General features: G+C 53.0%; 2 protein-coding genes across 19 annotated transcripts; one reads left to right on the top strand and one right to left on the bottom strand.

Annotated features, from left to right (window-relative positions):
* Positions 1-19,976: 19,976 nt before the first annotated feature.
* ABHD1 (abhydrolase domain containing 1) lies at positions 19,977-39,674 on the top strand. 17 transcript variants are annotated; one of them, XM_069728631.1, is made up of 12 exons: positions 19,977-20,286; positions 21,649-21,940; positions 27,583-27,702; positions 27,783-27,900; positions 29,958-30,096; positions 30,190-30,372; positions 30,456-30,501; positions 30,571-30,683; positions 31,798-31,971; positions 33,034-33,082; positions 33,832-33,997; positions 38,140-39,674. In XM_069728631.1, exons 1-12 carry the CDS (start codon positions 20,084-20,086, stop codon positions 38,337-38,339), a joined length of 1,803 nt encoding a protein of 600 aa, XP_069584732.1. In that variant the 5' UTR covers positions 19,977-20,083; the 3' UTR covers positions 38,340-39,674. The 17 variants fall into 17 exon arrangements, with proteins under 17 accessions (XP_069584732.1, XP_069584735.1, XP_069584736.1 ...); XM_069728634.1 differs by having other exon boundaries at positions 19,979-20,286; positions 21,649-21,848; positions 27,563-27,702; XM_069728635.1 differs by having other exon boundaries at positions 19,981-20,286; positions 21,669-21,848; positions 27,563-27,682; positions 29,936-30,096.
* A 1,693-nt stretch (positions 39,675-41,367) lies between these two features.
* Positions 41,368-86,513, bottom strand: PREB (prolactin regulatory element binding). Of its 2 annotated transcripts, none has more exons than XM_069728647.1 (10): positions 86,424-86,513; positions 83,774-83,926; positions 83,498-83,684; positions 80,513-80,733; positions 56,839-56,919; positions 56,626-56,750; positions 44,349-44,522; positions 42,966-43,038; positions 42,327-42,486; positions 41,368-41,993 (listed from the first exon to the last, which is right to left on the bottom strand). In XM_069728647.1, exons 2-10 carry the CDS (start codon positions 83,906-83,908, stop codon positions 41,899-41,901), a joined length of 1,251 nt encoding a protein of 416 aa, XP_069584748.1. In that variant the 5' UTR covers positions 83,909-83,926; positions 86,424-86,513; the 3' UTR covers positions 41,368-41,898. The 2 variants fall into 2 exon arrangements, with proteins under 2 accessions (XP_069584748.1, XP_069584749.1); XM_069728648.1 differs by having other exon boundaries at positions 86,436-86,509.
* Positions 86,514-107,765: the final 21,252 nt, after the last annotated feature.

Below are 107,765 nucleotides of genomic sequence, written 5' to 3'. Positions count from 1 at the left end.
CACCGCCAGAGCCAGCACTGCATCATCTGTAACTCCTGCACTGCCAGAGCCAGCACTGCATCATCTGTAACCCCTGCACTGCCAGAGCCAGCACTGCATCATCTTTACCCCCTGCACCGCCAGAGCCAGCACTGCATCATCTGTAACCCCTGCACCGCCAGAGCCAGCACTGCATCATCTGTAACTCCTGCACTGCCAGAGACAGCACTGCATCATCTGTAACCCCTGCACTGCCAGAGCCAGCACTGCGTCATCTGTAACCCCTGCACTGCCAGCACTGCATCATCTGTAACCCCTGCACCGCCAGAGCCAGAACTGCATCATCTGTAACCCCTGCACCACCAGAGCCAGCACTACATCATCTGTAACCCCTGCACTGCCAGAGCCAGCACTGCATCATCTGTAACCCCTGCACTGCCAGAGCCAACACTGCTTCATCTGTTACCCCTGCACCACCAGAGCCAGCACTGCATCATCTGTAACCCCTGCACTGCCAGCACTGCATCATCTGTAACCCCTGCACCACCAGAGCCAGCACTACATCATCTGTAACCCCTGCACTGCCAGAGCCAGCACTGCATCATCTGTAACCCCTGCACTGCCAGAGCCAACACTGCTTCATCTGTTACCCCTGCACCACCAGAGCCAGCACTGCATCATCTGTAACCCCTGCACTGCCAGCACTGCATCATCTGTAACCCCTGCACCACCAGAGCCAGCACTACATCATCTGTAACCCCTGCACTGCCAGAGCCAGCACTGCATCATCTGTAACCCCTGCACTGCCAGAGCTAGCACTGCATCATCTGTAACCCCTGCACTGCCAGAGCCAACACTGCATCATCTGTAACCCCTCCACCACCAGAGCCAGCACTGCATCATCTGTAACCCCTGCACCGCCAGAGCCAGCACTGCATCATCTGTAACCCCTGCACCGCCAGAGCCAGCACTGCATCATCTGTAACCCCTGCACCACCAGAGACAGCACTGCATCATCTGTAACCCCTGCACCGCCAGAGCCAGCACTGCATCATCTGTAACCCCTGCACCACCAGATCCAGCACTGCATCATCTGTAACCCCTGCACCGCCAGAGCCAGCACTGCCTCATCTGTAACCCCTGCGCCGCCAGAGCCAGCACTGCATCATCTGTAACCCCTGCACCGCCAGAGCCAGCACTGCATCATCTGTAACCCCTGTACTGCCAGCACTGCATCATCTGTAACCCCTGCGCCACCAGAGCCAGCACTACACCATCTGTAACCCCTGCACTGCCAGAGCCAGCACTGCATCATCTCTAACCCCTGCACTGCCAGAGCCAGCACTGCATCATCTGTAACCCCTGCACCACCAGAGCCAGCACTACATCATCTGTAACCCCTGCACTGCCAGAGCCAGCACTGCATCATCTGTAACCCCTGCATTGCCAGAGCCAGCACTGCATCATCTGTAACCCCTGCACCACCAGAGCCAGCACTACATCATCTGTAACCTCTGCACTGCCAGAGCCAGCACTGCATCATCTGTAACCCCTGCACTGCCAGAGCCAGCACTGCATCATCGGTAACCCCTGTACCACCAGAGCCAGCACTGCATCATCTGTAACCCCTGCACCACCAGAGCCAGTACTGCATCATCTGTAACCCCTGCACCACCAGAGCCAGCACTGCATCATCTGTAACCCCTGCACCGCCAGAGCCAGCACTGCATCATATGTAACCCCTGCACCACCAGAGCCAGTACTGCATCATCTGTAACTCCTGCACTGCCAGAGCCAGCACTGCATCATCTGTAACCCCTGCACTGCCAGAGACAGCACTGCATCATCTGTAACCCCTGCACCACCAGAGCCAGCACTACATCATCTGTAACCCCTGCACTGCCAGAGCCAGCACTGCATCATCTGTAACCCCTGCACTGCCAGAGACAGCACTGCATCATCTGTAACCCCTGCACATCCAGAGCCAGCACTGCATCATCTGTAACCCCTGCATATTCAGAGCCAGCACTGCATCATCTGTAACCCCTGCACATCCAGAGCCAGCACTGCATCATCTGTAACCCCTTCACATCCAGAGCCAGCACTGCATCATCTGTAACCCCTGCACATCCAGAGCCAGCACTGCATCATCTGTAACCCCTGCACATCCAGAGCCAGCACTGCATCATCTGTAACCCCTGCATATCCAGAGCCAGCACTGCATCATCTGTAACCCCTGCACATCCAGAGCCAGCACTGCATCATCTGTAACCCCTGCACTGCCAGAGCCAGCACTACATTATCTGTAACCCCTTCACCGCCAGAGCCAGCACTGCATCATCTGTAACCCCTGCACTGCCAGCACTGCATCATCTGTAACCCCTGCACCGCCAGAGCCAGTACTACATCATCTGTAACCCCTGCACTGCCAGAGCCAGCACTACATCATCTGTAACCCCTGCACCACCAGAGCCAGCACTGCATCATCTGTAACCCCTGCACCGCCAGAGCCAGCACTGCATCATCTGTAACCCCTGCACCGCCAGAGCCAGTACTACATCATCTGTAACCCCTGCACTGCCAGAGCCAGCACTTCATCATCTGTAACCCCTGCATATCCAGAGCCAGCACTGCATCATCTGTAACCCCTGCACTGCCAGAGCCAGCACTGCATCATCTGTAACCTCTGCACCGCCAGAGCCAGCACTTCATCATCTGTAACCCCTGCACCGCCAGAGCCAGCACTGCATCATCTGTAACCCCTGCGCCGCCAGAGCCAGCACTGCATCATCTGTAACCCCTGCACCGCCAGAGCCAGCACTTCATCATCTGTAACCCCTGCACCGCCAGAGCCAGCACTGCATCATCTGTAACCCCTGCACCGCCAGAGCCAGCACTGCATCATCTGTAACCCCTGCACCGCCAGAGCCAGCACTGCATCATCTGTAACCCCTGCACCGCCAGAGCCAGCACTACATGATCTGTAACTCCTTGTCATGTATCGCACCGTGCTGCAAACAATATGTCAGGTATCCCAATGGATATGTCAGGGATCCCACCAATATGTCACGGATCCCGGTGAGGATACATTTATCCCCACCACTCACACCAATTTGTTATGAACCAGGGTTGTTTGGTTGCCCCTGGTTCCTTCTGAAGGGGATTTATCTATATCCAACTTCCCAGTTCCGGTTTGGAACTTGCAGCTCTCTGGCGCCCCCCTTACCCTCAGGTCAGATTAGGTACTGCACCTAGGATAATTAGTCGCCAGAAAGGCTGCCTGCTATGTACTGGCTATTGGGCACACTGCAGCGAGGGCGATATAACTACTCCCACTCAGGCGGGAACAATAATTATCAACACTGCCGTCGCTACAAAGCCTCCCAAACACACTGTTAGAACCCAAGAAGTGGACCCTCTGGGTCGCGGCTTCAGAGCCCCTAAAGGCGAGCGGACCAGATGGGGCCACCCCCTGTACAGGGAGTGTTAGGGGCAGGCCCAAGGAGGATGAAGCCACAACTGCTGGAGCCAAAGGGACAACTAAGGATAGGGCCAAAGAAGGGTCAGAGGACAGGGAAGAGATGGAGACTCAGGGGTAAACAGAACGAAAGAGACACCGGACGGGCAAAGGCTACAGAAACTAAGTACTGACCGGAATGGAGGAGACCCATCAAATAGGAAACGACAGGAACACAGGACCTGCTGAGACAGCAGGAACGCAGGACTGGAAAGGATGGCAGGAACACAGGACTAGAAAGGATGGCAGGAACGCAGGACTGGAAAGGATGGCAGGAACACAGGACTGGAAAGGATGGCAGGAACACAGGACTGGAAAGGATGGCAGGAACGCAGGACTGGAAAGGATGGCAGGAACAGGACTGGAAAGGATGGCAGGAACACAGGACTGGAAAGGATGGCAGGAACGCAGGACTAGAAAGGATGGCAGGAACGCAGGACTGGAAAGGATGGCAGGAACACAGAACTGGAAAGGATGGCAGGAACACAGGACTGGAAAGGATGGCAGGAACACAGGACTGGAAAGGATGGCAGGAATGCAGGACTAGAAAGGATGGCAGGAACGCAGGACTGGAAAGGATGGCAGGAACGCAGAACTGGAAAGGATGGCAGGAACACAGGACTGGAAAGGATGGCAGGAACGCAGGACTAGAAAGGATGGCAGGAACGCAGGACTGGAAAGGATGGCAGGAACACAGGACCGGCTGAGATGGCAGGAACACAGGACTGGAAAGGATGGCAGGAACGCAGGACTAGAAAGGATGGCAGGAACGCAGGACTGGAAAGGATGGCAGGAACACAGGACTAGAAAGGATGGCAGGAACGCAGGACTGGAAAGGATGGCAGGAACGCAGGACTAGAAAGGATGGCAGGAACACAGGACTAGAAAGGACAGCAGGAACGCAGGACTGTAAAGGATGGCAGGAACACAGGACCGGCTGAGATGGCAGGAACGCAGGACTAGAAAGGATGGCAGGAACGCAAGACTGGAAAGGATGGCAGGAACGCAGGACTGGAAAGGATGGCAGGAATGCAGGACTGGAAAGGATGGCAGGAACGCAGGACTGGAAAGGATGGCAGGAACGCAGGACTGGAAAGGATGGCAGGAATGCAGGACTGGAAAGGATGGCAGGAACGCAGGACTGGAAAGGATGGCAGGAACGCAGGACTGGAAAGGATGGCAGGAACGCAGGACTAGAAAGGATGGCAGGAACGCAGGACTGGAAAGGATGGCAGGAACGCAGGACTAGAAAGGATGGCAGGAATGCAGGACTGGAAAGGATGGCAGGAAAGCAGGACTGGAAAGGATGGCAGGAACGCAGGACTGGAAAGGATGGCAGGAACGCAGGACTGGAAAGGATGGCAGGAATGCAGGACTGGAAAGGATGGCAGGAACGCAGGACTGGAAAGGATGGCAGGAACGCAGGACTGGAAAGGATGGCAGGAATGCAGGACTGGAAAGGATGGCAGGAACGCAGGACTGGAAAGGATGGCAGGAACGCAGGACTGGAAAGGATGGCAGGAACGCAGGACTGGAAAGGATGGCAGGAACACGGGACTTGCAGAAATTGCAGGAACACAGGACTGGCAGAGGAGACTGACACACAGGACTGGTGAGGAAGACAGAACACGTGAATGTGACACGAGCTTAGACAGGGGAAACGCAAGAGGAGCCAAAGAAACTAAAGACGATGTAGCGAGAGGAAAGCCAGACCTTATCGCCAGGACGATACGGACGGACATCCAAATGCCTATTGTCAGCATACCTTTTCATCCTGCTACTAGCCTTTTCAAGCGCCTCCTTAGTCTCCTGCCAAATTTTGGAAAACTCCTGGGACAATGAATCCGCCGCCGGTACGCCTGAGGTGGGGAGAACAGGGAGAGGAATGCCGGGATGTTGCCCAAAAACAATAAAAAAAGGAGACTTAGATGAAGATTCGCTCGTGTGACTATAGCAGGCGAATTCTGCCCAGGGAAGAAGAGACACCCAGTCATCATGGTGAGCATTGGTGAAATGACTAGAGTTGAGCGACCTTGACCTTTTTAGAGTCGAGCCGGGTTTTGCGAAACCCGACTATGTCCAAAGTCGGGTCGAGTGAAATCGGCCGATTATGACGTAAAGTCGGGATCGACCGAAACACGAAACCCAATGCAAGTCAATGGGGCAGCATAGTCGGCAGTGAGTGGGGGCCAGGAAAACACCTAGAGTACCCATTTTAATGTCAAAACCATCCATTCTTCTTAATGAAGCTTGTCAAGCGTAATTTACCTTATAATAATTGGAAGGCATTTGAAATTGGGGGTCATTTGGATAAAGTTGTGGGGGGTAGGGCTGGTTCAAGTAATTAGTGGGCCCAGGAAATCTGGACCACGTCACGGCAGTGGAGCAGGGAGAGGTAAGTATTTCAACTTTGCAAGTGCTGTGAACCTGAGCAAGCAGGGGGGGCCCACTCGTTGGCATTGGCACTGGCACAGGGCCCCTCAAAGTACAGCGGTGTGTTTGCACGGCGGGGGCGCCTCCCACCGGCAGCAACACTTTTGCGTACTATGAGAGGCCCTGTGCCAGTGACGTCGCCAACTAGTATTCCTCCCCCCACCTGATGAAGGAACCTGCACTTTCATCTGCACCTTCCTCTTTGTCCCCGTGTAAGGTGGTATGGTATGCGGGAAGAGCAACCTGACTTTCAGCAGGGTCACAATGTTGTTGTGTAGCGTGCACGGGGAATGTTGCGTTATGGGTCAATGTACCAGCAGACTCATCTATCACTGGCTGGGCAATGGGCACGATGAAGTGGAAACACAGATATAGGCCCAAAGAAGAAAGTGGGCTAAATGCAGTTCAAAATTGGTAACACAGGAATAACCAGGGGGCATTGCAGTGGAGGACAACTGGAATGAGAGGCTGACACAGAGAGTAGGGCCAAATCAGTAAGTAGTCGAAATGCAGTTCAAAATTGGCAACCGTAGTAAACAGGCGGCACAGCTTTGTTCAGTGGAGGAGAACAGCAAGGAGTGGCAGACACCGATAGTAGGCCCCAACCCAACTAGTAGGCCAAATGCAGTCTAACATTAACAACTACTTAACGAGAGGCTGAAAATGGAATTTCAGGACAGGAAACCAGGAGAACAGCAAGGAGTGGCAGACACCGATAGTAGGCCCCAAACCAACTAGTACGCCAAATGCAGTTGTTCCATTTAACCACAATTTAATGAGAGCCTGAAGATAGAAGCTCAGGAAAGGCAACCTGGGGAACACCTTGGAGTGTAACACACCATCTCTCTCCACCCCATACCCATTTTGTAGGCCTAATGCTGTGTACTTTTCTACAACTACTAAACGAGAGTCGGAAGACCGAAGCAATGGCAAGGAAACCTGGGGAACACCTTGGAGTGTAACACACCATCTCTCTCCACCCCATACCCAATTTGTAGGCCTAATGCAGCCTACTTTCCGACACCTACTAAACGAGAGCATGAAGATCGAAGTTCAGGAAAGGCAACCTGGGGAACACCTTGGAGTGTAACACACCATCTCTCTCCACCCCATACCCATTTTTTAGGCCTAATGCAGTGTACTTTTCTACAACTACTAAACGAGAGTCGGAAGACCGAAGCAATGGCAAGGAAACCTGGGGAACACCTTGGAGTGTAACACACCATCTCTCTCCACCCCATTCCCCATTTTTTAGGCCTAATGCAGCCTACTTTCCGACACCTACTAAACGAGAGCATGAAGATCGAAGCTCAGGAAAGGCAACCTGGGGAACACCTTGGAGTGTAACACACCATCTCTCTCCACCCCATACCCATTTTGTAGGCCTAATGCTGTGTACTTTTCTACAACTACTAAACGAGAGTCGGAAGACCGAAGCAATGGCAAGGAAACCTGGGGAACACCTTGGAGTGTAACACACCATCTCTCTCCACCCCATACCCAATTTGTAGGCCTAATGCAGCCTACTTTCCGACACCTACTAAACGAGAGCATGAAGATCGAAGCTCAGGAAAGGCAACCTGGGGAACACCTTGGAGTGTAACACACCATGTCTCTCCACCCCATACCCAATTTGTAGGCCTAATGCAGCCTACTTTCCGACACCTACTAAACGAGAGCATGAAGATCGAAGCTCAGGAAAGGCAACCTGGGGAACACCTTGGAGTGTAACACACCATCTCTCTCCACCCCATACCCATTTTTTAGGCCTAATGCAGTGTACTTTTCTACAACTACTAAACGAGAGTCGGAAGACCGAAGCAATGGCAAGGAAACCTGGGGAACACCTTGGAGTGTAACACACCATCTCTCTCCACCCCATTCCCCATTTTTTAGGCCTAATGCAGCCTACTTTCCGACACCTACTAAACGAGAGCATGAAGATCGAAGCTCAGGAAAGGCAACCTGGGGAACACCTTGGAGTGTAACACACCATCTCTCTCCACCCCATACCCATTTTGTAGGCCTAATGCAGCGTACTTTTCTACAACTACTAAACGAGAGCATGAAGATCGAAGCTCAGGAAAGGCAACCTGGTGAAAACCTTGGAGTGTAACACAACCTGTCTCTACACCCCATACCAAATTTGTAGGCCTAATGCAGCGTAGTTTCCACCAACTACTAAACGAGAGCCGGAAGATCGAAGCTCATGAAAGGCAACCCGGGGAACACCTTGGAGTGTAACACAACCTCTCTCTACACCACGAAAGGGCTGATTCTTAGGAAGGAAGGCTGTTGTAAATAAGCATTGCGCGTCCGAGGGTGATTATATTCTTATTCGGTATCTACTCACCCTCGGACGCGCCATGCTTCTTGATTTGTAATTAATGTTTATTTGCAATGTGCTTTTGACTTACTCAATTATTTTTTTAATTATTGATTTTATTAAATTAATAGTTTAACATCTTATTGGAAATAATTTAAAGGAGACGCGACAGGACAACACTCGGTGGATGCCATATCTGTGTTAACAACTCCAAAAAACTTTCAGTTAACTTCTTGCAGGAGAAAGAAATTGTAGCTGTTGGACCTTTGTAGTACAGTTCCAGATATTTGTTGTGTGTTTGTTTTGATTGTTAAAATGTCTGCATTTGAGATCTCAACACGATCTTATTTTTTATAATCAAATTAATTTTTTAAATATTTTATTAGGTTGGTTCAAGGGGTACACGGGCCGCAGTAGACAGGTCAGTGGAGGCCTAGTGGAAGGAGGGACCGCAGATGCGCCACTGTTTCACCCATACACAATTAGTAGGCCTAATGCAGCGTAGTTTCCAACAGCTACTAAACGAGAGCCGGAAGATCGAAGCTCAGGAAAGGCAACCTGGGGAACACCTTGGAGTGTAACACAACCTCTCTCTACACCACGGAAGGGCTGATTCTTAGGAAGGAAGGCTGTTTTAAATAAGCATTGCGCGTCCGAGGGTGATTATATTCTTATTCGGTATCTACTCACCCTCGGACGCGCCATGCTTCTTGATTTGTAATTAATGTTTATTTGCAATGTGCTTTTGACTTACTCAATTATTTTTTTAATTATTGATTTTATTAAATTAATAGTTTAACATCTTATTGGAAATAATTTAAAGGAGACGCGACAGGACAACACTCGGTGGATGCCATATCTGTGTTAACAACTCCAAAAAACTTTCAGTTAACTTCTTGCAGGAGAAAGAAATTGTAGCTGTTGGACCTTTGTAGTACAGTTCCAGATATTTGTTGTGTGTTTGTTTTGATTGTTAAAATGTCTGCATTTGAGATCTCAACACGATCTTATTTTTTATAATCAAATTAATTTTTTAAATATTTTATTAGGTTGGTTCAAGGGGTACACGGGCCGCAGTAGACAGGTCAGTGGAGGCCTAGTGGAAGGAGGGACCGCAGATGCGCCACTGTTTCACCCATACACAATTAGTAGGCCTAATGCAGCGTAGTTTCCAACAGCTACTAAACGAGAGCCGGAAGATCGAAGCTCAGGAAAGGCAACCTGGGGAACACCTTGGAGTGTAACACAACCTCTCTCTACACCACGGAAGGGCTGATTCTTAGGAAGGAAGGCTGTTTTAAATAAGCATTGCGCGTCCGAGGGTGATTATATTCTTATTCGGTATCTACTCACCCTCGGACGCGCCATGCTTCTTGATTTGTAATTAATGTTTATTTGCAATGTGCTTTTGACTTACTCAATTATTTTTTTAATTATTGATTTTATTAAATTAATAGTTTAACATCTTATTGGAAATAATTTAAAGGAGACGCGACAGGACAACACTCGGTGGATGCCATATCTGTGTTAACAACTCCAAAAAACTTTCAGTTAACTTCTTGCAGGAGAAAGAAATTGTAGCTGTTGGACCTTTGTAGTACAGTTCCAGATATTTGTTGTGTGTTTGTTTTGATTGTTAAAATGTCTGCATTTGAGATCTCAACACGATCTTATTTTTTATAATCAAATTAATTTTTTTTATATTTAATGATGTTGGTTCAAGGGGTACACGGGCAGCAATAGACAGGTCAGTGGAGGCCTAGTGGAAGGAGTGACGGCAGACAGGCATCAAAGGCCTAACATTGGGCTGGCTGTAGGCAAGTTAAAATTGGTTCCAGGGGAACACGGCCATCAGTGGCCTGGTCAGTGTAGTTGTAGTTGAAAGAACGGGACGCAGACAGGCTTCGAAGGCCTAACATAATAACATAGGGCTGGCTGTAGGCAAGTTAAAATTGGTTCCAGGGGAACACGGCCATCAGTGGCCTGGTCAGTGTAGTTGTAGTTGAAAGAACGGGACGCAGACAGGCTTCGAAGGCCTAACATAACAAACTTGGGCTGGCTGTAGGCACTTTTAAATTGGTTCCAGGGGTACACGGGCAGCAGTGGTCTGGTCAGTGGAAGTCTAGTGGAAGGAGTGACCGCAGACAGGCTTCCAAGGCCTAACATAACAAACTTGGGCTGGCTGTAGGCACTTTTAAATTGGTTCCAGGGGTACATGGGCAGCAGTGGTCTGGTCAGTGGAAGTCTAGTGGAAGGAGTGACCGCAGACAGGCTTCCAAGGCCTAACATAACAAACTTGGGCTGGCTGTAGGCACTTTTAAATTGGTTCCAGGGGTACACGGGCAGCAGTGGTCTGGTCTGTGGAAGTCTAGTGGAAGGAGTGACCGCAGACAGGCTTCGAAGGCCTAACATAACAAACTTGGGCTGGCTGTAGGCACTTTTAAATTGGTTCCAGGGGTACACGGGCAGCAGTGGTCTGGTCAGTGGAAGTCTAGTGGAAGGAGTGACCGCAGACAGGCTTCCAAGGCCTAACATAACAAACTTGGGCTGGCTGTAGGCACTTTTAAATTGGTTCCAGGGGTACACGGGCAGCAGTGGTCTGGTCTGTGGAAGTCTAGTGGAAGGAGTGACCGCAGACAGGCTTCGAAGGCCTAACATAACAAACTTGGGCTGGCTGTAGGCACTTTTAAATTGGTTCCAGGGGTACACGGGCAGCAGTGGTCTGGTCAGTGGAAGTCTAGTGGAAGGAGTGACCGCAGACAGGCTTCCAAGGCCTAACATAACAAACTTGGGCTGGCTGTAGGCACTTTTAAATTGGTTCCAGGGGTACATGGGCAGCAGTGGTCTGGTCAGTGGAAGTCTAGTGGAAGGAGTGACCGCAGACAGGCTTCCAAGGCCTAACATAACAAACTTGGGCTGGCTGTAGGCACTTTTAAATTGGTTCCAGGGGTACACGGGCAGCAGTGGTCTGGTCAGTGGAAGTCTAGTGGAAGGAGTGACCGCAGACAGGCTTCCAAGGCCTAACATAACAAACTTGGGCTGGCTGTAGGCACTTTTAAATTGGTTCCAGGGGTACACGGGCAGCAGTGGTCTGGTCTGTGGAAGTCTAGTGGAAGGAGTGACCGCAGACAGGCTTCGAAGGCCTAACATAACAAACTTGGGCTGGCTGTAGGCACTTTTAAATTGGTTCCAGGGGTACACGGGCAGCAGTGGTCTGGTCAGTGGAAGTCTAGTGGAAGGAGTGACCGCAGACAGGCTTCCAAGGCCTAACATAACAAACTTGGGCTGGCTGTAGGCACTTTTAAATTGGTTCCAGGGGTACATGGGCAGCAGTGGTCTGGTCAGTGGAAGTCTAGTGGAAGGAGTGACCGCAGACAGGCTTCCAAGGCCTAACATAACAAACTTGGGCTGGCTGTAGGCACTTTTAAATTGGTTCCAGGGGTACACGGGCAGCAGTGGTCTGGTCTGTGGAAGTCTAGTGGAAGGAGTGACCGCAGACAGGCTTCGAAGGCCTAACATAACAAACTTGGGCTGGCTGTAGGCACTTTTAAATTGGTTCCAGGGGTACACGGGCAGCAGTGGTCTGGTCAGTGGAAGTCTAGTGGAAGGAGTGACCGCAGACAGGCTTCCAAGGCCTAACATAACAAACTTGGGCTGGCTGTAGGCACTTTTAAATTGGTTCCAGGGGTACACGGGCAGCAGTGGTCTGGTCTGTGGAAGTCTAGTGGAAGGAGTGACCGCAGACAGGCTTCGAAGGCCTAACATAACAAACTTGGGCTGGCTGTAGGCACTTTTAAATTGGTTCCAGGGGTACACGGGCAGCAGTGGTCTGGTCAGTGGAAGTCTAGTGGAAGGAGTGACGGCAGACAGTCTTCGAAGGCCTAACATAACAAAATTGGGCTGACTGTAGGCACTTTTAAATTGGTTCCAGGGTAACACGGCCAGCAGTGGCCTGGTCAGTGTAGTAGTTGTAGAAAGAAGGGACCGCAGACAGGCTTCGAAGGCCTAACATAACAAAAATGTCAAAACAATGGTATTGTCAGTGCCAGGCATTGAAGGATGTCAGCGCCTAGACTACACATTGGTGAAGCTGTGAGAGATAATTTTGCTAGTGGTAGAGCACTGTTTGAGCTGGGGGGGGGAACTGTCTTGTGGCCGGCGGTACAGGCACAGGGCCCCTCATATTACAACGGTGTGTCTGACGTTGGGTGCGCACCACCACCGCCAGAGACACTTTATTGTACTATGAGGGACCCAGTGGCAGTGCCGTCGACCAAAAGCGGCCACACCCACCTCTTCAGACAAACAGCACTCTCAAGGGTCCAAGCGCAAAGTGGCGATAGCACGGCCCCGTGTGGGGAGTTTGGCCATTTCGTGAGGTGGAAACATGTCGTATGCTGGACAATCAGGTGAAGAAAATTACGAGATTGGAAAAGTCATTCAGAATAGTCCACAGGCAAGACCTTTTCATAGGAAAGCTAGGTGTCAGCCGGGCAGGGTGGGGCAAAAGATTTTGAAATCCAGTTGTGGTTCATTTTAATGAAGGTTAGATCATCTACATTTTGGGTAGCCAGACGAGTCCTTTTTTCTGTTAGTATTGAACCTGCAGCACTGAATACTCTTTCTGATAGGACACTAGCTGCCGGGCAAGCAAGCTCCTGCAATGCATATTCTGCCAATTCTGGCCAGGTGTCTAATTTGGATGCCCAGTAATCAAATGGGAATGACGGTTGAGGGAGAACGTCGATAAGGGATGAAAAATAGTTTGTAACCATACTGGACAAATGTTGTCTCCTGTCACTTTGAATTGATGCTGCAGTACCTGTCCTGTCTGCGGTCATAGAAAAATCACTCCACAACCTGGTCAGAAAACCCCTCTGGCCAACGCCACTTCTGATTTCTGCCCCTCTAACACCTCTGGTCTGCTGGCCCCTGGAGCTCGTGTGAGAACGATCACGGGCGCTGTGTGCAGGGAATGCCAGAAGCAAACGGTCAACAAGAGTTGATTGTTTTGTTGCTAATATTAGTTCCAAGTTCTCATGTGGCATAATATTTTGCAATTTGCCTTTATAGCGAGGATCAAGGAGGCAGGCCAACCAGTAATCGTTATCGTTCATCATTTTTGTAATGCGTGTGTCCCTTTTGAGGATACGCAAGGCATAATCCGCCATGTGGGCCAAAGTTCCCGTTGTCAAATCTGCGGTTGTGCTTGGTTGAGGGGCAGTTGCAGGCAAATCTACGTCACTTGTGTCCCTCAAAAAACCAGAACCCGGCCTTGCCACGCCACCAATTTCCCGTGCCCCCGGGAAAGCTTCCTCATTAAAAATATACTCATCCCCATCATCCTCCTCATCCTCCACCTCCTCTTCGCCCGGTACCTCGTCATGTACACTGCCCTGACCAGACAATCGCTGACTGTCATCAAGGCTTTCCTCTTCCTCTGGTGCAGACGCCTGATCCTTTATGTGCGTCAAACTTTGCATCAGCAGACGCATTAGGGGGATGCTCATGCTTATTATGGCGTTGTCTGCACTAACCAGCCGTGTGCATTCCTCAAAACACTGAAGGACTTGACACATGTCTTGAATCTTCGACCACTGCACACCTGACAACTCCATGTCTGCCATCCTACTGCCTGCCCGTGTATGTGTATCCTCCCACAAAAACATAACAGCCCGCCTCTGTTCGCACAGTCTCTGAAGCATGTGCAGTGTTGAGTTCCACCTTGTTGCAACGTCTATGATTAGGCGATGCTGGGGAAGGTTCAAAGAACGCTGATAGGTCTGCATACGGCTGGAGTGTACAGGCGAACGGCGGATATGTGCGCAAAGTCCACGCACTTTGAGGAGCAGGTCGGATAACCCCGGATAACTTTTCAGGAAGCACTGCACCACCAGGTTTAAGGTGTGAGCCAGGCAAGGAATGTGTTTCAGTTGGGAAAGGGAGATGGCAGCCATGAAATTCCTTCCGTTATCACTCACTACCTTGCCTGCCTCAAGATCTACAGTGCCCAGCCACGACTGCGTTTCTTGCTGCAAGAACTCGGACAGAACTTCCGCGGTGTGTCTATTGTCGCCCAAACACTTCATAGCCAATACAGCCTGCTGACGTATGCCAGTAGCTGCCCCATAATGGGAGACCTGGTGTGCAACAGTGGCAGGTGCGGATGGAGTGTTTGTGCGACTGCGGTCTGTGGACGAGCTCTTGCTTCTGCAGGAGGACGAGGAGGAGGAGGAGGAGGAGGGGGTGCGAACGGCTACAGACAACTGTTTACTAGACCGTGGACTAGGCAGAACTGTCCCAAACTTGCTGTCCCCTGTGGACCCTGAATCCACCACATTTACCCAGTGTGCCGTGATGGACACGTAACGTCCCTGGCCATGCCTACTGGTCCATGCATCTGTTGTCAGGTGCACCTTTGTGCTCACAGATTGCCTGAGTGCATGGAAGATGCGCTCTTTAACATGCTGGTGGAGGGCTGGGATGGCTTTTCTGGAAAAAAAGTGTCGACTGGGTAGCTCGTAGCGTGGTACAGCGTAGTCCATCAGGTCTTTGAAAGCTTCGCTTTCAACTAACCGGTAGGGCATCATCTCTAACGAGATTAGTCTAGCTATGTGGGCGTTCAAACCCTGTGTACGCGGATGCGAGGCTAAGTATTTCCTTTTTCTAACCATAGTCTCATGTAGGGTGAGCTGGACTGGAGAGCTGGAGATCGTGGAACTAGCGGGGGTGCCGGTGGACATGGCAGACTGAGAGACGGTGGGAGATGGTATTGTTGCCGCCGGTGCCCTAGATGCAGTGTTTCCTACTACGAAACTGGTGATTCCCTGACCCTGACTGCTTTGGCCTGGCAAAGATACCTGCACAGATACAGCAGGTGGTGCGCTAAATGGTGGTCCTACACTGCCGGAAGGGATGTTGCGTTGATGACTAGCTTCATTGGCCGAGGGTGCTACAACCTTAAGGGACGTTTGGTAGTTAGTCCAAGCTTTCAAATGCATGGTGGTTAAATGTCTATGCATGCAACTAGTATTGAGACTTTTCAGATTCTGACCTCTGCTTAAGGAAGTAGAACATTTTTGACAGATGACTTTGCGCTGATCAATTGGATGTTGTTTAAAAAAATGCCAGACTGCACTCTTTCTAGCATCGGATACCTTTTCAGGCATTGCAGACTGAGCTTTAACCGGATGGCCACGCTGTCCTCCACCAGGTTTTGGCTTTGCCACGCGTTTTGGGCAAGATACGGGCCCGGCAGATGGAACCTGTGGCGATGTTGATGCCTGCTGCGGCCCCTCCTCCTCCTCTGCTTCAGAACTGCTGCCGCCTGCACCCTGTTCCCCCAATGGCTGCCAATCGGGGTCAAGAACTGGGTCATCTAATAACTCTTCTTGTACCTCCTGCGCAACTTCGTCTGTGTCACCGTGTCGTTCGGTGGTATAGCGTTCGTGATGGGGCAACATAGTCTCATCAGGGTCTGATTCTTGATCAGCACCCTGCGAGGGCAATGTTGTGGTCTGAGTCAAAGGACCAGCATAGTAGTCTGGCTGTGGCTGTGCGTCAGTGCACTCCATGTCAGATTCAATTTGTAATGGGCATGGACTGTTAACTGCTTCACTTTCTAAGCCAGGGACGGTATGTGTAAAGAGCTCCATGGAGTAACCCGTTGTGTCGCCTGCTGCATTCTTCTCTGTTGTTGTTTTTGCTGAAGAGGACAAGGAAGCGACTTGTCCCTGACCGTGAACATCCACTAACGACGCGCTGCTTTTACTTTTACCAGTTTCACGAGAGGAGGCAAAAGAGCTAGAGGCTGAGTCAGCAAGATAAGCCAAAACTTGCTCTTGCTGCTCCGGCTTTAAAAGCGGTTTTCCTAATCCCAGAAAAGGGAGCGTTCGAGGCCTTGTGTAGCCGGACGACGAACCTGGCTCCACAGCTCCAGACTTAGGTGCAATATTTTTTTCCCCACGACCACCTGATGCTCCACCACTACCACTACCCTCATTACCAGCTGACAATGAACGCCCCCGGCCACGACCTCTTCCACCAGACTTCCTCATTGTTTTAAAAACGTAACCAAACTAACGTTATTTGTTGCAGTCACACAACTTACACGGTGAGCTATAACTTCAGTATGATTTAGCTACCCCTTTACAGGTTGGTGAGACCACAGCGAAAATCAGGCCCAATGTTACACACTCTTTTTTTGGTGGCTGCAAATTAGAGAGATGCCCCACACGCAGGACTGTCACTGAAGCACAAATGTTAATATTAATGTCACACTATTATTTTTTTTTTATTTTTATTTTTTTCAGGAACACTTTAGAAACCCCCCCAAAAAAAAAAAAATAGATTTTTGCAGGGAGAATTTAGAAAACAAATGTAACAAACTATATGCTTTCTATGGGCCACTGAGTGAGAGATGACGCACCCAGGAGTCAGGAGTGGCACACAAGCCCAGAGGCCAATATTTTTCTACCAATGATTGATGGAGTTATTTTCTCTGGTAGATTTTGGAACCCAAATCAAGGAAAAAAAATATAGGCTTTCTATGGACCACAATTGGAGAGAGAGAGAGAGAGAGAGAGAGAGATGGCACACCCAGGAGTCAAGACTGGCACACAAGCAGAAAGGCCAATATTAATCTCCCATTTTTTGGGGGGTTTTTTTTTTTTTTTTTTTTTTTTTTTCAGGGAGACTTTAGAAAAAAAAATAATAAAAAAAATATGATTTTATCAGGAAGAATTTAGAAACCAAATAAAATAAAATTATTTTTTCAGGGAGAATTTATAAAACAAATAAAAACAAAAATAGGCGTTCTATGGCCCACTGACTGAGAGATGACGCACACAGGAGTCAGGAGTGGCACACAAGCCCAGAGGCCAATATTTTTCTACCAATGATTGATGTAGTTATTTTCTCTGGTAGATTTTGGAACCCAAATCAAGGAAAAAAAATATAGGCTTTCTATGGACCACAATTGGAGAGAGAGAGAGAGAGAGAGAGAGAGAGAGAGAGAGAGAGATGGCACACCCAGGAGTCAAGACTGGCACACAAGCAGAAAGGCCAATATTAATCTCCCACTGTTTTTTTTGGTTGTTTTTTTTTTTTTTTTTCAGGGAGACTTTAGAAAAAAAAATAATAAAAAAAATATGATTTTATCAGGAAGAATTTAGAAACCAAATAAAATAAAATGATTTTTTCAGGGAGAATTTATAAAACAAATAAAACCAAAAATAGGCGTTCTATGGCCCACTGACTGAGAGATGACGCACCCAGGAGTCAAGACTGGCACACAAGCAGAAAGGCCAATATTAATCTCCCACTGTTTTTTTTTTTTTTTTTTTTTTTTCAGGGAGACTTTAGAAAAAAAAATAATAAAAAAAATATGATTTTATCAGGAAGAATTTAGAAACCAAATAAAATAAAATGATTTTTTCAGGGAGAATTTAGAAAACAAATAAAACCAAAAATAGGCGTTCTATGGCACACTGACTGAGAGAGAGAGAGAGATGGAACGCTTAGTACTGGCACACAAGCCCAAAGGGCAATATTAATCTCCCTTTTTTTTTCAGGGAGAATTTCTAAAACCCAAAAAAAAAAAAAAATAGGCTTTCTATGGCCCACTATTTGTGAGAGAGATGGGTCGCTCAGGACTGGCACAGATGGCACGCTCAGGACTGGCACAGAAGCCCAGAGGCCAATATTAATCTCCCTTTTTTTCTGGGAGAATTTATAAAACCAAAAAAATATTTAAATAGGCTTTCTATGGCCCACTATTTGTGAGAGAGATGGCACGCTCAGGACTGGCACAGATGGCACGCTCACAACTGGCACACAAGCCCAGAGGCCAATATTAATCTCCCTTTTTTCAGGGAAAATTTATAAAACAAAAAAAAAAATTAAATAGGCTTTCTATGGCCCACTATTTGTGAGAGAGATGGCACGCTCAGGACTGGCACAGATGGCACGCTCACAACTGGCACACAAGCCCAGAGGCCAATATTAATCTCCCTTTTTTCAGGGAAAATTTATAAAACAAAAAAAAAAAATTAAATAGGCTTTCTATGGCCCACTATTTGTGAGAGAGATGGCACGCTCAGGACTGGCACAGATGGCACGCTCACAACTGGCACACAAGCCCAGAGGCCAATATTAATCTCCCTTTTTTTCAGGGAGAATTTATAAAACCAAAAAAAAAATTAAATAGGCTTTCTATGGCCCACTATTTGTGAGAGAGATGGCACGCTCAGGGCTGGCACAGATGGCACGCTCAGGACTGGCACACAAGCCCAGAGGCCAATATTAATCTCCCTTTTTTTCAGGGAGAATTTATAAAACCCCAAAAAAAATAAAATAGGCTTTCTATGGCCCACTATTTGTGAGAGAGATGGCACACTCAGGACTGGCACACAAGCCCAAAGGCCAATATTAATCTCCCACTGTATTTTTATCAGGGAGAATTTATACACCCCACAAAAAAAAATACAGAAAAATGAAAAGGCTTTCTATGGCCCACTATGTGAGAGAGATGGCACACACAGGGATGGCACTCTAGCAGAAATGCCAAATTGCCAATCTTAATCTCCCACCAAAAAAAAAAAAAAACAGGGAATGTCCTACAATTACTATCTCCCTGCCTGCAGTAATCTCAGCCAGGTATGGCAGGCAGCAATAAGGAGTGGACTGATGCACAAATGAAATAAAAAGTGTGGACAAACAAAAAAGATAGCTGTGCAGAAAGGAAGGAACAAGAGGATTTGTGCTTTGAAAAAAGCAGTTGGTTTGCACAGCGGCGTACACACAGCAATGCAGCTATCAGGGAGCCTTCTAGGGCAGCCCAATGAGCTACAGCGCTGAGAAAAAAAAAAAAATGTAGCTTCCACTGTCCCTGCACACCGAAGGTGGTGTTGGACAGTGCAAATCGCTGCAGCACAAGCGGTTTTGTGGTTAATGGACCCTGCCTAACGCTATCCCTGCTTCTGACAAAGCGGCAGCAACCTCTCCCTAAGCTCAGATCAGCAGCAGTAAGATGGCGGTCGGCGGGAACGCCTCTTTATAGCCCCTGTGACGTCGCAGACAGCAAGCCAATCACTGCAATGCCCTTCTCTAAGATGGTGGGGACCAGGACCTATGTCATCACGCTGCCCACACTCTGCGTTTACCTTCATTGGCTGAGAAATGGCGCTTTTCGCGTCATTGAAACGCGACTTTGGCGCGAAAGTCGCGTACCGCATGGCCGACACCGCACAGGGGTCGGATCGGGTTTCATGAAACCCCGACTTAGCCAAAAGTCGGCGACTTTTGAAAATGTTCGACCCGTTTCGCTCAACCCTAGAAATGACGAAGATACGATGTGAGGATTTCATTCACACGCTCCACCTGACCGTTGGGCTGGGGATGATAAGCAGAAGAAAAATCTAGAGACACCTTCATAAGACCACAAAGGGCTCTCCAAAAACGGGAGGTAAACTGGACTCCTCGATGTGCTGAGGGAATCCGTGGAGCCGAAAAAGTTGAAGTAAAAAGATCTTCACTAGATCAGGAGCAGATGGAAGACCAGGCAGAGAGAAGGAGCCTTTACGGGTGTTTATTGCTAATTATTCTAATTTACTGAGATAATTGGGGTTTTCATTGGCTGTAAGCCACAATCATCAACATTAACAGGAAAAAAAACACGTGAAATAGATCACTCTGCGTGTAATGACTATAGAATATAGGAGATTCACTTTTTGTATTGAAGAACTGAAATAAATTCACTTTTTGATGATATTCTAATTTTATGAGAAGCCCCTGTATTATTACATAATAGGGTGAGCTCTAGTGAACACATGAAGGTTTTTTCTCCTTCCGTCATGATCTCCTCCTCTCTGGACACTGAGGGGTTAACAAGGCTTCCCATTACAAAGATGGCGTCAGAGAGGTCAGTGGGGGAGGGGCCGGCAGTGAGGAAACAATGTGGCTGTTCTGGTGTCTGCAGGTCACATTCAGGGGCCACTGGGAAAAGCCACAGGACGTGGAGCCTAAAGCCGGGGTACGGACAAGTGTCTGAGGGGCTGCCTCCATTGTCCCCTCTGTGTGACATGTCTGTCCCTTGTTACATTGTTTCCTCTGTGTGACATGATTCTGTACGTTGATACATTGTTTCCTCTGTGTGACATGTTTATGTCCGTTGTTACACTGTTTCTTCTGTGTGACATAATTCTGTCCGTTGTTACATTGTTTCCTCTGTGACATGATTCTGTCCCTTGTTACATTGTTTCCCCTCTGTGTGACATGATTCTGTCCCTTGTTACATTGTTTCCTCTGTGTGACATGATTCTGTCCCTTGTTACATTGTTTCCTCTGTGACATGTTTCTGTCCCTTGTTACATTGTTTCCTCTGTGACATGTTTCTGTCCCTTGTTACATTGTTACTCCTCTGTGACATGATTCTGTCCCTTGTTACATTGTTTCCTCTGTGACATGATTCTGTCCCTTGTTACATTTTTTCCTCTGTGACATGATTTTGTCCCTTGTTACATTGTTTCCTCTGTGACATGATTCTGTCCCTTGTTACATTGTTTCCTCTGTGTGACATGATTCTGTCCCTTGTTACATTGTTTCCTCTGTGTGACATGATTCTGTCCCTTGTTACATTGTTACCCCTGTGACATGATTCTGTCCCTTGTTACATTGTTTCCTCTGTGTGACATGATTCTGTCCCTTGTTACATTGTTTCCTCTGTGTGACATGATTCTGTCCCTTGTTACATTGTTTCCTCTGTGACATGATTCTGTCCCTTGTTACATTGTTTCCTCTGTGACATGTTTCTGTCCCTTGTTACATTGTTACTCCTCTGTGACATGATTCTGTCCCTTGTTACATTGTTTCCTCTGTGACATGTTTCTGTCCCTTGTTACATTGTTTCCTCTGTGACATGATTTTGTCACTTGTTACATTGTTTCCCCTCTGTGACATGATTCTGTCCCTTGTTACATTGTTTCCTCTGTGTGACATGATTCTGTCCCTTGTTACATTGTTTCCTCTGTGTGACATGATTCTGTCCCTTGTTACATTGTTACCCCTGTGACATGATTCTGTCCCTTGTTACATTGTTTCCTCTGTGTGACATGATTCTGTCCCTTGTTACATTGTTTCCTCTGTGTGACATGATTCTGTCCCTTGTTACATTGTTTCCTCTGTGACATGATTCTGTCCCTTGTTACATTGTTTCCTCTGTGACATGTTTCTGTCCCTTGTTACATTGTTACTCCTCTGTGACATGATTCTGTCCCTTGTTACATTGTTTCCTCTGTGACATGATTTTGTCACTTGTTACATTGTTTCCCCTCTGTGACATGATTCTGTCCCTTGTTACATTGTTTCTCTGAGCGGTGCGGTTCCATCCTCACAGGTGCGGTTCCATCCTCACAGGTGCGGTTCCATCCTCACAGGTGCGGTTCCATCCTCACAGGTGCGGTTCCATCTTCACAGGTGCGGTTCCATCCTCACAGGTGCGGTTCCATCTTCACAGGTGCGGTTCCATTCTCACAGGTGCGGTTCCATCCTCACAGGTGCGGTTCCATCCTCACAGGTGCGGTTCCATCCTCACAGGTGCGGTTCCTGTTGTGAATTCTGTGGCTGAGTTCACTTCTGTGGTCACAAGTGGTATTGCAGTCTCTGGGCTTCCTCCCTCAGGTGTTTTGGTGAGCTCGTTGGCTGCCTTGCTATTTAGCTCCACCTGAGTCTGTCTTCCTTGCTCCTTGTCAATGTTCCAGTGTTGGATCTGAGCTACTGCATCTTTCCTTGGGCCTGCTGCTCTGCTAGATAAGTGCTTCTAGTTTGTTTTCTGTTTTTTCTGTCCAGCTTGCTATTGTCTTTTGCTGGAAGCTCTGAGAAGCAGAGGGGTGCACCGCCGTGCTGTTAGTTCGGCACGGTGGGTCTTTTGCCCCTTTGCGTGGTTTTCGTTTTAGGGTTTTTGTAGACTGCATAGTTCTCTTTGCTATCCTCGCTCTGTCTAGAATATCGGGCCTCACTTTGCTGAATCTATTTCATTCCTACGTTTGTCTTTTCATCTTGCTAACAGTCATTATATGTGGGGGGCTGCCTATTCCTTTGGGGTATTTCTCTGAGGTAAGTCAGGCTTGTATTTCTATCTTCAGGCTAGTCAGCTCCTCAGGCAGTGCCGAGTTGCATAGGTAGTGATAGGCGCAATCCACTGCTGCTTCCAGTTGTGTGAGGATAGATCAGGTACTGCAGTCTACAGAGATTCCACGTCTCAGAGCTCGTCCTATTGTTTTTGGTTATTGCCAGATCTCTGTATGTGCGCTGATTACTGCACGCTGTGTTGCCTGATTGCCAGCCATAACAGTACAAGGAGCCACCCAATGATTTCCAATAGAGGGAAAAAAGAAATCCTGACATCATTTTTTTTTCCTTAGCTCTGTCTTCAGTCTTTTTTTTCCCCTAGACATTCGAGTGCTTCAGGACACAGCTGTGGACATGGATATTCAGGCTCTGTGCTCCTCAATGGATAATCTCGTTGTAAATGTACAAAAGATTCAAGATACTATTGATCAGAAATCGATGCTAGAACCAAGAATTCCGATTCCTGATTTGTTTTTTGGTGACAGAACTAAGTTCCTGAGCTTCAGAAATAATTGTAAGCTATTTTTGGCCTTGAAACCTCATTCTTCTGGTAATCCTATTCAACAGGTTTTGATTATTATTTCTTTTTTGCGCGGCGACCCACAGGACTGGGCGTTTTCTCTTGCACCAGGAGATTCTGCATTGAGTAATGTTGATGCATTTTTCCAGGCGCTGGGATTGCTTTACGATGAGCCTAATTCAGTGGATCAAGCTGAGAAAAATCTGCTGGCTTTATGCCAGGGTCAGGATGATATAGAAGTATATTGTCAGAAATTTAGGAAATGGTCAGTACTCACTCTGTGGAATGAATCTGCACTAGCGGCTTTGTTCAGAAAGGGTCTCTCTGAAGCTCTTAAGGATGTAATGGTGGGATTTCCTATGCCTGCTGGTTTGAATGAGTCTATGTCCTTGGCCATTCAGATCGGTCGTCGCTTGCGCGAGCGTAAATCTGTGCACCATCTGGCGGTATTGTCTGAGAGTAAGCCTGAGCCTATGCAGTGCGACAGGACTATGACTAAAGTAGAACGGCACGAACACAGACGTCTGAACAGACTGTGTTTCTATTGTGGTGATTCTACTCATGCTATTTCTAATTGTCCTAAACGCACTAGGCGGTTCGATAGCTCTGCCGTTATTGGTACTGTACAGTCCAAATTCCTTTTGTCCATTACCTTAATGTGCTCTTTGTCATCATATTCTGTCATGGCGTTTGTGGATTCAGGCGCTGCCCTGAATCTGATGGATTTGGATTATGCTAAACGTTGTGGATTTTTCTTGGAGCCTTTGCGGTGTCCTATTCCGTTGAGAGGAATTGATGCTACACCTTTGGCCAAGAATAAGCCTCAGTACTGGGCCCAGCTGACCATGTGCATGGCTCCTGCACATCAGGAAGTTATTCGCTTTTTGGTACTGCATAATTTGCATGATGTGGTCGTGTTGGGGTTGCCATGGCTACAAACCCATAATCCAGTATTGGATTGGAACTCTATGTCAGTAACCAGCTGGGGTTGTCAGGGAGTACATGGTGATGTTCCATTTTTGTCTATTTCGTCATCCATTCCTTCTGACATCCCAGAGTTCTTGTCGGACTTTCAGGATGTATTTGAAGAGTCCAAGTCTGATGCCCTACCTCCGCATAGGAATTGTGATTGTGCTATCGATTTGATTCCTGGTAGTAAATTCCCTAAGGGTCGTTTATTTAATTTGTCCGTACCTGAACACACCGCTATGCGCAGTTATGTGAAGGAGTCCCTGGAGAAGGGACATATTCGCCCATCGTCGTCACCATTGGGAGCAGGGTTCTTTTTTGTAGCCAAGAAGGATGGTTCGCTAAGACCGTGTATTGATTACCGCCTTCTTAATAAGATCACTGTTAAGTTTCAGTATCCCTTGCCATTGATTTCTGACTTGTTTGCTCGGATTAAGGGGGCTAGTTGGTTTACTAAGATTGATCTTCGTGGTGCGTATAATCTGGTGAGAATCAGGCAGGGAGATGAATGGAAAACGGCATTCAATACGCCCGAGGGTCATTTTGAGTATCTGGTGATGCCGTTCGGACTTGCCAATGCTCCATCTGTTTTTCAGTCTTTTATGCATGACATTTTCCGTGAGTATCTGGATAAATTCTTGATTGTTTACTTGGATGACATTTTGATCTTCTCAGATGATTGGGAGTCTCATGTGAAGCAAGTCAGAATGGTTTTCCAGGTACTGCGTGCTAATTCCTTGTTCGTGAAGGGATCAAAGTGTCTCTTCGGTGTGCAGAAAGTTTCATTTTTGGGGTTCATCTTTTCCCCTTCTACTATCGAGATGGATCCGGTTAAGGTTCAGGCCATCCAGGATTGGACTCAGCCGACATCTCTAAAAAGTCTGCAGAAATTCCTGGGCTTTGCTAATTTTTATCGTCGCTTCATCTGTAATTTTTCTAGCATTGCCAGACCATTGACCGATTTGACCAAGAAGGGTGCTGATTTGGTTAATTGGTCTTCTGCTGCCGTGGAAGCTTTTCAGGAGTTGAAGCGTCGTTTTTGCTGTGCCCCTGTGTTGTGTCAACCTGATGTTTCTCTTCCGTTCCAGGTCGAGGTTGATGCTTCTGAGATTGGTGCAGGGGCGGTTTTGTCACAGAGAGGTTCTGGTTGCTCAGTGTTCAAACCATGTGCTTTCTTTTCCAGGAAATTTTCTGCTGCTGAGCGTAATTATGATGTGGGCAACCGAGAGTTGCTGGCCATGAAGTGGGCATTCGAGGAGTGGCGTCATTGGCTTGAGGGTGCTAAGCATCGCGTGGTGGTTTTGACTGATCATAAGAATCTTACTTATCTTGAGTCTGCCAAGCGCTTGAATCCTAGACAGGCCCGTTGGTCGTTATTTTTTGCTCGTTTTGATTTTGTGATTTCATACCTTCCGGGCTCTAAAAATGTGAAGGCGGATGCTCTGTCTAGGAGTTTTGTGCCCGACTCTCCGGGGTTATCTGAGCCGGCGAGTATCCTCAAGGAAGGAGTCATTGTGTCTGCCATCTCCCCTGATTTGCGGAGAGTGTTGCAGAAATTTCAGGCTAATAAACCTGATCGTTGTCCGGCCGAGAAACTGTTCGTCCCTGATAGGTGGACTAGTAAAGTTATCTCTGAACTTCATTGTTCGGTGCTGGCCGGTCATCCAGGAATCTTTGGTACCAGGGAGTTGGTTGCTAGATCCTTCTGGTGGCCATCTCTGTCACGGGATGTGCGTGCTTTTGTGCAGTCCTGTGGAATTTGTGCTAGGGCTAAGCCCTGCTGTTCACGTGCCAGTGGGTTGCTTTTGCCCTTGCCGGTCCCGAAGAGGCCTTGGACACATATTTCGATGGATTTCATTTCTGACCTTCCCGTTTCTCAAAAAATGTCGGTCATTTGGGTGGTCTGTGATCGCTTTTCTAAAATGGTCCATCTGGTGCCCTTGGTTAAATTGCCTTCCTCCTCTGATTTGGTGCCTTTGTTCTTCCAGCATGTGGTTCGTTTACATGGCATTCCTGAGAATATTGTCTCTGACAGAGGTTCCCAGTTTGTCTCGAGGTTCTGGCGAGCCTTTTGTGGTAGGATGGGCATTGACCTATCTTTTTCCTCGGCCTTCCATCCTCAGACTAATGGCCAGACCGAACGAACCAATCAGACCTTGGAAACATATCTGAGATGTTTTGTTTCCGCTGACCAGGATGATTGGGTGTCATTTTTGCCGTTGGCTGAGTTCGCCCTTAATAATCGGGCCAGCTCGGCTACCTTGGTCTCTCCATTTTTCTGCAATTCTGGGTTCCATCCTCGTTTCTCTTCAGGACAGGTTGAGTCTTCGGACTGTCCTGGTGTGGATTATGTGGTGGACAGGTTGCAGCAGATCTGGACTCAGGTAGTGGACAATTTGACCTTGTCCCAGGAGAAGGCTCAGCTTTTCGCTAATCGCAGACGCCGTGTGGGACCCCGACTTCGTGTTGGGGATCTGGTTTGGTTATCTTCTCGTCATATTCCTATGAAGGTTTCCTCTCCTAAATTTAAACCTCGTTTTATTGGTCCGTATAGGATTTCTGAGATTCTCAATCCGGTGTCTTTTCGTCTGACCCTCCCAGACTCCTTTTCCATACATAATGTATTCCATAGGTCGTTGTTGAGGAGATACGTGGCACCTATGGTTCCATCTGTGGAGCCTCCTGCCCCTGTTTTGGTGGAGGGGGAGTTGGAGTATATTGTGGAGAAGATTTTGGATTCTCGTGTTTCTAGACGGAAACTCCAGTATCTGGTCAAATGGAAGGGTTATGCTCAGGAAGATAATTCCTGGGTTTTTGCCTCTGATGTCCATGCCCCAGATCTTGTTCGTGCCTTTCATGTGGCTCATCCTGGTCGGCCTGGGGGTTCTGGTGAGGGTTCGGTGACCCCTCCTCAAGGGGGGGGTACTGTTGTGAATTCTGTGGCTGAGTTCACTTCTGTGGTCACAAGTGGTATTGCAGTCTCTGGGCTTCCTCCCTCAGGTGTTTTGGTGAGCTCGTTGGCTGCCTTGCTATTTAGCTCCACCTGAGTCTGTCTTCCTTGCTCCTCGTCAATGTTCCAGTGTTGGATCTGAGCTACTGCATCTTTCCTTGGGCCTGCTGCTCTGCTAGATAAGTGCTTCTAGTTTGTTTTCTGTTTTTTTCTGTCCAGCTTGCTATTAACTTTTGCTGGAAGCTCTGAGAAGCAAAGGGGTGCACCGCCGTGCTGTTAGTTTGGCACGGTGGGTCTTTTTGCCCCTTTGCGTGGTTTTCGTTTTAGGGTTTTTTGTAGACTGCATAGTTCTCTTTGCTATCCTCGCTCTGTCTAGAATATCGGGCCTCACTTTGCTGAATCTATTTCATTCCTACGTTTGTCTTTTCATCTTGCTAACAGTCATTATATGTGGGGGCTGCCTATTCCTTTGGGGTATTTCTCTGAGGTAAGTCAGGCTTGTATTTCTATCTTCAGGCTAGTCAGCTCCTCAGGCAGTGCCGAGTTGCATAGGTAGTTGATAGGCGCAATCCACTGCTGCTTATAGTTGTGTGAAGATAGATTAGGTACTGCAGTCTACAGAGATTCCACGTCTCAGAGCTCGTCCTATTGTTTTTGGTTATTGCCAGATCTCTGTATGTGCGCTGATTACTGCACGCTGTGTTGCCTGATTGCCAGCCATAACAGGTTCCATCCTCACAGGTGCGGTTCCATCCTCACAGGTGCGGTTCCATTCTCACAGGTGCGGTTCCATCTTCACAGGTGCGGTTCCATTCTCACAGGTGCGGTTCCATTCTCACAGGTGCGGTTCCATCTTCACAGGTGCGGTTCCATCCTCACAGGTGTGGTTCCATCCTCACAGGTGCGGTTCCATCCTCACAGGTGCGGTTCCATCCTCACAGGTGCGGTTCCATTCTCACAGGTGCGGCCTCGCCATGCACGCGGTGTTTCGTCCTCAGTCTCCCCATTTCGGGTGGACCCCCCTGTTCCTGACTGTTGGGGTCACCTGGCTGCTCTATTACTGGACACAGATATGTCAGGTCAGTGTCTCCTTTTTCTTGGCTGTGAACGATTCCATCTTCTGTCACTGAGGACAAAGTCTCTGTCCCCCTCCCGACCTCTCCTCTAGTTCTCACTTTCTATCATCACCTTTTCCTCAGTGTTTACAGGTGAAGAACCACAAAACCTGCAACAGCCTAAACCACCCACAAAACTGCAGCAGAACCCCCTGTCCACACGTGGCCTACACCCCAGAAATCAGGTTTCCACCATCAGTCACATACAACAGGGACAAGGCACCTCTCTGTCCTCCTCCCCCAGACCTTTCTGTCCTCTTCCCCCTCAGACCTTTCTGACCTCCTTCTTCTACCATCAGAGTCACATACAACAGGGATAAGGCACCTTTCTGTCCTCTCCCAGACGTTTCTGTCCTCCTCTCCCAGACATTTCTGTCCTCCTCCCCCTCAGACCTTTCTGACCTCCTTTTTCCACCATCAGAGTCACATACAACAGGGATAAGGCACCTTTCTGTCCTCCTCCCCCAGACCTTTCTGTCCTCCTCCCCCAGACCTTTCTGTCCTCCTCTCCCAGACCTTTCTGTCCTCCTCTCCCAGACCTTTCTGTCCTCCTCTCCCAGACCTTTCTGTCCTCCTTCTTCCACCATCAGAGTCACATGCAACAGGGACAAGGCACCTCTCTGTCCGCCTCCCCCAGACCTTTCTGTCCTCCTCCCCCTCAGACCTTTATGTCCTCTTCTCCCAGACCTTTCTGTCCTCCTTCTTCCACCATCAGAGTCACATACAACAGGGACAAGGCAACCTTCTGTTCTCCTCCCCCAGAACTTTCTGTCCTCCTCCTTCCCGTCAGACCTTTCTGTCCTCCTCCTTCCCCCAGACTCCTCTGGCTTTCTCCTCTCCTCAGACTCTTATCATCTTTCCTGCAGACTCTCCTCTTCCTCCAGAAGCCTAAGTGTCCTGCCCCTCCCTCCCAAACTTAGTCCTCCTCACTTCAGACTCCTCTGTCCTCCTTTACCCAAATTTCTCTGTACTCCCTCCAGATACCTTTATCCTCCACCTCCCCCAGACTCCTCTGTTCTCCTGCAGACTTCTTTGTCCTCATCATCCTCCCAGACTCCTCTAGCATCTTCCTCCCTACATTTCCCCATTACCCTCCTCTCACGAGATGCCTCGGTCCTCCTCCTCCTTGCAGACTCTTCTGTCCTACTCCCTCCATACTCTAATCTAGACTATTTTTTCCTACTCTCCAAATGCCTCTATCCTCCAGAACTGTCCTCTCGCTCCACAGTCCTCTATCCTCCAGAATTGTCCTCTCGCTCCACACTCCTCTATCCTCCAGAATTGTCCTCTCGCTCCACACTCCTCTATCCTCCAGAATTGTCCTCTTGCTCCACACTCCTCTGACCTTCGCCATACTCTTCCCATTGTTGAGACCCCCTCCTTCCCTTCTCCCAGACGTGTCCTTCTAGACCATCTTGAACATCCCCAGATCTCTGTCTTCTTTATACTCCTGTCTTCCCTGAAGACTCTTCTATTCTCCTCCAGACTCATGTCACACTCCTCCAAGCTTTTTTGTCCTATTTTCCAGATGCTTCTGTCCTCCTCATCCTTCAGACTCCTGCTTTCCCACTTGAGACTTCTCCATCTTTAGATCCTTCACTCCCATTGCCCAGAGTCTCCCTGTAGATCCCTTTGAACAGTTCCAGATCGCCGGTCTTCTTTAGTCCTGTGTCCCATCTGAGGATACCCATGTCTAAAACTTTCCATGTATGATTCATGATGTTTATGTTCCTTCTCTTGTTCTTCCCGGTACCTCGGCTGCATCGGTAGATTTATTTAACAGGAATCTGTCACCCCAAAAGTCGTACATGACCTAAGGCCACCCACCGGCATCAGGGGCTTCTCTCCAGCATTCTGTAATGCATTCTGTAATGCTGTAGATAAGCCCCCGATGTAACCTCAAAAGTAAGAAAAACAGGTTATATTATACGCAACCAGGGGCGGTCCTGGTCCGGCACGATTTTTGGGGTGACAGATTCCCTTTATCCTCTCCATGTAGAGACCTCGCCTTGTGTCCTCAGGGTCCCTGCGCCAGTTCCTGGAGTCGCACTGCCCGATAGTGACGGAAAAGTTCTGCCCGACTTTTTGGTGTCATGGAGGGCGACTACAGACCATTGTCCGGGTTATGTTGGCCTCTAAACCTCATGTCTCGTACAGGAAGTATGCAATCCCTCAAGTATTCATTGTTCATGTGATTTTGTCCTCCATGTTGTGTCCTTATCAATGCTGTCACCCTGTGGTTTTTCCATGCAGTGAGGTCATCAGCACTGATGATGGCGGTCAGATATCCTTGGACTGGATAGACAATGATGAGAGTTCCCAATTTCCAGATTCCGCCTCTCGCCCAACTATTATCCTACTGCCGGGCCTTACTGGAAACAGTCAACAGTCCTACATACTGCACCTGGTGAGCCAGGCCTGCAGCGATGGCTACAGGTGAGTAGTCACAGGACGATCTGGTGGTCGGGGAGGTGAACAGCCCACACATAGTAACATGGCATCTCTCTGCCCTCTCGCAGGTGTGTTGTATTTAATAACCGCGGCTTTGGAGGGGAGAAGTTGCTGGTAAGTAACCATCCTGTAGGACCCATGTGGAGACCATGAATGGTGGTGACGTCCTCCATCTCTCCATAGACACATCGCACTTTCTGTGCAGCAAACACAGAAGACCTTTCCAGGGTGGTCAGCCACGTCTACAGCTGTCTCCCTGCAGCTCCTCTAGTGGCTGTGGGGGTGTCAATTGGAGGGTAAGTGGCGCATGAAGTTTTCAGGCTGTGGAGACACAAGGGACTGTGCTTTATCACAATGACTCAACTGGTTCCAGGGTCCTCCAGTCACAACTAGATTTGCTTCAAATCTGAGATATGGGTGTGACAGACAACACTCGAGTGGTGATAGATGCTGCACTGTCACCCAAAAAAAATGAGTAGGTCCTTGCACTGCCAGGACCTACTCACGATACGTATAGTGACCCCACAGGGGGTCAATAGCGGACATTAAAAACAGAGTGGAACCAGAGCTGCCACGTATCCAAAAATGGATTGTGACATGGACCTTATTTACCACAATAACCGTGGGTGATAACAACTACCCGTCATAATCTGTACTGAATGCGCTCCTGGCCATCACAAACTGTACTGGCCTTGCTCCTTACCATCATAGCCTGACCAGTATCACCACTACTGAGCTCACTCCTAACCATCATGACCTACACTGACCCTGCTTTTCACCATTAGAACCTGTTCTTATCCCGCTCCTGATTGTAATAACTTGTACTGGCCTTGCTCCTGACCATATCCTGTATTGAACTCACTCCTGATCATCATAATTATACTGACCCCACTGCTGACTGTAATAACCCTTACTGACCATGTTCCTGACCATTTTCGTCAGTACTCACCCTGCTTCTGACCATCATAACCAATACTGATCTTGCTCCAAACCATCATACCTCATATTAACCCAGCTCCTGACCGTCATAACCCGTACTTACCTCGCTCTGGACCGATATAACCTGTACTGACCCCGCTCATAACCCTCATTACCTGTACTGACCTCGCTCCGGACCGATATAACCTGTACTGACCTCGCTCCGGACCGATATAACCTGTACTGACCCCGCTCCTGACCCTCATGACCTGTACTGACCCCGCTCCTGACCCTTATCACCAGTACTGACCTCACTTCTGACCGTCATGTGTACTGACCCTGCTCCTGACTGCTCATAACCTATGCTGAGCTCGCTCCTGAGTGTGGTGGCCGACACTAACTCCACTCCTGACCGCCATCAGATACTAGCTCCACTTCCTGTCATTCATACTCATTTCACGAACATCAATAATCTCTTTTCTTACTTTTTAGTATGCTGCTATTAAATTATTTGGCTGCCACTGGTCAAAGATCTCAGCTCTGTGCAGCTCTTGTCTTCTCAACCCCGTGGAATGTCTTTGTGTCCACCGCCTCCTTGGAGCAGCCACTAAACTACCGGTTATTCAATCGCTCGCTGGTTATTACTCTCCGGGATACAGTGAATAAGTAAGATATATCTGAGCAGCAGCGCCTCCATCTTGTCCTCCTTATTTTCCTTTCCCCCTGCTCAGCGTCCCCACCATGTCCTTGGCCTCTCTTCTTCCCTTTCCCCACACCTCAGTGTCTCTATTGTGTTCTTGGGCTTTCTTCTTCCTTCTCCACCTCTCAGTCTCTCCTCTGTGTCCTCAGCCCCTGGACTCTTCTTCCGTTTTCCCATCTCTCAGTATCTTTATTGTGTCGTTTTCCCATCTCTCAGTATCTTTATTGTGTCCATAGCCCCCGGCCTCTCTTCTTCCCTTTTTCCACCTCTCAGTCTCTCCTCTGTGTCCTCAGCCCCCGGCCTCTCTTCTTCCCTTTCCCCACCTCTCGGCATCTCTCCTCTGTGTCCTCAGCCCCTGGACTCTTTTCTTCCGTTTTCCCATCTCAGTATCTTCATTGTGTCCTGAGCCCCCGGCCTCTCTTCTTCCCTTTCCCCACCTCTCGGCATCTCTCCATCGTGTCCTCAGCCACTGGCCTCGTTTCTTCCCTTTCCCCATTTCTTAGCGTCTCTATCTTGTCCTCTGCCTATGGCCTATCTTCTTCCCTTTCCCCATGTCTCAGCATTTCCATGATGAATTTGGCCCCTGGCTTTTCGTTTTGCCTTTACTCACCTCTCAGTGTTTCCAACGTGTTCTTGGCCCCAGGCCTCTTTTCTTCTTTTTCCACATCTCTCAGTGTTTCCATCATGTCCTCGGCCATTGGACTCTCTTCTTCTCATTCCCCATTGTGTCCTCGGGCCCCTGGCATCTCTTCTTCCCTTTCGCCACCTCTGAGTCTTTTTCTTAATCGTGTCTTTGGCCTTTTTACATTTCCCCACCTCTCAGCGTCCAGAGCCCCTGGTCTCTTTCCTTTTCCCATTAGGCCATCAGCACCTGGCCTCTCTTTTTCACTTTCCCCACCTCTCAAATATGTCCTCGGCCACTGGCCTCTCTTCTTCACTTTCCCCACCTCTCAGCATCTCCATCATGTCCTCAGCCACTGGCCTTTCTACTTCCCTTCCCCTCTCTCTCAGCGTCTCTTCTTTTCTAGGTTTCGTGACATTATTGGAAAAGTCCTGGATGTCGACCATATCTTACAGGTGAGAAGCCTCACATATCAGAATGTTCTACCACTATTTGGCCAATAATACACCAGATGCCTCTACACCTCTTGTCACGGCATCATTTCCTTAGATTTCGGCTCAGTTCCCACGGTGTGGATTTGAAATGCGGCTCTCCAGCTCCTTTTTCACAAAGATATTTTCATAAAGAGTGGTAAATGCCACTCTTCAAGGTCCACAGTGGAGATGTGAGAACAGGGCCTTAACCCTGCTGTTGTCTTCGGTCAAAAACGACCGACCTTGAACTTCAATATTCTTTAAAATATTCAAGATGCGGCTCTGAAACCCGTGGCCGACCGACCCATCCTCATTTAAGTCAATCAACCACAAGTTTCAGAACCGCATCTTGAACACCCCAAAAAATACCAAAGTTCAAAATTGGTCTCCCCAGACCGGAGACAACAGCAGGGTTAAGCGATCCTTATATCCTTCACTAATAGATGGTACCTGCACAGATTCAGCCTGACTCATCTCACAACAGTTTATGCATATATTTTTGCAAAAAATGCAAAATAACTTTAAATAAGAAAAACTGTAGTCATGTATATAATCTGGTCTCTCAGAGCAGGTTGTGTCCATAGACAGTATTGTGAATGCATGAAATATGGATTGCAAAGGAATCAGGTGGGAGAAAAATGAGAGATGTCTGGCTAAGGAGCCACAACCAGGAGCAGAGTCCTACACACAATGATCTTCGCTCCATCATTAATCTCCTGGTTTTGTTTCAGTCTCGCTCCATCCGGGAGTTTGATGAGCGTTACACATCTGTTGTGTTTGGTTATGGCTCATGTGATGAATATTACCGCAATGCCAGCCCCCACGACAAGCTACAGAAGATCAAGACGCCCGTGATGTGCCTCAACGCTGCTGATGACCCCTTCTCTCCGAGTGAAGGTGAGTCCTAAAGTGGACCAAGATGAGACAGATACATCACTCCCATCATTGAGCCCATGATCTAATACCCCGTGAACACTCACATTTCAGACCTGTTAGGAGTCAGTATTTGGGGTGTGAGAGATAAACTAAGGCATTCAACTTATATGTAGTTTTTGGAATTTATTGTAGTCATCAAATAAGCGTTTCGGCCCAAATACACGGCCTTCTTCAGTAACAATAACTTCAGGGACAAAGGAGCGTTTTCATGAACGTAATGGAGTATCAGGGGCACAATAGCAGTAAATGCTTGTAGCAAGGTATAATGTCCACGTTGGTGTGTCCAATATAAGTGGGAAGCCCTAGGAGATGTACCGGCGTGTCTGGCAGTGACGCGGCATCCACCACTCGTCAGCTCAGTATTTGGGGCGTTACAGACCTGGTCAATCGCATGAGACACCGTGCCACACACTGACAGATCCACACATCCTAGGACCACGGAGGGTTACCTATATACAAGTTATTGCAGAAAAGTCAGCCTTAATCTAATCTTCAAATCGTTACTGACAATAGATTTATCTAAAATGTGTTGGACAATCGGCTCTGCTTCTAGATGCAGCCAAGACTCTAACCTAGCTTTTCTTAATCTCCTCCCAACAAATGTGCTTGTACAGCAGCGACAGAGACCCCAGAACACACGGGAACAGTCCTTCATATTATTTTTAATATCCTGCTGCAGATTGTAATGTGGGGGTCTCTTTAGATCTGGACCTTGGAGTAGAGCGTATAATCAGGGCCTCTTTAGGTCTGTGTCCAGAGTATGGAGAAGACTGTATAAAGGATGGCCTCTTTAGATCTGGTATCTCACATTAGCGTGACGCCAAATAATTGATCTCCACTAAAGGTACCTTCACACTGAACGATATCGCTAGCGATCCGTGGCGTTGCAGCGTCCTGGATAGTGATATCGTTGTGTTTGACACGCAGCAGCGATCTGGATCCTGCTGTGACATCGTTGGTCGGAGCAGAAAGTCCAGAACTTTATTTCGTCGCTGGACTCCCGTGTGTGACGCCGATTCAGCGATGTCTTCACTGGTAACCAGGGTAAACATCGGGTTACTAAGCGCAGGGCCGCGCTTAGTAACCCGATGTTTACCCTGGTTACCAGCGTAAACGTAAAAAAACCAAACACTACATACTTACATTCCGGTGTCTGTCCCCAGGCGCTCTGCTTTTCTGCACTGTGTCAGCGCCGGCCGGAAAGCAGAGCACAGCGGTGACGTCACCGCTGTGCTTTCCGGCTGGCGCTCACAGTCAGTGCAGAGAAGCACAGCGCCGGGGGACAGACACCGGAATGTAAGTATGTAGTGTTTTTTTTTTTAATGTTTACGCTGGTAACCACGGTAAACATCGGGTTACTAAGCGCGGCCCTGCGCTTAGTAACCCGATGTTTACCCTGGTTACCGGGGACCTCGGGATCGTTGGTCGCTGGAGAGCTGTCTGTGTGACAGCTCTCCAGCGACCACACAGCGACGCTGCAGCGATCGGGATCGTTGTCTAGATCGCTGCAGCGTCGCTAAATGTGACGGTACCTTAAGGTACTAATATAAAACAATATTTTATTAAAGATCCATATCATAAAAGATGTAAAAACATCAATACTACATGCAAAGAAAGGGTACAAAATCCAAAAAACAAGGGACTGTTCTGCCTTAGGTACTTTTAAATGTAATTAGGCTGATTATTAGTAAGCATAGGGAATAAAATGTTCGCCACTGAACAATGCAAGATCATATATTATGGTACAGATTTGTATATAAGAACGACATGCACATAATGAAACCCTAAGCCATGGTTGAACTTAATAAATGGGTAAACAAGTGTGCCCTCACTCTTTGTGATACCAATATATTAAGGCAAATGCAGTGTATGTTCAGTGCGAAATATGTGACTGCAATTTAATTACCTTGCACTCAGCCAGATGGAAGTACCTCGGCGTCCCTCAGCCCCGACGCGCGTTTCGCAATGCTTCTTCGGGAGGCGTCTTTAGATCTTGGTCTGGCTCCTGGAGCAGACTGTATAATCAGGGCCTCTTTAGATCTGTGTCCAGCGTATGGAGAAGATTGTATAGGGAGGGCCTCTTTAGATCTTGGTCTGGCTCCTGGAGCAGAGTGTATAATCAGGGCCTCTTTAGATCTGTGTCCAGCGTATGGAGAAGATTGTATAGGGAGGGTCTCTTTAGATCTTGGTCTGGCTCCTGGAGCAGAGTGTATAATCAGGGTCTCTTTAGGTCTGGATCCAGAGTTTGGAGAAGATTGTATACGGAGGGTCTCTTTAGATCTTGGTCTGGCTCCTGGAGTAGAGCGTATAATCAGGGCCTCTTTAGATCTGTGTCCAGAGTATGGAGAAGATTGTATACGGAGGGCCTCTAGATCTTGGTCTGGCTCCTGGAGTAGAGCGTATAATCAGGGCCTCTTTAGATCTGTGTCCAGAGCATGGAGAAGATTGTATAGGGAGGGCCTCTTTAGCTCTTGGTCTGGCTCCTGGAGCAGAGTGTATAATCATGGCCTCTTTAGGTCTGGGTCCAGAGCATGGAGAAGATTGTATATGGAGGACCTCTTTAGCTCTTGGTCTGGCTCCTGGAGCAGAGTGTATAATCAGGGCCTCTTTAGGTCTGGGTCCAGAGCATGGAGAAGATTGTATACGGAGGGCCTCTTTAGCTCTTGGTCTGGCTCCTGGAGCAGAGTGTATAATCAGGGCCTCTTTAGGTCTGGGTCCAGAGCATGGAGAAGATTGTATATGGAGGACCTCTTTAGCTCTTGGTCTGGCTCCTGGAGCAGAGTGTATAATCAGGGCCTCTTTAGATCTGTGTCCAGAGTATGGAGAAGATTGTATACGGAGGGCCTCTAGATCTTGGTCTGGCTCCTGGAGTAGAGCGTATAATCAGGGCCTCTTTAGATCTGTGTCCAGAGCATGGAGAAGATTGTATAGGGAGGGCCTCTTTAGCTCTTGGTCTGGCTCCTGGAGCAGAGTGTATAATCAGGGCCTCTTTAGATCTGTGTCCAGAGTATGGAGAAGATTGTATACGGAGGGCCTCTAGATCTTGGTCTGGCTCCTGGAGTAGAGCGTATAATCAGGGCCTCTTTAGATCTGTGTCCAGAGCATGGAGAAGATTGTATAGGGAGGGCCTCTTTAGCTCTTGGTCTGGCTCCTGGAGCAGAGTGTATAATCAGGGCCTCTTTAGGTCTGGGTCCAGAGCATGGAGAAGATTGTATATGGAGGACCTCTTTAGCTCTTGGTCTGGCTCCTGGAGCAGAGTGTATAATCAGGGCCTCTTTAGATCTGTGTCCAGAGTATGGAGAAGATTGTATACGGAGGGCCTCTAGATCTTGGTCTGGCTCCTGGAGTAGAGCGTATAATCAGGGCCTCTTTAGATCTGTGTCCAGAGCATGGAGAAGATTGAATAGGGAGGGCCTCTTTAGCTCTTGGTCTGGCTCCTGGAGCAGAGTGTATAATCAGGGCCTCTTTAGGTCTGGGTCCAGAGCATGGAGAAGATTGTATATGGAGGACCTCTTTAGCTCTTGGTCTGGCTCCTGGAGCAGAGTGTATAATCAGGGCCTCTTTAGGTCTGGGTCCAGAGCATGGAGAAGATTGTATACGGAGGGCATCTTTAGCTCTTGGTCTGGCTCCTGGAGCAGAGTGTATAATCAGGGCCTCTTTAGGTCTGGGTCCAGAGCATGGAGAAGATTGTATATGGAGGACCTCTTTAGCTCTTGGTCTGGCTCCTGGAGCAGAGTGTATAATCAGGGCCTCTTTAGGTCTGGGTCCAGAGCATGGAGAAGATTGTATACGGAGGGCATCTTTAGCTCTTGGTCTGGCTCCTGGAGCAGAGTGTATAATCAGGGCCTCTTTAGGTCTGGGTCCAGAGCATGGAGAAGATTGTATATGGAGGACCTCTTTAGCTCTTGGTCTGGCTCCTGGAGCAGAGTGTATAATCAGGGCCTCTTTAGGTCAGGGTCCAGAGCATGGAGAAGATTGTATACGGAGGGCATCTTTAGATCTTGTTCTGGATCCTAGCTCAGTGTATAAATGGGTCCTCTTGAGATCGGGGTGTGGCTTGATATACTGTACTCATTTCTCCAATCTCTTTTCTCTTGTGATAGCATTCCCCCTGGATGAAGCTTCCTCCCATCCTTACGTGGCTCTGCTGGTTCTGAATCACGGTGGTCACATTGGATTCCTAGAAGGTCCCTTTCCTCATCACCAGCGATACATGAATCGTGCTTTTTCACAGTTTGTGGGCGCCACACTGCTGCAACATGAAGAGCTCAAGAACATTACCGGGAATGGACTCAAAAACTAATCACAGACATGAACTCTTCTAATAAATACCTCAGTAAATATAAAGGCATCGTCCAGCTCCAACCACTAAGCCTCAGACCCAGACTTGCAGTTACCGAACCCCAGTGGCTGCAGGTACAGAAAGAGCCTTGAATTGTCAGGGAAGGGAAACGTTCAGCTTGACTATAGTCTACCTTCTCCATGTAGGATCCACTCATGGACTGGATACACAGGTGTTAGCCTAATGAATCTACCCAGGTCACCAGCGCTACTTCACTAGTCAGCAGAGCATATCAAGGCAACTGCTCACAGCGTGGCTACACCCCATCTTATATAGTCGTCACACGTGGTAATGGCTCCACCATCTGACCACGATACATAGCTACCGTCGTAGAGGGACAGTAATAGTTTGATTTTTTGCCTCTTTATACCACACAGAATCTGTAACAGCCATCGGATGGGAACGTGGTGCAGACACTGTGCTAATATAAGGGAACAGCAGAAATCTTACATTACTATGTAGGAATTTCCACCACCTCATACTCTATGACATACAGAAATATTCTGTTTGGATGTATAGTTTCCTTCCGTGAGAGGCTTTGGCTTCCCTCCAGCTTCCGTAACTTGCTCCTTGTTTGTGGCTTTCTGTCTTCTCGATCGGTTGGGTTGAAGTTATTGAAGGCTAGTTCATGTCTTTGCATTCAATTGACCAGTGTCTGCACTGAAGTGGTTGCCCCATTAGTTCATGCGCCTGAAACGGAGCAGAAAGTCCTCCTCTACAAATTCAGGATGTATCTTGCTCCCTCCATCCAAGGTCTGTTGTATTATAAACATCAACGACTTCATTGACAATCCAGTGGTCTCCATGCACCAGCTGATGTTCCACCACCGTTATATAAGCCCTCGGAATTTACATTGTCACGGATCCCTTCTCCGTGGTGTCACTAATTCGTCACGTGTCCGCTCTCACACATGACTTGGGGTTGTGCCTGCAAGGGTTATCTATCTCCCCTCTCTCAGTCCAGCATTCAACCTCTGTCCTATGCTGTAACGGGAGCATAAATCACACACCGACCCAGGCCACACACCCGCTCATACACGCTGCCACCACTCACCGAATACACGGGCAATGAGTCCCAGACTAATAATACTAGTAATGTCTATCACTCATAAGGCTCACACACCTTAGGCTATGGATTCTTTTAGAACATCCACGGTTCAACATGTTAAAGTTTTATACTTTAATAACAAAAGGGTCAGTGTTTACAATAAGAAAAAGGTATAAAAATATGATAATAAAAAGACATACAACTTATGCAAAACAGTATAAAATAAAGAGGAGAACTTACAGAAATTATCTAACTGGTAGTTGCTTCTGCTCCTTGAGGGTAGGACGAATGTAGATTGGATCACACCAGCTTCTCAGGCTGCCCCCATCATGTGAACACAATTCTCTGTCTGCAGCCTAAATTTATAATTTTGGTCTGGAGGTCAGGTTTCTAGACCGGCCCCTCAGGTTAATATCATAATTGCTGGCTTTCTGATTGGCCACGGCCGCACTACTAATGAATATATTATTTTTCTCTTGAGACACTTGTGAAAAGGTTCTCAGGAATAGATACCCTCAGGCCGCAATTAGCATCTCCCCTCCAAGACCTAGGAGGTGCCAAATGTTACCTTTCTTCTTGGCCATAGCTAGACCTCCTGGTGAGATATGGAGACACAATTTCTACTAGTCCCAAGGAAGTACCTATTAATAGGGTTGAGCGACTGACTTTTTTAGGGTCGAGTTGGGTTTCGCGAAACCCGACTATCCCAAAAGTCGAGTCGAGTGAAATCGGCCGATTATCACGAAAAGTCGGGGATCGACCAAAACATGAAACCCAATGTAAAGTCAATGGGAAATCTCTCTCTCTCTCCTCCGTCCCTGAACAGAAAAGCTGGTGTTACACATTGCAAATCGCTACAGTGCAAAATCGAGAAGATGGCGATAGGCATGCACGCCCCTAAGACCTGTCATCACTCTGCCCACGCTCCTTCATTGGCTAAAAAAATGGCGCCAAATGCGTCATACGAAACCCGACTTCGCCAAAAGTCGGCGACTTTTGAATTTGTCCGATCCGTTTCGCTCAAGCCTACCTATTAACACCTAGGTACGACTTGCCTTCAGGACAGATGTTACATTATCACTAGTCACACATATAACCCTAGACACATGTCACTACACACATATAGATATATATACACATATTTCACCACATACATTTATGAAGGCAGACTTGGTTGTCACATGAATATGTTAAGAGTTGTAATTTAGGTTTAAGAACAATCACGAGACTGGTCCATAAAGTCACACACAACCTAAATGATGGTCTACGGTGGCAAAGTCACGCGAGACTCGATCTGCAACCTAAAACATCCAGGTTTGGATTTGTTGTCAGTCACAGCGACTGGATGTGAAGTCACAATGCGAAATTGTGACCATCGTGAAGCGTAACCACTGCTGGGTGCATCGATTGTGCTGGATTGTGTCACCATGCAGATGCTCTGGAACTGAAAGTCATTAGTTTATGGGCATTGATGGTATAAAACCAGTTACCTCCCTGGGAATACTGGGTCTCAGCTTCGACACAGAAGACGAGGCCCCCCTGCATGAGCCAACAGCAAACCCTCAGGTCAGGGATCTTCGCTTCTCTCAGTCCAGGTTATTTACAAATTAACAACATGAAAGTAACTAAGGAAATGCAGACGTCCGGTCCCGGCCTGGATTTGAGATCATGGCTAGAAAGTTCAGTCTTTCGGTTTCGAGACTGAGAACGTAGATTGTGAATATTAAACTTGATAAAATGAGAATAAGTCTGCATTTTTAGTCCTGGTCTCGGCACCAGCTTCTTCTACAGAAACCTATACGTACACAGTCAGTGCTGTGCTCCTCATCACATCCATGTGGTAACCTTTACTCCAGCAGTAAACCTTCATACATATGTTCTCTGTGAATATCAAGGCACGACCGGAAAGCTAAAGACCCCAAGAACACGCAAGACTGAACAACAAGTGTAAAATGCCTCTTTATTAGTGATTCTTGGGCTCAGCTTCCAGCAGCAGTCTCTGCACATGCAGGGTGGTCTCCAACATGTAAACACTGTATGGATGGCAGCGAAGTGGGGTCTGTGCAGCTTATATAAGTCATGATGGGGAATTTCACTCTTTACAGAAGGGAATTCAACCACCAAGGACCAGAGCTCATCCGTCAGCAGGAAGATGCACCACAGAGGTGACATTATTACACAATGGTCTATAACTAACCAGATAAAAGGTCGACCCTTCATAATCAACCGTCATGTTTCATCATTAGTTCAATGACTAGAAATCAGTCGTGGAATGTGGAGAAGACGGCGAGAACGTCAGTCCTTCCGATTGCAGCCGCTCATCGTCAGGGAGGCGAGTCATGTGCGGATACATGAGCGACCAGCGAGAAGTCTCCACACCATAACCACCATGGGAACCTTCCGATTCCTCTATGCACCCCGGCTCCAGGTCATGTCCTGGACTGTCATAGGATCTCCAATCGGATAACACTTCTAGAAGAAGTCTGGAAATGTGTATTGGAGCAGAATGATGGCGCCGACGACAAGCAATGCACAAAGGAGGAACAGCAGCCACACAGGGAAGGTTCCTGAAAGGGAAACCGCAGATGTCAGCTAAGGCACCACTAACTATACACACTTCAAGGGCTCACCCCTTCCTTCCATCCCTTGCCTTTAGATAAGTAGGCTGTGTGATCATAGACCACTATTCTCTAAGACCACCGTTCTCCACATATGGTGGTCGAAGGGTTGTAACTACAGATAATGGCCCAGGGGTTGTCACCACCAAAACAAGGGCGCAGGAGTATCACCACGTGTTGGCAGTATTGACTCACATAGACATAATCAGTGTTATTACAGCATGCTGACTACTCACAACCTCCCATACATCCTGAAAAAAACTCTGAACTGAGGACACCTACGTCTGCTGGGTACCACGTGTAGTTTACAGCGACTGTCCACCGCCACGCTCAGCATGGCCACCTCATTGTCACCACGTAGAACCTGTCCTTGCATCGTGTCGGGGAAGAAGGCCACGTCAGTGACCACAATGCCGTGCGCTTCCTGGACGTAGTACAGCTTCTGCACAGAGAGAGACCACTCAGGATGAGTAAGATGACAAAAAGGGAGAAGAGGGGTAAAGGCGGAAAAGAAGGGAGTGGAAGAAGAAAAGGAAGTGTAAGGAGCGGAGGAGAAAAAGGAAATAGAAGAGAAAATGAGGAAGAGGAGGAGAAGAGGAAGAAAAAGGAGCTGAGAGCAAAGAAAAAGATAGAGGGGTTTGAGGAGGATGATAAAAAAAAAAAAGAGGATAAAAGGAATAAAATAAAATCGATGCTTAAACAGAGTGCAGATGGTGCAACACATTATCAGTTCCCTCCTAGAGTTGAGCTCATACTCTATCTGCTCCTGATCCCCTCCCAATAGGCTCTTCCATAATTTACAGCCCAATCTGAGGTATGGGCTGACATTCACTAGTGCCCCCTGTGCTAGTGCTTCACATGATGCCCCATAAACTACTACAAGAGCCATCAACATCTTTTCACCTACTGCAACATACAAACCTGAAGAGAAAAAGAAATGTAGATGGCGACAGAGCCGGTGACGGAGCCCAGTCCCAGGAACGTTCCGCAATCACTGTAATAACCAAGTAACATGGAATTATCAAAACATGGAGCAGAAGACGATCTGTGAGGGACAAGTGTCACGATAATGTAAAAATGTCATAATGTGAGATTAGTTCTAGAAAGTACCATGTCACAGACACACACACACTGTAGTTTTGACCCCCTTTCTCCCCCTCTGCATTCGCTCATACAACAAACAAAGCCCTATGGCAGAGACTCTGTGCAACTTGAGAACAATGTGTGAGCAGTTTATGGCTTTTAAACTGCAGGCGACCAATCCCGTAAAGCCACTCGTTCCCCCCTCCCCTTTCCCAAAGAATGTCTTTGTCTGGGAACTCAAAAAACGTAAATAGTAGGAAAAAGAGTGCATGTCATTACTCAGCCCACTTAGTGATGTCACCACAAGAGGGAAAATCTTTACTCCTGCTGAGTTGTGAGGGAGAGATTTGGTCCAGGAAGCGAGCTAACAACAGCTCGGCAAAGCTGCGCTCATGCATCTAGATATATGGAAGCCCTTTCTCCTCCATAGCACACGGCCAGTCAAAAGCTGAAATGATCTGAACGCTATGTAAGTGTTCTATTCAATGTAAATCCCATTTTATTTGTAATTTGGAATGTACACATGATTTTGTCTTTATAATAGCTTTTATACTTTGTAAACACTGCCTACCTTTTTATGGAGTAAAATATATAAAATTACTAGCTTGTCTCTTCATGCTCTATAAACAAAATGTTGCTTCCTCTGGACCCGTTAACCTTTGCTGGAATCGGAGCTGGTGGCAGCATACTTTGTTCTGTGTGTTTGGGAATCTTTGTAGCGACGGCGGCGTTGATAATTATTGTTCCCGCCTGAGTGGGAGTAGTTATATCGCCCTAGCTGCAGCGTGCCCAATAGCCAGTACATAGCAGGCAGCCTTTCTGGCGACTAATAACCCTAGGTGCAGTATCTAATCTGACCTGAGGCTAAGTGGGGCGCAAGAGAGCTGCAAGTTCCAAACCGGAACTGGGAAGTGAGATATAGATAAATCCCCTTCAGAAGGAACCAAGGACAACCAAACAACCCCGCTTCGTGACAAATTGGTGTGAGTAGTGGGGACGATAAAGGTATTCTCCCCTGGGTCCCTAACATATTGTTGGGATCCATGACATTGTTGGCAGCACGGTGGGAACCGTGACAAGTCATCAGTGGGAAGAGAGAAGACGTGGTGGGGATTGGCAAAAACACAAAACAATCCCACCCATAAGACCTACAATGTGAGTGGAAGGGGTTGTCAATAACTGGAAGACAAGATGGGGACCCTGAGTAGGCAGCGTTCTTACCTTACTGCCAGGCAGGAGATGACCTCATTACCGCACGGCTCGGTGAGAAGTGGCAGGAAGCTCTGTCCATCCCACTTGGTGATGTAACATGGTGGAGGGCGGCGTTCTCTTTTATGAGGGATCTGCACTGTGTAGAGACGGAGACTTTTCTTCTGGTCCAGGACCTTCCCAAACCTGGTGATGTATTACCACTCCTCAGTATACTTTTCTCCACCCAGAAAACAAAACTCCATCCCCAAACACAACCCACCTCCTCATATACCGACTCCACAATGAAGAAGACCATCCCAAACCAAAATCCACCCTCTCATACTGACTCCACCCTGAGGAGGAAATTCCAAGCACAACCTACCCACTTATATCCTGATTCCTCCCTGAAGACCACCCCCAACAACAACACACCAACTTACAGTCATGGCCAAAAGTATTCACACCCCTGCAATTCTGTCAGATAATACTCAGTTTCTTCCTGAAAATGATTGCAATCACAAATTCTTTGGTATTATTATCTTCATTTAATTTGTCTTAAATGAAAACACACAAAAGAGAATGAAGCAAAAAGCAAAACATTGATCATTTCACACAAAACTCCAAAAATGGGCCAGACAAAAGTATTGGCACCCTCAGCCTAATACTTGGTTGCACAACCTTTAGCCAAAATAACCGCGACCAACCGCTTCCGGTAACCATCAATGAGTTTCTTACAATGCTCTGCTGGAATTTTAGACCATTCTTCTTTGGCAAACTGCTCCAGGTCCCTGATATTTGAAGGGCGCCTTCTCCAAACTGCCATTTTTAGATCTCTCCACAGGAGTTCTATGGGATTCAGGTCTGGACTCATTGCTGGCCACCTTAGAAGTCTCCAGTGCTTTCTCTCAAACCATTTTCTAGTGCTTTTTGAAGTGTGTTTTGGGTCATTGTCCTGCTGGAAGACCCATGACCTCTGAGGGAGACCCAGCTTTCTCACACTGGGCCCTACATTATGCTGCAAAATTTGTTGGTAGTCTTCAGACTTCATAATGCCATGCACACGGTCAAGCAGTCCAGTGCCAGAGGCAGCAAAGCAACCCCAAAACATCAGGGAACCTCCGCCATGTTTGACTGTAGGGACCGTGTTCTTTTCTTTGAATGCTTCTTTTTTTTCTCCTGTAAACTCTATGTTGATGCCTTTGCCCAAAAAGCTCTACTTTTGTCTCATCTGACCAGAGAACATTGTACCAAAACGTTTTAGCCTATTCAGGTAAGTTTTGGCAAACTCCAGCCTGGCTTTTTTATGTCTCGGGGTAAGAAGTGGGGTCTTCCTGGGTCTCCTACCATACAGTCCCTTTTCATTCAGATGAAATGATAATACGGGTTGACACTTTTGTACCCTTGGACTGCAGGGCAGCTTGAACTTGTTTGGATGTTAGTCGGGGTTGTTTATCCAACATCTGCACAATCCTGCGTTGAAATCTCTTGTCAATTTTTCTTTTCCGTCCACATCTAGGGAGGTTAGCCACAATGCCATGGGCTTTAAACTTCTTGATGACACTGCGCACGGTAGACACAGGAACATTCAGGTCTTTGGAGATGGACTTGTAGCCTTGAGATTGCTCATGCTTCCTCACAATTTGGTTTATCAAGTCTTCAGACAGTTCTTTGGTCTTCTTTCTTTTTTCCATGCTCAATGTGGTTCACACAAGGACACAGGACAGAGGTTGAGTCAACTTTAATCCATGTCAACTGGCTGCAAGTGTGATTTAGTTATTGCCAACACCTGTTAGGTGCCACAGGTAAGTTACAGGTGCTGTTAATTACACAAATTAGAGAAGCATCACAAGATTTTTCGAACGGTGTCAATACTTTTGTCCACCCCCTTTTTTATGTTTGGTGTGGAATTATATCCAATTTGGCTTTAGGACAATTCTTTTTGTGTTTTTTCATTTAAGACAAATTAAATGAAGATAATACCAAAGAATTTGTGTTTGCAATCATTTTCAAGAAGAAACTGAGTATTATCTGACAGAATTGCAGGGGTGTCAATACTTTTGGCCATGACTGTATATGGACTCCATCCTGAAGAAGACCATCCCAACTACAACCCTCCTCCTCATATCCAGATTCCACCTTGAAGAAGACCATCCCAACCAAAACCCTCATACATAGGAATGAACGGACCCATGGAATTTCGGGTATCAGAACTGTAATTGAGTCCCGAACTTTTGGCTGGAAAATTCTCTCTTCAGACTTCCCCGGAACTCCAAACATTGCAACAGATTTCTGGGACAAGTCTGCATTTAAGGTTTAGCACCAGACACTTACTGTCCAGTACAAATGCCTAAGTTTTAAGCTTGGGTTCGCTCATCTCCACACATATACTGACTCCACTCTGAAGATTACCATGTCAGCCATAACCCACCGCCTCATATACTGACTCCACCCTGAAGATTACCATACCAACCATAACCCACCGCCTCATATACTGACTCCACCCTGAAGATGACAATGCCAACCATAACCCACCACCTCATATACTGACTCCACCATGATGACCATGCCAACCATAACCCACTGCCTCATATACTGACTCCACCCTGAAGATGACCATGCCAACCATAACCCACCACCTCATATACTGACTCCACCATGAAGATGACCATGCCAACCATAACCCACCGCCTCATATACTGACTCCACCATGAAGATGACCATGCCAACCATAACCCACCACCTCATATACTGACTCCACCCTGAAGATTACCATGCCAACCATAACCCACCACCTCATATACTGACTCCACCCTGAAGATGACCATGCCAACCATAACCCACCACCTCATATACTGACTCCACCCTGAAGGTTACCATGTCAGCCATAACACACCACCTCATATACTGACTCCACCATGATGACCATGTCAGCCATAACCCATCACCTCATATACTGACTCCACCATGAAGATGACCATGTCAGCCATAACACACCACCTCATATACTGACTCCACCCTGAAGATGACCATGTCAGCCATAACCCACCACCTCATATACTGACTCCACCATGATGACCATGCCAACCATAACCCACCGCCTCATATACTGACTCCACGCTGAAGATGACCATGCCAATCATAACCCATCACCTCATATACTGACTCCACCCTGAAGATGACCATGTCAGCCATAACCCACCGCCTCATATACTGACTCCACTCTGAAGATGACATGCCAACCATAACCCACCGCCTCATATACTGACTCCACCCTGAAGATTACCATGCCAACCATAACCCACCGCCTCATATACTGACTCCACCCTGAAGATGACCATGCCAACCATAACCCACCGCCTCATATACTGACTCCACCCTGAAGATGACCATGTCAGCCATAACACACCACCTCATATACTGACTCCACCCTGAAGATTACCATGTCAGCCATAACACACCACCTCATATACTGACTCCACCATGATGACCATGTCAGCCATAACCCATCACCTCATATACTGACTCCACCATGAAGATGACCATGTCAGCCATAACACACCACCTCATATACTGACTCCACCCTGAAGATGACCATGTCAGCCATAACCCACCACCTCATATACTGACTCCACCATGATGACCATGCCAACCATAACCCACCGCCTCATATACTGACTCCACCCTGAAGATGACCATGCCAATCATAACCCATCACCTCATATACTGACTCCACCCTGAAGATGACCATGTCAGCCATAACCCACCGCCTCATATACTGACTCCACTCTGAAGATGACATGCCAACCATAACCCACCGCCTCATATACTGACTCCACCCTGAAGATGACCATGCCAACCATAACCCACCGCCTCATATACTGACTCCACCCTGAAGATGACCATGTCAGCCATAACACACCACCTCATATACTGACTCCACCATGAAGATGACCATGCCAACGATAACCCACCGCCTCATATACTGACTCCACCATGAAGATGACCATGCCAACCATAACACACCATCTCATATACTGACTCCACCATGAAGATGACCATGCCAACCATAACCCACCGCCTCATATACTGACTCCACCCTGAAGATGACCATGTCAACCATAACCCACCGCCTCATATACTGACTCCACTCTGAAGAAGACCATGCCAACCATAACCCACCGCCTCATATACTGACTCCACCCTGAAGATTACCATGTCAACCATAACCCACCGCCTCATATACTGACTCCACCCTGAAGATTACCATGCCAATCATAACCCATCACCTCATATACTGACTCCACCATGAAGATGATCATGTCAGCCATAACCCACCGCCTCATATACTGACTCCACCCTGAAGATGACCATGTCAACCATAACCCACCGCCTCATATACTGATTCCACCATGAAGATGACCATGCCAACGATAACCCACCGCCTCATATACTGACTCCACCATGAAGATGACCATGCCAACCATAACCCACCGCCTCATATACTGACTCCACCCTGAAGATGACCATGTCAACCATAACCCACCGCCTCATATACTGATTCCACCATGAAGATGACCATGCCAATCATAACCCACCGCCTCATATACTGACTCCACCATGAAGATGACCATGCCAATCATAACCCACCACCTCATATACTGACTCCACCATGATGACCATGTCAGCCATAACCCATCACCTTATATACTGACTCCACCATGAAGATGACCATGCCAATCATAACCCACCACCTCATATACTGACTCCACCATGAAGATGACCATACCAACGATAACCCCTGAAGAAGCCTACGCGAAACGCGCGTAGGGGCTGGCGGTTCCCCATCCACACTACGGCAAACATGGGTGAGGTTCATTCTCTTTAAATATTTTCATTATTGTGGAACGGTAGCTTTAGTTTTAGTGGCTATTTGTAACATTTATAGACATGGTACTGCGAACTTGAAACCTCTGGCCGGATATATTATGTTTGTGTGGGTGTAGGAATATCTTTACCTGGATCCTTTCACAAATAGTGAGAGACCCTCTTTTTTGTATAACCAATTTTTGTATTGATATACTGAGACTGTTTTAGGATTATGTATTTAATAAATGTTATACCCTTTTATTCATAAATGAGCTTTTCTGACTACATTCGCTTTATTGTCTATTGACTCCACCATGAAGATGACCATGCCAACCATAACCCACCGCCTCATATACTGACTCCACCAAGATGACCATGCCAACCATAACCCACCGCCTCATATACTGACTCCACCATGAAGATGACCATGCCAACCATAACCCACCGCCTCATATACTGACTCCACCATGAAGATGACCATGCCAACCATAACCCACCACCTCATATACTGACTCCACCCTGAAGATTACCATGCCAACCATAACCCACCACCTCATATACTGACTCCACCCTGAAGATGACCATGCCAACCATAACCCACCACCTCATATACTGACTCCACCCTGAAGGTTACCATGTCAGCCATAACACACCACCTCATATACTGACTCCACCATGATGACCATGTCAGCCATAACCCATCACCTCATATACTGACTCCACCATGAAGATGACCATGTCAGCCATAACACACCACCTCATATACTGACTCCACCCTGAAGATGACCATGTCAGCCATAACCCACCACCTCATATACTGACTCCACCATGATGACCATGCCAACCATAACCCACCGCCTCATATACTGACTCCACGCTGAAGATGACCATGCCAATCATAACCCATCACCTCATATACTGACTCCACCCTGAAGATGACCATGTCAGCCATAACCCACCGCCTCATATACTGACTCCACTCTGAAGATGACATGCCAACCATAACCCACCGCCTCATATACTGACTCCACCCTGAAGATTACCATGCCAACCATAACCCACCGCCTCATATACTGACTCCACCCTGAAGATGACCATGCCAACCATAACCCACCGCCTCATATACTGACTCCACCCTGAAGATGACCATGTCAGCCATAACACACCACCTCATATACTGACTCCACCCTGAAGATTACCATGTCAGCCATAACACACCACCTCATATACTGACTCCACCATGATGACCATGTCAGCCATAACCCATCACCTCATATACTGACTCCACCATGAAGATGACCATGTCAGCCATAACACACCACCTCATATACTGACTCCACCCTGAAGATGACCATGTCAGCCATAACCCACCACCTCATATACTGACTCCACCATGATGACCATGCCAACCATAACCCACCGCCTCATATACTGACTCCACCCTGAAGATGACCATGCCAATCATAACCCATCACCTCATATACTGACTCCACCCTGAAGATGACCATGTCAGCCATAACCCACCGCCTCATATACTGACTCCACTCTGAAGATGACATGCCAACCATAACCCACCGCCTCATATACTGACTCCACCCTGAAGATGACCATGCCAACCATAACCCACCGCCTCATATACTGACTCCACCCTGAAGATGACCATGTCAGCCATAACACACCACCTCATATACTGACTCCACCATGAAGATGACCATGCCAACGATAACCCACCGCCTCATATACTGACTCCACCATGAAGATGACCATGCCAACCATAACACACCATCTCATATACTGACTCCACCATGAAGATGACCATGCCAACCATAACCCACCGCCTCATATACTGACTCCACCCTGAAGATGACCATGTCAACCATAACCCACCGCCTCATATACTGACTCCACTCTGAAGAAGACCATGCCAACCATAACCCACCGCCTCATATACTGACTCCACCCTGAAGATTACCATGTCAACCATAACCCACCGCCTCATATACTGACTCCACCCTGAAGATTACCATGCCAATCATAACCCATCACCTCATATACTGACTCCACCATGAAGATGATCATGTCAGCCATAACCCACCGCCTCATATACTGACTCCACCCTGAAGATGACCATGTCAACCATAACCCACCGCCTCATATACTGATTCCACCATGAAGATGACCATGCCAACGATAACCCACCGCCTCATATACTGACTCCACCATGAAGATGACCATGCCAACCATAACCCACCGCCTCATATACTGACTCCACCCTGAAGATGACCATGTCAACCATAACCCACCGCCTCATATACTGATTCCACCATGAAGATGACCATGCCAATCATAACCCACCGCCTCATATACTGACTCCACCATGAAGATGACCATGCCAATCATAACCCACCACCTCATATACTGACTCCACCATGATGACCATGTCAGCCATAACCCATCACCTTATATACTGACTCCACCATGAAGATGACCATGCCAATCATAACCCACCACCTCATATACTGACTCCACCATGAAGATGACCATACCAACGATAACCCCTGAAGAAGCCTACGCGAAACGCGCGTAGGGGCTGGCGGTTCCCCATCCACACTACGGCAAACATGGGTGAGGTTCATTCTCTTTAAATATTTTCATTATTGTGGAACGGTAGCTTTAGTTTTATTGGCTATTTGTAACATTTATAGACATGGTACTGCGAACTTGAAACCTCTGGCCGGATATATTATGTTTGTGTGGGTGTAGGAATATCTTTACCTGGATCCTTTCACAAATAGTGAGAGACCCTCTTTTTTGTATAACCAATTTTTGTATTGATATACTGAGACTGTTTTAGGATTATGTATTTAATAAATGTTATACCCTTTTATTCATAAATGAGCTTTTCTGACTACATTCGCTTTATTGTCTATTGACTCCACCATGAAGATGACCATGCCAACCATAACCCACCGCCTCATATACTGACTCCACCAAGATGACCATGCCAACCATAACCCACCGCCTCATATACTGACTCCACCATGAAGATGACCATGCCAACCATAACCCACCGCCTCATATACTGACTCCACCATGAAGATGACCATGCCAACCATAACCCACCGCCTCATATACTGACTCCACCAAGATAACCATGCCAACCATAACCCACCGCCTCATATACTGACTCCACCATGAAGATGACCATGCCAACCATAACCCACCGCCTCTTATACTGACTCCACCATGAAGACCATGCCAACCATAACCCATCACCTTATATACTGACTCCACCATGAAGATGACCATGCCAATCATAACCCACCGCCTCATATACTGACTCCACCATGAAGACCATGCCAACCATAACCCACCGCCTCATATACTGACTCCACCATGGAGATGACCATGTCAACCATAACCCACCGCCTCATATACTGACTCCACCATGAAGATGATCATGCCAACCATAACCCACCGCCTCATATACTGACTCCACCATGAAGATGACCATGCCAACCATAACCCACCGCCTCATATACTGACTCCACCAAGATGACCATGCCAACCATAACCCACCGCCTCATATACTGACTCCACCATGAAGACCATGCCAACCATAACCCACCGCCTCATATACTGACTCCACCATGAAGATGACCATGCCAACCATAACCCACCGCCTCATATACTGACTCCACCATGAAGATGACCATGCCAACCATAACCCACCGCCTCATATACTGACTCCACCATGAAGATGACCATGCCAACCATAACCCACCGCCTCATATACTGACTCCACCATGAAGATGACCATGCCAACCATAACCCACCGCCTCATATACTGACTCCACCATGAAGACCATGCCAACCATAACCCACCGCCTCATATACTGACTCCACCATGAAGATGACCATGCCAACCATAACCCACCGCCTCATATACTGACTCCACCATGAAGATGATCATGTCAGCCATAACCCACCGCCTCATATACTGACTCCACCCTGAAGATGACCATGTCAACCATAACCCACCGCCTCATATACTGACTCCACCATGAAGATGATCATGCCAACCATAACCCACCGCCTCATATACTGACTCCACCATGAAGATGACCATGCCAACCATAACCCACCGCCTCATATACTGACTCCACCAAGATGACCATGCCAACCATAACCCACCGCCTCATATACTGACTCCACCATGAAGATGACCATGCCAACCATAACCCACCGCCTCATATACTGACTCCACCATGAAGACCATGCCAACCATAACCCACCGCCTCATATACTGACTCCACCATGAAGATGACCATGCCAACCATAACCCACCGCCTCATATACTGACTCCACCATGAAGATGATCATGCCAACCATAACCCACCGCCTCATATACTGACTCCACCATGAAGATGATCATGTCAGCCATAACCCATCACCTCATATACTGACTCCACCATGAAGACCATGCCAACCATAACCCACCGCCTCATATACTGACTCCACCCTGAAGATTACCATGCCAACCATAACCCACCGCCTCATATACTGACTCCACCCTGAAGATGACCATGTCAACCATAACCCACCGCCTCATATACGGATTCCACCATGAAGATGACCATGCCAACGATAACCCACCGCCTCATATACTGACTCCACCATGAAGATGATCATGTCAGCCATAACCCACCGCCTCATATACTGACTCCACCCTGAAGATGACCATGTCAACCATAACCCACCGCCTCATATACTGATTCCACCATGAAGATGACCATGCCAACGATAACCCACCGCCTCATATACTGATTCCACCATGAAGATGAAAATGCCAACCATAACCCACCGCCTCATATACTGATTCCACCATGAAGATGACCATGCCAATCATAACCCACCGCCTCATATACTGACTCCACCATGAAGATGACCATGCCAATCATAACCCACCACCTCATATACTGATTCCACCATGAAGATGACCATGCCAACGATAACCCACCGCCTCATATACTGACTCCACCATGATGACCATGTCAGCCATAACCCATCACCTCATATACTGACTCCACCATGAAGATGACCATGCCAATCATAACCCACCACCTCATATACTGATTCCACCATGAAGATGACCATGCCAACGATAACCCACCGCCTCATATACTGACTCCACCAAGATGACCATGCCAACCATAACCCACCGCCTCATATACTGACTCCACCATGAAGATGACCATGCCAACCATAACCCACCGCCTCATATACTGACTCCACCATGAAGACCATGCCAACCATAACCCACCGCCTCATATACTGACTCCACCATGAAGATGACCATGCCAACCATAACCCACCGCCTCATATACTGACTCCACCATGAAGATGATCATGTCAGCCATAACCCACCGCCTCATATACTGACTCCACCCTGAAGATGACCATGTCAACCATAACCCACCGCCTCATATACTGACTCCACCATGAAGATGATCATGCCAACCATAACACACCGCCTCATATACTGACTCCACCATGAAGATGACCATGCCAACCATAACCCACCGCCTCATATACTGACTCCACCAAGATGACCATGCCAACCATAACCCACCGCCTCATATACTGACTCCACCATGAAGATGACCATGCCAACCATAACCCACCGCCTCATATACTGACTCCACCATGAAGACCATGCCAACCATAACCCACCGCCTCATATACTGACTCCACCATGAAGATGACCATGCCAACCATAACCCACCGCCTCATATACTGACTCCACCATGAAGATGATCATGCCAACCATAACCCACCGCCTCATATACTGACTCCACCATGAAGATGATCATGTCAGCCATAACCCATCACCTCATATACTGACTCCACCATGAAGACCATGCCAACCATAACCCACCGCCTCATATACTGACTCCACCCTGAAGATTACCATGCCAACCATAACCCACCGCCTCATATACTGACTCCACCCTGAAGATGACCATGTCAACCATAACCCACCGCCTCATATACTGATTCCACCATGAAGATGACCATGCCAACGATAACCCACCGCCTCATATACTGACTCCACCATGAAGATGATCATGTCAGCCATAACCCACCGCCTCATATACTGACTCCACCCTGAAGATGACCATGTCAACCATAACCCACCGCCTCATATACTGATTCCACCATGAAGATGACCATGCCAACGATAACCCACCGCCTCATATACTGACTCCACCATGAAGATGAAAATGCCAACCATAACCCACCGCCTCATATACTGATTCCACCATGAAGATGACCATGCCAATCATAACCCACCGCCTCATATACTGACTCCACCATGAAGATGACCATGCCAATCATCACCCACCACCTCATATACTGATTCCACCATGAAGATGACCATGCCAACGATAACCCACCGCCTCATATACTGACTCCACCATGATGACCATGTCAGCCATAACCCATCACCTCATATACTGACTCCACCATGAAGATGACCATGCCAATCATAACCCACCACCTCATATACTGATTCCACCATGAAGATGACCATGCCAACGATAACCCACCGCCTCATATACTGACTCCACCAAGATGACCATGCCAACCATAACCCACCGCCTCATATACTGACTCCACCATGAAGATGACCATGCCAACGATAACCCCTGAAGAAGCCTACGCGAAACGCGCGTAGGGGCTGGCGGTTCCCCATCCACACTACGGCAAACATGGGTGAGGTTCATTCTCTTTAAATATTTTCATTATTGTGGAACGGTAGCTTTAGTTTTAGTGGCTATTTGTAACATTTATAGACATGGTACTGCGAACTTGAAACCTCTGGCCGGATATATTATGTTTGTGTGGGTGTAGGAATATCTTTACCTGGATCCTTTTACAAATAGTGAGAGACCCTCTTTTTTGTATAACCAATTTTTGTATTGATATACTGAGACTGTTTTAGGATTATGTATTTAATAAATGTTATACCCTTTTATTCATAAATGAGCTTTTCTGACTACATTCGCTTTATTGTCTATTGACTCCACCATGAAGATGACCATGCCAACCATAACCCACCGCCTCATATACTGACTCCACCAAGATGACCATGCCAACCATAACCCACCGCCTCATATACTGACTCCACCATGAAGATGACCATGCCAACCATAACCCACCGCCTCATATACTGACTCCACCAAGATGACCATGCCAACCATAACCCACCGCCTCATATACTGACTCCACCATGAAGATGACCATGCCAACCATAACCCACCGCCTCATATACTGACTCCACCATGAAGATGATCATGCCAACCATAACCCACCGCCTCATATACTGACTCCACTCTGATCCCTACCCTTCCCCCCATATCCCGCTGCCTCTTCTCACCTGCAGGCACGATATTTATACATTTTATCAGGGATATTGGGCAGATTTTCATTCCAGCTGAGCTCAGACAGAAGTTGGTCAGACTCCCAGACACAGCAGCGGAAATCCTGGCCGACAGTCACCACCTGTAGAGTTGACGGTTATGTGTCCATCAGTCTCAAGTTATGCCCAACCCAAATTCACACTGTGACCCTTCACCTCCTCCCAGGTCACCTTATTATCAGGGCTGACAGTGATATCCTCGATTTCTCCTTCATGCGCTTTGAAATCATAAAGATTTTTCATTCCTGGAAACTAAAAGAAAATATAAGAGCGAGGATCCAATTGAGATAAGAGCCCCACCCCCTGCCGGGTGACATCACTGCCAGGAACCTCCCATAAACGACAGAAGAGCCCCACCCCCCGCCGGGTGACATCACTGCCAGGAACCTCCCATAAACGACAGAAGAGCCCCACCCCCCACCCAGTGACATCACTGCCAGGAACCTCCCATAAACGGCAGAAGAGCCCCACCCCCACCCAGTGACATCACTGCAAGGAACCTTCCATAAACGGCAGAAGAGCCCCACCCCCCACCCAGTGACATCACTGCCAGGAACCTCCCATAAACGGCAGAAGAGCCCCACCCCCCACCCAGTGACAACACTGCCAGGAACCTCCCATAAACGGCAGAAGAGCCCCACCCCCCACCCAGTGACATCACTGCCAGGAACCTCCCATAAACGGCAGAAGAACCCCACCCCCTACCCGGTGACATTACTGCCAGGAACCTCCCATAAACGACAGAAGAGCCCCACCCCCCACCCAGTGACAACACTGCCAGGAACCTCCCATAAACGGCAGAAGAGCCCCACCCCCCACCCAGTGACATCACTGCCAGGAACCTCCCATAAACGGCAGAAGAACCCCACCCCCTACCCGGTGACATCACTGCCAGGAACCTCCCATAAACGACAGAAGAGCCCCACCCCCTACCCGGTGACATCACTGCCAGGAACCTCCCATAAACGACAGAAGAGCCCCACCCCCTACCCGGTGACATCACTGCCAGGAACCTCCCATAAACGACAGAAGAGCCCCACCCCCTACCCGGTGACATCACTGCCAGGAACCTCCCATAAACGGCAGAAGAGCCCCACCCCCTACCCGGTGACATCACTGCCAGGAACCTCCCATAAACGGCAGAAGAGCCCCACCCCCCACCCAGTGACATCACTGCCAGGAACCTCCCATAAACAGCAGAAGAGCCCCACCCCCCACCCAGTGACATCACTGCAAGGAACCTCCCATAAACGGCAGAAGAGCCCCACCCCCCACCCAGTGACATCACTGCCAGGAACCTCCCATAAATGGCAGAAGAGCGCCACCCCCCACCCAGTGACATCACTGCCAGGAACCTCCCATAAATGGCAGAAGAGCGCCACCCCCCACCCAGTGACATCACTGCAAGGAACCTCCCATAAATGGCAGAAGAGCCCCACCCCCTACCCGGTGACATCACTGCCAGGAACCTCCCATAAACGACAGAAGAGCGCCACCCCCCACCCCGTGACATCACTGCCAGGAACCTCCCATAAACGGCAGAAGAGCCCCACCCCCCACCCAGTGACATCACTGCAAGGAACCTCCCATAAACGACAGAAGAGCGCCACCCCCACCCCGTGACATCACTGCCAGGAACCTCCCATAAATGGAAGAAGAGCGCCACCCCCCACCCCGTGACATCACTGCCAGGAACCTCCCATAAATGGAAGAAGAGCGCCACCCCCCACCCCGTGACATCACTGCCAGGAACCTCCCATAAATGGCAGAAGAGCCCCACCCCCCACCCAGTGACATCACTGCCAGGAACCTCCCATAAACGACAGAAGAGCGCCACCCCGTGACATCACTGCCAGGAACCTCCCATAAATGGCAGAAGAGCGCCACCCCGTGACATCACTGCCAGGAACCTCCCATAAACGGCAGAAGAGCCCCACCCCCTACCTGGTGACATCACTGCCAGGAACAGCCTGAGAAAAGAGGCCTGCCTGGTGACAGCACTGCCAGGGTGGAGGAGCAGTGTATGACCCCACTCTGCAGGCCCATGACTCAGGGCTGGAGGAGCAATGTATGACCTCACTCTGCAGGCCCATGGCTCAGGGCTGGATGAGCAATGTATGACCTCACTCTGCAGGCCCATGGCTCAGGGGTGGAGGAGCAGTGTATGACCCCACTCTGCAGGCCCATGACTCAGGGGTGGAGGAGCGGTGTATGACCCCACTCTGCAGGCCCATGGCTCAGGGGTGGAGGAGCAGTGTATGACCTCACTCTGCAGGCCCATGGCTCAGGGCTGGAGGAGCAATGTATGACCTCACTCTGCAGGCCCATGGCTCAGGGGTGGAGGAGCAGTGTATGACCCCACTCTGCAGGCCCATGACTCAGGGGCGGAGGAGCGGTGTATGACCCCACTCTGCAGGCCCATGGCTCAGGGGCGGAGGAGCAGTGTATGACCCCACTCTGCAGGCCCATGATTCAGGGGTGGAGGAGCAGTGTATGACCCCACTCTGCAGGCCCATGACTCAGGGGTGGAGGAGCGGTGTATGACCCCACTCTGCAGGCCCATGACTCAGGGGTGGAGGAGCAGTGTATGACTTCACTCTGCAGGCCCATGACTCTGGGGTGGAGGAGCAATGTATGACCCCACTCTGCAGGCCCATGGCTCAGGGGTGGAGGAGCAGTGTATGAGCTCACTCTGCAGGCCCATGACTCAGGGGTGGAGGAGCAGTGTATGACCCCACTCTGCAGGCCCATGGCTCAGGGGTGGAGGAGCAGTTTATGACCTCATTCTGCAGGCCCATGGCTCAGGGGTGGAGGAGCGGTGTATGACCCCACTCTGCAGGCCCATGGCTCAGGGCTGGAGGAGCAGTTTATGACTTCACTCTGCAGGCCCATGGCTCAGGGCTGGAGGAGCAATGTATGACCCCACTCTGCAGGCCCATGGCTCAGGGCTGGAGGAGCAATGTATGACCTCACTCTGCAGGCCCATGACTCAGGGGTGGAGGAGCAGTGTATGACCTCACTCTGCAGGCCCATGGCTCAGGGGTGGAGGAGCAGTGTATGACCCCACTCTGCAGGCCCATGGCTCAGGGGTGGAGGAGCAGTTTATGACCTCATTCTGCAGGCCCATGGCTCAGGGGTGGAGGAGCGGTGTATGACCCCACTCTGCAGGCCCATGGCTCAGGGCTGGAGGAGCAGTTTATGACTTCACTCTGCAGGCCCATGGCTCAGGGCTGGAGGAGCAATGTATGACCCCACTCTGCAGGCCCATGGCTCAGGGCTGGAGGAGCAATGTATGACCTCACTCTGCAGGCCCATGGCTCAGGGGTGGAGGAGCAGTGTATGACCTCACTCTGCAGGCCCATGGCTCAGGGGTGGAGGAGCAGTGTATGACTCCACTCTGCAGGCCCATGGCTCAGGGGTGGAGGAGCAGTGTATGACCCCACTCTGCAGGCCCATGACTCAGGGGTGGAGGAGCGGTGTATGACCCCACTCTGCAGGCCCATGACTCAGGGGTGGAGGAGCGGTGTATGACCCCACTCTGCAGGCCCATGGCTCAGGGGTGGAGGAGCAGTGTATGACCTCACTCTGCAGGCCCATGGCTCAGGGGTGGAGGAGCGGTGTATGACCCCACTCTGCAGGCCCATGACTCAGGGGTGGAGGAGCAGTGTATGACCTCACTCTGCAGGCCCATGACTCGGGGGTGGAGGAGCGGTGTATGACCTCACTCTGCAGGCCCATGACTCAGGGGTGGAGGAGCGGTGTATGACCCCACTCTGCAGGCCCATGACTCAGGGGTGGAGGAGCGGTGTATGACCCCACTCTGCAGGCCCATGGCTCAGGGATGGAGGAGCAGTGTATGACCCCACTCTGCAGGCCCATGGCTCAGGGGTGGAGGAGCAGTGTATGACCCCACTCTGCAGGCCCATGGCTCAGGGGTGGAGGAGCGGTGTATGACCCCACTCTGCAGGCTCATGGCTCAGGGGTGGAGGAGCAGTGTATGACCTCACTCTGCAGGCCCATGACTCGGGGGTGGAGGAGCGGTGTATGACCTCACTCTGCAGGCCCATGACTCAGGGGTGGAGGAGCGGTGTATGACCCCACTCTGCAGGCCCATGACTCAGGGGTGGAGGAGCGGTGTATGACCCCACTCTGCAGGCCCATGGCTCAGGGATGGAGGAGCAGTGTATGACCCCACTCTGCAGGCCCATGGCTCAGGGGTGGAGGAGCGGTGTATAACCCCACTCTGCAGGCCCATGGCTCAGGGCTGGAGGAGCAGTGTACGTATGACCCCACTCTGCAGGCCCATGGCTCAGGGGTGGAGGAGCGGTGTATGACCCCACTCTGCAGGCCCATGGCTCAGGGGTGGAGGAGCAGTGTATGACCTCACTCTGCAGGCCCATGACTCGGGGGTGGAGGAGCGGTGTATGACCTCACTCTGCAGGCCCATGACTCGGGGGTGGAGGAGCGGTGTATGACCTCACTCTGCAGGCCCATGACTCAGGGGTGGAGGAGCAGTGTATGACCCCACTCTGCAGGCTCATGGCTCAGGGCTGGAGGAGCGGTGTATGACCCCACTCTGCAGGCCCATGGCTCAGGGCTGGAGGAGCAGTGTATGACCCCACTCTGCAGGCCCATGAATCAGGGCTGGAGGAGCAATGTATGACCTCACTCTGCAGGCCCATGGCTCAGGGGTGGAGGAGCGGTGAATGACCTCACTCTGCAGGCCCATGGCTCAGGGGTGGAGGAGCAATGTATGACCCCACTCTGCAGGCCCATGCCTCAGGGGTGGAGGAGCAGTGTATGACCCCACTCTGCAGGCCCATGGCTCAGGGGTGGAGGAGCGGTGTATGACCCCACTCTGCAGGCCCATGACTCAGGGGTGGAGGAGCAACGTATGACCCCACTCTTCAGGCCCATGGCTCAGGGCTGGAGGAGCAATGTATGACCTCACTCTGCAGGCCCATGGCTCAGGGGTGGAGGAGCGGTGTATGACCCCACTCTGCAGGCCCATGGCTCAGGGGTGGAGGAGCAGTGTATGACCCCACTCTGCAGGCCCATGACTCAGGGGTGGAGGAGCAGTGTATGACCCCACTCTGCAGGCCCATGGCTCAGGGGCGGAAGAGAGGTGTATGACCCCACTCTGCAGGCCCATGACTCAGGGGTGGAGGAGCGGTGTATGACCCCACTCTGCAGGCCCATGACTCAGGGGTGGAGGAGCAGTGTATGACCTCACTCTGCAGGCCCATGACTCAGGGGTGGAGGAGCAGTGTATGACCTCACTCTGCAGGCCCATGGCTCGGGGGTGGAGGAGCGGTGTATGACCTCACTCTGCAGGCCCATGACTCAGGGGTGGAGGAGCAGTGTACGTATGACCCCACTCTGCAGGCCCATGGCTCAGGGGCGGAAGAGAGGTGTATGACCCCACTCTGCAGGCCCATGACTCAGGGGTGGAGGAGCAGTGTATGACCTCACTCTGCAGGCCCATGACTCAGGGGTGGAGGAGCAGTGTATGACCTCACTCTGCAGGCCCATGACTCAGGGGTGGAGGAGCAGTGTATGACTTCACTCTGCAGGCCCATGACTCAGGGGTGGAGGAGCAGTGTATGACCCCACTCTGCAGGCCCATGGCTCGGGGGTGGAGGAGCGGTGTATGACCTCACTCTGCAGGCCCATGACTCAGGGGTGGAGGAGCAGTGTATGACCCCACTCTGCAGGCCCATGGCTCAGGGGTGGAGGAGCAGTGTATGACCCCACTCTGCAGGCCCATGACTCAGGGGTGGAGGAGCAGTGTATGACCCCACTCTGCAGGCCCATGGCTCAGGGGTGGAGGAGCGGTGTATGACCCCACTCTGCAGGCCCATGACTCAGAGGTGGAGGAGCAACGTATGACCCCACTCTGCAGGCCCATGGCTCAGGGCTGGAGGAGCGGTGTATGACCTCACTCTGCAGGCCCATGGCTCAGAGGTGGAGGAGCAACGTATGACCCCACTCTGCAGGCCCATGGCTCAGGGCTGGAGGAGCGGTGTATGACCTCACTCTGCAGGCCCATGGCTCAGAGGTGGAGGAGCAACGTATGACCCCACTCTGCAGGCCCATGGCTCAGGGCTGGAGGAGCAATGTATGACCTCACTCTGCAGGCCCATGACTCAGGGGTGGAGGAGCAGTGTATGACCCCACTCTGCAGGCCCATGGCTCAGGGGTGGAGGAGCAGTGTATGACCCCACTCTGCAGGCCCATGACTCAGGGGTGGAGGAGCAATGTATGACCTCACTCTGCAGGCCCATGGCTCAGGGGTGGAGGAGCAATGTATGACCCCACTCTGCAGGCCCATGACTCAGGGGTGGAGGAGCAGTGTATGACTTCACTCTGCAGGCCCATGCCTCAGGGGTGGAGGAGCAGTGTATGACCCCACTCTGCAGGCCCATGGCTCAGGGGTGGAGGAGCGGTGTATGACCCCACTCTGCAGGCCCATGACTCAGGGGTGGAGGAGCAGTGTATGACTTCACTCTGCAGGCCCATGGCTCAGGGCTGGAGGAGCAGTGTATGACCCCACTCTGCAGGCCCATGGCTCAGGGGTGGAGGAGCGGTGTATGACCCCACTCTGCAGGCCCATGACTCAGGGGTGGAGGAGCAGTGTATGACTTCACTCTGCAGGCCCATGGCTCAGGGCTGGAGGAGCAGTGTATGACCCCACTCTGCAGGCCCATGGCTCAGGGGTGGAGGAGCAACGTATGACCCCACTCTGCAGGCCCATGGCTCAGGGGTGGAGGAGCGGTGTATGACCCCACTCTGCAGGCCCATGGCTCAGGGGTGGAGGAGCAACGTATGACCCCACTCTGCAGGCCCATGGCTCAGGGCTGGAGGAGCAATGTATGACCCCACTCTGCAGGCCCATGACTCAGGGGTGGAGGAGCAACGTATGACCCCACTCTTCAGGCCCATGGCTCAGGGCTGGAGGAGCAATGTATGACCCCACTCTGCAGGCCCATGGCTCAGGGGTGGAGGAGCAGTGTATGACCCCACTCTGCAGGCCCATGGCTCAGGGGTGGAGGAGCAGTGTACGTATGACCCCACTCTGCAGGCCCATGACTCAGGGGCGGAAGAGAGGTGTATGACCCCACTCTGCAGGCCCATGACTCAGGGGTGGAGGAGCAGTGTATGACCCCACTCTGCAGGCCCATGACTCAGGGGTGGAGGAGCAGGGTATGACCTCACTCTGCAGGCCCATGGCTCAGGGGTGGAGGAGCGGTGTATGACCCCACTCTGCAGGCCCATGGCTCAGGGGTGGAGGCGCGGTGTATGACCCCACTCTGCAGGCCCATGACTCAGGGGTGGAGGAGCAGTGTATGACCCCACTCTGCAGGCCCATGGCTCAGGGGTGGAGGAGCGGTGTATGACCTCACTCTGCAGGCCCATGACTCAGGGGTGGAGGAGCAACGTATGACCCCACTCTGCAGGCCCATGGCTCAGGGGTGGAGGAGCGGTGTATGACCCCACTCTGCAGGCCCATGGCTCAGGGGTGGAGGAGCAACGTATGACCCCACTCTGCAGGCCCATGGCTCAGGGCTGGAGGAGCAATGTATGACCCCACTCTGCAGGCCCATGGCTCAGGGGTGGAGGAGCAGTGTACGTATGACCCCACTCTGCAGGCCCATGGCTCAGGGGCGGAAGAGAGGTGTATGACCCCACTCTGCAGGCCCATGACTCAGGGGTGGAGGAGCAGTGTATGACCCCACTCTGCAGGCCCATGACTCAGGGGTGGAGGAGCAGTGTATGACCCCACTCTGCAGGCCCATGACTCAGGGGTGGAGGAGCAGTGTATGACCTCACTCTGCAGGCCCATGACTCAGGGGTGGAGGAGCAGTTTATGACTTCACTCTGCAGGCCCATGGCTCAGGGGTGGAGGAGCAGTGTATGACCCCACTCTGCAGGCCCATGACTCAGGGGTGGAGGAGCGGTGTATGACCCCACTCTGCAGGCCCATGACTCAGGGGTGGAGGAGCAGTGTATGACCCCACTCTGCAGGCCCATGACTCAGGGGTGGAGGAGCAGTGTATGACCTCACTCTGCAGGCCCATGGCTCAGGGGTGGAAGAGCGGTGTATGACTTCACTCTGCAGGCCCCTGGCTCAGGGGTGGAGGCGCGGTGTATGACCCCACTCTGCAGGCCCATGACTCAGGGGTGGAGGAGCAGTGTATGACCTCACTCTGCAGGCCCATGACTCAGGGGTGGAGGAGCGGTGTATGACCCCACTCTGCAGGCCCATGGCTCAGGGGTGGAGGAGCAGTGTATGAGCTCACTCTGCAGGCCCATGACTCAGGGGTGGAGGAGCGGTGTATGACCCCACTCTGCAGGCCCATGACTCAGGGGTGGAGGAGCAGTGTACGTATGACCTCACTCTGCAGGCCCATGACTCAGGGCTGGAGGAGCAATGTATGACCCCACTCTGCAGGCCCATGGCTCAGGGCTGGAGGAGCAATGTATGACCCCACTCTGCAGGCCCATGACTCAGGGGTGGAGGAGCGGTGTATGACCCCACTCTGCAGGCCCATGACTCAGGGGTGGAGAAGCGGTGTATGACCCCACTCTGCAGGCCCATGACTCAGGGGTGGAGGAGCAGTGTATGACCTCACTCTGCAGGCCCATGACTCAGGGGTGGAGGAGCGGTGTATGACCTCACTCTGCAGGCCCATGACTCAGGGGTGGAGGAGCAGTGTATGACTTCACTCTGCAGGCCCATGACTCAGGGGTGGAGGAGCAGTGTATGACTTCACTCTGCAGGCCCATGACTCAGGGGTGGAGGAGCAGTGTATGACCTCACTCTGCAGGCCCATGACTCAGGGGTGGAGGAGCAGTGTATGACCTCACTCTGCAGGCCCATGGCTCAGGGGTGGAGGAGCAGTGTATGACCCCACTCTGCAGGCCCATGACTCAGGGGTGGAGGAGCGGTGTATGACCCCACTCTGCAGGCCCATGACTCAGGGGTGGAGAAGCGGTGTATGACCCCACTCTGCAGGCCCATGGCTCAGGGGTGGAGGAGCGGTGTATGACCTCACTCTGCAGACGCATGGCTCAGGGGTGGAGGAGCAGTGTATGACCTCACTCTGCAGGCCCATGACTCAGGGGTGGAGGAGCGGTGTATGACTTCACTCTGCAGGCCCATGACTCAGGGGTGGAGGAGCAGTGTATGACCCCACTCTGCAGGCCCATGACTCAGGGGTGGAGGAGCGGTGTATGACTTCACTCTGCAGGCCCATGACTCAGGGGTGGAGGAGCAGTGTATGACCTCACTCTGCAGGCCCATGGCTCAGGGCTGGAGGAGCAATGTATGACCCCACTCTGCAGGCCCATGGCTCAGGGGCGGAGGAGCAATGTATGACCCCACTCTGCAGGCCCATGGCTCAGGGGTGGAGGAGCAGTGTATGACCCCACTCTGCAGGCCCATGGCTCAGGGGTGGAGGAGCAGTGTATGACCCCACTCTGCAGGCCCATGGCTCAGGGGTGGAGGAGCAGTGTATGACCCCACTCTGCAGGCCCATGACTCAGGGGTGGAGGAGCAGTGTATGACCTCACTCTGCAGACCCATGACTCAGGGGTGGAGGAGCAGTGTATGACCTCACTCTGCAGGCCCATGGCTCAGGGGTGAAGGAGCAGTGTATGACCTCACTCTGCAGACCCATGACTCAGGGGTGGAGGAGCAGTGTATGACCTCACTCTGCAGGCCCATGGCTCAGGGGTGGAGGAGCAATGTATGACGCCACTCTGCAGGCCCATGGCTCAGGGGTGGAGGAGCAGTGTATGACCCCACTCTGCAGGCCCATGACTCAGGGCTGGAGGAGCAATGTATGACCTCACTCTGCAGGCCCATGACTCAGGGGTGGAGGAGCGGTGTATGACCTCACTCTGCAGGCCCATGACTCAGGGGTGGAGGAGCAGTGTATGACTTCACTCTGCAGGCCCATGGCTCAGGGGTGGAGGAGCAATGTATGACCTCACTCTGCAGGCCCATGACGCAGGGGTGGAGGAGCAGTGTATGACCCCACTCTGCAGGCCCATGACTCAGGGCTGGAGGAGCAATGTATGACCTCACTCTGCAGGCCCATGGCTCAGGGCTGGAGGAGCAATGTATGACCTCACTCTGCAGGCCCATGACTCAGGGGTGGAGGAGCAGTGTATGACCCCACTCTGCAGGCCCATGACTCAGGGGTGGAGGAGCGGTGTATGACCCCACTCTGCAGGCCCATGGCTCAGGGGTGGAGGAGCAGTGTATGACCTCACTCTGCAGGCCCATGGCTCAGGGGTGGAGGAGCAGTGTATGACCCCACTCTGCAGGCCCATGACTCAGGGGTGGAGGAGCAGTGTATGACCCCACTCTGCAGGCCCATGGCTCAGGGCTGGAGGAGCAGTGTATGACCCCACTCTGCAGGCCCATGACTCAGGGGTGGAGGAGCGGTGTATAACCCCACTCTGCAGGCCCATGACTCAGGGGTGGAGGAGCGGTGTATGACTTCACTCTGCAGGCCCATGACTCAGGGGTGGAGGAGCGGTGTATGACCCCACTCTGCAGGCCCATGACTCAGGGGGTGGAGGAGCGGTGTATGACCCCACTCTGCAGGCCCATGACTCAGGGGTGGAGGAGCGGTGTATGACCCCACTCTGCAGGCCCATGACTCAGGGGTGGAGGAGCGGTGTATGACCCCACTCTGCAGGCCCATGGCTCAGGGGTGGAGGAGCAGTGTATGACCTCACTCTGCAGGCCCATGGCTCAGGGGTGGAGGAGCAGTGTATGACCCCACTCTGCAGGCCCATGACTCAGGGGTGGAGGAGCAGTGTATGACCCCACTCTGCAGGCCCATGACTCAGGGGTGGAGGAGCGGTGTATGACCCCACTCTGCAGGCCCATGGCTCAGGGGTGGAGGAGCAGTGTATGACCTCACTCTGCAGGCCCATGGCTCAGGGGTGGAGGAGCAGTGTATGACCCCACTCTGCAGGCCCATGACTCAGGGGTGGAGGAGCAGTGTATGACCCCACTCTGCAGGCCCATGACTCAGGGGTGGAGGAGCGGTGTATAACCCCACTCTGCAGGCCCATGACTCAGGGGTGGAGGAGCGGTGTATGACTTCACTCTGCAGGCCCATGACTCAGGGGTGGAGGAGCGGTGTATGACCCCACTCTGCAGGCCCATGACTCAGGGGGTGGAGGAGCGGTGTATGACCTCACTCTGCAGGCCCATGGCTCAAGGCTGGAGGAGCAATGTATGACCCCACTCTGCAGGCCCATGGCTCAGGGCTGGAGGAGCAGTGTATGACCTCACTCTGCAGGCCCATGACTCAGGGGTGGAGGAGCGGTGTATGACCCCACTCTGCAGGCCCATGGCTCAGGGGTGGAGGAGCAGTGTATGACCCCACTCTGCAGGCCCATGGCTCAGGGGTGGAGGAGCGGTGTATGACCCCACTCTGCAGGCCCATGACTCAGGGCTGGAGGAGCAATGTATGACCCCACTCTGCAGGCCCATGGCTCAGGGGTGGAGGAGCAGTGTATGACCCCACTCTGCAGGCCCATGGCTCAGGGGTGGAGGAGCAGTGTATGACCCCACTCTGCAGGCCCATGGCTCAGGGGTGGAGGAGCGGTGTATGACCCCACTCTGCAGGCCCATGACTCAGGGGGTGGAGGAGCGATGTATGACCTCACTCTGCAGGCCCATGGCTCAAGGCTGGAGGAGCAATGTATGACCCCACTCTGCAGGCCCATGGCTCAGGGGTGGAGGAGCGGTGTATGACCCCACTCTGCAGGCCCATGGCTCAGGGGTGGAGGAGCAGTGTATGACCCCACTCTGCAGGCCCATGACTCAGGGGTGGAGGAGCAATGTATGACCCCACTCTGCAGGCCCATGGCTCAGGGGTGGAGGAGCAGTGTATGACCCCACTCTGCAGGCCCATGACTCAGGGGTGGAGGAGCGGTGTATGACCCCACTCTGCAGGCCCATGGCTCAGGGCTGGAGGAGCAATGTATGACCCCACTCTGCAGGCCCATGGCTCAGGGGTGGAGGAGCAGTGTATGACCCCACTCTGCAGGCCCATGACTCAGGGGTGGAGGAGCGGTGTATGACCTCACTCTGCAGGCCCATGACTCAGGGGTGGAGGAGCGGTGTATGACCCCACTCTGCAGGCCCATGACTCAGGGGTGGAGGAGCAATGTATGACCCCACTCTGCAGGCCCATGGCTCAGGGGTGGAGGAGCAGTGTATGACCCCACTCTGCAGGCCCATGGCTCAGGGGTGGAGGAGCAGTGTATGACCCCACTCTGCAGGCCCATGGCTCAGGGGTGGAGGAGCAGTGTATGACCCCACTCTGCAGGCCCATGGCTCAGGGGTGGAGGAGCAGTGTATGACCCCACTCTGCAGGCCCATGGCTCAGGGGTGGAGGAGCAGTGTATGACCCCACTCTGCAGGCCCATGACTCAGGGCTGGAGGAGCAATGTATGACCCCACTCTGCAGGCCCATGGCTCAGGGGTGGAGGAGCAGTGTATGACCCCACTCTGCAGGCCCATGACTCAGGGGTGGAGGAGCAGTGTATGACCCCACTCTGCAGGCCCATGACTCAGGGGTGGAGGAGCAGTGTATGACTTCACTCTGCAGGCCCATGACTCAGGGCTGGAGGAGCAGTTTATGACTTCACTCTGCAGGCCCATGGCTCAGGGGTGGAGGAGCAATGTATGACCCCACTCTGCAGGCCCATGGCTCAGGGGTGGAGGAGCGGTGTATGACCTCACTCTGCAGGCCCATGGCTCAGGGGTGGAGGAGCAGTGTATGACCCCACTCTGCAGGCCCATGGCTCAGGGCTGGAGGAGCAGTGTATGACCTCACTCTGCAGGCCCATGACTCAGGGGTGGAGGAGCGGTGTATGACCTCACTCTGCAGGCCCATGGCTCAGGGGTGGAGGAGCGGTGTATGACCCCACTCTGCAGGCCCATGGCTCAGGAGTGGAGGCGCAATGTATGACCCCACTCTGCAGGCCCATGACTCAGTGGTGGAGGAGCAGTGTATGACCCCACTCTGCAGGCCCATGACTCAGGGGTGGAGGAGCAGTGTATGACCCCACTCTGCAGGCCCATGGCTCAGGGGTGGAGGAGCAGTGTATGACCTCACTCTGCAGGCCCATGACTCAGGGGTGGAGGAGCGGTGTATGACCTCACTCTGCAGGCCCATGGCTCAGGGGTGGAGGAGCAGTGTATGACCTCACTCTGCAGGCCCATGACTCAGGGGTGGAGGAGCGGTGTATGACTTCACTCTGCAGGCCCATGACCCAGGGGTGGAGGAGCAGTGTATGACCCCACTCTGCAGGCCCATGGCTCAGGGCTGGAGGAGCAATGTATGACCCCACTCTGCAGGCCCATGGCTCAGGGGTGGAGGAGCAGTGTATGACCCCACTCTGCAGGCCCATGACTCAGGGCTGGAGGAGCAATGTATGACCTCACTCTGCAGGCCCATGACTCAGGGGTGGAGGAGCAATGTATGACCTCACTCTGCAGGCCCATGACTCAGGGCTGGAGGAGCGGTGTATGACCCCACTCTGCAGGCCCATGGCTCAGGGGTGGAGGAGCAGTGTATGACCTCACTCTGCAGGCCCATGGCTCAGGGGTGGAGGAGCAGTGTATGACCCCACTCTGCAGGCCCATGGCTCAGGGCTGGAGGAGCAGTGTATGACCCCACTCTGCAGGCCCATGACTCAGGGCTGGAGGAGCAATGTATGACCCCACTCTGCAGGCCCATGGCTCAGGGGTGGAGGAGCAGTGTATGACCCCACTCTGCAGGCCCATGGCTCAGGGGTGGAGGAGCAGTGTATGACCCCACTCTGCAGGCCCATGGCTCAGGGCTGGAGGAGCGGTGTATGACTTCACTCTGCAGGCCCATGGCTCAGGGCTGGAGGAGCAATGTATGACCTCACTCTGCAGGCCCATGGCTCAGGGGTGGAGGAGCAGTGTATGACCCCACTCTGCAGGCCCATGGCTCAGGGGTGGAGGAGCAGTGTATGACCTCACTCTGCAGGCCCATGGCTCAGGGGTGGAGGAGCAGTGTATGACCTCACTCTGCAGGCCCATGACTCAGAGGTGGAGGAGCGGTGTATGACCCCACTCTGCAGGCCCATGGCTCAGGGGTGGAGGAGCGGTGTATGACCCCACTCTGCAGGCCCATGGCTCAGGGGTGGAGGAGCGGTGTATGACCCCACTCTGCAGGCCCATGGCTCAGGGCTGGAGGAGCAGTGTATGACCTCACTCTGCAGGCCCATGACTCAGGGGTGGAGGAGCGGTGTATGACCCCACTCTGCAGGCCCATGGCTCAGGGGTGGAGGAGCAGTGTATGACCCCACTCTGCAGGCCCATGACTCAGGGGTGGAGGAGCAGTGTATGACCTCACTCTGCAGGCCCATGGCTCAGGGGTGGAGGAGCAGTGTATGACCCCACTCTGCAGGCCCATGGCTCAGGGGTGGAGGAGCAGTGTATGACCCCACTCTGCAGGCCCATGGCTCAGGGGTGGAGGAGCAGTGTATGACCCCACTCTGCAGGCCCATGACTCAGGGGTGGAGGAGCAGTGTATGACCCCACTCTGCAGGCCCATGACTCAGGGGTGGAGGAGCAGTGTATGACCCCACTCTGCAGGCCCATGACTCAGGGGTGGAGGAGCAGTGTATGACCTCACTCTGCAGGCCCATGGCTCAGGGGTGGAGGAGCGGTGTATGACCCCACTGTGCAGGCCCATGGCTCAGGGGTGGAGGAGCGGTGTATGACCCCACTGTGCAGGCCCATGACTCAGGGGTGGAGGAGCGGTGTATGACCCCACTCTGCAGGCCCATGGCTCAGGGGTGGAGGAGCGGTGTATGACCCCACTGTGCAGGCCCATGACTCAGGGGTGGAGGAGCGGTGTATGACCCCACTCTGCAGGCCCATGGCTCAGGGGTGGAGGAGCGGTGTATGACCCCACTCTGCAGGCCCATGACTCAGGGGTGGAGGAGCAGTGTATGACCCCACTCTGCAGGCCCATGGCTCAGGGCTGGAGGAGCAGTGTATGACCCCACTCTGCAGGCCCATGACTCAGGGCTGGAGGAGCAGTGTATGACCCCACTCTGCAGGCCCATGGCTCAGGGGTGGAGGAGCGGTGTATGACCCCACTGTGCAGGCCCATGACTCAGGGGTGGAGGAGCGGTGTATGACCCCACTCTGCAGGCCCATGACTCAGGGGTGGAGGAGCAGTGTATGACCCCACTCTGCAGGCCCATGGCTCAGGGCTGGAGGAGCAGTGTATGACCCCACTCTGCAGGCCCATGACTCAGGGGTGGAGGAGCAATGTATGACCTCACTCTGCAGGCCCATGACTCAGGGGTGGAGGAGCAGTGTATGACTTCACTCTGCAGGCCCATGGCTCAGGGGTGGAGGAGCGGTGTATGACCTCACTCTGCAGGCCCATGACTCAGGGCTGGAGGAGCAATGTATGACCTCACTCTGCAGGCCCATGGCTCAGGGGTGGAGGAGCAGTGTATGACCCCACTCTGCAGGCCCATGACTCAGGGGTGGAGGAGCGGTGTATGACCTCACTCTGCAGGCCCATGACTCAGGGCTGGAGGAGCAATGTATGACCTCACTCTGCAGGCCCATGACTCAGGGGTGGAGGAGCAGTGTATGACCTCACTCTGCAGGCCCATGACTCAGGGGTGGAGGAGCAATGTATGACCCCACTCTGCAGGCCCATGGCTCAGGGGTGGAGGAGCAATGTATGACCTCACTCTGCAGGCCCATGACTCAGGGGTGGAGGAGCGGTGTATGACTTCACTCTGCAGGCCCATGACTCAGGGCTGGAGGAGCAATGTATGACCTCACTCTGCAGGCCCATGGCTCAGGGGTGGAGGAGCAATGTATGACCCCACTCTGCAGGCCCATGGCTCAGGGGTGGAGGAGCAGTGTACATATGACCCCACTCTGCAGGCCCATGGCTCAGGGGTGGAGGAGCAGTGTATGACCTCACTCTGCAGGCCCATGACTCAGGGGTGGAGGAGCAATGTATGACCCCACTCTGCAGGCCCATGACTCAGGGGTGGAGGAGCAGTGTGTGACCTCACTCTGCAGGCCCATGACTCAGGGGTGGAGGAGCAGTGTATGACTTCACTCTGCAGGCCCATGACTCAGGGGTGGAGGAGCGGTGTATGACTTCACTCTGCAGGCCCATGGCTCAGGGGTGGAGGAGCAGTGTATGACCCCACTCTGCAGGCCCATGGCTCAGGGGTGGAGGAGCAGTGTACATATGACCCCACTCTGCAGGCCCATGGCTCAGGGGTGGAGGAGCAGTGTATGACCTCACTCTGCAGGCCCATGACTCAGGGGTGGAGGAGCAATGTATGACCCCACTCTGCAGGCCCATGACTCAGGGGTGGAGGAGCAGTGTATGACCTCACTCTGCAGGCCCATGACTCAGGGGTGGAGGAGCAGTGTATGACTTCACTCTGCAGGCCCATGGCTCAGGGGTGGAGGAGCAGTGTATGACTTCACTCTGCAGGCCCATGACTCAGGGGTGGAGGAGCAGTGTATGACCCCACTCTGCAGGCCCATGACTCAGGGGTGGAGGAGCAGTGTATGACCTCACTCTGCAGGCCCATGACTCAGGGGTGGAGGAGCAGTGTATGACTTCACTCTGCAGGCCCATGGCTCAGGGGTGGAGGAGCAGTGTATGACCTCACTCTGCAGGCCCATGACTCAGGGCTGGAGGAGCAATGTATGACTTCACTCTGCAGGCCCATGCCTCAGGGGTGGAGGAGCAATGTATGACCCCACTCTGCAGGCCCATGGCTCAGGGCTGGAGGAGCAATGTATGACCTCACTCTGCAGGCCCATGACTCAGGGGTGGAGGAGCAGTGTATGACCCCACTCTGCAGGCCCATGACTCAGGGGTGGAGGAGCGGTGTATGACCCCACTCTGCAGGCCCATTGCTCAGGGGTGGAGGAGCAGTGTATGACCCCACTCTGCAGGCCCATGACTCAGGGCTGGAGGAGCAATGTATGACCTCACTCTGCAGGCCCATGACTCAGGGGTGGAGGAGCGGTGTATGACCCCACTCTGCAGGCCCATGACTCAGGGCTGGAGGAGCGGTGTATGACCTCACTCTGCAGGCCCATGACTCAGGGGTGGAGGAGCAGTGTATGACTTCACTCTGCAGGCCCATGCCTCAGGGGTGGAGGAGCAATGTATGACATCACTCTGCAGGCCCATGGCTCAGGGCTGGAGGAGCAATGTATGACCTCACTCTGCAGGCCCATGACTCAGGGGTGGAGGAGCAGTGTATGACCCCACTCTGCAGGCCCATGACTCAGGGGTGGAGGAGCGGTGTATGACCTCACTCTGCAGGCCCATGGCTCAGGGGTGGAGGAGCGGTGTATGACCCCACTCTGCAGGCCCATGGCTCAGGGGTGGAGGAGCGGTGTATGACCTCACTCTGCAGGCCCATGGCTCAGGGCTGGAGGAGCAGTGTATGACCCCACTCTGCAGGCCCATGACTCAGGGGTGGAGGAGCGGTGTATGACTTCACTCTGCAGGCCCATGACTCAGGGGTGGAGGAGCAGTGTATGACCCCACTCTGCAGGCCCATGGCTCAAGGCTGGAGGAGCAATGTATGACCCCACTCTGCAGGCCCATGGCTCAGGGGTGGAGGAGCGGTGTATGACCCCACTCTGCAGGCCCATGGCTCAGGGGTGGAGGAGCAGTGTATGACCCCACTCTGCAGGCCCATGGCTCAGGGGTGGAGGAGCAGTGTATGACCCCACTCTGCAGGCCCATGACTCAGGGGTGGAGGAGCGGTGTATGACCTCACTCTGCAGGCCCATGACTCAGGGGTGGAGGAGCGGTGTATGACCCCACTCTGCAGGCCCATGGCTCAGGGGTGGAGGAGCAGTGTATGACCCCACTCTGCAGGCCCATGACTCAGGGGTGGAGGAGCGGTGTATGACCTCACTCTGCAGGCCCATGACTCAGGGGTGGAGGAGCGGTGTATGACCCCACTCTGCAGGCCCATGACTCAGGGGTGGAGGAGCGGTGTATGACCCCACTCTGCAGGCCCATGGCTCAGGGCTGGAGGAGCGGTGTATGACCCCACTCTGCAGGCCCATGGCTCAGGGGTGGAGGAGCAGTGTATGACCTCACTCTGCAGGCCCATGGCTCAGGGGTGGAGGAGCAGTGTATGACCCCACTCTGCAGGCCCATGGCTCAGGGCTGGAGGAGCAGTGTATGACCCCACTCTGCAGGCCCATGGCTCAGGGGTGGAGGAGCAGTGTATGACCCCACTCTGCAGGCCCATGGCTCAGGGCTGGAGGAGCAATGTATGACCCCACTCTGCAGGCCCATGGCTCAGGGGTGGAGGAGCGGTGTATGACCCCACTCTGCAGGCCCATGGCTCAGGGGTGGAGGAGCAGTGTATGACCTCACTCTGCAGGCCCATGGCTCAGGGGTGGAGGAGCAGTGTATGACCCCACTCTGCAGGCCCATGGCTCAGGGCTGGAGGAGCAGTGTATGACCCCACTCTGCAGGCCCATGGCTCAGGGGTGGAGGAGCAGTGTATGACCCCACTCTGCAGGCCCATGGCTCAGGGCTGGAGGAGCAATGTATGACCCCACTCTGCAGGCCCATGGCTCAGGGGTGGAGGAGCAGTGTATGACCTCACTCTGCAGGCCCATGGCTCAGGGCTGGAGGAGCAATGTATGACCCCACTCTGCAGGCCCATGGCTCAGGGGTGGAGGAGCAGTGTATGACCCCACTCTGCAGGCCCATGGCTCAGGGGTGGAGGAGCAGTGTATGACCCCACTCTGCAGGCCCATGGCTCAGGGCTGGAGGAGCGGTGTATGACTTCACTCTGCAGGCCCATGGCTCAGGGGTGGAGGAGCGGTGTATGACCCCACTCTGCAGGCCCATGGCTCAGGGCTGGAGGAGCAGTGTATGACCTCACTCTGCAGGCCCATGACTCAGGGGTGGAGGAGCAGTGTATGACCCCACTCTGCAGGCCCATGACTCAGGGGTGGAGGAGCAGTGTATGACCCCACTCTGCAGGCCCATGACTCAGGGGTGGAGGAGCAGTGTATGACCCCACTCTGCAGGCCCATGACTCAGGGGTGGAGGAGCAGTGTATGACCTCACTCTGCAGGCCCATGGCTCAGGGGTGGAGGAGCGGTGTATGACCCCACTCTGCAGGCCCATGGCTCAGGGCTGGAGGAGCGGTGTATGACCCCACTCTGCAGGCCCATGGCTCAGGGGTGGAGGAGCGGTGTATGACCCCACTCTGCAGGCCCATGGCTCAGGGGTGGAGGAGCAGTGTATGACCCCACTCTGCAGGCCCATGGCTCAGGGGTGGAGGAGCGGTGTATGACCCCACTCTGCAGGCCCATGACTCAGGGGTGGAGGAGCAGTGTATGACCCCACTCTGCAGGCCCATGACTCAGGGGTGGAGGAGCAGTGTATGACCCCACTCTGCAGGCCCATGACTCAGGGGTGGAGGAGCAGTGTATGACCCCACTCTGCAGGCCCATGGCTCAGGGCTGGAGGAGCAGTGTATGACCCCACTCTGCAGGCCCATGGCTCAGGGGTGGAGGAGCGGTGTATGACCCCACTCTGCAGGCCCATGACTCAGGGCTGGAGGAGCAGTGTATGACCTCACTCTGCAGGCCCATGGCTCAGGGGTGGAGGAGCAGTGTATGACCCCACTCTGCAGGCCCATGGCTCAGGAGTGGAGGAGCGGTGTATGACCCCACTCTGCAGGCCCATGGCTCAGGGCTGGAGGAGCAGTGTATGACCCCACTCTGCAGGCCCATGACTCAGGGGTGGAGGAGCAGTGTATGACCCCACTCTGCAGGCCCATGGCTCAGGGCTGGAGGTGCAGTGTATGACCTCACTCTGCAGGCCCATGACTCAGGGGTGGAGGAGCAGTGTATGACCCCACTCTGCAGGCCCATGGCTCAGGGGTGGAGAAGCAGTGTATGACCCCACTCTGCAGGCCCATGACTCAGGGGTGGAGGAGCAGTGTATGACCCCACTCTGCAGGCCCATGGCTCAGGGGTGGAGGAGCAGTGTATGACCCCACTCTGCAGGCCCATGGCTCAGGGGTGGAGGAGCAGTGTATGACCCCACTCTGCAGGCCCATGGCTCAGGGCTGGAGGAGCAGTGTATGACCCCACTCTGCAGGCCCATGACTCAGGGGTGGAGGAGCAGTGTATGACCCCACTCTGCAGGCCCATGGCTCAGGGCTGGAGGTGCAGTGTATGACCTCACTCTGCAGGCCCATGACTCAGGGGCGGAGGAGCAGTGTATGACCCCACTCTGCAGGCCCATGACTCAGGGGTGGAGGAGCAGTGTATGACCTCACTCTGCAGGCCCATGACTCAGGGGTGGAGGAGCAGTGTATGACCCCACTCTGCAGGCCCATGACTCAGGGGCGGAGGAGCAGTGTATGACCCCACTCTGCAGGCCCATGACTCAGGGGTGGAGGAGCAGTGTATGACCCCACTCTGCAGGCCCATGACTCAGGGGTGGAGGTGCAGTGTATGACCTCACTCTGCAGGCCCATGACTCAGGGGCGGAGGAGCAGTGTATGACCCCACTCTGCAGGCCCATGACTCAGGGGTGGAGGAGCAGTGTACGTATGACCCCACTCTGCAGGCCCATGGCTCAGGGGTGGAGGAGCGGTGTATGACCCCACTCTGCAGGCCCATGACTCAGGGGTGGAGGAGCAGTGTATGACCCCACTCTGCAGGCCCATGACTCAGGGGTGGAGGAGCGGTGTATGACCTCACTCTGCAGGCCCATGACTCAGGGGCGGAGGAGCAGTGTATGACCCCACTCTGCAGGCCCATGGCTCAGGGCTGGAGGAGCAGTGTATGACCCCACTCTGCAGGCCCATGGCTCAGGGCTGGAGGAGCAGTGTATGACCCCACTCTGCAGGCCCATGGATCAGGGCTGGAGGAGCAGTGTATGACCCCACTCTGCAGGCCCATGGCTCAGGGGTGGAGGAGCAGTGTATGACCTCACTCTGCAGGCCCATGACTCAGGGGTGGAGGAGCAGTGTATGACCCCACTCTGCAGGCCCATGGCTCAGGGGTGGAGGAGCAATGTATGACCCCACTCTGCAGGCCCATGGCTCAGGGCTGGAGGAGCGGTGTATGACCCCACTCTGCAGGCCCATGGCTCAGGGCTGGAGGAGCAGTGTATGACCCCACTCTGCAGGCCCATGGCTCAGGGCTGGAGGAGCAGTGTATGACCCCACTCTGCAGGCCCATGGCTCAGGGGTGGAGGAGCGGTGTATGACCCCACTCTGCAGGCCCATGACTCAGGGGTGGAGGAGCAGTGTATGACCCCACTCTGCAGGCCCATGGCTCAGGGGTGGAGGAGCAGTGTATGACCTCACTCTGCAGGCCCATGGCTCAGGGGTGGAGGAGCAGTGTACGTATGACCCCACTCTGCAGGCCCATGGCTCAGGGGTGGAGGAGCGGTGTATGACCTCACTCTGCAGGCCCATGACTCAGGGGTGGAGGAGCAATGTATGACCCCACTCTGCAGGCCCATGGCTCAGGGCTGGAGGAGCAATGTATGACCCCACTCTGCAGGCCCATGACTCAGGGGTGGAGGAGCAGTGTATGACCCCACTCTGCAGGCCCATGGCTCAGGGGTGGAGGAGCAATGTATGACCCCACTCTGCAGGCCCATGGCTCAGGGCTGGAGGAGCAGTGTATGACCCCACTCTGCAGGCCCATGACTCAGGGGTGGAGGAGCAGTGTATGACCCCACTCTGCAGGCCCATGGCTCAGGGGTGGAGGAGCAGTGTATGACCCCACTCTGCAGGCCCATGGCTCAGGGGTGGAGGAGCAATGTATGACCCCACTCTGCAGGCCCATGACTCAGGGCTGGAGGAGCGGTGTATGACCCCACTCTGCAGGCCCATGGCTCAGGGCTGGAGGAGCGGTGTATGACCCCACTCTGCAGGCCCATGGCTCAGGGGTGGAGGAGCAATGTATGACCCCATTCTGCAGGCCCATGGCTCAGGGGTGGAGGAGCAGTGTATGACCTCACTCTGCAGGCCCATGACTCAGGGGTGGAGGAGCGGTGTATGACCCCACTCTGCAGGCCCATGGCTCAGGGGTGGAGGAGCGGTGTATGACCCCACTCTGCAGGCCCATGGCTCAGGGGTGGAGGAGCGGTGTATGACCCCACTCTGCAGGCCCATGGCTCAGGGGTGGAGGAGCAATGTATGACCCCACTCTGCAGGCCCATGGCTCAGGGCTGGAGGAGCAGTGTATGACCCCACTCTGCAGGCCCATGACTCAGGGGTGGAGGAGCAATGTATGACTCCACTCTGCAGGCCCATGGCTCAGGGGTGGAGGAGCGGTGTATGACCCCACTCTGCAGGCCCATGGCTCAGGGGTGGAGGAGCAATGTATGACCCCACTCTGCAGGCCCATGGCTCAGGGGTGGAGGAGCGGTGTATGACCCCACTCTGCAGGCCCATGGCTCAGGGGTGGAGGAGCACTGTATGACCCCACTCTGCAGGCCCATGACTCAGGGGTGGAGGAGCAGTGTATGACCCCACTCTGCAGGCCCATGGCTCAGGGGTGGAGGAGCAGTGTATGACCCCACTCTGCAGGCCCATGGCTCAGGGGTGGAGGAGCGGTGTATGACCCCACTCTGCAGGCCCATGACTCAGGGGTGGAGGAGCAATGTATGACCTCACTCTGCAGGCCCATGGCTCAGGGGTGGAGGAGCAACGTAAGACCCCACTCTGCAGGCCCATGGCTCAGGGCTGGAGGAGCAATGTATGACCCCACTCTGCAGGCCCATGGCTCAGGGGTGGAGGAGCAATGTATGACCCCACTCTGCAGGCCCATGGCTCAGGGGTGGAGGAGCAGTGTATGACCCCACTCTGCAGGCCCATGGCTCGGGGGTGGAGGAGCAATGTATGACCCCACTCTGCAGGCCCATGGCTCAGGGGTGGAGGAGCAGTGTATGACCCCACTCTGCAGGCCCATGGCTCAGGGGTGGAGGAGCAGTGTATGACCCCACTCTGCAGGCCCATGGCTCAGGGGTGGAGGAGCAGTGTATGACCCCACTCTGCAGGCCCATGACTCAGGGGTGGAGGAGCAGTGTATGACCTCACTCTGCAGGCCCATGGCTCAGGGGTGGAGGAGCAGTGTATGACCCCACTCTGCAGGCCCATGGCTCAGGGGTGGAGGAGCAGTGTATGACCCCACTCTGCAGGCCCATGACTCAGGGGTGGAGGAGCAGTGTATGACCTCACTCTGCAGGCCCATGCCTCAGGGGTGGAGGAGCAGTGTATGACCTCACTCTGCAGGCCCATGGCTCAGGGCTGGAGGAGCGGTGTATGACCCCACTCTGCAGGCCCATGACTCAGGGGTGGAGGAGCAGTGTATGACCCCACTCTGCAGGCCCATGGCTCAGGGGTGGAGGAGCAGTGTATGACCCCACTCTGCAGGCCCATGGCTCAGGGGTGGAGGAGCAGTGTATGACCCCACTCTGCAGGCCCATGCCTCAGGGGTGGAGGAGCAATGTATGACCCATGTGGTGGTGCTCAGTGGCTTGCAGGACTGTAGAGATGGAGCGCTGATCTTTCAGCCCCATGACCCGGAGGTGGAGGCATTTTTCCATGTGTTGCGGTCACACATCTTCTAGGCTTTGAGGACTCGCTGGCTCTCTGTGCTCAGTTAATTTCAGCCTGCAGATCACTCACCAAGTACCGCTCCCCCTACAATATCTATTACTGGATCTCCACTATTCACGTCTCCTCCCTTCCAGGACAGAGTACCTACCTCCCACACACGAACAAACCCGTCGGCTCCACCCGTCAGCAGCTTGGTAGAGTCCACATTAAAGCACACCGCCTTCTGTAGAGTGTCAGGACTGAAGTCGGTCTGTACCACCGTGACAGGATGCAGGGAGATCTCAGGGGTCTCATTCTTTGTACCGCCCCCTGAGGCCTCCGAGTGACTTTTAGAAGATTTCCTCTTCCTTGATCCCCGATCATTGATCCCTGAGACCAGAGAACACATTAGTGCAAACTATACCGGCACCATCAGCACGGCAGTGAATGGCTACTGGATACAAGTGTCTGTAGGTCGGAGATAGTTTGAAGAGCTTGTGTGAAACAGTTCTCAGGTATAGTCCAGGGGAGGAGGTAACGCTCGCTCTCCAGGGGAGTCAGCCCCAAGGGGTGGATGCTCACTCATCAGGGTCAGTCCTAAGGGTAACGATCCCAGTCCCAGGGTCTGTCCCGGTGGTAACGCTCGCTATCCTGGGGGCCAGTCCCGGTGGTAATGCTCGCTCTCCAGGGGAGTCAGTCCCGGTGGTAATGCTCGCTCTCCAGGGGAGTCAGTCCCGGTGGTAACGCTCGCTATCCCGGGGGCCAGTCCCGGTGGTAACGCTCGCTCTCCAGGGGAGTCAGCCCCGGTGGTAACGCTCGCTCTCCCCAGAGTCAGTCCCGGTGGTAACGCTCGCTCTCCAGGGGAGTCAGCCCCGGTGGTAACGCTCGCTATCCCCAGAGTCAGTCCCGGTGGTAACGCTCGCTCTCCCCGGGGTCAGTCCCGGTGGTAACGCTCGCTCTCCCCGGGGTCAGTGCCGGTGGTAACGCTCGCTCTCCCCGGGGTCAGTGCCGGTGGCAACGCTCGCTCTCCAGGGGAGTCAGCCCCGGTGGTAACGCTCGCTCTCCCCGGGGTCAGTCCCGGTGGTAACGCTCGCTCTCCCCAGAGTCAGTCCCGGTGGCAACGCTCGCTATCCCGGGGGCCAGTCCCGGTGGTAACGCTCGCTCTCCCGGGGGCCAGTCCCGGTGGTAACGCTCGCTCTCCCCGGGGTCAGTTCCGGTGGTAACGCTCGCTCTCCCCAGAGTCAGTCCCGGTGGTAACGCTCGCTATCCCGGGGGCCAGTCCCGGTGGTAATGCTCGCTCTCCCCGGGGTCAGTCCCGGTGGCAACGCTCGCTATCCCGGGAGCCAGTCCCGGTGGTAACGCTCGCTCTCCCCGGGGTCAGTCCCGGTGGTAACGCTCGCTCTCCCCAGAGTCAGTCCCGGTGGTAATGCTCGCTCTCCCCGGGGTCAGTCCCGGTGGTAACGCTCGCTCTCCCCGGGGTCAGTCCCGGTGGTAACGCTCGCTCTCCCCGGGGTCAGTCCCGGTGGTAATGCTCGCTCTCCCCAGAGTCAGTCCCGGTGGTAACGCTCGCTCTCCCCAGAGTCAGTCCCGGTGGCAACGCTCGCTCTCCCCAGGGTCAGTCCCGGTGGTAACGCTCGCTATCCCGGGGGCCAGTCCCGGTGGTAACGCTTGCTCTACCCAGGGTCAGTCCCGGTGGTAACGCTCGCTCTCCCCGGGGTCAGTCCCGGTGGCAACGCTCGCTATCCCGGGGGCCAGTCCCGGTGGTAATGCTCGCTCTCCCCAGAGTCAGTCCCGGTGGTAACGCTCGCTCTCCCCAGAGTCAGTCCCGGTGGCAACGCTCGCTATCCCGGGGGCCAGTCCCGGTGGTAACGCTTGCTCTACCCAGGGTCAGTCCCGGTGGTAACGCTCGCTCTCCCCGGGGTCAGTCCCGGTGGCAACGCTCGCTATCCCGGGGGCCAGTCCCGGTGGTAATGCTCGCTCTCCCCAGAGTCAGTCCCGGTGGTAACGCTCGCTCTCCCCAGAGTCAGTCCCGGTGGTAATGCTCGCTCTTCCCAGAGTCAGTCCCGGTGGTAACGCTCGCTCTCCCCGGGGTCAGTCCCGGTGGTAACGCTCGCTCTCCCCAGAGTCAGTCCCGGTGGTAACGCTCGCTCTCCCCGGGGTCAGTCCCGGTGGCAACGCTCGCTATCCCGGGGGCCAGTCCCGGTGGTAACGCTCGCTCTCCCCGGGGTCAGTCCCGGTGGTAACGCTCGCTCTCCCCGGGGTCAGTCCCGGTGGCAACGCTCGCTATCCCGGGAGCCAGTCCCGGTGGTAACGCTCGCTCTCCCCGGGGTCAGTCCCGGTGGTAACGCTCGCTCTTCCCAGAGTCAGTCCCGGTGGTAACGCTCGCTCTCCCCGGGGTCAGTCCCGGTGGTAACGCTCGCTCTCCCCGGGGTCAGTCCCGGTGGTAACGCTCGCTCTCCCCGGGGTCAGTCCCGGTGGTAACGCTCGCTCTCCCCAGAGTCAGTCCCGGTGGCAACGCTCGCTATCCCGGGGGCCAGTCCCGGTGGTAACGCTTGCTCTATCCAGGGTCAGTCCCGGTGGTAACGCTCGCTCTCCCCAAAGTTAGTCCCGGTGGTAACGCTCGCTCTCCCCGGGGTCAGTCCCGGTGGCAACGCTCGCTATCCCGGGGGCCAGTCCCGGTGGTAATGCTCGTTCTCCAGGGGAGTCAGCCCCGGTGGTAACGCTCGCTCTCCCCAGTCAGTCCCGGTGGTAACGCTCGCTCTCCCCGGGGTCAGTCCCGGTGGCAGCGCTCGATCTCCCGGGGGTCAGTCCCGGTGGCAGCGCTCGCTCTCCCGGGGGTCAGTCCCGGTGGCAGCGCTCGCTCTCCCGGGGAGTCAGCTTCGGTGGTAACGCTCGCTCTCCCCAGAGTCAGTCCCGGTGGCAACGCTCGCTCTCCCGGGGGGTCAGTCCCGGTGGTATCTCTCGCTCTCTGGGGGGTCAGTCCTGGAGGTAACGCTCGCTCTCCCAGAATGAGTCCCAGTGGTAACGCTCGCTCTTCCGGGTGTCAGTCCCGGTGGTAACGTTCGCTATCTCGGGGATCAGTCCTGGCGGAAACGCTCGCTCTCCAGGGGGTCAGTCCTGGGGGGGTAACGCTCACTCTTACGGGCTTAGTCACCTGTCTCGTTGTTGCGCCCATCCTTCTCACGCTGCTGGTATTGGATGATGTGGCAGGATGCGTCCTGTCCTGCTGCCAGCATGTCTCCAGTGACCGCCAGGTTCATGGTGGCCCTGGTGTCGGTGTCGTGGGCGTGGAGCAGCGAGGCGCAGAGGCGGCCGGAAATTCGCTCCAAGCGCAGGAAGTGCTGGGAGGAGAACAGTGAAGTCAGTACAGAGGGGTGGAGCTTCCCTGTAATAGGGGCGGAGCATCACTGGGCTATTGGCGGGCACATACCAGAGCATTTTTGATGCCAGTCTTAGAGGCTCCGCCCCCACCACCAGTCACTACCGTCCCCGTGTCTCGGTGGAAGCGCACAGTATAGAGGGGGAAGGGAGCACAGTACAGATCGGGGTGCCGTCGTCTTCCCATCTTCAAAGAGATCTCAGCCTGCAAAACAGAAGACCATGAGGTGAGCGGCGCAAAAATGGCAGACAGTGATGATGACATACTGGGAATAGTAAATGAAACATTACAAGACGGCGAATGGCGCTAACGAGATGTACAGAGCCGTCAGACGGCGCTACCGAGATGCAGAGAGCCGGCGGACGGCGCTAACGAGATGCAAAGAGCCGGGGGACGGCGCTACCGAGATGCAAAGAGCCGGGGGACGGCACTACCGAGATGCAAATAGTCGGCCGACGGCGCTACCGAGATGCAAAGAGCCGGGGGACGGCGCTACCGAGATGCAAAGAGCCGGCGGACGGCACTACCGAGATGCAAAGAGCCGGGGGACGGCGCTACCGAGATGCAAATAGTCGGCCGACGGCGCTACCGAGATGCAAAGAGCAGTACAGATCGGGGTGCCGTCGTCTTCCCATCTTCAAAGAGATCTCAGCCTGCAAAACAGAAGACCATGAGGTGAGCGGCGCAAAAATGGCAGACAGTGATGACGACATACTGGGAATAGTAAATGAAACATTACAAGACGGCGAATGGCGCTAACAAGATGTACAGAGCCGTCAGACGGCGCTACCGAGATGCAGAGAGCCGGCGGACGGCGCTAACGAGATGCAAAGAGCCGGGGGACGGCGCTACCGAGATGCAAAGAGCCGGGGGACGGCACTACCGAGATGCAAATAGTCGGCCGACGGCGCTACCGAGATACAAAGAGCCGGGGGACGGCGCTACCGAGATGCAAAGAGCCGGCGGACGGCGCTACCGAGATACAAAGAGCCGGGGGACGGCGCTACCGAGATGCAAAGAGCCGGCGGACGGCACTACCGAGATGCAAAGAGCCGGGGGACGGCGCTACCGAGATGCAAAGAGCCGGGGGACGGCACTACCGAGATGCAAATAGTCGGCCGACGGCACTACCGAGATGCAAAGAGCCGGCGGACGGCGCTACCGAGATGCAAAGAGCCGGGGGACGGCGCTAACGAGATGCAAAGAGCCGGGGGACGGCACTACCGAGATGCAAATAGTCGGCCGACGGCGCTAACGAGATGCAAAGAGCCGGGGGACGGCGCTACCGAGATGCAGAGAGCCGGCGGACGGCGCTACCGAGATGCAGAGAGCCGGCGGACGGCGCTAACGAGATGCAAAGAGCCGGGGGACGGCGCTACCGAGATGCAAAGAGCCGGGGGACGGCACTACCGAGATGCAAATAGTCGGCCGACGGCGCTACCGAGATACAAAGAGCCGGGGGACGGCGCTACCGAGATGCAAAGAGCCGGCGGACGGCGCTACCGAGATACAAAGAGCCGGGGGACGGCGCTACCGAGATGCAAAGAGCCGGCGGACGGCACTACCGAGATGCAAAGAGCCGGGGGACGGCGCTACCGAGATGCAAAGAGCCGGGGGACGGCACTACCGAGATGCAAATAGTCGGCCGACGGCACTACCGAGATGCAAAGAGCCGGCGGACGGCGCTACCGAGATGCAAAGAGCCGGGGGACGGCGCTAACGAGATGCAAAGAGCCGGGGGACGGCACTACCGAGATGCAAATAGTCGGCCGACGGCGCTACCGAGATGCAAATAGCCGGGGGACGGCGCTACCGAGATGCAAAGAGCCGGGGGACGGCGCTACCGAGATGCAGAGAGCCGGGGGACGGCGCTAACGAGATGCAGAGAGCCGGGGGACGGCGCTAACGAGATGCAGAGAGCCGGCGGACGGCGCTAACGAGATGCAGAGAGCCGGCGGACGGCGCTAACGAGATGCAGAGAGCCTGCGGACGGCGCTAACGAGATGCAGAGAGCCGGGGGACGGCGCTAACGAGATGCAGAGAGCCGGCGGACGGCGCTAACGAGATGCAGAGAGCCGGCGGACGGCGCTAACGAGATGCAGAGAGCCGGCGGACGGCGCTAACGAGATGCAGAGAGCCGGGGGACGGCGCTAACGAGATGCAGAGAGCCGGGGGACGGCGCTAACGAGATGCAGAGAGCCGGGGGACGGCGCTAACGAGATGCAGAGAGCCGGCGGACGGCGCTACCGAGATGCAAAGAGCCGGGGGACGGCGCTAACGAGATGCAGAGAGCCGGGGGACGGCGCTAACGAGATGCAGAGAGCCGGGGGACGGCGCTAACGAGATGCAGAGAGCCGGGGGACGGCGCTAACGAGATGCAGAGAGCCGGGGGACGGCGCTACCGAGATGCAGAGAGCCGGGGGACGGCGCTAACGAGATGCAGAGAGCCTGCTGGGACACTGTGGTGGTTTCCTGCACCCTCCTATGAGCACCGGCCCGACCCCCTCTACCCGGTATGAGCACCGGACCGCTCAACCAGCCCCCGGTATCATCACCGGCCCCCGGTATCATCACCGGCCCCCGGTATCATCACCGGCCCCCGGTATCATCACCGGCCCCCGGTATCATCACCGGCCCCCGGTATCATCACCGGCCCCCGGTATCATCACCGGCCCTCCCCTCCACGTTCCGCTCCTCTCACCGCTCCGGTTACATTTTACGCTTCTCAGTCCACAGAGCAGAAGACTCGGACAACTGACACAAGATCTGCGCATGCGTACAAAACACAGCAAGCCTACAGCGCATGCACAATAGAAACAAAATCATGAAAGATGCGCATGCGTATAACACGCCCATTCGCCAGTCAGATACTTAGCAGAAATAATCAGCGACGTCCACAAAAACTTCCACTGACACGTCAGCGATACTATAAAACACAGGAGTCTGCTCTGCGGCGCCATCTTACCGGAGCCGGGCACAGCAGACAGACAGAGACTGAGGGCGCTCTACGGAAACATGGCGGCCTCAGACTGACACGGAGGAGCTGATAACGTCAGGGCAGGAGGAGTGGCTGCTTCATCCTGAGCACAAACTCTCACAGTCTCTATTCCCTAGTGGTGGAGGAGCGGGTCCTTTCTCTCTGTCTCTATTCCCTAGTGGTGGAGGAGCGGGTCTTTTCTCTCACAGTCGCTATTCCCTAGTGGTGGAGGAGCGGGTCCTTTCTCTCAGTCTCTATTCCCTAGTGGTGGAGGAGCGGGTCCTTTCTCTCACAGTCGCTATTCCCTAGTGGTGGAGGAGCGGGTCCTTTCTCTCACAGTCTCTATTCCCTAGTGGTGGAGGAGCGGGTCCTTTCTCTCACAGTCTCTATTCCCTAGTGGTGGAGGAGCCGGTCCTTTCTCTCAGTCTCTATTCCCTAGTGGTGGAGGAGCGGGTCCTTTCTCTCAGTCTCTATTCCCTAGTGGTGGAGGAGCGGGTCCTTTCTCTCACAGTCTCTATTCTCTAGTGGTGGAGGAGCGGGTCCTTTCTCTCACAGTCTCTATTCTCTAGTGGTGGAGGAGCGGGTCCTTTCTCTCACAGTCTCTATTCCCTAGTGGTGGAGGAGCGGGTCCTTTCTCTCAGTCTCTATTCCCTAGTGGTGGAGGAGCGGGTCCTTTCTCTCACAGTCTCTATTCTCTAGTGGTGGAGGAGCGGGTCCTTTCTCTCACAGTCTCTATTCCCTAGTGGTGGAGGAGCGGGTCCTTTCTCTCACAGTCTCTATTCTCTAGTGGTGGAGGAGCGGGTCCTTTCTCTCACAGTCTCTATTCTCTAGTGGTGGAGGAGCGGGTCCTTTCTCTCACAGTCTCTATTCTCTAGTGGTGGAGGAGCGGGTCCTTTCTCTCACAGTCTCTATTCTCTAGTGGTGGAGGAGCGGGTCCTTTCTCTCACAGTCTCTATTCTCTAGTGGTGGAGGAGCGGGTCCTTTCTCTCACAGTCTCTATTCCCTAGTGGTGGAGGAGCGGGTCCTTTCTCTCACAGTCTCTATTCCCTAGTGGTGGAGGAGCGGGTCCTTTCTCTCACAGTCTCTATTCCCTAGTGGTGGAGGAGCGGGTCCTTTCTCTCACACTCTCTATTCCCTAGTGGTGGAGGAGCGGGTCCTTTCTCTCACAGTCGCTATTCCCTAGTGGTGGAGGAGCGGGTCCTTTCTCTCACAGTCTCTATTCCCTAGTGGTGGAGGAGCGGGTCCTTTCTCTCACAGTCTCTATTCCCTAGTGGTGGAGGAGCCGGTCCTTTCTCTCAGTCTCTATTCCCTAGTAGTGGTGGAGGAGCGGGTCCTTTCTCTCACAGTCTCTATTCCCTAGTGGTGGAGGAGCGGGTCTTTTCACTCACAGTCTCTATTCCCTAGTGGTGGAGGAGCGGGTTCTTTCTCTCACACTCTCTATTCTCTAGTGGTGGAGGAGCGGGTCCTTTCTCTCACAGTCTCTATTCCCTAGTGGTGGAGGAGCGGGTCCTTTCTCTCACAGTCGCTATTCCCTAGTGGTGGAGGAGCGGGTCCTTTCTCTCACAGTCTCTATTCCCTAGTGGTGGAGGAGCGGGTCCTTTCTCTCACAGTCTCTATTCCCTAGTGGTGGAGGAGCCGGTCCTTTCTCTCAGTCTCTATTCCCTAGTGGTGGAGGAGCGGGTCCTTTCTCTCTGTCTCTATTCTCTAGTGGTGGAGGAGCGGGTCCTTTCTCTCACAGTCTCTATTCCCTAGTGGTGGAGGAGCGGGTCCTTTCTCTCACAGTCTCTATTCCCTAGTGGTGGAGGAGCGGGTCCTTTCTCTCACAGTCTCTATTCCCTAGTGGTGGAGGAGCGGGTCCTTTCTCTCACAGTCGCTATTCCCTAGTGGTGGAGGAGCGGGTCCTTTCTCTCACAGTCTCTATTCCCTAGTGGTGGAGGAGCGGGTCCTTTCTCTCACAGTCTCTATTCCCTAGTGGTGGAGGAGCCGGTCCTTTCTCTCAGTCTCTATTCCCTAGTGGTGGAGGAGCGGGTCCTTTCTCTCACAGTCTCTATTCCCTAGTGGTGGAGGAGCGGGTCTTTTCACTCACAGTCTCTATTCCCTAGTGGTGGAGGAGCGGGTTCTTTCTCTCACACTCTCTATTCCCTAGTGGTGGAGGAGCGGGTCCTTTCTCTCACAGCCTCTATTCCTTAGTGGTGGAGGAGCGGGTCCTTTCTCTCACAGCCTCTATTCCCTAGTGGTGGAGGAGCGGGTCCTTTCTCTCACAGCCTCTATTCCCTAGTGGTGGAGGAGCGGGTCCTTTCTCTCACAGTCTCTATTCCCTAGTGGTGGAGGAGCGGGTCCTTTCTCTCACAGTCTCTATTCCCTAGTGGTGGAGGAGCGGGTCCTTTCTCTCTGTCTCTATTCCCTAGTGGTGGAGGAGCGGGTCCTTTCTCTCACAGTCTCTATTCCCTAGTGGTGGAGGAGCGGGTCCTTTCTCTCACAGCCTCTATTCCCTAGTGGTGGAGGAGCGGGTCCTTTCTCTCACAGTCTCTATTCCCTAGTGGTGGAGGAGCGGGTCCTTTCTCTCACAGTCTCTATTCCCTAGTGGTGGAGGAGCGGGTCCTTTCTCTCTGTCTCTATTCCCTAGTGGTGGAGGAGCGGGTCCTTTCTCTCTGTCTCTATTCCCTAGTGGTGGAGGAGCGGGTCCTTTCTCTCACAGTCTCTATTCCCTAGTGGTGGAGGAGCGGGTCCTTTCTCTCACAGTCTCTATTCCCTAGTGGTGGAGGAGCGGGTCCTTTCTCTCACAGTCTCTATTCCCTAGTGGTGGAGGAGCGGGTCCTTTCTCTCACACTCTCTATTCCCTAGTGGTGGAGGAGCGGGTCCTTTCTCTCACAGTCTCTATTCCCTAGTGGTGGAGGAGCGGGTCCTTTCTCTCACAGTCTCTATTCCCTAGTGGTGGAGGAGCCGGTCCTTTCTCTCTCAGTCTCTATTCCCTAGTGGTTGAGGAGCGGGTCCTTTCTCTCACAGTCTCTATTCCCTAGTGGTGGAGGAGCGGGTCCTTTCTCTCACAGTCTCTATTCCCTAGTGGTGGAGGAGCGGGTCCTTTCTCTCACAGTCTCTATTCCCTAGTGGTGGAGGAGCGGGTCCTTTCTCTCACAGTCTCTATTCTCTAGTGGTGGAGGAGCGGGTCCTTTCTCTCACAGTCTCTATTCCCTAGTGGTGGAGGAGCGGGTCTTTCTCTCACAGTCTCTATTCCCTAGTGGTGGAGGAGCGGGTCCTTTCTCTCACAGTCTCTATTCCCTAGTGGTGGAGGAGCGGGTCCTTTCTCTCACAGTCTCTATTCTCTAGTGATGGAGGAGCGGGTCCTTTCTCTCACAGTCTCTATTCCCTAGTGGTGGAGGAGCGGGTCCTTTCTCTCACAGTCTCTATTCCCTAGTGGTGGAGGAGCGAGTCCTTTCTCTCACAGTCTCTATTCTCTAGTGGCGGAGGAGCGGGTCCTTTCTCTCACAGTCTCTATTCTCTAGTGGTGGAGGAGCGGGTCCTTTCTCTCACAGTCGCTATTCCCTAGTGGTGGAGGAGCGGGTCCTTTCTCTCACAGCCTCTATTCCCTAGTGGTGGAGGAGCGGGTCCTTTCTCTCACAGTCTCTATTCCCTAGTGGTGGAGGAGCGGGTCCTTTCTCTCACAGTCTCTATTCCCTAGTGGTGGAGGAGCGGGTCCTTTCTCTCAGTCTCTATTCCCTAGTGATGGAGGAGCGGGTCCTTTCTCTCACAGTCTCTATTCCCTAGTGGTGGAGGAGCCGGTCCTTTCTCTCAGTCTCTATTCCCTAGTGGTGGAGGAGCGGGTCCTTTCTCTCACAGTCTCTATTCCCTAGTGATGGAGGAGCGGGTCCTTTCTCTCACAGTCTCTATTCCCTAGTGATGGAGGAGCGGGTCCTTTCTCTCACAGTCTCTATTCTCTAGTGGTGGAGGAGCGGGTCCTTTCTCTCACAGTCTCTATTCCCTAGTGGTGGAGGAGCGAGTCCTTTCTCTCACACTCTCTATTCCCTAGTGGTGGAGGAGCGGGTCCTTTCTCTCACAGTCTCTATTCCCTAGTGGTGGAGGAGCGGGTCCTTTCTCTTACAGTCTATTCCCTAGTGGTGGAGGAGCGGGTCCTTTCTCCCACAGTCTCTATTCCCTAGTGGTGGAGGAGCGGGTCCTTTCTCTCACACTCTCTATTCCCTAGTGGTGGAGGAGCGGGTCCTTTCTCTCACAGCCTCTATTCCCTAGTGGTGGAGGAGCGGGTCCTTTCTCTCAGTCTCTATTCCCTAGTGGTGGAGGAGCGGGTCCTTTCTCTCACAGTCTCTATTCTCTAGTGGTGGAGGAGCGGGTCCTTTCTTTCACAGTCGCTATTCCCTAGTGGTGGAGGAGCGGGTCCTTTCTCTCACAGCCTCTATTCCCTAGTGGTGGAGGAGCGGGTCCTTTCTCTCACAGCCTCTATTCCCTAGTGGTGGAGGAGCGGGTCCTTTCTCTCACAGTCTCTATTCTCTAGTGATGGAGGAGCGGGTCCTTTCTCTCACAGTCTCTATTCCCTAGTGGTGGAGGAGCGGGTCCTTTCTCTCAGTCTCTATTCCCTAGTGGTGGAGGAGCGGGTCCTTTCTCTCACAGTCTCTATTCCCTAGTGGTGGAGGAGCGGGTCCTTTCTCTCACAGTCTCTATTCCCTAGTGGTGGAGGAGCGGGTCCTTTCTCTCACAGTCTCTATTCCCTAGTGGTGGAGGAGCGGGTCCTTTCTCTTACAGTCTATTCCCTAGTGGTGGAGGAGCGGGTCCTTTCTCTCACACTCTCTATTCCCTAGTGGTGGAGGAGCGGGTCCTTTCTCTCACAGCCTCTATTCCCTAGTGGTGGAGGAGCGGGTCCTTTCTCTCAGTCTCTATTCCCTAGTGGTGGAGGAGCGGGTCCTTTCTCTCACAGTCTCTATTCTCTAGTGGTGGAGGAGCGGGTCCTTTCTTTCACAGTCGCTATTCCCTAGTGGTGGAGGAGCGGGTCCTTTCTCTCACAGCCTCTATTCCCTAGTGGTGGAGGAGCGGGTCCTTTCTCTCACAGTCTCTATTCCCTAGTGGTGGAGGAGCGGGTCCTTTCTCTCACAGTCTCTATTCCCTAGTGGTGGAGGAGCGGGTCCTTTCTCTCACAGTCTCTATTCCCTAGTGGTGGAGGAGCGGGTCCTTTCTCTCAGTCTCTATTCCCTAGTGGTGGAGGAGCGGGTCCTTTCTCTCAGTCTCTATTCCCTAGTGGTGGAGGAGCGGGTCCTTTCTCTCACAGTCTCTATTCCCTAGTGGTGGAGGAGCGGGTCCTTTCTCTCACAGTCTCTATTCCCTAGTGGTGGAGGAGCCGTTCCTTTCTCTCACAGTCTCTATTCCCTAGTGGTGGAGGAGCGGGTCTTTTCTCCCACAGTCTCTATTCCCTAGTGGTGGAGGAGCGGGTCTTTTCTCTCACAGTCTCTATTCCCTAGTGGTGGAGGAGCGGGTCTTTTCTCCCACAGTCTCTATTCCCTAGTGATGGAGGAGCGGGTCCTTTCTCTCACAGTCTCTATTCCCTAGTGGTGGAGGAGCGGGTCCTTTCTCTCACAGTCTCTATTCCCTAGTGGTGGAGGAGCGGGTCCTTTCTCTCACAGTCTCTATTCCCTAGTGGTGGAGGAGCGGGTCTTTTCTCTCACAGTCTCTATTCCCTAGTGATGGAGGAGCGGGTCCTTTCTCCCACAGTCTCTATTCCCTAGTGGTGGAGGAGCGGGTCTTTTCTCCCACAGTCTCTATTCCCTAGTGGTGGAGGAGCGGGTCCTTTCTCCCACAGTCTCTATTCCCTAGTGGTGGAGGAGCCGGTCCTTTCTCTCACACTCTCTATTCCCTAGTGGTGGAGGAGCGGGTCCTTTCTCTCACACTCTCTATTCTCTAGTGGTGGAGGAGCGGGTCCTTTCTCCCACAGTCTCTATTCCCTAGTGGTGGAGGAGCGGGTCTTTTCTCTCACAGTCTCTATTCCCTAGTGATGGAGGAGCGGGTCCTTTCTCCCACAGTCTCTATTCCCTAGTGGTGGAGGAGCGGGTCTTTTCTCTCACAGTCTCTATTCTCTAGTGATGGAGGAGCGGGTCCTTTCTCTCACACTCTCTATTCCCTAGTGGTGGAGGAGCGGGTCCTTTCTCTCACAGTCTCTATTCTCTAGTGGTGGAGGAGCGGGTCCTTTCTCTCAGTCTCTATTCCCTAGTGGTGGAGGAGCGGGTCCTTTCTCTCACAGTCTCTATTCCCTAGTGGTGGAGGAGCGGGTCCTTTCTCTCACAGTCTCTATTCCCTAGTGGTGGAGGAGCGGGTCCTTTCTCTCACAGTCTCTATTCCCTAGTGGTGGAGGAGCGGGTCCTTTCTCTCACAGTCTCTATTCCCTAGTGGTGGAGGAGCGGGTCCTTTCTCTCACAGTCTCTATTCCCTAGTGGTGGAGGAGCGGGTCCTTTCTCTCACAGTCTCTATTCTCTAGTGGTGGAGGAGCGGGTCCTTTCTCTCACAGTCTCTATTCTCTAGTGGTGGAGGAGCGGGTCCTTTCTCTCACAGTCTCTATTCCCTAGTGGTGGAGGAGCGGGTCCTTTCTCTCACAGTCTCTATTCCCTAGTGGTGGAGGAGCGGGTCCTTTCTCCCACAGTCTCTATTCCCTAGTGGTGGAGGAGCGGGTCCTTTCTCTCACAGTCTCTATTCCCTAGTGGTGGAGGAGCCGGTCCTTTCTCTCACAGTCTCTATTCCCTAGTGGTGGAGGAGCGGGTCCTTTCTCTCACAGTCTCTATTCCCTAGTGGTGGAGGAGCGGGTCCTTTCTCTCACAGTCTCTATTCTCTAGTGGTGGAGGAGCCGGTCCTTTCTCTCACACTTTCTATTCCCTAGTGGTGGAGGAGCGGGTCCTTTCTCTCACAGTCTCTATTCCCTAGTGGTGGAGGAGCGGGTCCTTTCTCTCACAGTCTCTATTCTCTAGTGGTAGAGGAGCGGGTCCTTTCTCTCACAGTCTCTATTCCCTAGTGGTGGAGGAGCCGGTCCTTTCTCTCACAGCCTCTATTCCCTAGTGGTGGAGGAGCCGGTCCTTTCTCTCACACTTTCTATTCCCTAGTGGTGGAGGAGCGGGTCCTTTCTCTCACAGTCTCTATTCCCTAGTGGTAGAGGAGCGGGTCCTTTCTCTCACAGTCTCTATTCTCTAGTGGTAGAGGAGCGGGTCCTTTCTCTCACAGTCTCTATTCCCTAGTGGTGGAGGAGCCGGTCCTTTCTCTCAGTCTCTATTCCCTAGTGGTGGAGGAGCGGGTCCTTTCTCTCACAGCCGCTATTTCCTAGTGGTGGAGGAGCGGGTCCTTTCTCTCACAGTCTATTCCCTAGTGGTGGAGGAGCGGGTCCTTTCTCTCACAGTCTCTATTCTCTAGTGGTAGAGGAGCGGGTCTTTTCTCTCACAGTCTCTATTCTCTAGTGGTGGAGGAGCGGGTCCTTTCTCTCACAGCCTCTATTCCCTAGTGGTGGAGGAGCGGGTCCTTTCTCTCACAGTCTCTATTCTCTAGTGGTGGAGGAGCGGGTCCTTTCTCTCACAGTCTCTATTCTCTAGTGGTAGAGGAGCGGGTCCTTTCTCTCACAGTCTCTATTCCCTAGTGGTGGAGGAGCGGGTCCTTTCTCTCACAGCCTCTATTCCCTAGTGGTGGAGGAGCGGGTCCTTTCTCTCACAGTCTCTATTCCCTAGTGGTGGATGAGCGGGTCCTTTCTCTCACAGTCTCTATTCCCTAGTGGTGGAGGAGCGGGTCCTTTCTCTCACAGTCGCTATTCTCTAGTGGTGGAGGAGCGGGTCCTTTCTCTCACAGTCTCTATTCCCTAGTGGTGGAGGAGCGGGTCCTTTCTCTCACAGTCTCTATTCCCTAGTGGTGGAGGAGCGGGTCCTTTCTCTCACAGTCTCTATTCCCTAGTGGTGGAGGAGCCGGTCCTTTCTCTCACACTCTCTATTCCCTAGTGGTGGAGGAGCGGGTCCTTTCTCTCACAGCCGCTATTCACTAGTGGTGGAGGAGCGGGTCCTTTCTCTCACAGTCTCTATTCCCTAGTGGTGGAGGAGCGGGTCCTTTCTCTCAGTCTCTATTCCCTAGTGGTGGAGGAGCGGGTCCTTTCTCTCACAGTCTATTCCCTAGTGGTGGAGGAGCGGGTCCTTTCTCTCACAGTCTCTATTCCCTAGTGGTGGAGGAGCGGGTCCTTTCTCTCACAGTCTCTATTCCCTAGTGGTGGAGGAGCCGGTCCTTTCTCTCACACTCTCTATTCCCTAGTGGTGGAGGAGCGGGTCCTTTCTCTCACAGTCTCTATTCCCTAGTGGTGGAGGAGCGGGTCCTTTCTCTCACAGCCTCTATTCCCTAGTGGTGGAGGAGCGGGTCCTTTCTCTCACAGTCTCTATTCCCTAGTGGTGGAGGAGCGGGTCCTTTCTCTCACAGTCTCTATTCTCTAGTGGTGGAGGAGCGGGTCCTTTCTCTGTCTCTATTCCCTAGTGGTGGAGGAGCGGGTCCTTTCTCACAGTCTCTATTCCCTAGTGGTGGAGGAGCGGGTCCTTTCTCACAGTCTCTATTCCCTAGTGGTGGAGGAGCGGGTCCTTTCTCTCACAGCATCTATTCCCTAGTGGTGGAGCAGCGGGTCCTTTCTCTCACAGTCTCTATTCCCTAGTGGTGGAGGAGCGGGTCCTTTCTCTCAGTCTCTATTCCCTAGTGGTGGAGGAGCCGGTCCTTCCTCTCACAGTCTCTATTCCCTAGTGGTGGAGGAGCGGGTCCTTTCTCTCTCAGTCTCTATTCTCTAGTGGTGGAGGAGCGGGTCCTTTCTCTCACAGTCTCTATTCTCTAGTGGTGGAGGAGCCGGTCCTTTCTCTCACAGTCTCTATTCTCTAGTGGTGGAGGAGCGGGTCCTTTCTCTCACAGTCTCTATTCCCTAGTGGTGGAGGAGCGGGTCCTTTCTCTCACAGTCTCTATTCCCTAGTGGTGGAGGAGCGGGTCCTTTCTCTCACAGTCTCTATTCCCTAGTGGTGGAGGAGCGGGTCCTTTCTCTCAGTCTCTATTCCCTAGTGGTGGAGGAGCCGGTCCTTCCTCTCACAGTCTCTATTCCCTAGTGGTGGAGGAGCGGGTCCTTTCTCTCTCAGTCTCTATTCTCTAGTGGTGGAGGAGCGGGTCCTTTCTCTCACAGTCTCTATTCTCTAGTGGTGGAGGAGCCGGTCCTTTCTCTCACAGTCTCTATTCTCTAGTGGTGGAGGAGCGGGTCCTTTCTCTCACAGTCTCTATTCCCTAGTGGTGGAGGAGCGGGTCCTTTCTCTCACAGTCTCTATTCCCTAGTGGTGGAGGAGCGGGTCCTTTCTCTCACAGTCTCTATTCTCTAGTGGTGGAGGAGCGGGTCCTTTCTCTCACAGTCTCTATTCCCTAGTGGTGGAGGAGCGGGTCCTTTCTCTCACAGTCTCTATTCCCTAGTGGTGGAGGAGCGGGTCCTTTCTCTCACAGTCTCTATTTCCTAGTGGTGGAGGAGCGGGTCCTTTCTCTCAGTCTCTATTCCCTAGTGGTGGAGGAGCCGGTCCTTTCTCTCACAGTCTCTATTCCCTAGTGATGGAGGAGCGGGTCCTTTCTCTCACAGTCTCTATTCCCTAGTGGTGGAGGAGCGGGTCCTTTCTCTCACACTCTCTATTCCCTAGTGGTGGAGGAGCGGGTCCTTTCTCTCACAGTCTCTATTCTCTAGTGGTGGAGGAGCGGGTCCTTTCTCTCTCAGTCTCTATTCTCTAGTGGTGGAGGAGCGGGTCCTTTCTCTCACAGTCTCTATTCTCTAGTGGTGGAGGAGCGGGTCCTTTCTCTCACACTCTCTATTCTCTAGTGGTGGAGGAGCGGGTCCTTTCTCTCACACTCTCTATTCCCTAGTGGTGGAGGAGCGGGTCCTTTCTCTCACACTCTCTATTCCCTAGTGGTGGAGGAGCGGGTCCTTTCTCTCACACTCTCTATTCCCTAGTGGTGGAGGAGCGGGTCCTTTCTCTCACAGTCTCTATTCCCTAGTGGTGGAGGAGCGGGTCTTTTCTCTCACAGTCTATTCCCTAGTGGTGGAGGAGCGGGTTCTTTCTCTCACAGCCGCTATTCCCTAGTGGTGGAGGAGCGGGTCCTTTCTCTCACAGTCTCTATTCCCTAGTGGTGGAGGAGCGGGTCCTTTCTCTCACAGTCTCTATTCCCTAGTGGTGGAGGAGCGGGTCCTTTCTCTCACAGTCTCTATTCCCTAGTGGTGGAGGAGCCGGTCCTTTCTCTCACAGTCTCTATTCCCTAGTGGTGGAGGAGCGGGTCCTTTCTCTCACAGTCTCTATTCCCTAGTGGTGGAGGAGCGGGTCCTTTCTCTCACACTCTCTATTCTCTAGTGGTGGAGGAGCGGGTCCTTTCTCTCACAGTCTCTATTCTCTAGTGGTGGAGGAGCGGGTCCTTTCTCTCACAGTCTCTATTCCCTAGTGGTGGAGGAGCGGGTCCTTTCTCTCACAGTCTCTATTCCCTAGTGGTGGAGGAGCGGGTCCTTTCTCTCACAGTCTCTATTCCCTAGTGGTGGAGGAGCCGGTCCTTTCTCTCACAGTCTCTATTCTCTAGTGGTGGAGGAGCGGGTCCTTTCTCTCACAGTCTCTATTCCCTAGTGGTGGAGGAGCGGGTCCTTTCTCTCACACTCTCTATTCTCTAGTGGTGGAGGAGCGGGTCCTTTCTCTCACAGTCTCTATTCCCTAGTGGTGGAGGAGCGGGTCCTTTCTCTCACAGTCTCTATTCCCTAGTGGTGGAGGAGCGGGTCCTTTCTCTCACAGTCTCTATTCCCTAGTGGTGGAGGAGCGGGTCCTTTCTCTCACAGTCTATTCTCTAGTGGTGGAGGAGCGGGTCCTTTCTCTCACAGCCGCTAATCCCTAGTGGTGGAGGAGCGGGTCCTTTCTCTCACAGCCTCTATTCCCTAGTGGTGGAGGAGCGGGTCCTTTCTCTCTCAGTCTCTATTCTCTAGTGGTGTAGGAGCGGGTCCTTTCTCTCACAGTCGCTATTCCCTAGTGGTGGAGGAGCGGGTCCTTTCTCTCACAGTCTCTATTCCCTAGTGGTGGAGGAGCGGGTCCTTTCTCTGTCTCTATTCCCTAGTGGTGGAGGAGCGGGTCCTTTCTCACAGTCTCTATTCCCTAGTGGTAGAGGAGCGGGTCCTTTCTCTCACAGTCTCTATTCCCTAGTCGTGGAGGAGCGGGTCCTTTCTCTCTCAGCCTCTATTCCCTAGTGGTGGAGGAGCGGGTCCTTTCTCTCACACTATTCCCTAGTGGTGGAGGAGCGGGTCCTTTCTCTCACAGTCTCTATTCCCTAGTGGTGGAGGAGCGGGTCCTTTCTCTCACAGTCTCTATTCCCTAGTGGTGGAGGAGCGGGTCCTTTCTCTCACAGTCTCTATTCCCTAGTGGTGGAGGAGCGGGTCCTTTCTCTCACAGTCTCTATTCCCTAGTGGTGGAGGAGCGGGTCCTTTCTCTCACAGCCTCTATTCCCTAGTGGTGGAGGAGCGGGTCCTTTCTCTCACAGTCTCTATTCCCTAGTGGTGGAGGAGCGGGTCCTTTCTCTCACAGTCGCTATTCCCTAGTGGTGGAGGAGCGGGTCCTTTCTCTCACAGTCTCTATTCCCTAGTGGTGGAGGAGCGGGTCCTTTCTCTCACAGTCTCTATTCCCTAGTCGTGGAGGAGCGGGTCCTTTCTCTCACACTCTCTATTCCCTAGTGGTGGAGGAGCGGGTCCTTTCTCTCACAGTCTCTATTCCCTAGTGGTGGAGGAGCGGGTCCTTTCTCTCACAGTCTCTATTCCCTAGTGGTGGAGGAGCGGGTCCTTTCTCTCACAGCCTCTATTCCCTAGTGGTGGAGGAGCGGGTCCTTTCTCTCACACTTTCTATTCCCTATGGTGGAGGAGCGGGTCCTTTCTCTCACAGTCTCTATTCTCTAGTGGTGGAGGAGCGGGTCCTTTCTCTCAGTCTCTATTCCCTAGTGGTGGAGGAGCGGGTCCTTTCTCTCACAGTCTCTATTCCCTAGTGGTGGAGGAGCGGGTCCTTTCTCTCACAGTCTCTATTCCCTAGTGGTGGAGGAGCGGGTCCTTTCTCTCACAGTCTCTATTCCCTAGTGGTGGAGGAGCGGGTCTTTTCTCTCACACTCTCTATTCCCTAGTGGTGGAGGAGCGGGTCTTTTCTCTCACACTCTCTATTCCCTAGTGGCGGAGGAGCGGGTCCTTTCTCACACAGTCTATTCCCTAGTGGTGGAGGAGCGGGTCCTTTCTCTCACAGTCTCTATTCCCTAGTGGTGGAGGAGCCGGTCCTTTCTCTCACAGCCTCTATTCCCTAGTGGTGGAGGAGCGGGTCCTTTCTCTCACAGCTGCTATTCCCTAGTGGTGGAGGAGCGGGTCCTTTCTCTCACAGTCTCTATTCCCTAGTGGTGGAGGAGCGGGTCCTTTCTCTCACACTCTCTATTCCCTAGTGGTGGAGGAGCCGGTCCTTTCTCTCACAGTCTCTATTCTCTAGTGGTGGAGGAGCGGGTCCTTTCACAGTCTCTATTCCCTAGTGGTGGAGGAGCGGGTCCTTTCTCTCACAGTCTCTATTCCCTAGTGGTGGAGGAGCGGGTCCTTTCTCTCACAGTCGCTATTCTCTAGTGGTGGAGGAGCGGGTCCTTTCTCTCACAGTCTCTATTCCCTAGTGGCGGAGGAGCGGGTCCTTTCTCTCACAGTCTCTATTCCCTAGTGGTGGAGGAGCGGGTCCTTTCTCTCACAGTCTCTATTCTCTAGTGGTGGAGGAGCCGGTCCTTTCTCTCACAGTCTCTATTCTCTAGTGGTGGAGGAGCGGGTCCTTTCACACTCTCTATTCCCTAGTGGTGGAGGAGCGGGTCCTTTCTCTCACAGTCTCTATTCCCTAGTGGTGGAGGAGCGGGTCCTTTCTCTCACAGTCGCTATTCTCTAGTGGTGGAGGAGCGGGTCCTTTCTCTCACAGTCTCTATTCCCTAGTGGTGGAGGAGCGGGTCCTTTCTCTCACAGTCTCTATTCTCTAGTGGTGGAGGAGCGTGTCCTTTCTCTCACAGCTACTATTCCCTAGTGGTGGAGGAGCGGGTCCTTTCTCTCACAGTCTCTATTCCCTAGTGGTGGAGGAGCGGGTCCTTTCTCTCACAGCTACTATTCCCTAGTGGTGGAGGAGCGGGTCCTTTCTCTCACAGCCTCTATTCCCTAGTGGTGGAGGAGCGAGTCCTTTCTCTCACAGTCTCTATTCTCTAGTGGTGGAGGAGCGGGTCCTTTCTCTCACAGCCTCTATTCCCTAGTGGCGGAGGAGCGGGTCCTTTCTCTCACAGTCTCTATTCCCTAGTGGTGGAGGAGCGGGTCCTTTCTCTCACAGTCTCTATTCCCTAGTGGTGGAGGAGCGGGTCCTTTCTCTCACAGCCGCTATTCCCTAGTGGTGGAGGAGCGGGTCCTTTCTCTCACATTCTCTATTCTCTAGTGGTGGAGGAGCGGGTCCTTTCTCTCACAGTCTCTATTCTCTAGTGGTGGAGGAGCGGGTCCTTTCTCTCACAGCCTCTATTCCCTAGTGGTGGAGGAGCGGGTCCTTTCTCTCACAGCCTCTATTCCCTAGTGGCGGAGGAGCGGGTCCTTTCTCTCACAGTCTCTATTCCCTAGTGGTGGAGGAGCGGGTCCTTTCTCTCACAGTCTCTATTCCCTAGTGGCGGAGGAGCGGGTCCTTTCTCTCACAGTCTCTATTCCCTAGTGGTGGAGGAGCGGGTCCTTTCTCACAGTCTCTATTCTCTAGTGGTGGAGGAGCGGGTCCTTTCTCTCACAGTCTCTATTCCCTAGTGGCGGAGGAGCGGGTCCTTTCTCTCACAGTCTCTATTCCCTAGTGGTGGAGGAGCGGGTCCTTTCTCACAGTCTCTATTCTCTAGTGGTGGAGGAGCGGGTCCTTTCTCTCACATTCTCTATTCCCTAGTGGTGGAGGAGCGGGTCCTTTCTCTCACAGTCTCTATTCCCTAGTGGTGGAGGAGCGGGTCCTTTCTCTCACAGCCGCTATTTCCTAGTGGTGGAGGAGCGGGTCCTTTCTCTCACAGTCTCTATTCCCTAGTGGTGGAGGAGCGGGTCCTTTCTCTCACAGCCTCTATTCCCTAGTGGTGGAGGAGCGGGTCCTTTCTCTCACAGTCTCTATTCTCTAGTGGTGGAGGAGCGGGTCCTTTCTCTCAGTTGCTATTCCCTAGTGGTAGAGGAGCGGGTCCTTTCTCTCACAGTCTCTATTCTCTAGTGGTGGAGGAGCGGGTCCTTTCTCTCACAGTCTCTATTCTCTAGTGGTGGAGGAGCGGGTCCTTTCACACTCTCTATTCCCTAGTGGTGGAGGAGCGGGTCCTTTCTCTCACAGTCTCTATTCCCTAGTGGTGGAGGAGCGGGTCCTTTCTCTCACAGTCGCTATTCTCTAGTGGTGGAGGAGCGGGTCCTTTCTCTCACAGTCTCTATTCCCTAGTGGCGGAGGAGCGGGTCCTTTCTCTCACAGTCTCTATTCCCTAGTGGTGGAGGAGCGGGTCCTTTCTCTCACAGTCTCTATTCCCTAGTGGCGGAGGAGCGGGTCCTTTCTCTCACAGTCTCTATTCCCTAGTGGTGGAGGAGCGGGTCCTTTCTCACAGTCTCTATTCTCTAGTGGTGGAGGAGCGGGTCCTTTCTCTCACAGTCTCTATTCCCTAGTGGCGGAGGAGCGGGTCCTTTCTCTCACAGTCTCTATTCCCTAGTGGTGGAGGAGCGGGTCCTTTCTCACAGTCTCTATTCTCTAGTGGTGGAGGAGCGGGTCCTTTCTCTCACATTCTCTATTCCCTAGTGGTGGAGGAGCGGGTCCTTTCTCTCACAGTCTCTATTCCCTAGTGGTGGAGGAGCGGGTCCTTTCTCTCACAGCCGCTATTTCCTAGTGGTGGAGGAGCGGGTCCTTTCTCTCACAGTCTCTATTCCCTAGTGGTGGAGGAGCGGGTCCTTTCTCTCACAGCCTCTATTCCCTAGTGGTGGAGGAGCGGGTCCTTTCTCTCACAGTCTCTATTCTCTAGTGGTGGAGGAGCGGGTCCTTTCTCTCAGTTGCTATTCCCTAGTGGTGGAGGAGCGGGTCTTTTCTCTCACACTCTCTATTCCCTAGTGGTAGAGGAGCGGGTCCTTTCTCTCAGTCTCTATTCCCTAGTGGTGGAGGAGCGGGTCCTTTCTCTCACAGTCTCTATTCTCTAGTGGTAGAGGAGCGGGTCCTTTCTCTCAGTCTCTATTCCCTAGTGGTGGAGGAGCGGGTCCTTTCTCTCACAGTCTCTATTCTCTAGTGGTAGAGGAGCGGGTCCTTTCTCTCAGTCTCTATTCCCTAGTGGTGGAGGAGCGGGTCCTTTCTCTCACAGTCTCTATTCCCTAGTGGTGGAGGAGCGGGTCCTTTCTCTCACAGCCGCTATTTCCTAGTGGTGGAGGAGCGGGTCCTTTCTCTCACAGTCTCTATTCCCTAGTGGTGGAGGAGCGGGTCCTTTCTCTCACAGCCTCTATTCCCTAGTGGTGGAGGAGCGGGTCCTTTCTCTCACAGTCTCTATTCTCTAGTGGTAGAGAAGCGGGTCCTTTCTCTCACAGCCTCTATTCCCTAGTGGTGGAGGAGCGGGTCCTTTCTCTCACAGTCTCTATTCTCTAGTGGTGGAGGAGCGGGTCCTTTCTCTCACAGTCTCTATTCCCTAGTGGTGGAGGAGCGGGTCCTTTCTCTCACAGTCTCTATTCTCTAGTGGTGGAGGAGCGGGTCCTTTCTCTCACAGTCTCTATTCCCTAGTGGTGGAGGAGCGGGTCCTTTCTCTCACAGTCTCTATTCCCTAGTGGTGGAGGAGCGGGTCCTTTCTCTCACAGCCTCTATTCCCTAGTGGTGGAGGAGCGGGTCCTTTCTCTCACAGTCTCTATTCTCTAGTGGTGGAGGAGCGGGTCCTTTCTCTCACAGTCTATATTCCCTAGTGGTGGAGGAGCCGGTCCTTTCTCTCACAGTCTCTATTCCCTAGTGGTGGAGGAGCGGGTCCTTTCTCTCACAGTCTCTATTCTCTAGTGGTGGAGGAGCGGGTCCTTTCTCTGACACTCTCTATTCCCTAGTGGTGGAGGAGCGGGTCCTTTCTCTGACACTCTCTATTCCCTAGTGGTGGAGGAGCGGGTCCTTTCTCTCACACGCTCTATTCCCTAGTGGTGGAGGAGCGGGTCCTTTCTCTCACAGTCTCTATTCCCTAGTGGTGGAGGAGCGGGTCCTTTCTCTCACAGCCTCTATTCCCTAGTGGTGGAGGAGCGGGTCCTTTCTCTCACAGTCTCTATTCTCTAGTGGTGGAGGAGCGGGTCCTTTCTCACACAGTCTATTCCCTAGTGGTGGAGGAGCGGGTCCTTTCTCTCACAGTCTCTATTCCCTAGTGGTGGAGGAGCCGGTCCTTTCTCTCACAGCCTCTATTCCCTAGTGGTGGAGGAGCGGGTCCTTTCTCTCACAGCTGCTATTCCCTAGTGGTGGAGGAGCGGGTCCTTTCTCTCACAGTCTCTATTCTCTAGTGGTGGAGGAGCGGGTCCTTTCTCTCACAGTCTCTATTCCCTAGTGGTGGAGGAGCGGGTCCTTTCTCTCACAGTCTCTATTCCCTAGTGGTGGAGGAGCCGGTCCTTTCTCTCACAGTCTCTATTCCCTAGTGGTGGAGGAGCGGGTCCTTTCTCTCACAGTCTCTATTCCCTAGTGGTGGAGGAGCGGGTCCTTTCTCTCACACTCTCTATTCTCTAGTGGTGGAGGAGCGGGTCCTTTCTCTCACAGTCTCTATTCTCTAGTGGTGGAGGAGCGGGTCCTTTCTCTCACAGTCTCTATTCCCTAGTGGTGGAGGAGCGGGTCCTTTCTCTCACAGTCTCTATTCCCTAGTGGTGGAGGAGCGGGTCCTTTCTCTCACAGTCTCTATTCCCTAGTGGTGGAGGAGCCGGTCCTTTCTCTCACAGTCTCTATTCTCTAGTGGTGGAGGAGCGGGTCCTTTCTCTCACAGTCTCTATTCCCTAGTGGTGGAGGAGCGGGTCCTTTCTCTCACACTCTCTATTCTCTAGTGGTGGAGGAGCGGGTCCTTTCTCTCACAGTCTCTATTCCCTAGTGGTGGAGGAGCGGGTCCTTTCTCTCACAGTCTCTATTCCCTAGTGGTGGAGGAGCGGGTCCTTTCTCTCACAGTCTCTATTCCCTAGTGGTGGAGGAGCGGGTCCTTTCTCTCACAGTCTATTCTCTAGTGGTGGAGGAGCGGGTCCTTTCTCTCACAGCCGCTAATCCCTAGTGGTGGAGGAGCGGGTCCTTTCTCTCACAGCCTCTATTCCCTAGTGGTGGAGGAGCGGGTCCTTTCTCTCTCAGTCTCTATTCTCTAGTGGTGTAGGAGCGGGTCCTTTCTCTCACAGTCGCTATTCCCTAGTGGTGGAGGAGCGGGTCCTTTCTCTCACAGTCTCTATTCCCTAGTGGTGGAGGAGCGGGTCCTTTCTCTCACAGTCTCTATTCCCTAGTGGTGGAGGAGCGGGTCCTTTCTCTCACAGCCTCTATTCTCTAGTGGTGGAGGAGCGGGTCCTTTCTCTCACAGTCTCTATTCCCTAGTGGTAGAGGAGCGGGTCCTTTCTCTCACAGTCTCTATTCCCTAGTCGTGGAGGAGCGGGTCCTTTCTCTCTCAGCCTCTATTCCCTAGTGGTGGAGGAGCGGGTCCTTTCTCTCACACTATTCCCTAGTGGTGGAGGAGCGGGTCCTTTCTCTCACAGTCTCTATTCTCTAGTGGTGGAGGAGCGGGTCCTTTCTCTCACAGTCTCTATTCCCTAGTGGTGGAGGAGCGGGTCCTTTCTCTCACAGTCTCTATTCCCTAGTGGTGGAGGAGCGGGTCCTTTCTCTCAGTCGCTATTCCCTAGTGGTGGAGGAGCGGGTCCTTTCTCTCACAGTCTCTATTCCCTAGTGGTGGAGGAGCGGGTCCTTTCTCTCACAGTCGCTATTCCCTAGTGGTGGAGGAGCGGGTCCTTTCTCTCACATTCTCTATTCCCTAGTGGTGGAGGAGCGGGTCCTTTCTCTCACAGTCTCTATTCTCTAGTGGTGGAGGAGCGGGTCCTTTCTCTCAGTCTCTATTCCCTAGTGGTAGAGGAGCGGGTCCTTTCTCTCACAGTCTCTATTCCCTAGTCGTGGAGGAGCGGGTCCTTTCTCTCTCAGCCTCTATTCCCTAGTGGTGGAGGAGCGGGTCCTTTCTCTCACACTATTCCCTAGTGGTGGAGGAGCGGGTCCTTTCTCTCACAGTCTCTATTCTCTAGTGGTGGAGGAGCGGGTCCTTTCTCTCACACTCTCTATTCCCTAGTGGTGGAGGAGCGGGTCCTTTCTCTCACAGTCTCTATTCCCTAGTGGTGGAGGAGCGGGTCCTTTCTCTCACAGTCTCTATTCCCTAGTGGTGGAGGAGCGGGTCCTTTCTCTCACAGCCTCTATTCCCTAGTGGTGGAGGAGCGGGTCCTTTCTCTCACAGTCTCTATTCCCTAGTGGTGGAGGAGCGGGTCCTTTCTCTCACAGTCGCTATTCCCTAGTGGTGGAGGAGCGGGTCCTTTCTCTCACAGTCTCTATTCCCTAGTGGTGGAGGAGCGGGTCCTTTCTCTCACAGTCTCTATTCCCTAGTCGTGGAGGAGCGGGTCCTTTCTCTCACACTCTCTATTCCCTAGTGGTGGAGGAGCGGGTCCTTTCTCTCACAGTCTCTATTCCCTAGTGGTGGAGGAGCGGGTCCTTTCTCTCACAGTCTCTATTCCCTAGTGGTGGAGGAGCGGGTCCTTTCTCTCACAGCCTCTATTCCCTAGTGGTGGAGGAGCGGGTCCTTTCTCTCACACTTTCTATTCCCTATGGTGGAGGAGCGGGTCCTTTCTCTCACAGTCTCTATTCTCTAGTGGTGGAGGAGCCGGTCCTTTCTCTCACAGTCTCTATTCCCTAGTGGTGGAGGAGCGGGTCCTTTCTCTCACAGTCTCTATTCCCTAGTGGTGGAGGAGCGGGTCCTTTCTCTCACAGTCTCTATTCCCTAGTGGTGGAGGAGCGGGTCTTTTCTCTCACACTCTCTATTCCCTAGTGGTGGAGGAGCGGGTCTTTTCTCTCACACTCTCTATTCCCTAGTGGCGGAGGAGCGGGTCCTTTCTCACACAGTCTATTCCCTAGTGGTGGAGGAGCGGGTCCTTTCTCTCACAGTCTCTATTCCCTAGTGGTGGAGGAGCCGGTCCTTTCTCTCACAGCCTCTATTCCCTAGTGGTGGAGGAGCGGGTCCTTTCTCTCACAGCTGCTATTCCCTAGTGGTGGAGGAGCGGGTCCTTTCTCTCACAGTCTCTATTCCCTAGTGGTGGAGGAGCGGGTCCTTTCTCTCACACTCTCTATTCCCTAGTGGTGGAGGAGCCGGTCCTTTCTCTCACAGTCTCTATTCTCTAGTGGTGGAGGAGCGGGTCCTTTCACAGTCTCTATTCCCTAGTGGTGGAGGAGCGGGTCCTTTCTCTCACAGTCTCTATTCCCTAGTGGTGGAGGAGCGGGTCCTTTCTCTCACAGTCTCTATTCCCTAGTGGCGGAGGAGCGGGTCCTTTCTCTCACAGTCTCTATTCCCTAGTGGTAGAGGAGCGGGTCCTTTCTCTCACAGTCTCTATTCTCTAGTGGTGGAGGAGCCGGTCCTTTCTCTCACAGTCTCTATTCTCTAGTGGTGGAGGAGCGGGTCCTTTCACACTCTCTATTCCCTAGTGGTGGAGGAGCGGGTCCTTTCTCTCACAGTCTCTATTCCCTAGTGGTGGAGGAGCGGGTCCTTTCTCTCACAGTCGCTATTCTCTAGTGGTGGAGGAGCGGGTCCTTTCTCTCACAGTCTCTATTCCCTAGTGGCGGAGGAGCGGGTCCTTTCTCTCACAGTCTCTATTCCCTAGTGGTGGAGGAGCGGGTCCTTTCTCTCACAGTCTCTATTCCCTAGTGGCGGAGGAGCGGGTCCTTTCTCTCACAGTCTCTATTCCCTAGTGGTGGAGGAGCGGGTCCTTTCTCACAGTCTCTATTCTCTAGTGGTGGAGGAGCGGGTCCTTTCTCTCACAGTCTCTATTCCCTAGTGGCGGAGGAGCGGGTCCTTTCTCTCACAGTCTCTATTCCCTAGTGGTGGAGGAGCGGGTCCTTTCTCACAGTCTCTATTCTCTAGTGGTGGAGGAGCGGGTCCTTTCTCTCACATTCTCTATTCCCTAGTGGTGGAGGAGCGGGTCCTTTCTCTCACAGTCTCTATTCCCTAGTGGTGGAGGAGCGGGTCCTTTCTCTCACACTCTCTATTCTCTAGTGGTGGAGGAGCGGGTCCTTTCTCTCACAGTCTATTCTCTAGTGGTGGAGGAGCGGGTCCTTTCTCTCACAGCCGCTAATCCCTAGTGGTGGAGGAGCGGGTCCTTTCTCTCACAGCCTCTATTCCCTAGTGGTGGAGGAGCGGGTCCTTTCTCTCACAGTCTCTATTCCCTAGTGGTGGAGGAGCGGGTCCTTTCTCTCACAGCCGCTATTCCCTAGTGGTGGAGGAGCGGGTCCTTTCTCTCACATTCTCTATTCTCTAGTGGCGGAGGAGCGGGTCCTTTCTCTCACAGTCGCTATTCCCTAGTGGTGGAGGAGCGGGTCCTTTCTCTCACAGCCTCTATTCCCTAGTGGTGGAGGAGCGGGTCCTTTCTCTCACAGTCTCTATTCTCTAGTGGTGGAGGAGCGTGTCCTTTCTCTCACAGTCTCTATTCCCTAGTGGTGGAGGAGCGGGTCCTTTCTCTCACAGTCGCTATTCCCTAGTGGTGGAGGAGCGGGTCCTTTCTCTCACAGTCTCTATTCCCTAGTGGTGGAGGAGCGGGTCCTTTCTCTCACAGTCTCTATTCCCTAGTCGTGGAGGAGCGGGTCCTTTCTCTCACACTCTCTATTCCCTAGTGGTGGAGGAGCGGGTCCTTTCTCTCACAGTCTCTATTCCCTAGTGGTGGAGGAGCGGGTCCTTTCTCTCACAGTCTCTATTCCCTAGTGGTGGAGGAGCGGGTCCTTTCTCTCACAGCCTCTATTCCCTAGTGGTGGAGGAGCGGGTCCTTTCTCTCACACTTTCTATTCCCTA

The sequence above is a fragment of the Ranitomeya imitator genome, chromosome 5 (assembly GCF_032444005.1).
Source record: "Ranitomeya imitator isolate aRanImi1 chromosome 5, aRanImi1.pri, whole genome shotgun sequence".
In the NCBI taxonomy this organism is placed as follows: Eukaryota; Metazoa; Chordata; class Amphibia; order Anura; family Dendrobatidae; genus Ranitomeya; species Ranitomeya imitator.
This window is presented reverse-complemented; position numbering and strand designations above follow the sequence as displayed.

Coding starts and splice junctions, on each gene's coding strand:
- ABHD1 (XM_069728630.1), top strand. CDS start 20,084: ATGAAGGTTTTTTCTCCTTCCGTCATGATCTCCTCCTCTCTGGACACT. Junction 20,287..21,668: donor ACGTGGAGCCTAAAGCCGGG/GTACGGACAAGT, acceptor CCATCCTCACAG/GTGCGGTTCCATCCTCACAG. Junction 33,083..33,831: donor ATGTCGACCATATCTTACAG/GTGAGAAGCCTC, acceptor GTTTTGTTTCAG/TCTCGCTCCATCCGGGAGTT.
- PREB (XM_069728647.1), bottom strand. CDS start 83,908: ATGGGAAGACGACGGCACCCCGATCTGTACTGTGCTCCCTTCCCCCTC. Junction 80,734..83,497: donor TGGGCGCAACAACGAGACAG/GTGACTAAGCCC, acceptor CTCTGGTCTCAG/GGATCAATGATCGGGGATCA. Junction 41,994..42,326: donor ACACGTGGTACCCAGCAGAC/GTAGGTGTCCTC, acceptor TTTCCCTTTCAG/GAACCTTCCCTGTGTGGCTG.